The 141524-nt window shown below is 43.4% G+C and overlaps 5 protein-coding genes across 7 annotated transcripts; 3 read left to right on the top strand and 2 right to left on the bottom strand.

The window, feature by feature from the left end:
• Positions 1-38728: 38728 nt before the first annotated feature.
• On the bottom strand, positions 38729-44697 carry UBIAD1 (UbiA prenyltransferase domain containing 1). The gene is given in 6 exon segments (XM_010405943.4): positions 38729-42818; positions 43728-44069; positions 44072-44143; positions 44146-44275; positions 44543-44607; positions 44610-44697. Coding segments are annotated over 6 exon segments (1170 nt in total). The 5' UTR covers positions 44683-44697; the 3' UTR covers positions 38729-42330.
• A 1012-nt stretch (positions 44698-45709) lies between these two features.
• On the top strand, positions 45710-110294 carry MTOR (mechanistic target of rapamycin kinase). Of its 2 annotated transcripts, XM_019289722.3 has the most exons (59): positions 45710-45754; positions 46820-46983; positions 47366-47474; positions 48772-49004; positions 49359-49559; positions 50284-50418; positions 50837-51112; positions 51438-51546; positions 52357-52543; positions 52726-52854; positions 53670-53914; positions 54089-54304; positions 54927-55132; positions 55627-55749; positions 56068-56157; positions 56245-56337; positions 56833-56967; positions 57300-57429; positions 57623-57873; positions 58745-58786; positions 59871-59957; positions 60528-60695; positions 61512-61624; positions 62051-62213; positions 62466-62558; positions 63251-63397; positions 64205-64347; positions 64939-65101; positions 65227-65372; positions 80747-80822; positions 82729-82868; positions 85279-85379; positions 86221-86336; positions 88318-88395; positions 88777-88884; positions 91169-91294; positions 91926-92057; positions 95683-95798; positions 97077-97194; positions 97962-98168; positions 98676-98776; positions 99107-99203; positions 99814-99912; positions 100507-100629; positions 101255-101437; positions 102027-102161; positions 102448-102622; positions 102847-102982; positions 103657-103804; positions 104484-104606; positions 105016-105098; positions 106071-106143; positions 106637-106711; positions 107197-107332; positions 107640-107705; positions 107848-107928; positions 108215-108295; positions 108721-108826; positions 109310-110294. In XM_019289722.3, the coding sequence occupies exons 2-59, from the start codon at positions 46864-46866 to the stop codon at positions 109323-109325; spliced, it is 7608 nt and encodes a 2535-aa protein (XP_019145267.1). In that variant the 5' UTR covers positions 45710-45754; positions 46820-46863; the 3' UTR covers positions 109326-110294. The 2 variants fall into 2 exon arrangements, with proteins under 2 accessions (XP_019145267.1, XP_010404055.1); XM_010405753.3 differs by lacking the exon at positions 58745-58786.
• ANGPTL7 (angiopoietin like 7) lies at positions 66194-72663 on the bottom strand. 2 transcript variants are annotated; one of them, XM_010405752.2, is made up of 5 exons: positions 71779-72663; positions 70080-70183; positions 69559-69753; positions 68567-68765; positions 66194-67733 (listed from the first exon to the last, which is right to left on the bottom strand). In XM_010405752.2, exons 1-5 carry the CDS (start codon positions 72155-72157, stop codon positions 67564-67566), a joined length of 1047 nt encoding a protein of 348 aa, XP_010404054.1. In that variant the 5' UTR covers positions 72158-72663; the 3' UTR covers positions 66194-67563. The 2 variants fall into 2 exon arrangements, with proteins under 2 accessions (XP_010404054.1, XP_019145270.1); XM_019289725.1 differs by having other exon boundaries at positions 70080-70180.
• A 1157-nt stretch (positions 110295-111451) lies between the features above and the next one.
• EXOSC10 (exosome component 10) lies at positions 111452-126033 on the top strand. Its single transcript, XM_010405751.3, has 25 exons — positions 111452-111604; positions 112546-112682; positions 113133-113256; positions 113737-113841; positions 114231-114396; positions 115134-115245; positions 115520-115595; positions 115732-115842; positions 116280-116423; positions 116745-116935; positions 117645-117801; positions 118405-118553; positions 118819-118869; positions 119600-119711; positions 120348-120398; positions 120942-121020; positions 121184-121299; positions 121609-121704; positions 122348-122422; positions 122859-122946; positions 123169-123242; positions 123801-123981; positions 124450-124511; positions 125195-125268; positions 125844-126033. The coding sequence occupies exons 1-25, from the start codon at positions 111476-111478 to the stop codon at positions 125872-125874; spliced, it is 2691 nt and encodes an 896-aa protein (XP_010404053.2). The 5' UTR covers positions 111452-111475; the 3' UTR covers positions 125875-126033.
• Positions 126034-129416: 3383 nt separating this feature from the next.
• Positions 129417-135835, top strand: SRM (spermidine synthase). The gene is made up of 8 exons (XM_039564045.1): positions 129417-129662; positions 129799-129919; positions 130187-130279; positions 131700-131853; positions 132570-132653; positions 132957-133102; positions 133969-134091; positions 134656-135835. Exons 1-8 carry the CDS (start codon positions 129517-129519, stop codon positions 134671-134673), a joined length of 885 nt encoding a protein of 294 aa, XP_039419979.1. The 5' UTR covers positions 129417-129516; the 3' UTR covers positions 134674-135835.
• Positions 135836-141524: the final 5689 nt, after the last annotated feature.

Raw genomic sequence — 141524 nt, 5'->3', positions numbered from 1 at the left:
AAGTTTTTCTCTTTGCACCATCTCTATTTAGTATGGCAGAAAAGGAGTATCAAATAACCTTCAGCTTTCCTTGCCATCTGCATTCCAGTTGTTCCAGTGGGATTTGGGCTGCATTCCAAATTGTTCCTTTTGCAGTGTAACTGGGGCAGAGGGAGGACAAGTTAACTGTGACATGTCTCAGTGGATAAGATTCCAGAGCAGCAAGTTTCTGGGACCTTTCTGTTCTGGCTAACTCTAGTGATGGCTGTCTGGGGCTGCTGAGCACCCTCCCTCACACAGCACCCTGATTTACCTGCCAATCTGCAGCATGGCCTATTAAAAACAAACAGCTCTCCTACACACAAAATTTAAACACGAGGAAACAATGAAAAATACAAAAGTGGCATTACTGTGCATTATAAAATAATTAAACTGGGTTTTTTTCAATTTGTTTCTATCCCAGATAGTGGCAGTGATCAGCACTTTACAAAAGATGCTTCTTCCACATCCTGGCATATGTTATTACAGTTATTAATAGCCAGCCATTCCCAGAGGCAGCACTCTGTACAGGTACATTTATTTCCTTCGCAGCCCTGTCACCCCGTTGCTGGTGCTCCAGCTCCCTACAGCACATCCCACTATGAGGCAAGGGAGGCAAATGGAAAGTTAGCTACCATTCTGCCACACTCCAGACACAGTTCAGCCTCATTCTGTCACTCAGGATGTGCTTGTTAGTTTTATATCATCATAATGGCATTACCTGTCTCTCATACTACTGTTATTTCCTCCTTCTTCCTCCTAAATCAAAACTGGCCATAGAAGAGGAAAATACTTGGACACTGCCTCCTTCCCTCAGAGCCAGCAGGAATGGGAGTTATCAAAAACTTGCTACTCAGTAATGAGGCCAACTCTCTGTTAGTTTTTCTGTTTCCAAGTGCTGACTCTCTGAGCTTCTGCCCTCTGAGCAGGTTCTGACATGTCCCTGTCATGGCTAGTTCTTCTCAGGAGGGCTGCAATAACCAGGTACATGCTTGGGTGTTACTGTGAGCATCTCATCAGCCTCGGGTTCCCAGTCACTGTCTCACATTGCACCCTGGCATTCAGACATGTAATGAACTGCAGCTTAACAATATAACGTGCAACAGCTGAGCTGGAATAACCACCCTCCAGCCACCCAAGGTGAGATAAAATGGACAAACAAGTCAGTGCACAGCTTTGTTTCTCCACCTCTCCACTGCCTGTCTTCCCTACCTGAACCACACACTCTCTAGGAAGCAAGTCTCTCAGTGTCTAACAGAGCAGGAACCTTGGCCTGACCAAGGGGAGCATCTCCAAAGAAATTCACCACCTTAGGGAGTTCTTAGGCTGGATTCAAAACACACAGGATACATTATCTCTGAGGTAGATGTGCTCAGCTCCTTCCTTTGCCTAATCAGTAGCAACTTCTGTAGTCACATTTGCCTTCCCTGGGTGGGTGAGGCTCTGGCAGTCACTAAAGTGCTAAACCAAGTCCCTGTCAGCAATGCAATCTGGATTTGTGAGCACAGAAGAAATCAATACCATTGGGAAGCTTAGCTCCTCTTTGCCCACTGGCCATATTCATCACCAGCACAAGGTAACAATGTAAAGCCATTTAATAACGGAGATCATTAGGCTTCTGACAACAGGAGATGATGGAACTAAGGCCTCAAACATACAGCCTCGTGATTTTATTTGCGTATGCAGTTTTAGGCTGGGTACGCTATACTTCCCAGCATGTGAGGAATACAGGTCTGGTACAAGATTCAGAGGAAAATTGCCTATGAAAATCATGTAGGAATCCCCTGAGGGAGGCAAGACAGAATGCTCAGAAAACTGGAAAGTAGTTTACATGAAGCAGATAGAAATAACCTAGACTAGACAGTTTCTTCAGCTTCCCAATGTCAGGAAAGCATACAGAGCTCAAAGAAACTTCAAAGAACCACTTCTGGATGTTCTATTCCAGATTATAACTTTTCTCTTCTTGCCCTAGGATTTTGACCGGAAGCTTCTCTGCTATTTCTAATAAAAATAATCATAGAGAATGGTGACCAGTGAGCCTGTCGTACAAGGTACAAAGAGAGCCCACTGGTGAGACAGTCCCTAGTACCAAAGACTCCTCCCTAGGTTAGGGTGAACAGAAGAGGCTCCCCCCAGAATGCTCTGCCCTGCTATGTTAATGCACCCCAGTTCTGCTTCCCTGGTTGGCCCATTGGCCTCTCCGCCCCTTGTTACTTTATATGTTCCTGCCCTAGAAGGTTCTGCACTCCAGGTTCCTCCCATTGGCCCTCACCCCATTGCCACTCCCTCAGAGCTTCCTATTGGCTCCCATACCCTAGTCCCGCCTGTGTACCACCCCCATGCCCTCAGATCATTGGTCCCTGATGCTCCCTCTTCTCCCATATAAAACCCTGGACCCTCCATTCCTCTTTGTCTTCGTCCCTGGAACCCTTCATGAGTGTGGCTGCATTAAACTCCTCCCATGGAACTCCATACAAGGACCCTTCCCGGTTCTTTATCATTGACCCATATGGAGCTATCCGTGCGTGTGTGCGTGCACGTGTGTGTGGTGGTCCTGCCAAGTGGCTTCGCTTTGGAGATGCTTTTAGGAAGGTCGCGGCACCTCATGCTCCAGCACCGACCAGCCGCAGTGGACGGTTCGCAACAGAGAAACAGAACTGTAATGGATAGCCAGAGTCTAGGTGGGGACACACTGCAGTTGCATGGGAAGAGTCTCATTAGCTGCAAGCTCAGAAGTGGTTTTCACATGGGTGAAGACCAGTCCCTGTCCAACCAGCAGTAAAGTAGGAGGACACAATGCACAGCTCTCCTGTCAGGACCATCATGCCATAGACAAAGGCTAGAGGAACCAAATTCACCAAAAAAAGCAGGAGTAAAATCCTGATCCCTTTGATGCTGATGAGCAACCCACCACCGATTTTAAGGACATTTTGGGAGATTGTGAAAAACAAGTTCACATTTATGAAAGAAATAAAATTTATTTGAAGGACAAAGTCGATAAAACAGTTTTTACACTGCTGGGCGCATAGCCCTTGCTGGAGGCCAGAGGCACAAAGGCATGAGGCTGGTGTCAACACCATTTATATGTCTTGGTTGTCACTCAAAAGCACATGGATACTTTTTACCAATCAGGGGGCTGGTCAGCCTGGCTCCTCCCCTAGTCTGCCCACTTAAAGCATGCTCAGTTTGATCACCCTGGCTCCTCCCCACGACCACCCATTTGGAGCATGCCCAGTTGTTGTTCTCTTGGAGCATGCTCAGTTATTAGACAGGGAGTGGCTCTGGTTTGATTGTCACCTCTTAGAACCTTCCAAGAAGGTTCTAGTTTCTCCCTCCCCCCTTGCTGCCCATCGGCCATTTTATTAGTGCAAACCTTTACAACAAATATTACAACAATCCCAAATTTACACCAACACTTAAACAGCATCAACTAATTACAAATATAACCTTACAATGAAACAGTCTCCAAAACACACAACATATAAGCTGCAAGAGCCAATCCTAAAACATTCATCTATCACAGACATTACCCACAGTCCCTCTACGACACCTTATATAATGCCAGAAGAAGGTAGAGGTGATGTGGAAACAAAAGCAAGGCTCCCAGCTGCTACAGCCGGAAGACCACTGCATTCCTTCAGCAAGCCAGGTCACCTAAGAGATCATACACTTTTTGGAAGAACCCCCAGCCTGACTCAAGGACTCCTAATAAGAGACAATCCACCACAATCCAAGGCAAACCGCTCCAGTACCTAATTATCTCCTTGTTTACATTTTATTCCCAGCATGAGTCAGACTATATACACTTCCAGGCACTGATCTCACTGTGGCCACTATCTGCTAGATTAATGAGATTTCTGTTATCAGAAATCTTCTTCTTGTACTTACAGACTGTGATCAAGTCACCTCTTTAGCTTCCTTTGTATAAACCAGATGCAATTTCTTGGCATTGTCGCATTTCACAGAGTTATATAAGGATAAATATACGCAATTTTTGATCCTACCATGATGGAAAACAGAGTTGCCAGAAATGGAGTCATTATTCAGAGCTGTTTACTGAGTTTATCTTTACTGGACATAAAATTTTGATAATAATTCACTGGCTTGAGCAGTTATTCCTTTGCTGTTGGCCACGTAAGTCATATAGAACAGTTTCAACTGAAGGGCACAGAAGTGTTCATGTTGACTCCTCTGAGTGCTTGTGCATGAACCTTTGAATTACTTCAAGAAACCTCTGTACCAGCAAAATGCACCTACTTAAATATTTGGGAAAAGAAGTACCAGGGCAAACTGAGAGTCAGGTTTTCCCTAACATTCTTCTGCTTCTAACAGAAGGGGCAGTATGATTTTGGCAGAACATGCAAACAGACTCAGTGCCCACAACAGGCTTCAGATTTTGAACACAGCTCAGCACCTGGGTGTAGATACAAAAATGCTACTAGCAAGGATTTTCTTGCTAGTTTCTAAGTCCGTGAGAGAGTTTTTTCTCTCACAGAAGAGGTGACAGAGTTATGTAAACAACCAAACCACCTGCAACCTTGAAAAGTCTTGTTTATGGTACAGTAGGAAAATATTTTGACAGTGGATGTTTTAGGACTTTAGCCAATCACCCCCAAGGGGTGGCTGATCCTTGTCCAATTAGACTATGAAGAAAAAAAGGCTATAAAAGAGTTTGTAAAATAATTAAATAAATCCATCTTGCTGCACTATTCCTGCCTGCTGGATCTTCTCTCCTCCTCTTCCCTATGGCTGCGGGACACAGTGATATACCCTAGGGCCTAGGCCTGCGGTAATACTTGGGAGAATCCAGGCTGTTCTTTGGGAAACTATGCCTTAGCAAGTTAGCTGAAATCATGCATCATAGTGGCTTGTTTGCAATATGCAGCCTGCTGTTCTATCCTCATTCCAGCTCTTTGGCTGCTGTTCAGCTTTCATTCTATTCTTCTTGTTATGTCCCTTGACATCCTTTAGCAAAGCTGAGTCTTATTTCTCTTCCCCCTCCACTACATGAGAGCTCATAAAGCAGTGTAACAGGCAAAATATCTGAAATACTTTAACAGAGCAATGCAGCTGAACCAGAAGAATCAGAATTAACTCAGTTCACTTACCTGGTCAGTCCTGGCTTTCTTATTCTCCAAACAAACATACTTCCCTCAGCTTAAAATTAGCATTCCTTTTAAATGTTTTCACACTCTAAAACTGTTTCTAAATGTGCATATTAGGCGGTAAAACAACTTACTCTGTTAATCTACACAAGCTAACATTCATCTTAGCAAAAGCCTATTATACTTTTGTGTTGGTTTGAAAGACAGGTGTCTGCTAAGGAAGGCAGAAGCCTCCCTTGGAATGGCAGATGTAACCCCTTTCCCTCCAAGTTATTATAATTTTGAAATCAAGGGCTTTTAGGCAAAGATGTGGGAAATAGGAATAACAGTTCTTTACTATTATATATATATAACCAGTCAAACAAACAACAATAACTATGGCAGTAACAGCAAACAATCACAAACCCAGTGCCAGCCTTCTCGGCTGTCAGGCCCTTTCCCCTCGGGTGCAGTTCCGCTCGCAGCCGGCAGGGGCGCTGGCGGCTCCCGGTGAGTGGGGCAGGTGCGATGGTTTCCCCGCGGCTGCAGGGGGCGCTCCGGAGCGAGCTTGGGGAGCACGCGGCACCGGTGGTCTGGGGTCCTGGAGAAGGATGGAACAAAGGCTTCACAAACCCCTGGCCGGACCCTCGGGAACAGCAGGCTGGAACAGCGGGCTGGAACGGCAGGTTGGAGAGGCAGGGACAAACAAAAATCCCGGGTGGCAGATGTGATGTATCCAAGCGGGGAACCCCCCGGAGGTTGGGGCAGGTAGGGCGAGCACGGCTACAACGTAGCGAAGGCTCGAAGCAACGGCAGGGCAGGGCGGCCACAGCCCAGCCTCCAGCGGGGCAGGGAAGGTGGCTTTGGGATCCCGGTGTTGTTTCCAGCGGAAAGAAAAGCAGCCGAAAAAAGAACCAGCTGCTCCTCTCTCCCCAAACACCGAGACTGAACTGACCCCACACCCAGGTGAGAGAAAAGAGTAGCCAGGCACACCCCACCCTCAGTGGGTAGCTCTTTGTTTTCTTAAGTATCCAGCGATTTGTCATCTTAGTAACAGTATGGGGGGAAAAATTCCTTTAACAGAAAAAAAACTAGACCTCTTAAAACCCCAACAACTTTATATGCCTTTGCCTTCATTTCTCAGGATCATAATACTCAGAAACACTAATGAAACCATCATACTGACTCTTCACCTGGAACTAGAGAGAGTGTTAAGACCAGAAGAAAACATACATTTTAGTTGTAGAAGCACACTTATACAAGAGACATTTGTTCAAGTTTAGCAAAGGTGAAGAGATATACGGCTTCCATACAGCTTTCCATACCAAACAATGTTTGGAGGGAGAACTGTGAAAACACCATTTGCTTGATCTGAAAAAGCAAGATGAAAAAAAAAGGTGTTTTGGGGGAAAGTTTTTAATGTAACTGCACCACAAAAAAGCCAAGGCTGTTATGCTCTTGCCTCACTTGAGGATCAGTCTGAGATTCTAACAGACCTTGCTGTCAGTCATAGAGTTTAATAGGACAACACCTTGGGTGTCCAGGACACTTCTGATGGTGACAGTGCAAGGAAGACAACGGTGCTCCAACCTTTGCCAAGGCTCCTAGAAGGTACAGTGCTTCTCTGATGATTAGGAGGAATTCAGTGCTGCTACAGTTAAACCATGTGCAAAACCACACAAGCTGCACTAGCAAAAGACCTTTTTGCAGGTGTCAGTAGTGTCTGTACAAAAGAAAATCACAGGACCTGTCTGATTTTTCCCACCTCTTGCTGGTAAGGCTATCTGGTAAACACTTTAGATCTGGGGCAGAATACAAAGTAACTTTCAACTGCGTATCTGTCAAGGATACAGAACTATGATAGGCAGAAGTTTGAAAGCACTCAGCTGCAAAATGGGAATGAAGGTGATTTTTGGCATTAGTTTAATCCGTATCTGAGATGGAATTGGGTCACACTCCTGGGAAGATGTACCTAAAGCACTGGCTGGGGAGGAGAGAGACAGTAACCCTTGTCCTGGCATTTACCAATGTACTTCCAACATTGAAAGGACTTTGCTCAAGCTATGTAATGTGCAAAGTCCCATCAGGAGATGTCTGGCAGATTTAAATAGGTTCTTGCATTGTTCCTGGATTGTAACTGCTAAGAAAGGAATAAAGAGATTTTGGCAATTTACTTTCGGCAGAGAAGGGAGAGGGCAAGTTTCAGAAGTGTTTGGACAGCTGAGAGGTATGCAGGTGTGCTCGGGACACTTTTGGGATGCTATGGATTAGGTTGGGGAATGTTCCAGGCTGGCTGTACACATATTTGGGACTGACGACTGCTGCTGGGATGCTGTCTTTGTGGGGGCAGTAAGACAGTCTGCATAGTGGAGGAGCCCAGCTGGCAGTCTCCATCAGCAAAGGGAGCACAAGATGCTCCCTATGGGACATACAGCTCCAGAACCATGTGGATCTTACTCAGATCATTACTGCTACCCCACAGGAGAGAAGTGTTTTGGGGAAAGCTTCAATCCACACTTCTGCAATGCAGGACGTGCAGAGCCCCAGCATCTGGCAGAAGGGGAAGGGAAGAATGTGTCTGGCATCACCCCAGTCCCACCCAACTTTCCCAAAACCGCAGCTCAGACTCCAGTCTAGCTCGTAAGTCTCTCCCTTCTTCCTCTCCTCTTTCTACCTACATGTTTGCTAGTGATGGTGTAATAGGGACAGAGAATAAATTGAGTGCTGTATCAGAGTGTTCTATCCCTGACTATGTAAAGAGCAGCTATTGTGGCTTCCTGATGTGATTTACCATACAATGACAACCTTTAATGCCCACCGGTGTTATAATCTACTTTATCTTAATACAATCTTCCCCTGCTGAACCCTCCAGAGTCTTAACATCTATTTTCAATGGACACTTTTTTATTTTTATGACTTGATAATGTGATTACTGTCGCACTCCTGCTCTTTGTGGAAGGAGAAATTAGTAAGTTTTTTGTTAAGCTCTTTGCACCAGAATTGAATATCAATCAGCCATCAAGCTGAGTTCCTACACCTTCTGGATTCATTTATGAACCTTTGCTCTAACTTTCCAAGACACAGCACTTTTCATCAGCAAGTCAGCACATAAGGCCTTGTTCCACTTCCCATAGGCTCTCATTGTGGGGAGGAAAGGAGGCAGCCACTGAGAGAGGGAATATATGACTTTTTGTAGTTATCTCCACAGATATGTTCCTGTATCAGGGCATCAGCCTCATCACACCTTGGAGAGGAGGGTTAAAGCACTGCAATTTATATGATTTATTCTCTTTGCTATCCTTGCTCGGTCTCCCCATCTCCTTTCAGAGCTCACTGCATCTTCCTTTCTCTCCAGGAAATCATTGTTATTAGGCTATACCACATCTCTCTGCTCAAACAGTGATGACACTGTGCTCTCCTGTAATGAACACATTCCAACTGCAGGTCAGGCTACACAGTCCAAGACCTGCCAGTTAAACTCTTAACACAGATGGAAGAGGTTCTGTCCCTGCACACAGAAGTTGTTTGTTGGGGTGGCTCAGCCTGCTCTCGGGCTGAAATCATCAAATGTCAGTCACCAGAAGAGATCACTGCGGTCTAGGTTACCTCCCCCTGGGTGGCTCCCAATCCTAAATTACCTCCCCCTGTTCCAGAAAGTTCTCCCTTTTGTAGTTATTAATTGGTTCCCTGTTATGACTCCTGCCTCCCTGTTTTCCCCATTTGTTCTGAAAAATTGTATCCTCCCCTCTGCTTGTACCCCATTGGTTGTTTTCCCTTTCCCTGCCTTACTCCACCCCCCCATAAAGGGGGCTAGCCCGCATCTCCTCGGGGCTTTTTGCTGGTCTCTGGTCCCTCCTGCAAATAAACCTGTTGGAACCCACACCAGAAGCCCCTCCCGCCTTCTTTGCCTCCGGACTAACGCAGGCCTGATCCATCGGCCGCCCGACGTGCTTCCTCTGAGGAGGAGCCAGCGCACGCACCCATCTCACGCTGATTCCACTGAGCCATCCAGCGAGGACGCTGTGGAGGCTAACGCTGCATCCCCTCTGCCCGAGGGCACGCCGGGGCTTGTGGTGACATGCCCCTGGTTGCGTTAGGTTGGCGCCCAAACAGGGACGACACACACGTGCGTTCCTGCATCGTCCTCGCTGCCAGGAGGCTGCGAGTGTCAGCGATTCGGAGACGCCGACGCCTCTCGCGGCAGTGCGCTCTGTTTTAAAAGCCGCACTCCGAGAGGAGGCTGCGTACTCCTGCCAGGAGAGTAGCCTGTCCCGGAGGACCCCACTGTGCCTTTTTGTTTCCAGGACCGGAAGCCTGTGTCTTCTTGTGAGTATTCTTGTGATTCCTGGCCCCTGGAAAATTATTTTTAATTTCTCCTTTTTGCCAGTGGTCGGTGAAGTAGAGGCTGAGGTTTAAGATGGGAGCTAAGCTTTCTCAGCCTCAGCGGGAGGTCTATGTCCAAGTTGGGAATCCCTGAAGAATTGTGGATTAAAGTTATCAAAGGGGTTTTTGAAAAGGTTTGTTAAGTGGCTGTTCTTTTATTTTCCCCAGATGTCCCCTGTTAATTTGAAGTCAGCCACGTTTTGGCAATTTGTGGGGGACAAAATATTAGAATTAAACCAAAGGGGAGATTCCTCCGGAGAGAGGTTTCTCTACATGGTCTGGGCTTTGAGAGATATACACAAAGCTAATCGGAAAATAAAAGAAAAGCCCCGAATTCTCCCCAGTTCTTCCCAAGTCCCTCTTTCCCCCCCTTGCGTTCCTCATCCCACTACCCCGTCGCTGAGAAGACCGGGAGGTGTAAAATGCCCAGAGGCACAGGGGTGCCACCATCTCCCTGACTCTCCTCGATCCTCTCAGCCACCCTGCCGAAGTAGTTCTGGCCAGGCTGTTTCGGCTTCTACCCAAACCCTCTCTCCTATGCCCTCTTCCCCGGTTGTTTGCCCAAAAAGCGGTTCCCAGTTTTATTGCCCTGAAAATGACGGCGAAGGCTTTTCTCCATCCACCGGTTTGTCCCCTTTCCCTGCTGTTCCTGCACTCCCCCAGAATGGAGGAGACCGCATGGCACAGCCCGCCTTTTTTCCTTCTTCTTCCCGAAATCCTCTTGCCCCCCCTCCTCCTCGCCCTGTCCTGGCCCCGCCCCCTCCTAACGTGACGTCTGTGAGCTCCTCCTTCACGTCGGGTCCCACCCCCTGCGTTGGGAGTCCCTGCCTTTCCCGTGGCCACTCCTCTTTGTCCTCAGCCCCCGCCTACTGGGAGGAGCCTTCTGGTTCCCACGCTTCGTCTTCCGGTTCCCATGCTGTGGAAACCGGAACTGACGCCATCTTGAACCCGGAACCGGGAGCCTCCTCCGGTCCCTTCGCCACTCCGGTTACTTATAACCGAGCTGGCGGCAACCCCACCTGGAAACCCTTTGACCCTGCTGGGCTCAAAGAACTTTGTAAAGCCCAGAAGGAGTTTGGGAGGGAGAGTCCATATTTCCGGAATCTCCTGCGGGCCACCCTCACTAATACAGTGTTGGTCCCAGCAGACCTCCAAAGCATTTTTTCCTGCTTGCTTTCTCCAGCCGAATTCGAGATGTGGGATGATGGGTGGAGAAAGCAACTAAGAGAGGTCCTCCCAATCCTGTTGCAAGACCCTAATAACGCAGGGGTTTCCATGGACCACCTTACCGGCGAGGGGTTGCTTGCCAAGCCACAAGACCAGGCCCAAAACACCCCAGAGCCGGTCTTAAATGCTGTTAAACATGCGGCGGAGCTAGCATTTTTAATGATGCCCCCTAAATCGGCGCCTCTACTAAATTTTACTGAAATTCGGCAACTCCCAAATGAACCATTTATTGATTTTATTGACAAATTAAAATTAGTGGTGGAGAAGCAAGTGGAAGATACAAGAATTAGAGAAAGCATAATCACTCAAAAAGCAAAAGCTAATGCAAATGAACCTTGCCAGAGAGTGATTATGACCCTTCCACTTGATCCTCCACCAACGTTAAAGCAGATTATTCGGCACTGCACAACCTTAGTTCCAATTGGCCAACCAAATTTAAAAATGAGGGGGAATGTGGTGGGAGCTGCGGGTGCCACTGAGGCAACGGCACCTCAGGACAAGAGGATGACAAACAGAACCTGGACCTGTCACAGATGTGGCAAGCCAGGACATGTGGCCCGGAACTGCAGAGCTCCAGCCCCAATTAATCAAAGTTCCCGAGCTGTTTCCCCAGGGCAAGTACCATCGCCCACTCACATGGAGGTACAGCCGGGAAACTGAGGACCCAGCGCCGGATCTGCGGCCCCGCGTGATGACATAAGCCAAGAAGCCGCAACCAGAAAAACTGTGACTGCAGCCAGTGCAACCACGATGGACTCTATCACACCTCAATGGGTCCTCGTGAGCTGCAAAGGACTGAAAGACTGCTGCTTGTTTATAATAGGAGACACCACGCGTACACCACCAGAGATCTCAATAACACCAGAGATCGTCCAAGTAGGATCACAAGGACTCTTTACAATTAACATCCAATGTATTCATCCACCTTTCTTTCTTGCAGCTGGCCAAAGTTCTCGCCCAGGCCATCCTCATGCCCAGAAGTTCACCAGAAAACTACAACCCATCTGTCTTCTGGGCTGAGGTGGTAGGGGAGGACAAGCCGATGCTAAGCTGCAAGATTTCATGCCAGGGCTCGGACATCAGCCTAGCAGGGATGATGGACACGGGGGCAGACGTGACGGTCATCGCCTCCAACAAACTGGCCGTCACATTGAGGGTTGCAACCGGCGGAAGTATTGTTACGGGTGTGGGAGGATCTGTGGCTGCCCAGAGAAGCAGGACTCTTGTCCAGATTGAGGGTCCAGAGGGGCGGATTGCAACAGTCCATCCATTTGTTATTGACTCTGGGTTTACATTGTGGGGCAGGGATCTCATGTCCCAGCGGGGAGCCCGGGTTGAGATCCCATCTCAACCCCGGGATTTTTAGTAGGGGCCACTGCGGAGCGCCCCACCCAGAAATTGAATTGGCTCACCGATAAAAGGGTCTGGGTGGATCAGTGGCCTTTAAAAAGACACCAATTGAGAGCGCTCACTGCACTCGTGGAAGAGCAGCTGGGGAAGGGGAACATTGAGCCTTCCAACAGCGCTTGGAACTCCCCGGTCTTTGTGATCCGGAAGCCGGGGACAGACAAGTGGAGACTTCTTCACGACCTGCGGAAAATTAACGAGGTCATTGAGGACACGGGACCCCTGCAGCCCGGAATGCCATCATCCTCTATGCTCCCTAGGCAGTGGAAGCTAGCAGTCATAGACATCAAGGACTGCTTCTTCCAGATCCCCCTGCATCCAGACGACGCGCCCCGGTCTGTCTTCTCGGTGCCTTCCCTCAACCGAGAGGCTCCCATGCAGCGCTACCTCTGGCAAGTTCTGCCGCAAGGCATGAAAAACTCACCCACCATCTGCCAGTGGTATGTCGCTCGCATTCTGTCCCCTGTCCGGAAAAAGGCAGTCAGAGCTGTGATCCTACAGTACATGGACGATGTTTTGGTGTGTGCGCCCACGCAGCAGTACCTGGACTGGACTCTGGGGGAGGTAATCAGGGCTTTAGAGGCTGATGGATTTGAAATCCATCCAGAAAAGGTCCAGAAGACCTCACCTTTTAAATATTTAGGACTCAAAATTGAGGAGCAGACAGTGGTGCCCCAACCATTAAAGATCAATGATAACTCCAGGACTCTGCAGGAACTCAATCAACTCTGCGGGTCCATCAACTGGGTGAGGCAGCTCCTGGGACTGACGACTGAGGACCTTGCCCCTCTGTTCAACCTGCTTTGTGGGAACGAGGATCTCAAATCCCCGAGGCAGTTGACAGAAGAGGCAAGAATCTCCCTCATCAAAGTCCAGGAGGCGCTGTCATCTCGCCAAGCCCATCATTATGCCCCAGGTCTGCCCTTTCAATTTAGAGTGTTGGGGAAAATGCCATACCTCCATGGGCTGGTTTTCCAGTGGGACAAGGTGCAGAGGGATCCCCTTCTGATTATTGAGTGGGTTTTCCTCTCGCACCAGCCGTCCAAGAGTATTACCACGCCACAGGAGCTCATGGCTCAGTTGGTGATAAAGGCTAGGTCTTACCTCCGTACCCTTGCGGGGTGTGATTTCACATGTGTTTACCTGCCACTAACCACCAGTGCACTGGACCATCTCCTTCAAAACAACAATCATCTCCAATTTGCCTTTGATAGTTATTCGGGACAAATATCGGCTCACAACCCGAAACACAAATTGTTCAATTCGGCCTTTAAACTAATTCCAAAAGAAATTCAGAGTCGTGAACCCCTCAATGCCCTGACGATCTTTATGGATGGTTCTGGGGCATCTCACAAGTCTGTCATCGTTTGGAGGAATCCTTGCACTCAGAAGTGGGAGTCTGATGTGCAGGTGGTCAAAGGATCACCCACCGCAGGTTGCAGAGCTTGCCGCAGTGGTCAGAGCATTTGAGCGGTTCAACGAACCTTTTAATTTGGTAACAGATTCCGCATATGTAGCAGGAGTGGTGTCCAGAGCAGAAAGAGCATCGCTCAGAGAGGTGGCAAATCCAAAAATCTATAAATTGCTTTCGAAGCTAATCCAAATTGTCTCCCACCAAAAGCAACCCTTTTACGTAATGCATTGAGGTCACGCACTAACCTGCCAGGATTTATTGCCGAAGGGAACAGGAGAGCAGATGCCATAGCTATGCCCATCGAGCTAGCGAATCTGCCTAACAGATTCCAGCAAGCCCAGCTGAGCCATGCAATGTTCCATCAAAATGCTCCAGCTCTCGTCCGGATGTTCCACCTCACTAGAGACCAGGCGAAAGCCATTGTGGCGACGTGCCCCAACTGCCAAAAACATCAGCTTCCATCACTAGGTCAGGGGGTTAACCCCCGAGGCCTAGGCAGTTGTGAGGTATGGCAAACAGATGTCACCCACTTCCCCCAGTTTGGCCACCAGAAATATATTCACGTTTCTGTGGATACTTTTTCTGGTGCAACCTTTGCCTCAGCTCACCGTGGGGAGAGGGCCAAAGATGTCATCAACCATCTGGTACAGGCCTTCGCTGTGTTGGGGACACCAAATAAATTAAAAACTGACAATGGCCCTGCGTACACCTCTGCAGAGTTGAACAGATTCATGAATGAGTGGGGTGTGGATCACATCACTGGCATCCCTCACTCACCCACAGGCCAAGCCATCGTGGAGAGGAAACATCAGACACTAAAAGGACTGCTTGAACAACAAAAGGGTGGCAGTGAGATTGCTGCCCCCACCATAAGACTGTCCAAAGCATTGTTCACATTGAACTTTTTAAACTGTTCCTATGAGGAACCTGATCCTCCCATCCTGAGACACTTCACAAACTCTGCTAAACATAAACTGACTGAGAGACCTGAGGTCCTAATAAAGAACCCTGACACTTTACAGACACATGGCCCGTACCCCCTAGTCACCCAGGGTAGAGGCTACGGGTGTGTTTCAACCCCTGAAGGACCTAAATGGATCCCTGGAAAGTGGATCAAACCTTTCTTAACAAAGACATCAAAACCAAAGCAGCCTGAAAACGCAGTAGCAACAGCCTGGAAAAGGAGGAGAAACAAGACCTCCTGAATAAACAAGAAATTCTCCTCCCAGGCTGCAAAGACAAACATTCCCTTTCCCACCTTCTCTGTGTTTCCCTCCGCTAATTGGCCCTTTGTTTTGAAAGAGGGGGAGTCCAAGGGAGCCATTGTTATTTAAGTTAATTGTATTTGTATTAATTTTATTTATGTTACACTGTCCCTAAAGTTATCTCCCATAACTGCGTGATGACATCCTACATGCTGGTGTCCCACCTGCTGCTGCAGCTCCTCCTGCACACTGGGAGCTCCAGTAGCCGGATTCCTTCAATTATCAAGGACATTGTATGGGGTTTCTTTATGGAGTTGTTAATTTTATTAGCCCTTCCCATTTTTAAGTGTTTGGTTTTGAAATCCTTTAAGCCTTTCCCCTCATTTCAATGTAATAAAGAAGGGGGAGATGTTGGGGTGGCTCAGCCTGCTCTCGGGCTGAAATCATCAAATGTCAGTCACCAGAAGAGATCACTGCAGTCTAGGTTACCTCCCCCTGGGTGGCTCCCAATCCTAAATTACCTCCCCCTGTTCCAGAAAGTTCTCCCTTTTGTAGTTATTAATTGGTTTCCCTGTTATGACTCCTGCCTCCCTGTTTTCCCCATTTGTTCTGAAAAATTGTATCCTCCCCTCTGCTTGTACCCCATTGGTTGTTTTCCCTTTCCCTGCCTTACTCCACCCCCCCATAAAGGGGGCTAGCCCGCATCTCCTCGGGGCTTTTTGCTGGTCTCTGGTCCCTCCTGCAAATAAACCTGTTGGAACTCACACCAGAAGCCCCTCCCGCCTTCTTTGCCTCCGGACTAACGCAGGCCTGATCCATCGGCCGCCCGACGTGCTTCCTCTGAGGAGGAGCCAGCGCAAGCATCCATCTCACGCTATTTCCACTGAGCCATCCAGCAAGGATGCTGTAGAGGCTAACGCTGCGTCCCCTCTGCCTGAGGGCACGCCGGGGCTTGTGGTGACAAGCCCCTGGTTGCGTTAGTTGTTTCTTTCTACCATGGAAACCACTTAGTTCAATGTCTGGTCCTTCCCTTTCTACCCTCACTAGAAGAGGAGTCAGAACCTTCTGCTGTCCCTAGCTTCTTCCATCTCCTTCTGAATAGGGTCTTCTGTTAGTCTCCACAACCCAGCAGTGACCCACTCTGGAGCATTTGTATCAACAAGCCATTAAAGGAGTGCATACACACAACATGCCACTTCTACCATGATGATGTCTATTTCTTCCACTCCTAAGGATGCATTTGGTCTGTCATTGTGATGCCTTAGGTTTTAACTTTTATATTTTTCAAATCCTGTACTGCCTAGTGTGTAACTCTGAAGTTTCGTGTGGCCCATTAATTACTGTTCTCTCATGCTGGTTAGACATAAGAACACCTGCCTAGGTTTGCTCTTCAAGGATACCTTGATTGTCCCAGGCCCCAAAAAGTGTAAACTAAAGCCTTGGGGGGGGGGGGCAAACTTGGGGTAATTACATCATGAACTAAAGTTATAATTGGAGAATTAACCCTGATATGCAAATGGACCAAACTTATAAAAGTGTGAAGAACCCGTGACCCAGCGTCCATTTTGGGTGGAGTCCCTTGTAGCCTTTTGACTGCCCAGGGTGTAACTTTGAAGGCCCTTCAAATAAATACCTACTTTTGTTCTCTTATTTTTGTCTAGCCTCTGTTTTTAGGTAGTCACTTCAAGGCATCAATTGAATTATTTCACTGCTAAAGATGGCTGGCTGGCACAAATCCCCAGCAATGCACTGCAAGGATTGAAAAACAGAGTGACATTGTGTCCATGCCTTGGATTAGGCTGTTCCCACTTTGCACCTTATTTCTACTAAAATACAAAATCCCCTTCTGCTAGTCAGCATTTCACATCTGATTTGGACAAGTATAATTGAGCATATGAGGCTGAGGAGATGAAGAGGAATACACTTGGGCTCTCATTTTTCAGGTTTTTTTTCTAAACATAGACCTGAAAGGCAGGAGCTTGGTGAGTGGACCCGGGAGTGCACATGAAACACATTTGGCCCAGGAGGCTTCACTGAATAGATAGCCACAGATACCAATAAACACAACCAGACAAAGGCACCTCCCAGCTCCCTGTGGTACAAAGTCTAGATTCCATAAGATGTAAAATCCTACAGGAAGAGAGCAGGGCACAGTCTGGGCATTCACTGCCTGTGCCTAGGCTCTTGGGGATGAGCCTATAGCATTCATCTCTCCCACTCCTGTTTTTTCAGGATGATCAAACCCTCATCATCTCCCAAATAGCTGACTGCTAAGGCAGCAGGATAAACTGGCTGCATGAGCAGGCAGGCTTGGAGCCCAGTCTGCAGAGCTAGTGCCAGTATTGATCAGGAAACCTGTAAAAAATAAACAAGCTCTCTGTAATTACTCAGCCTGATGGATGCCAGTAGGTTTATTTACTTCCTGCAAAGATGCCAATAACCTAATGGAGCAAATACCACCATCATGTAATAAAACAATGCAGGTAATTAAAAATATCCTGGCAGGACTGTAAACGGGAACATTATCTATTAACTCTTTCAGTGGAGCATGAGGGAAAGGATGGTGAAGATTCTGCTTCATTTGAGGGGAGACAGATTTAATGGATACTTGAATAACAGCTGAGCCAGTAGGTAATCACATAGAATTCAACATTGTCCTCTTTTCTGCCATGAAATATCTCCTTGGATATTACAGCATTCTTAAAGATCTCATATTAAACCAGGGCTCCACTGCACTGTGTTTCTTCTGTATCAATGCCTCAGAGACTTTACCTAAAAACAGAGAAAAAAATGTGGAGGTGCTTTCCAGAGGACATCAGACACCTGATACACAGCCTTCACCTCGACAAGCCTCTGCTACTGGTCCATCAACGGGCAAGAAGTGGGGAGAAATGCAATCTATTTAAATGCATTAAGCACCACACCACAGCTGGCAGCATAACAGCTTCATACAACTCTTGTTGAAGCTCGAAAAATCTAAATATAGGCTTCAGTGAGACTTGAGCTTGGCTGGAAAAATCACAGATTTCTGACAACTCCTTGCTAAATATTTTAAATAACTCTTGTTTTCCTTCCTCAAGTGTACCTGAAAAATACCACCCTCCTGTCAAGGATCATGATCAAGCAACTGTGATATTCATGTGCATCAATATTAAAGGACAACTGCTCTGGACAGCAGCTCATGAGGAGATTTTGTAAGAAAGGTCAAACACCTATGTCATGTGCACACAGATTAGACAAAGTTTAAGCTAGAAAGCTGCATTCAATGCCTAAGGGGGCCATGCTGCTATTCCTGTCAACAGTCAGTTGGGAAGCTTTGGATAATATTTCCCTGCCTTAATTTCCCCTCAATTGCAGAACAATTAATTTGTTAGTGCTTTGGCATCATTAAGGCTTAACAGAGAGTGCAATGGACATGTGAGCTATTTCTTTGCCAGACCCTGATGCAAAGTACTGACATGAGCATAGATCACAAAATATGATCCTGGAGAAGCAGAGATATACAGATTAAAGCTGTGTCGACTGTGTGACTCACTAGATCACGATAGTCACTAGGGTTTAAGTACAGCTTATTTTTAGCTGCTGTAAGCACAGAGTCCCTGGATCTCAGAATGACAGCTGGGAAAGGAAATGTGGAATTTTAAAAATTATTTTACCTCTGGTGAATGTTTCTTGCTCCCAAGAAGACATAATTAAATCAACAAAGACATAAAGATTCCTGAATCACAGAAAATGCTGCACTGTATCTGACCTCTTCCACCTTGCTTACTGAGCAAAGAACTGATCTTGCTGATCTAAGAAACTTAACTGGTGCATGGAAATCACAGCCAGTCAAATCTAGGTAGTGGGAAGAAACTGGAAAAGCAGCCAGGTTGTCCTAGAGAGATATGAGGTTGTCATGGTTTGATACTGATTAAAATATCAGATACTCACAAAAATCATAATGAAGGGTTCATGAGCTGAGATAAGGATTAGGAGAAAACACTCTAAGGGCAAAACAGGTTCAAACTTAAAGATATAAAGGAAATTTATTATTAACAGAGTCAGAGGAGGAGAATGAGGAATAAAATAAGCCTTTAAAACATCTTTTTCCCCCCCAGCCCCTCCCTCCTTCCCACCGACAGGGCAGGGAGACAGGGTGTGAGGGTTTTGGTCAGTTCTTCACTCAAAATCTTTCTTCAGTTTGCTTAGGGAAAGGAGTCTCTTTTTTCTGCTATACCATGGGGTCCTTCCCATGGGAGACAGTTTTCCGTGAGCTTCTCCAGCGTGGTTCTAATTTCACGAATAGCCGTCCCGCTCGACCTGCTGTTACATGAGTCCCGCCCATGGGCAAAAGAGTCTTCCCAAAACTGCATGGTGTGGATCATTTAGTCCATGGGGTGTAGTCTTTAAGGATAAGCTGGTTTAGTTTGGAAGCAAGGGCCCCCTTTCTCTATCTCTGGAAGCAAAGGTCTTTTCTCTCTGTTTGTGTCTTTTTTTTAGCATCCAACCACTCTGGTGTGAGCACCTCTTCCCACGGGCTGCGAGTGGATCTCTGCATCCTCCCATGGACTTCAAGATTTACAGGGAGAGTTTGTTTATTATAGTCCTCACCACAGCTTGCAGAGAAATCTCGACTCCAACATTTGGAACACCTCCTCCCCCTCTTTCTTTCTACTGACCTTGCTGTCACCATGCTGGTTTCCTCCACATGTCCTCACTTCCTCCTCTTTCTCCAACTAGGAGGAAAACAACTGCTGTTTGTAAGTACCATTGCCCACAAATTCCACCAGTTCAAAGATTTCTGCAAGATTTTGCAGCACTGAGAAGTTGATCTCATCTAGGTTCCGTGTCGGGGAATCGCTCACCATGTTTTTGCCGCTGGCCACGTGGCCCCCGCTGCCACCGTGCGGGCGGTTGTGGCCGCCGTGGCACCAGTGCCATTCAACACCTCTCTTCATGTGGGGCACCAATAAGGGGAAGCCACTGCTGCCCCTGCCCTTCTGCCCATGGCATGGCTGGCTAGAGACAGCCCAGCAGGCAAAGTTTGCCACGGGCTGTGCTGAGATCACAGCACCCACGCAGCCACATGGTCACACCTGGCACCAGGATAGTCCCGGCAGTGGTGCCTTGCCACCCCTTGGAAAAAAAAAGCTGTGCGTGGTTTTGATTTCCTTCTTAAATATGTCATCACAGAGGTGTTACCAACTTCTCTAATTGGGCCAGCAGCATGTCCATCTTCAGAACCATCGGAGATTGGCTCTGTTGGACACAGTGGAAGTTTCTAGCAGCTTCTCACAGAAGCCACCTCTGTGGCTTCCCCCCTCCACCACCAAAAAATCAGGCTGTGTTAAACCAGCACAGAGGTGTACAGGAACTATACCACCTTTGAGACAGCTCAACTGGAGCCCAAACCATCTTTAGAGACTTTGATACTCCAAGCAATAGTAATGATTTTTTCAAACTGCACATCAACAGGGATAGCATGAAATTCCCCTGGTGTAAGCAATTCCTTCCAAAATTGCTTCTTCAAGCTTAGGAGACAGGCAGACCTGCACTAGGCAGTCCCAGGTAGCCTGGGAGCCAGAAAACACAGCACTGCAGGGCCTGTCTAGTCTCAAATGAACCAATGCCATTCATATTCTTTACCAAGAGCTGTCTCTCACCTACCACTACAAAAAAACCCAGCAGATTCCTTTACTTCCACACAACAGATAATAAATATTTCTTACTGTTTATAGAAGCATCATTACAGAAAATTTTAAGCACACTAAAGAAAAAGTAAGGCAGGATTTTTCCTAAAAGCTTTTTTTATGGCAAAGCAGGCTTATCAGTGGAAAGGAAAATTCCCAAGGCAGCTTGGATTCTAAAACATATGGGAAATAACATCTCTGAATCACTTTTGCCTAGCACAAAAAGGATTGTAACAACAGTGCTGACAGGATCTGAAGCTGGAACTCCAGATTTTCAGCTTTGACAATAGAATTATTGCACATTATTCTTTCTAAGTAAATCAAACCCATTAACCATCATAATTAGTAATGCTCTGTGTCAGTGATACGGCAGAGTCATTATACTCTGCTGAAGAAACTAAAGAATGATACTACAGCCACTACATGCTGCTGCTGTCACTGTCTGCCTGTGGAGGAGGATGTTAATGCCCAAGACTTAAGAAAGATGCCAACTTCAAAGAGATATGAGGGCAGCAAGAGATACCATCTCTCCCATGCTGGCTTTAAAGCCCCTGGGATGCTGAGAGATAGCAGAAAAGAACAAATTAATCCTTTGTATGATTCTGCTTGAGTCATTTCAAGCATGACAAAAATTATTTTGGTCCATGAGGTTTCCATCCTGATTTATACCTAGCAAAGACAATATTATTCAAATGTGAAGCCAACTCCAGTCGCATATCACCAGGCATGGGCTGGGTTTTGTGCAGAGTCCATCAGGATGCTGAGCTTTGGCACAATTGTCCTGGTGGTGCTCACATTGACATTTCATCATCATTTGTATTGGAAGTGCATTAACAATGCAATTACCAAGCATGAAAGGTCTATCCATTAATAAGTGAGTGGGAGATTTTGCTAAACATTAATCATGATGCAAGTGCCTTATACCAACCCCCAGCATGTAATACTGAGACTCGAGACATGCTAAGGTATTTGTGAAATACCTTAATCTGGCTGTAGTCCATTTTTTTTTTTTTTTTGAATGTATTTTTATGCATACTCACAATGGCAGAGGGTAGTCTATGTGCTTGATGCAATGCAACCATAGAAAATGAGGCTCCTGAGGCCCCTGATGATCCCTGCCACAAACAGTTTACTAGCCATCCAAATCACAACAAATAACTTTCAGCAAGTTTCTCTTCCTTCTTTTGCAAAACGTCTCTGGAGAGAGCAAGATTTTTTTTTTATCTAACAGATTTGTTACTTGAAATCAGTTACTAAAATGTTTCACTCATTTCATTTCCATTCCCGCTCACTAGTCACGCTAGGTTGCTTAGTTACAATTGTCATTTGGAATTATTTTTCCTCTGTGCCTTGACAAATGATGAGTTCTCTGATTGATTCTGATGTTGATACTGACAGAAATGGAATATAACACTTCTTTTCCTCCTGCCTAGTATGATTGGATGGTATCAGAATGTTACAGAGTATTGGATTGTTACAGAAAGTGGACACAAAGGAATCAATCTCCCTCATAAAGAAAGTGTGTTCCTCCCAGTGATGTCAGTGAGGCAACTTGCCTGGAGTGTAAGAAAGGCCAAAATAAACTGATGCAAACAGATGACTATTTGTATATTTATTCTGTGATGGGCATGTGCTTGAAGAGACAATGTGCTCACATACACCTGTGCTTGATGTCATTGGCCTGTATCAGTTGTCCTTACCAGTAATAGTCCCACAACACACTCTTAGGACAGGTGCCCAAACTGTCCAGAAATATGGGATACAGCAGATCCTCAGAGCAGTGTCTCACTGAATTGCAACCCCAAAGTAATAGCTCTCAACTTTGTGCTTCCTCATCCCCCATCCTTTAGTACCCTCTGTCATAGGTTAGCAAGCTGAGTCTCGGAAGTGATGCTATCGCAAAGGAGTGCTTACAGTTTTCCCCATGACCTGACAGAACCTATCAGTTAGCCAGTTTGAATATGGACAATTCTTTAAGCCACTGAAAATTGTGACCGCCTCTGTGATACACACTTAAGAATAGGCAAATTCCCCCCCAAGCTCTCTCTCGTTTCCGGTGCTGGGATAGGTGGCTGCGGGCCCCATGCAGGGGCCAGTGGGCCTGGCCCAGGCCCTGCACAGGCCAGGCCGGGCCGGGCCACAGCCATCCTGGAGCCGATGGGCCCTGTTCCATCCGTGGAACCCCCCCCACTGCCTTGCTGTGGGCAGCTGGAGCAGCTTGGCTCTCCCCCCTCTCCACTTCGATAAGCCACATTCCAGCTTCAAGGCCAAGGTGAGATTAACCCTTTTATTGCTGTGAAGAGCTGAAAACCTGAGGGAAGAGAAAGAGGAGATGCTTAAAGCTGAAATTCTGTTGTGAAGCTATGATATATCAGAGTATCCCATTGTAATTTCATGAAGATATGGGGGATGGAGTGTTCAACTCGTAAGCAAAAGCACCTGCACTGAGATAGGCAGATGCTGATGCAGCTGTAATTTCATGAGAAGTTTGGACAGGGAGAGATGGAAGAGATGAGGACTTTTGTTCCAAATGGGAAAGGAGAAAACCTCAGTTCCTAGAGATGATCCCAGAGATAGTCCTAAAGATGAAGATGAGGAAGAGCCTTTGCCCCCAGGGAAGGAGAAGGGCCTCTGTTCTTAGAGATGAAATGCTCCCAGAGATGGGTGAAGAGAACTTTTGTTTCTGAACGGCTCAACCTTAAAGTTGTACCCCAAAAAACTTCAAGAGTGGACCCTCAAAAGCAGTTGTGGGAAAAGCTGCAAGTTGGGGGAAGGGACTCACATGCGAGCAGAGAGACCGCTTCCTAAATGGACTGAACAAAGTTATTTGGAAGTGGGCAGCTGTCTCGTTGTGATAATGTTTTCATGGCATGAGCAGAGAGACTTCTCTTTCTAAATGGACTGAACAAGGTTATTATGGAAGTGGTAAACAGACTGAACATCTTAAGGGTTGTCTTTTTACACTGTCAGTGGGAGAAGGGAGGAAGGTGGGGGGAGGAGAAGAGTTCTGAAGGTATGGTATAATTTTTTTTTCCTTCTTTTAGGTCTGTTAATAAACATCTTTATATTCTTTCAAAGTTGGTGCCTGCTTTGCTTTTCTCCTAATTCTTATCTCACAGAAGATAAACAGTAATGAGTATTTTGGGCCAAACCACTACACTAAATTGATGTTTCTGCCCGGTTACAGAACCAAACCCGCTACACCCTCCATGCTCCACTCCATTCACTTCACATTCCATCTTTTCCCCACATGTTAATTTGCCACTCTCTCACACCAGTCCCTTCTAAAGCAGACAGTTTAGTCAATAACAGCATTTGGCTCTTGTAAATCAAGTATTTCTTATGCTGTGAGCTCCATCTAGTGATGTAACTGAAGCCTTATCTCCAACCAATCTTCACAGTGCATGCAAGTTACTTTGTGCTGAACACAAGGGATCTGGGATTGAACAACACTAGGATAAAAAGCCTTTCTGCCTATTGGTATTTCCTTAAAGAAATCAGCAACTACAAGAGCTGCTGTGTGGCACAGGCAGTGCAGTCACCTGGGGAGCCAGGCAGAAGGCTAGAGGAAAATGCGGGAACGTGGCCTAGCAGCTTCAGAAAGGGCTGCCTCCATATCCAGACCCAGACAGGTCCTGGTGACTCTCTGCAATGAGACAGATCTCCCACCCCAGCTTCCTGATACATCTGTCAGGAATGAATCCTTTTTGAGCAGTGCCTTTTCAGCAGTCACACACAGAATGGGCTGGTCTCCTAGTGTTGCAGAAAGGATCTTGTGGATATGGTTGAACCATACTGACAGAGCAGCCTGAGGGAAACTGTTTTCTCATCATCTGTAGCAGCAGAGCACTTGGGCTTCCTCTGCTGCCAGCACAAATCTTTCCCTCAGAACTTGTTAAAATTGAGCATCAGAGGCCAACAAAAAGATGTCAGAGAAGAATAAAGCAGTTTTTTCCCCTGCATATCTGGCTCCCTTCATAACTGCATGTAACATTGATGTGAAAAGCACATGAGGAGAGGACAGTTCCAGTGTGACCAGGATTTGATGGAAGTTCTCAAACCGTTGGGGGTGCCACAGGGCTGCTGAATTGCATTCCATGCTGACTTTTGACCACTTGCCCTCACACACTACTAAGAAGCTGGCTTTGAGGCTGATACACTTTTGGAATCACATGCAAAGCTATGAAAATCAAGGAGGATCAGTGTTGGAATTGAAAAAAGTCTGTGGACTCCGGCGGGGAGAGAAATTGCAGTCCAAAACCAATGTGGTTGATAAAAGCAAGCTCCGTTTATTAGCAATCCAGAGGCACTTATATAGTATACCAGCTTGTTAACTCTTAAGTGGCTTAAAACTTATCAAAACAAATTTCTGCTTCTACATAATTGGACTTACATTGGCAAGCTTCTACAGTTATGTTATGATTAAAAGAATTCAGAGTTCACCCTCCTCCCTCTGGGTCTTATCTCCACAGCTGTACCTTCTCAAACTCCCTTCTTGTTCCCAGCCCTGTTTTTCACACCGGGATTTTCTCATGGAGAGTTTTTCTCACACAGGCCTTTTGCTTGCAGGCTCTTGCTACAGTTCTTTTATTGATCCCATAATTCTATCAATGATCCATGTCCCTGATCCTCTAACATTCCCAACAGATGAGGTTCCCAGGAGGGGATGAAACACAGCTACGTGGAACAAGACAGAACTTTCCTTAGGCCTGCAAATCTCCAACTAGCCTCCTTTCCTCAATGGCCGTTCTCCACTAAACCCTCAGCCTGTGGTTTCCATTGAGTTATCCTGTCCTGCCTCATTGCCTATCCCCTCTTTCTGGTCAGGACCCCATCCACCAGAGGACTCGGTTCTAAGCATGGACTGAGAGATCTGGTTCAGACCTCTTTGCAATGACAACTGCAACGTAAGAATGCAGATACAAAGAGAAATGCACATTTAAGTATGCTCCAGCTACTCTCCCTCAATCTCTCCCTTTCTGGGAGGCAAATTTGGCTTCCTGGAGCCATTTTACTGGGACATTACCAGGGAATAAGGAGTACAAAACACATTATTTACTGCAAACTGAAATCACAGAGATTCCACAGTAAATTGGAGTGCAATGGTGTTTACCTGTTTTATCCCATTTCCACTTCAGAATAATAATTTCACAGCCAAATCTGCTGTTTAGTATTTCAAATGTTCTCCCTCTCCATTCCTTCTATTGAGGGAGATCACAGTACTCAGAGACAAAGTGTTCAACAGATTCTCAGACTGCAGGAAAATAATAAAAACTCAAACCAGTTAGTTTCTTCATTTCAAGAGATAATAATTTACCAAGATATTAGCAGGCAAAAGAAATATATCTCTCTGTATATCTCTCTAGAGTGTTTAGGATTTCATCCCCCATTTTTGTAAAATTAATGAAAGATTTATGAGTTATTCAGCTACTCTGAGTTCCTGGGATATTGCTAATAAACCTTCTCCTTATTCCTACTGTTACATCTCATCAACCCTCAGCCAGTTCAGACTTTTGAAGTGTAGATTCTTTTTTGTTGAAGAATTTTAATATCTGCTTCACGAAGATGAACATCAAGTTTTTCTACTCCGTCACATTCATCATTTTCCACTTTCCCACCATAACTTAGAAGCCAGGCAGATGACACATTAATCAAGACAGGAGTCGAGCTGGATGAAGGGAACCTCTGAAACCAGATAATGAATCTCTACAAGTTCTCCAGCCCTTAAAGAATTAAGCAAAGGTAGCTTTTCCTGAAAGTAAATTCACGACTATTATCACCACAAATTACTTACTGATATACTGTCAGCATTCAGTTCAGCCAAATAAGACTGAATTGAGGACTCATCCAAGTATAACTCTTGTGCAGCAAAAAGAATGCTGAAATTTGACTACTGACTATTCTTTAACACAAGATTTTCTTCCTGGACCTATTTCCATGCTCTCCTTTCCTTCTCTCATCACTCTTTCTCAATTCCTAAGCAATTCATACTGTTAATTTCAAGGAAATCTTTCAATGACCATGGATCAACCACAAACTCCATGCTTGGCAGACCACAAATTTCCCTCCTGTAGACTCTCAAAGCTGAGATGTAGTGCTTAGTCTAAGTCCCACTCGCTTCCCAAAGGAGAGCTGGCATGGGAAGGGTGGACCTGCCTGCAGTACATCACAAGACAGGCTCATGACCAGTCCACAATATTTAAGATCTTTTCAAAAGAAAACAAACAATTCAAAGGAAATCTTGCCATGGTTTCCCAAGAAAATAAAACCAAGTTAACCCTACCAAGTATACTCTATTACCTACAACCCAGATTTTCCAGTTTAAGCTTCTAGCTTTCCATGCCATATCTTCAATATTCCCTCCAGGCCATGGTCTGAAGAAAGTAAGTGCTGTCCAGGGTGCAGGAACACAGCTGCTGAACCTTAGTAATAGAGATACAGAGATGTTCCCCTTGTCAGAACTAATACAGAGATACATGCAGCTTCTCCAAGACGCTTCAGTTTGAGCAGATTCTTCAGAGCACACAGTGGATGAGCCCTTTAGATACTAATCCTTTTGCTTTTTTATCTCTTTTTCTTCACAGACTTATCATGCACTGCAGCATGCAGCCCCAAACAGAAGGAGGTAGAATTCCCCTGCAACCAAGAGCAGAACAAAAGAAATGAAGTCCTGATTCAGCCTCTTGTCAGCAAGTCCTTCCCCAGAACCAGGTGTGGGGAGATCACCCAGGAAAACATCTAAACTGTCATCTTAATTACTGACAGAAGCTTTCATCCCAACAGTGTCTATGTACCTCAAAGTATTAACAGATGTGTCACAACAGTGCTGAGAACCGTTATCCCTATTTTACAGATGAGGAACTGAGACCAAAAGGGAAACGTGATCCACTATTATACACAAAACCTGTTACTGAGCAAAGAATTTAGCATGAGCCTGCAAGCTGCAGACTAATGCCTCAGCCACTAGCTGCTTTTGCAATTTATCTCTTAAACCTCAGTATGGAGCAACTCTTTCTGTCCCTCAGTAACACCTTGCCCCTCTTCCCAGGACATCCAGTGGGCATAGACCTGCACTGAGTTTTGCTGTTGAGGGCTTTCAGTGCTGAGAATCCTGTCTCATAGCATATCAGTGTAGTTTTCACTGGTAGTAGCAGGAACATTCAGAGGATCAGCCAAACAGAACATGCATCAATACGGATGGATCTCACAGCCTCATGATTCCTGTCTTCGCCTCATCCAAGTGATCCAGTTTGGGGCCATCCAAACACCTATTTAAGCACTGTGAGACAGCGCATCTGTAATGTCAGAGCACATAGACACAGCACAGTCTGCTCACTGATCTCCCTGTCTGATATTCGTGTGACACAGGCATAGCAGGGGTTCATGAAAACAGAGGGACTCCAAGCAAAATACAGCTTGGGGATTAAGGTGCCAGCTTTCCACAAACTTGTAAAAAATCATGAGAACTAAGAATGCTTGGGATTTCACTTTCTTTTTCCTCAGAGAGAATTCTCTAATTACAGTTAGCAGCCACAGTGGCCACCTCGTTTGGCTTTGTCAGGGTTGAATTCAATTACATTCAGAAGGGGATACAACATGCCTTCATTAAATCCAAATCACCTTGGCCATATGTTCAAAGCAACTATGGACAGCTGCTTCCTTTGTGAGGAATTCCAAGCAGGAATATAGGAACAGTTTAGCAGAAAACACTTTTGGGCTTAGAGATTTCTCAGTGCATTTTGACAAAGAATGGTCCCTAATTGCTCCCCTTACCTCTAGGCCCATCTTACAACAACCCAAAAAAGTAAAGGGGCATCAAATAGTTTCACTTCCTGGTCCTAATATCTGCAACACCACCAATCCACTGTGTGCTGCTTTCAGCCCACTACTCTTGAATTTCCCTGCTGGCTCTGGGGGAAGGTGTAGTGAAGCTGAGAGACTGTAGGCAAGCCCTTATCCTCCAGTGGAATCAGAACCAGTCAAACCATGTATTACAGGTGCATTTATACTGGCACTTAAGAGCGATTCTCCTGGATGTTTTGATAGCTGGAAGAAATTAATCTTACATCTCTTACCAGGCATAACATACTCACACCCTAGAAATACTGTTTTACGGTGTTATCAATTCCTCCCAGGTAGGCAACATACAGAGAATAAATGGAAGAAATTCCTGCCTCGGCCATGTATGAGGTAGAAATCCAATCTGGGAGCTCTCAGCTGCTTTTCTCCATGGCACCATGGTAATTCCTTTCCAGCATTTAAACATCGTCATAGCATGGTTGTCTCTGCCTGAGTCTAGGATTTTACTGAGCACCTGTGAAAAAATTTATTTAAATCTTAATCTTGACAAAGATCACCCCTTTGTATCTCAGAAAGGTATGTCCCACACTCATAGCAGATTATGTACTGTAGAGCTTTGGAAAGCCTGTCCCTGCTCATTGCCCAGCAGCATGTTGGATATGTCTAGCATGTGATCTCTGAAACAACCACTATCACACAAGTCTCACAGTGCATTCAACCCAGCTAAAATTTCAAAACCTGCAAAGAGAGAAAACAACCTGGGAATCTTTTCTAGAGCAGTCTGGAAACTGTGAAAAATCTGGGACCTTTCTTACCAAGGAGACTGTAGCAGAAAGATGCTCCTTACACCTCTTGGTAGCAAAAGGATCTGGCTAATACAAAGAAAGGCACTGAAAGTTTAGATATTCTTGTAGAAAACCTGAGGATAACACAACCTAGAGGAGATAACTAGGATCTGTCCAGTAGGAACTCTCCTAAAAAAATTAGATTTGCAAACTGGGACCTCTAGGCTATAGAGGCAGCTACATTGAAGCAGTCCAGGCAGTCCAAGAACCCGCAGAGTTCTGGAGGCATTTGAGGTCTGGCCTATTCCCCTGACTTGTAGTCGTCTGCCTGTCAGAAAGGGGAACTTTTAATCATTCTCTTCCAAAACTTTCCATCACAACTAAAACCTTGACATGTTGAGATGGAAAGAAAAGAACATGCACCAGATCTTTAGAGAGAAAACACTAAACAAATTTAGTATCACTTTCTATACAGCATTTCCTTTTATTCCCCTTTTGACAGCCCTGGGGAACCGGGAACTTCTGGGATTTTAAGCACTCAGCATACTTCAATGTAGATTGGAGAATGGGAGGGCATATGAAGTACACCAGCAAGGACAGGAAGGTTGACAAGAAAAGCAAGAGGGATGCAGGTGTTCTGAGTACACGAGGTTTATGGATGTCTTATCCAGTAATACACCATCAATTACACTCCTGCCGTCTCAGCTGGACAAACTCCTGGCAGACAGGAGGCAGCTGCAGAGATGGATCCGCTTTTCAGTCAGTCATGAACAAGACTAGCATTCCCCACTTGTCCAAGTAGGTACATGTGTGCTCAGTTCTGCAAAGGTGTTACTGACAGCATCACAAATTGCTCCAGAGGTCCATTGGCCATCTGCTGCTACCCTACCTGGCTTGTTTGGCAGTCACTGCAGGGAAGCTGGCACCACTGGTTCACCCTCTGTGCCATAACACTGTTGCTGGTCTGGCACAAACTTCATGCTCAGTGGGCATAATTGCCAGCCATTCCTGAGCTTAGAGGAAGATGGGGACTAAAATCTTTCAAGTGTTTTCAACAGCTTTTTAGAAATCACCATACTGTAAGACAAGTAGCCTCCCTGCTGCCTACAGAGTGCTGTAAGACCCCTGGCAGGAAGGATTCCCATAGGATACAGTGTTTATCAGTAGCACAGCACCCCTCAGCAATATGAATCATCACACACCAATGCCACAGCCCCTACAATATGTTCCTAAATGCACACTACCGGCAGCAAAGATGATGTCTCTTTGTTTTCTCTTCAGCTCTCTTAGCCAGTCTGTGTCTTCGCTTGGTGGCTGTTTGTGAAAGGAGCTTTTGTGCTTGTGGATTTCTGTTCCTGCCTCTAGATCTACAGTAACCCCATAACTGTGATGCCAAGCAGTGTCTGAAGATCATTTCATCACAGTCTGTATAATGTGCAAATACCATTAAGTTAGAGGGATTTTCTCATTAATTCTCCATCCCAGTGACAAACCAGGAATTAACACAATTGATTTTCCCATCCCTGCTCATTATCAATCATCCAAGAACTTGGTCACATCTCATCTGTCCCACCTGGGTCCCAGCATATATTTGTAGACTTCAACATATATTAAACTAATAAAAAACAACAGTCATAGCAACATCTGGACTCAAACCCCAGACAAAAACAAACTGTATATATTCCTAACTCCTTTGGTGGTAAACTTCCCATTATGTACCAGTATCCTACAGAGAACCAGCAGTGGCCAGATTAAGGAACAACTGATTGTACACTGCCTGTTGTGTTAATATTTTCTGTCTTGCAAACAAAAAAACCCCACAACTCTGTGTTGCTTTAAAAACTTAAAGAAAACAATTCATAGGGTGTTTGCTTCCTGGAAGAAGCAAATTCAGGCATCTGAAATGCAGTAAGTCCCACAAGCTCTCTGCCTCACCCCAGAGAGCCTGTAAATAAGTGTAATCTTTTAAAATCATCAATTCTCTTTGGCTCATCTGGATCCAGAAAGTACTCAAAACAGGCTCAGAGATGGAATTATCGCTAGAACCTTTATGGAAGCTGTTTAAGGGTAATTCCCATCTTTTTTATTGCGTGACTTTTGAAATTTCCAGTACAAAAAGGTGGTACAGATTTGGAATACTAAGCAATAAGAGGTTGGAAGGGTATTTCAATCTGGAACCATTTCTCCAGATAATTGGATTCCTAATCCCTGAAAGGTCATGATCTCAGTTTACTGTGCTTGGATAGAAGGTGCCCAATTAGTCTTTTATGACATGATCCAGCCCAGGCTTCGGCATTGCCTGCAAGGTAACAACCTGTAAATCATCACAGGGAAAAAAATAAAGATTTTGCAGGTACAAGGAAGTCAGGCTCTGATAGACCAGCTCTGTCTTGTGTTCCCACTGGAAGGAGAGTGGGATACACCTTTCTCCCAGATACTGTAAAACAACAGCTCACAACATCCACAAAACACAAAGGATGATAAAGTCCATTTTCCAAAGGATGCTGGTGGGCTAGCTAGTATGGAAGGGCCTGCTCCTGTCTATGCGGGACTGGATACAAACCTCTGCAGCCCAGACCTGGCAGCCCACCTTGGCTGGGTAGTATTGCTCTGTGTTGTCAGCTTTTTCTTAAGGTTATGGCAGTGAAAGGCAATAGCATCAGCAGAAAAGCATGGAGGGAGGGGAGGTGTTCTCTTCTTTATAGAGAACCCATATTAAATCACAAAATAATCTCTCAAGGACTGTTAAGTGTTTGGCTACAGCACAAAGGAGCTTGTAAATACAGTGGAACCAACCTCTTGAAAAATGTCTTTACAAATACAGAACAAAACACAGAGGAGTCAAACACACTATGCCCATCTCTGTAGGGAGTTAACAGAAACTACCAATGGGCTTAAAGCTAGTCCTAAACAACAACAACAACAACAACAACAACAACAACAACAACAACAAAAAAAAAAATCAGGAGCTAAAATCAGCAATGGTGTGTAAGCATCCCCTCACAGTAATTCATGAAGGTCATACTCCAGATCACACCTGGTGTGTTCTTAGTACTATTAGTGCTGTCAACAACCACTGAATGTTTCATGCAAAGACTCTACCAATGAATAAGGAGAAGGAATGTGTTTCTGGAAAAGAAAGCACGCTCAAGGAACTGCTCCCTTCTTAATGAAACACAAGACAAAGACTGGTGCCAAGAGAGGAATAAAAATCACTGACAACCAGACAAAATGATGTCACCTTCCAGGTACCTGAAGTGGCTGTGTCAGCACATGGAGCATTGCAGAAAGAAAATTCAACCTTTGTAGTTTCTGGAGATAAATCAAACCCATTCACTTGTTAATATGGGTAAGGCTTATTGTACCCTTTGTAAGTTCTTAACTAGACCTTTTGTCCTAGGTTACAATGTAAGATGTGCCCACAAGCATGTATTCTATCACCATCTTCATGAGCTGTTAAAACCAGGTGGGGCAGTGCTCCCTGCCTCCCCCCTCAAGACTATGTCCTGTTAATGGCCCATCAGTGCCTTATCTCATGACTCATCATTCCATTGTGAGATGCTCCACCCAGAGGGAGAAACCAAGCATCCCATCCTGGATATAAATTGCGATTTTTGAAGACCACAGGCAGCCTTTCCCACTGGATTTCCAGAGAACAAGAGCTACATACCTACCACTGGACCTTCTGAGGAAGACCAGATCTTTCTACACAGGATCACTGCTTCAACAGAACCACATCCATTCACTTCAGGAGGACTGCAGCCACCACCTTATCGGACTGCTACTGCTACCCTGACTAACAGGGTCAGGTCATATCTGACTCTGTCAGTTTAAATCAGTTTTTTTCCCTGCCTTGTTTTTATATATATATATATATACATATATATATATATATATGTAACGAACTGTTATTCCTGTTTCCCATATCTTTACCTGAAAGCCCCTTGATTTCAAAATTACAATAGTTTGGAGGGGAGTTGCATCTTCCATTTCAAGGGAGGCTCCTGCCTTCCTTAGGCAGACACCTGTCTTTCAAACCAAGACACCTGTCTTTCAAACCAACACACCTTTTGAGCAGCCAGGGATCTTGTATGAATCCTCTCACATACCAGTGCTGTCTCAGGGATTACACTTTGTAGTCTTTTTTTTTTCACTTCACTGCAAACCAGGTGTGCTCTTTTTTCTAAATATGCTATCAGCTTGCAAAAGAAAATTATGGAAACTGTTAAAGGCTATACTGGAATTAAAACAAAGCAAAAAACTGTCATAAACCAAGACTTTCTTCTTCATCAAGGGCTGAGCTTAATTCACTATGCAGCCTGGTAAATACATCCATTCATGTGTAGCAAGTTTTATGGCAGAATTCAGACTTGAACAGATTTTTTATAGCCCAAGCACAAAATCCCAATTGGTGAGGCAGTAAGACAAGCTGCAACACCACTGCAGACAAAGGACAAAGCCCAGGGCCAGCAATGATGCTGTGAGGTACCAGGCACCAGAGGTGAGCACAGCAGGTTGCTGACAGCCAGTTCCCTCTTCACCAGGACTCCAACACATCCCAGCCAGTGCTTGGTATGCTTGGTAGCTCTGCCAGACTGTACAAAGCTCTGCCAGATCCCCATAGCCATATTCCACTTCCAGTCTTGGTTCCCCATATATGGCTCTTCCAGCTCACTTCAGTCCTGCCTTATAACCACATATCCAGGCTGTTCTGCCCATCCAGGATGATAGTATGAATGGTGAACACTGACTGAAACTATATTCACGAGCTGGGCATCAAGCCTGGGGACTCTCTTCAATGTCAGTCACTTGGCAGTGACTGAACAATTTATAGCAAACTGAAGTGTAAGGAGTTGATAATGAAACTATTTAATTTCCACCTCTGATTCAGCTGCCACCTGTAAAACTGCAGACAGGAATGGGCTCTGGAAGTGCACTGAAATACCATTAGATTTTCACCAGGCACTGCCTTCACCTTTATGCCTGTGCCCACCCACATCAGCTTTGTTATTGTAAATGACTCTTCCTGATTCATCACCACAAGAGCACAGCTGCTTGCATCCTTTACAGACAGGTATCACATGCAGAGCTCAAAGCTCCCAGCACTCAAATGTCCTTTCCTGTCCAAGAGGGCTGTCACCCCAGGAAAGGGGAAGCAGTGCCTGCTGAAACTATGGAACACCATAGTCTCTTTGGACAACTGTCTCAGGTCAAGGACAAAAAAATGGAGCACAGGCTGTGCTTGGCCACTGACATTTTACAAATGCCTGTGCCACTATTGTGAACAGCCCTCCTGCCACAAAAGCCAGTTTCTGACATTCACACCTGGATTGGCACCATTTGATGGTGACCCTTTCCATCAATGTCAGCCCCAGCCCCAAGGTGTTTTATGACACTTATTTTAGACAAACTGCTTAAAGCTACACAAGTTCCAAATGCCACATTTCTGTATGCACCTCCATAGCCTGAGAGTTTGGGTCAATTTTACTGTTAAAGCTCTTGTTTGGCAGATGAAAATTGAACAGTCTATTTCCACTATTCCCATTGCAGCACAGACATTTCTACTGCAATACCTTCTTGCAACTCAAACTATTCCCTGTCCCTTCCCCCATACATAGACAGGGACTCATAGGATTTCAGTTTTCCCTCCAGAAGTGTTAGCAGAGGAATGGTGAGTAGGATGGTGAGGTCTTAAGTAAGAGAAAGAATCTACATCAAATCCCATTTTCCCTAGAAAGTACAAAGCCTTACTTTAGTAAATGAGGAAAACATTTCTTCCCTTAAACTTTTCCTCCAGAATATGCTTTTTAGACAAGTCAGAATGCAACATGCATTCTCTCTCACACGCAAAAAACATATGGGTGTCTAGAAAACAACCTTTTCTTTTCCTCCTGTGAGTTAGCTTGCTAGAGAAATTGATATTCTGTTTATGTCTCAATCCTCAGGAGACATGCAGGGCTCCTAAATTACTTGGATTTGTTTCTTCACCATCTGGAGATAACTCTTAGTGGGAATATGCATCACTCATGTATGTACTTGTACTTGCAACCCTTCCTAGCCCAACACTCTTCTGTAATAGGAGTTTAGGACATGGCTGTTTCTGGCCACGAACATTCTTCAAAACTGAAGATTCCTATACACACATAGACACTAGAAACAGACTAATTTCCTGCTTAAGGGTTTCCCAGCACATAGCTCTTCAGAAGACAAGGAGAAGGACAATAGACAGATGCACAGGACTTGCTATCTCAGATGCAGATGCGAAATTCATACATTGAGCCAAGTCCTCTCCCTTTTCCAAATCCCAGGTTCTTCAGTCTAAGAACCACACCATCAGTTTTGTGAAAATGCTGAATATCTGTAGTGCTGCTACAAAGCAGCACTATGTAACACAGCAAAAATTCCCTACATGTAAGAAAGACTTTTTTTTCTCTAGAACACCTGAATTTCTGTGTATCCACATCTTATGCAGAGATACTGACAGAACCACTACTAAACCTGGAGTAGTTTAGATTCACCTTCCCTGGCTCATCCTTTCTCTTGCATTTGAGCAAGTTAAAATCCTGGGATCCAATGACCTTGAAAACTAGGTCATTTAGGATATGGATTTAAAATCCAGGCTATTGCCTCTGAAAGGAGGACAGAGGCCCCCCATTGCTCACAGAATAGCAGGTGATTCCTGCCACATGAGCTAGGGGGAAAAGAAGAAAAATTTTTTGACACAAAGTAACCCGGATTTCAGCTCCCGAAGTTCATTAATATATAGCTATCTCTCCAACTCCCTTCTTGATCTTTACCTTTAATCTTTCTCTCCCCATGCACGTGCAAATGTTGTTCCACCTTTTCCTGGAAACCTCAGCAACAAAGGTTTGAAGAAGCAGGGATGCTGCAGAAGATCCATTCAGAAAGGAGCTTTACAGAAAGCCTACAGCACATCACTGGGGAGGCAGCTTTGTGTTTCTAGGTGGCTAATCAAATTCTACTTAAGAACTAATTTAAGGAAGAAGAAAGACCGGATGAAGAATGGTATGGCACAGCACCAAGTATACTCTTAAGGCTTTATTAAGCTCTAGAACACACACAAAAGCACATGAATCTCTAGCATGTTATTCCCAAACTCTCCTTTATTTATACTGACTGGACCTAAGCTTTATATAGCAGTAGAGGTATCCCCCACAGGTTAAAATATGACTTAACTGTGGCAGCAGCCTCATGTCATACAGAAAGTAATTTATACTCTATCTGAAGTCATTTCATCAACCCTTGGGACAATGGCTATCGAGACTGGGAAGATGGTTTATTAGACTCTCTTTCCATTAGGTCAAAGTCTGAGAAACTGCTTAATTCCCACAGCACGATGATTTGTGCAGATGTATTTGCAAATGCTGCATGAGATGTAAATTGCCTGAATTTGCCCCTTATATCAAACCAGCATTTGGTTTATTCCCTTACCACTAGTATACCAGCCCATTTGGGGCACAGGCTTTGTTTTTTGGCTTGATTGCACACCTATATGCATCATCTTTATTCTTTGTGCTACATCAGTGACAGGACACACAAGCCAAACCACTCCCTAAAAGAACTTTCCTTTCTGTTCATTCTAAAAAAGAGTCTAGGCTTTATTAAAATTGCTGGGCTATTCTGCATTTCCCAGTTAACAAACCGGTCATGAATCTAGCACTAGAACAAAGAGTGGGTGCCAGGATCTCCCACATCACTTAGCACCTAAAATCACTGCCAGACTAGCAGACCTGCCCAGTGCTACTCTAGCCTAGGACAAGACATCTGAAAGGTGCCAACCAGGAGGCAGACTGGAGGAGGCAGACCCTAACCTCCTCTGTTTCTAAGCTCTCTACACTCTCAAGCTCCTAGAACAGCATTTCAGATCCAGTGTTTTAGCAAGGTTCTCACTGTTTTCCTTGCTTCCTGACAAACCACCTGTGACACATCTCTCAGCCAGCATGTTCATCTTGATCAGCCATCTCATTAATGAGCAGTTTCTCCTTGTTGTTTCATGATAAAGTAGCATGATGGGTGCCATAGATTTTTAATTCTTCAAATCACTCAGGTCCTGGCAAGCCAATGAGAATTCAGCAGAGGACAGTCAGGGGTTATAGCTTTGTTTGGATTTGTTCTGCTTTTAAAAAACATTTGAATCTTCATGTGGAGAGGTTGTGAACTCTGGTGTGTGAACTTCTCACTCAGGATAGTGCATGTATGAAGCCTGGGAAAGATGCACAAACACAGGTTTCTTTCTGAGGGAATGGATAAACTTGGCTGATAACCCACTGTTCCTGTAGATCAGTGAGATAAATGTTGGAGCAAGTCACACTCTCTCAGCTGACCCCAAAGGAATGCTTAACTATGTCCTTCAAGTTTTTGTCATTAAGACAAATCCTTGTGGCCACTGAAACATCTGGATTAAAACATGGGTTTTCCTCATGATGTAGCAAGAATAAACACTGACAGCATTGAAAGTTATCATCAGAAAAGAGTGTAAAAAAATCTCTTGACAAATTTGTTCATTTTGGGTCTTACTCTGAGTTCAGAAAAGCACAAAGACCTTGTTTCAGACAACAAAACATGGGCATGATCCTGTCCAGCACTGGGCCTGTTTCCTTTAGACATACAGCTGCAATAAGCCAGCCCTGCTTATTCAATAAGCCCTGGCTTATTGAAACTTACACATGTTTAGGCAATGCTGAGAGCCACTGATTTTATCTTGGCTGGATATTTAATTCCACCTTAAAAATAGCCTTAAGAAGCCAGAATAGCATTTCATTCCTTAAACATGTAATTAAGCAGGTAAAACTCAAAGTATAAAGTGACTGAAAGTGATTAAAATAAAAATAATCTACCAGTGACCAGACAGAGCAAGGTGTGAGGGGAAAGGCCTAGTTATTAAGGTTTCAGACTGGAAAGGCGAACTCTCAAGTACTCTCCTACAAGGAGGATCACCTTGAGTAAGCAGCAGTGACTCAGTCTCCTCGCCCAAGTAATGGGAAGAATAGAGTCCAAGCTCCTAAAAACACTGTAAAAGTATTAAGATTTTCCACTGGGGATTCAAGATGTGTTAAAAGCAATTGACTGAACAGAAGTACATCTCATAGAGTGTGCAGACACTGCATTCTTCCCTGCATGAGTGTACTGCCCTTCACGCATAGCTTGCCCACGCTCTTTTGAAAGCTCAGCCCTCAGCATCTGACCAGAAAGAGCTTATTAAGCCATCAGCAAAGGCTTTAAAATTTAAGAGCTGACTGGCTTCCTTCAAATGCCCATTTCTGCCAGTACCTGCCTAGGCCAGGAGCATCTGTCCAGTCATAATCTGCACAACAGAAATTCATCTGCAGCCATTTATCTTTCAAGTACCCTTACACCAGCAGAGACCCAGTGAGATACAACCAAACACTAAAATAACCCTTGCAACAGGTTCCCATAGAGAAAAGGCGCTGCAGCAGCAATGGAAGAGCAACGCTGCCATCTGCAGACACTCAGAATTACAGCCTCCTTATTTGGGAAGATCAGCCCATGTATCGATGCCATGCTGTCCTGCATTTTATCCTTTATAACTACCTCCAAATGCGTTTGTGGAGCACACTGCACCAGTGGCCAAGGCAGGAAAATTTCAAACCGTGCTTTAGGCTCGTTTATGACACATACGGGGGAGGCATTATGCTGTCATAGTTCTATGGAGCAGTGACCATGGCACAGGAAAACTGGCAGAACAAACTGGTGAGGATGAAGAAGTTAATCTTTATTAAAGATATTAAAGTTCAGCTGAAACCTCCTTACAAATGCTGAACAGTACATGGCACAAAAAACTGCATCAGAGAAAATTCTGCACATTGATGAATATACCAGAACTACTCTAAGTCTGCCGTTAGTAGGAGATGATCACTGCTACAGAACTGTTTGCCTTGTGATAGGGAAGGACAGGACTATGTGATTAATAAAAGGACTTTTACACACAAAAAAAGTATGATTTTTCAGGCAATTATACTATAAACGTGGCAGATGAAGACCCTCTTTTTTTCGTGACCATGTTTTAATCCATGTGCAAATATACAACTTGAGTAATATAAAAGAATCAAACATAATTAACAGACTAACATTCAGACAGCTTATTGGGTAAGAAGAAAGGCCAGGAGGTGCTTTAGGACACATTAACATATGGGCTACAGATCTGTTCATCTACCAGTGCACACTCATCACACTGCAATACAGCTCATCAAGAGAGACCTGAAAGAAGTTTCTAAAGTTTATATTTGGGGAAAGTAGCATGAGACAGGGAAAAGTGGAGTAGGGGAAGAGACCCAGCATCTTCATCACAAAGCAAACCAATAAATGAATCTCTCTTACTACTCAATGATTATATGTGAAGATTATTTTGGCCTAATTACATTGGTTAAGTCACCCTTTACGTTAGTTCGTATCTAAAATGTTTTCTAGTACTAATAAGCTTTTTGGAAAGCACACAGAGATAAAGCACTTTTTACTTTCAAAGCTCTCTATTATGTCAGCTCAGCATCCCTGTGAGGTAGGCAAAAATTAGCTGTTTTCTGAGACAGAAGTTAAATGACTTCCTCAAAACCATGGTGTAGTGGTTTGGTTTGCTAAACCATGACACATGGTGAAGAATGTGTTAGTTATTACTAATATCCTTAAGAACCTGAACGATACTGTTTTTCAGAGGGAATTGGAAGTAACCAGCATCTGGAGTAAGGAATTACAAACTTTTCATCTCAGTTTTACTATTAAAATACTTTGAATCCCCCCTATCTCGGAAAGTGTTCCACACACATCTTTTTGTACTAATGAGCTGTTTCATCTCAGTAACAAAAAGCACTGGTCCTTTCCAGCCCTAAGTAGACATCCTACCCAGGCAAGGGTAGCCAAGATACAATAAGAGTTACGTACTCTACGGCACCAATGACCTTCTCATCATTACAATTACAGTTATCAAAGATACAAGCCAAGTTACTTTAAGGAATTTATCTGGAGTACTCTAGTTTTTGTAAAAGAAGTAGAGAAAAGGTAACTAACCATTCTTTGAAATGGAAAGCTATTCAAAACCAAGCTGTCATAAAATGAAGCACACAGCTGCTACAAAGGGCAGGATTAACCCAGTAGACCCACATATCCCCAACTGCAAGGTTAACAGGTTTGTCAGCTCAGCCCTTATCCCTACAAAAGCTTTTGGTTTGCAGAAATGTGAAATGCGTATTGGAGCCAGGCTCTTCTTCATTCTGTAGGTCCACAAAGAAGCAACAGTAGAAACTCTGTTGTGTATATCTGCATTGAAAACAGTTTCCAAAACCTTCTGGATATCCCCCTCCATCCATCTGAGCTGAACTTTTGCATTTTCTTCTTTTATTTTTAATCCTAACAAGTATTTTGCTGTAGAAAGCAGTTGCTGAAGCCCATCTCTTCTTGTCCTTTGCCTATCCAGATTAGAGAGATCATGATCATCTGCCCATTTTAATAAATAAAAGATGAAGTTGTGGCTCTTTAAACAGGCCTGCAAAAACTCCTTCCCATTAACTTCAGCTCAGATATAACTGCTGGGTAACACTGGATAACATGAAGCCATAAAACCAGTCTCTAAACAGCTGTACCATGTAATCTGGTACCATTAACTCAGCTTTACTGCTGTCAGTACAACCCACTAATGGGACACCTGGCTCTTCCAGAGGGCATAACTTACCTATGACAGATGCAGGGTAACACCATGTGAGTTTATTGCTAGTTTATTGCTCGTGTGTAAAAGCCCTTCATACAGTGGTTCACACACACACTTGTTCAAAAGCAAGGCTGTGACCTGGCACCACCAGCTCTAGTTCAACACCTGTGTCAATTCCTCTGAGCTTTCCACAGCTCCTGCAAACAAGCTTTTCACTAAAACCTGTGTACAGGTACTAAATAAAACAGAAGAGAATTCAGTTGCCACTAAGTAATATGGTACAGATCAAATCCTTCTTTGGACTGGAAGGCACATGTTTTCCCCATTATGTTTAGCATGTTTTTCACACAGCTACATAACTGCTGAAACAATAAATTCTCCAAAGGGCCACGTGAACAGCAAGTGGCAAGATCTGCAGGAGAAAACAAAGCAACACTGTAAGGTATAAAGGGGGGAAAAGTTGTGGGGAACTTCCCTTCAGTGATCTATTAATTGTGATTCAGTGACACAAACTCTGGACTCCATTAGGAAAAATCATCTTAACAACATTGGTTTCTTCCCATTTCCAGTCCTTCTTTTTATGCAGAGCCAATGCAATAATTCAGATTTGTTTTTTCTAACACTGTATCTTTCTTCTTTGCTGAACTGGGCTTCTTTAGAATAAGACATTTCAGTATAATGCTGTGGGTCTCTAAAATAGCAGAGAAAAACAAGTGAAAAAAAAATTTTTTTAATCCATTTGTTTTCCACCTATGTATCCATTAATCCATAGCTATTCAGAGAAATCTGGCACTTTGTCAGCTCCCCCTTAACTCAAAACCTGTCATTTCAGAGAGTAAATTCTAAGCAAACACCAAAATAGAAACCATTTGTTTTTCTACCCATTGAGGGCTTTACAGTTGCATGGTTTGCATTTACAGCTTCAGCTTTTGTAGCACAATACAGATTTACTGGTTTTGGCTTAAAGTTTGTGCAGTGGTCTAATCGTGCTCCATTTTAGCACCACAACCAACAGAGATTTATGACTTTGAAATTTCCAGACTATATGGAACAAGCAGAAGCAATAGTTCATGAATCAGTATCTAGCGCATTTCAGGGGGCTTGGAAATAAAAGCTCAAAATTTGGTTAGGAAAAACAAAACAAAAATTAAAACATACAACAGATGAAGATGAACTATGCTTACAGGAGAGTGAAGTAATGGCATCTACGTTGTGATGCTAAACATTTGGCAGTGTTTTCTGATTCCCACAGGGGAGCCACTGAACTCCTTCACCATGGTAAGAAAAGAAGTGATAAGAGCAATCATTGTGCTTGTGAAGTGAATGGAGAGTGTGACCTGAGGCTCTTTCATTGAACTGAAAGTGAAAAAATTAGGTGGCAAAAGGATGAGATTCTTTAAACATTTCTTTGACCTTATGTCACCTTGCTCCTCAAAGCAAAGCCACACAGTTCACCCTTTCTGAAGAACTGATGAATCACTTTTTTTGAAGTCTGCTGTGTAAGCTATCCAAGACCAGAAATCATAACATTCACTATCAACAGTGCAAGGTGGTCTTTCTATTCTTCTCACTGTCCATAATGGGTCATTTACTCATAACATCCACTGTTAATTGGCATGACTAGTGAATAATGAGGCCTGACTCTACAGCTCTTTTCACAGTTTGGGCAGAGCACCAGCAGGTGCCAATGTAATGCCAAAAACATAGAAAAGCCCCAGCAGGAGATTGAGTTTGGCTGTCCGCTGAGGAATTTTGCTGAAGCTCTGACTCCGGAACTGTCTTTCCAGTGAAAATGCCATTGGGATGGTGAGCAGTGGCAATGCCATGCTGATGGTATAGCGTGTGGCCAGCACACAGAAGATCAGGTAGGGCAAGAAGAGCAGCACGGTGTAGAGAACATAGGAGAAGGTGGGGCCAATGAGGATGGCCAAGGTGACAATTCCCGCCTGCCGGTCCGACTCCATGTCCCGTGTGTTGTTGCTGTGCAGGATAGCCTCAGTACTGAGGGCCAGAGGGACAGCGTAGAGCAGGGGTGACACAGACAGGTAACCAACCTGCACTGCATGGGCAAACATGACAGCCAGGGGCCCAAAGGTGATCAGGATCACCACATCACCAAGCGCAACGTATTTAAATCCAATTCCTGTGGCAAGACACAAGAATAAAATCAAGCATCATCAAACAATTCAAATGACTGAAGAGAATGCATGACATAACAGTTCAGCCTCTTCCTGTAGGAATATTGCCAAACAACCAATACACATGCAGCTATGGACAAGAAACATATTATCTCCTTTATGAAAGATAACAAAGAAAAGGAGTTTCTGGATTTCTCCAGACAAACAATGTAACAAAAACTAAGGGCCAGGTTTTAATACCCATCTAGAAGTACCTGTTTCTGCAGAAATCTATGGAAATAAGGTACAGTGTGATCATGCATACTAGAAGCTGATCCTGAAGAAATACAGGAAATGCTCAGAACAAAATGCAAAACTGACAAGGCTCTTTCAGGGAAACCCACATAACTGAAAGTCTGACAGTTTGAAACTAAGTTGTTTGTTCTTCTCCTAGTAATGATGTTTGTATCTATCCAACACAGGAAGACACAAAAATATCCTTGTCTTATTAAGAAGAATCACAAACTGTTCAGCATTCATAGTGAAGCTTCATCTAAAGAGTAACAAGAAAACGTTCCAAAACAAAGTAACATTCCCACCAAAGGAAAGAAAATACGCCACTAGCTACACTGCTAAAGGATATGAGATAAACATCACAGAAAGGTTCAGTAATAGTTCTGATAAGCATCTAAAGCCATGTATGTAAATAATAATGCCTCAACACCACTATCCAGCTGAAGATCTTAGTATGACTCTTCCCACAACATTCAGTTGCAAAGAATGCAAGTTTATGTACCAGTACTTCAAGAAATACCACAAACATCTTATAGCAGTGCACTAGATAGATCACGTGTGTCTTCTAGAAACCTTTGACAATTCAGCTGATTCTATCACATCTACATTCAGATTCACAACAAACGGGATGCAGCACTTACCTCCGGTATAAAGGAAGGAGCTGGAAAGTCCTCCGAAGTAAATCAGGGCCAGGTGCTCCAGCTTGAGCGTGGAGACAGCATAGAGCCCAGCAGCACAGATACAGCCCACAGTGTAGAGGAATACTCCAAACCGTACTACATCCTGCGGCTCCAAAATCTGGTCCACCAATGTCCTGTCATCACTTTTCTTGTGATCGATGCCTTTGGAAAAGTCATAGTAGGTATTCACCAAGTTGCCGGCCCCATGCACAGCCAGGACGGTCACGGCGCTTCCCACCAGCAACCCCGGGTCGAGTGCTCCCTCGGCCCGGTACGCCAGCGCGCTGCCCAGCGCCACAGGGTCAGAGAGGCACTGAAGCTCCAGGGCCGGAGCGCTAGCACATAGGCTGCACACTTGTGTCTCCATCTGCCGGGGCGGCCCCGTCAACGCCCGCCAGCGCCGAGCCGCTGCCGTTCCTCTCGTTCCCGCGAGGGCTCTCGGCGCTGATACTGATCTTCTGCACCAGGTCTGCTGGTCCCATGCTCGCCCCGCCGTCTCGCAGCAGCACCTAGAAGGGGAAGGGCCGCGCGTTAGCAGGCGCAGGGCCCGGAAGGAGCGAGGGGCGCGCCGCCATAGCGCCCCGTGGGGAGGCGAGAGTGCCGCCATTACCCGCCCTACCACGACCGCCAGCCCGCCCGGCCTCGCCACCCCCACGGCCTTACGCGAGGGGTTCCGCACCCGCCGGCACCTCCCGATGTACAAATTAAAAGGAAAATTAAGCGGCCCACGGCGTCACGCGCGGCGGCGAGGGTCACCCCGCAGCACGCGCCAGCACCACGATTCACGTCATAGCCGCCACGGAGCGCCCGACGCCCGGCACAGACACAACCGCCCTTGCTCTGTCACGGGCAGCCGGACACATTTCAGCGGAACACACGGGGCACGACATGGCAGCGCCCTGCTTCTTTTGCGCATGCGCAAGGCGCACACAGGGCTTACACCCGGGACATGGTTTACGCTGGGAAGGACCTTAAAGCTCATCTCGTTTCACCGTCTGCCATGGGTAGGGTAGGGACACTTTCCACTGTCCCAGGTTGCTCCAAGCCCCGTCCAACCTGGCCTTGGACACTTCCGCGGATGGGGCAGCCACAGCTTCTCTGGGCAACCTCTGCCAGGACCTCCCCACTCTTACAGGAAGAACATTTTCCTAACATGTAAACTAAATTTCCTCTCTTTAAATCTGAGCCCATTCTCCCTTGTTCCTGGTGAAGAGTCCTTCCTTGGCCTCCTTGTAAGCCCCTCCAGATACTGGAAGGCTGCTCTGAGATCTCCACACAACCTTCTCTTCTTCCATAGAGGAGATGCTCTAGTCCCGTCGCTCCACCATGTGACAGCACCACACAGCTCGCTGTCACTTGCTGAGGGTGCCTCAATCCCATTGTCTGTGTCGCCGACAACGTTGTTTAATACTATCAACCCCAGTACCACCCCTGAGGGACACCACTCGTCCCTGGTCTCCATGTGGACAACCGCAACTATTTACGTGCGGCTATCCAGCTAGTTCTTTATCCATCGAGTCGTCCATCCGTCAAATCCATCTCTCCCCAGTTTAGAGACCACGATGTCGTGCGGGACAGTGCTAAACGCTTCGAAGAAGCCCAAGAAGATGATGCTGGTTGCTCTACTCCATCCACCCATGCTGTACTCCGGCCATAGCCGGCGCCTCACGGAAGGGCGGAAGCCGGCATCGGAAAGGTGGGCCTACTGAGCAAGCCCAGCCATTCTATTGGTTAGACATACTGCCAGTCATTAATGATTGGCTTGATGATTGGTCGGAAGGCGATTGTCCTTGCGGTTCCTTGGGAAAGGGGCGGAGCTTTGAGCTCTTCTTCCCCCTTCCTCTTTTTCTGTTGGTCAGAGAGGATGCCGATCACGGCGTTCCTGGGAGCCTATTGGCCAGCAGCGGCTCGCCGGCCCTGCAGGAGCGGTGGCGGGGCGGGCGCGAGGCCCGGAGTAGGGGAGCCGGCGGCGGCAGGGGCGGCGGCGGGTGAGTGAGAGCGGCGGTGCCTCCTGTCATCGTCGGATCCCCTTCCCCTCACCTCCCGCTTCCTGCCCGGTCTGACCTTGCCCGAGCCCCCGGCCGCGCGGTGGTGCCGCCTGCGGCCCCGCCGGCCGTGCCCGCCTTCCCCCGCCTCACCCCTCCCTCACTCCCGGCCTGCGGAGCTCCCCCTCCGGCGTCGGGCCTGCCGGGTCCTGTCCGCCGGGTTCTGTGGCCTTGAGGGAATCCCAGGCACGGACACCGGGCTGGGGCGATGGGTAGCAGCAACCCCTGGCTGCTCTTTGATCCGGGGAGCCTCTCCTGGCTCCTGCCAGTAGCCATCTCACCTATGGTCCCGCTGGATGTCTGTGACCGCGTGTGGAATATTTGGGGAGAAGCAGTTGAAGTTCTAGTGTCAGTGCTTGGTTTGGTCTTATGTAACCTGAATATCGGGGGGGGGCGTCAAGCATCTAAAATATTTTTAACGTAAAGAAAGGCCCCTGAGAAAGTTTGTTTATGTGTTATGCTGGGAAACCCCCTGTTGCAATGATTGGTGTTGCTATAACTGGACTTCCCATCTCTAAATATCTTCTGGAGGATGTAACACTTGCCAGGCCCTCAGTACTGTCTTCCTTGTGTTGGTGTAACACTGAGATTTCTGTGGAGAAACTTGGATGAAAGTGTTCAGGGAGGAGTCAGATATGATAGTGATATAATCCTGGGAATGATTGTGCTTACTTACACTAGGTAATTGCAAACCCTAGTTTGACCCTGCTGTTTTTCAGCTCTTGCATGACCCTTGATTTAGGATTAGATCACCATAGGGCACCTGACCTACTGCAATGTATTTTGGTATTTGAGGAACTAGAGAGCAAATAGGCTGGGGGTCAAGATATGTGGTAATACAGTTTTATCATGGAGTGTAAGGCCTAAGGAATACAGTCATTACTTGTAATTTTATGGTCTGTTGACACAGCGTCTTTATGTATATTTTGGAAACAGTCAGGAGGGACAGCCTTAAGAAGGAAGCTCAAAGATTTCAATTCAAGCAGTAAAAAATATGTCTCTCTGAAGAATTTACAGGAATTGATGCCCCTGAGCCCCAGCATACTACCACCATGTCGGGCACTGTGTCCATTCTCCAGCAATTTGCCAATGGCTTGAAGAGTCGCAGCGAAGAGACAAGGGCAAAAGCTGCCAAGGACTTGCAGCATTATGTCACCATGGAGCTGCGTGAGGTGAGTGCTGCAAATGGGATTATTTATCCTTGTGTATCATGTGAGTGTAGAGCATGGGCTGGGTGCCTTGGCAATGGAGATTTTTGGAATATGGAAGCTGGTCTTAGAGAGGAGATGGGGCACAGCAGGGAACTTATCTTTGCCCCCTGGCATGTAGGAGAGGTGAGCGAGTTGGGGACACAAATGGGTAGTCAAGTACCAGAATAAGTAAGCTTGCTGCATATAGGGCACAAATAAGATAAACAATTTTGAGTTCATAATGTATGGTCGATTTAATTTCTTTCTGTTTAAGTGGCATAAGAAGCATTGTCTTCATGGAGGTTTTGGGGCAGGAGGGAGGGAGAGAATGCTGAAAGCTGATTTGAACTTTTTGCTTTTACAGATGAGTCAGGAAGAATCTACCAGGTTTTACGATCAGCTGAACCATCACATATTTGAGCTTGTCTCTAGCTCTGATGCAAATGAAAGGAAGGGTGGCATTCTGGCAATAGGTGAGTAAAAGCACATAATGCCTCTGGTGAATTTTCTCTTCATGCAAATATCTTTAGGGACAGATTTTCAAAAGGAATGAGCTTTAATACACCTGGCCTGATGTCTGACAGCTCAGTATGCTGGGTGTGTTCTAGTTGCTGGGCTCTGAAAATCTGTGTGAAGTGTCAGCATGGGAGCTGCTGAGGGTGGCTGAAAACCTGGTGCTTAATGGGTCCTGAGCTCTTCTGGGAGTTGAGCATCAAATGTGAACGCTGAGCATGTGAAAATTTTGTTCTGGAGTTGAGCTGAGAAGACTTTTTGCTGCCCATTTATATGTATCAGGGTAGGCTGACTTTCTCAACTCTTTTCCATCTGCAGAGATTGATTCTTGTTATTTAAATTTACCTGGTTCCATAACAGCAGCTTCCATCCCCAAGAGGGGCTCACATAGCTTGTGCTTTGATTCTGATCAGCCTCTCCATCAGTGGCTCTGTCTGTGTGTTCACTGTGAGATTGCAGAGCTGACTGAATCCTCACTATTGGGGAAGTCAGCTTGCATAAATACTTTGCCTTCCAAGCAAGTAGCCTGTATTGTAGCAGCTACTTCTTTAATAGTCAAAGAGATGTTTATGGTTTAGGCTCATAGACATAATCATCCAATCCCAATGTTTGAAGGCAGCATAAATGCCTTAGAGAAATCTTTGTTAATAACATCAGATCTTAAGCTGACAGTATCGCTTTTGAATTGTTTCTGTGAATTTAGTGATGTTGAAAGGTGCCAGCTTGACAACCCTGGACACTGACGGCCTCTTTATCTACAGAGCAGCTACAACCCAGACCCTGGCAGCAAAAACTTCTGCCATGCTGGTGCCTGATGAAGTGCCTCCACCCTGGCCAGGAGAGACTGTCTCTAGGGCTGAGGAGGAGATAATTTCCTTGGTCCATTCAGTCTTTGGCTTTTCTTGTGAGGTGGACCAGCCACAGTAGTTGCATGTGGATGGATGCTTTTCTATTAGGAATGGGTCTGTGACCCAGGGTGAATTATTTTTTTCTCTTTTAAAACTAAAAATGGGGAAAATCTATGAGGCTACCAGATGCATTTTCCTGCTCACTTAAAAAGTTCAGGCTCAAAAGAATGGTGGCCCTTTCCTATTGCTTGATTTTTTTTTTTTTTTTCCTGTGGATTTGCAGTTTAGGAGGACTTAATGGGAATCTTTAAGCAATGTGTAGGGAATACTGGCTCTCATCCAGGGATTACCTACTGTCTGCTTCACTGACTCTTGGGGAGAACTGCAGCATTGCTCCCTTTCTCTGCAGCAAGCCTTATTGGTGTTGAAGGAGGTAATGCCACCCGTATTGGCAGGTTTGCCAACTACCTGAGGAACCTCTTGCCATCCAATGACCCCGTTGTAATGGAGATGGCTTCCAAGGCTATCGGGCGGCTTGCAATGGCTGGTGACACCTTCACAGCTGAGTATGTGGAGTTTGAGGTGAAACGAGCTCTGGAATGGCTGGGAGCTGACAGGAATGAAGGTCGTAGACATGCAGCTGTAAGTGATCCCTTTTTTGTTGTCATGGGATAGTTGGGATTAGTGAACAGTGGTAGGAAATATGCACAGAAATCTGCAGAAAAGCTTTTGTCAGGATGGGAATGGCTGCCAATCCATGTCTGAGAATCTTTAATGCTCTCATGGCAGACATAGTGCTGCTTCATTGCTTCTCCATTAGCCCAGTGACTAATGAAGACCAAGACACAGTTACGCTAGGAATTGTCAGAGTGTGGAAATGGAAATAGCTCACAGACATCAACAGTCTAAACAAATGGTACTACACTGTAAAAGTTATGAGGTTTGTCTCTGTGTGCTCATCTTCCAAACTGTTACTGTTTCCCTCCACACCTCCAGGTTCTTGTCTTGCGTGAGCTGGCAATCAGCGTGCCTACCTTCTTCTTCCAACAAGTGCAGCCATTCTTTGACAATATATTTGTGGCTGTGTGGGATCCCAAACAGGCCATCCGAGAGGGAGCTGTTTCTGCCTTAAGAGCCTGCCTTATCCTCACCACACAACGGGAGCCAAAAGAGATGCAGAAGCCCCAGTGGTACAGAGTAAGAAAATAACTTTGTTTTGAAGCAGCCCCTCATAATGCAAGGAAGATGATGAAGTGCCAGTTTTCAGAAAAGCTGGCTAAACTAAGAACCTGTGTCACCTTTGTCAGTACAAACTGCCTCTCCTTCAAAGGGTTGAAAATATAATGGCTTCCAAAGTGAGTAGTTCCTTTAGCCTACTACTGTAAAAGTAAGCAAGACTTAACTCCTTCAAGAATATATTGTTCTGTCTGCACCTCATCTTCAGCTGTTAAACTTGACCGAGTTTTACAGTCATGCAGTTATCTAGTGTCATCTCTTACTAGTAGAGGGTTTTATTAGTGTAGATATAACGTGAGTGAGAAAAGTAAGAATTCTTTTGCCTGAACCTTTGCTTTGCTGCTATTGCCACATGAATTCAAGCTTTGTGATATGAAATAAGTTTTGGACACTGCAGTCAAATGTTGTGAACTTGGATTTCTTGTAATCAAGTAAATGCTGCAGATACTGATGAAGCTGATACCATGCTGTTTGATTAGTGCTGTTGAAAATGCTTTGCAGCAGTGTCCACAACTTCTGGATGAATCAGAATTTTCGTGTGTTATACTTCTGTTATTACTCAGTTGAGGTTTGTGGCTACTCTTGGAAAATTCAGAACATCAGTAACTCTTGACTGGCAGTACTACCTCATTCTCACAGGCTTTGTTTCTGCATTATCACAGAGATTTTTTTCTTTTCCCCCAAGCATACATATGAAGAGGCTGAGAAGGGCTTTGATGAGACTTTGGCCAAAGAGAAAGGAATGAATCGTGATGACCGAATCCATGGTGCCTTACTGATCCTCAATGAGCTAGTGAGAATCAGCAGTATGGAGGGAGAGGTGAGCAGAGGAACAAGGTGGGGATTGATTGAGAGTGTATAGCAACTCTGCAGTCTGTGGAAATATCCCATAGTGTTGCAATGGGGTTGTTGGGTGGAAAACTCATCTGAACATGGAGTTGAGCATTAAAGTGTGTCAGAGGAATAACAGGGACAAGTTTGGGCTGAAGAGGTATTAATCTCCAATAGAAAGGCTATTAACTTGATTAAATACAAGGAAAAAGATTTTTCTATGGAATGAGGACTCTGTTGCATGTTGGATACCCAAATATTTTTGCTGGATTTTACTCAGTTGATCTTTTACAGCCATTTGGATATTGATTATACAGGATGCTATTCAGGAGATTTGGGTAGCACTGTACTGGGAGTGTCTTATTCAGTTACTTTTTATTTTTTTAATGGTTCTCTACTTTGTCCAGCGCCTTAGAGAGGAGATGGAAGAGATCACTCAGCAGCAGCTTGTGCATGACAAGTACTGCAAAGACCTGATGGGCTTCAGTACCAAGCCTCGCCACATTACTCCCTTCACGAGCTTTCAGTCTCTTCAGCCATCTCAGTCAAATGCTTTGGCTGGTCTTCTGGGGTACAGTGCTCACCAAGGAATTATGGGTTTTGCAACCTCACCTGTCCCAGCAAAGTCTACTTTGGTAGAAAGTCGATGCTGCAGGGATCTAATGGAAGAGAAATTTGATCAAGTAAGTGTTTGTTCTTCAGCTTGTCTACCAACATTCTCAACATCTGTTCTTGCAGAGGAATTGTCCTCTGTGTGCTTACTTAGCAGGCAATACTGCCTAGTATTGAACTGAGCCTTCAAAATTCAAGAATTATATATATCATGACTTTGTCATTGTCTTTCTTGGGGCAAGTGATTTACTTCCTTTGGAAGCAGTCTTAATTATCCATTTCTTTGATGGACTCTGAAGCCAAATGTCAGTAGAATGCCTAAAAGCACAAAGGTAATAAACGTTTGTGCATTACTGCCAATGGCCATCCTTCAAAGCCTAATCTATTTCCTTCCAGGTCTGCCAGTGGGTTCTCAAGTGCAGAACCAGCAAAAATTCTTTGATCCAGATGACGGTTCTCAATCTGCTACCGCGGTTGGCAGCTTTCCGTCCTTCAGCATTCACAGGTGACAAGACAGATGGTTGGATGTTAGAAATGTTGCTGAATTTGGGCTGGAAGTTATCCAGCTCTCTTTGGTCCAGATGAACTTGTGCAAGCAGTGCAGCACACCAAATGTGGTTCTTGTAAGATGAGCACATTCCTCTGTGGGAGGACAGTCTTTTTTTCTCAATAAGTGTGACTTGATAGCTGATGCCAAATTGTTGCTCTGATGAAGAAAATGGATTGAAACCTATTGTCAGAATTTGGTGATCAATACCATAAGATATAAAGACCTTCTTTTTTTGTTTTCTCCTCAGTATGTCAGACTTAGAAGAGAATTCTCTCTTGCTCTCACTCAGTATATCCCAAGTATCAGTAGAGTTCTCTTCCTTTTTCCCTGTTGCATATGCTAGGAAATACCTGCCAGCTTTAAAACAATTGATTATCAAGCAATTTTAGGAGAGTATTAGAGTTGGAGACAAGTCACCAAGATGCTCTTAGTGGGTTGAAACAATCTTTGTGCTAATTACTCCAAATTTCCAGTCAATCGCTATGAAACCAAGATGCTTGGCTCTTACATGTATATAAAACCTGTTGCACTGGGGGTGTTTTATAGCTCTTTTATTCTGGTCATTTTTCTTTTTAAAAACAAAGCCTTCTGTAGTTTGAAATTTTTATTATATGGTGACATATTTGCCACTGATCATGTCATCAAATTTAATATGACTATGTCTGTTTTCTAGTTTTAAACTTGTAAAAGTTTAGTTGCAAATGTGATGCAACTGTATAAACCTAAATGAATTCTCATGTCTGTATTGTTTTCTATTGTGGGCAGCTGATCAGTATCTTCCAGACACCATGAATCATGTTCTCAGTTGTGTGAAGAAGGAGAAGGAGCGAACAGCAGCCTTCCAGGCCTTGGGTTTGCTTTCTGTGGCCGTGAGGTCTGAGTTTCAAGCTTACCTGCCAAAAGTCCTGGAAATCATAAAAGCAGCTCTTCCCCCAAAGGACTTTGCCCACAAGTAAGTATGTGAAAGTTAGAGGAAGAAATGGAAACACTTGCTCTTTATATAATTTTTGTAATGTGGGATCAAATTTTATATTAAAATCAGAAGTATTTCTGTAAGACTAATAACACAGAAGTAGGATGAGGAAAGATGTCTGAAAAATAGCAGCTCCTTGTAATTATGTGGTCCCTTTCCAGGAGGCAGAAGTCTGTGCAGGTTGATGCCACAGTCTTCACCTGCATTAGTATGCTGGCACGAGCCATGGGACCCAGTATCCAGCAGGACATCAAAGAGCTTTTGGAACCTATGCTGGCTGTGGGCCTGAGGTAAGCATAAATACATTTTCCTGTTAGCCACAGGATGGCATTGTTGAACATACAGAGTGAGATCTTCAAAGCTTCAGATTGAGAAGGAAGATTATTGCTTTTAAGTGATCTTTCAGAAGCAGTATAGCTGTTTCAGAAGAAGGGTATGTTTTAAATGTTAATGTGTCTGTTGAGTTATTTAAGAGAATTCATATCTCAGTAAAGAAATCTTTTTGTGGAAAAACTAGTTCAAAAGAAATCTCCTTTATTTTCTATTATTCAAACACATTTGGCAGCAACCTGCAAAATTTTTGAAAGCATCTGACAGCCAGCAGATTTGTGCCATATCAAACTGGCAGGGAAGGAGAGCTGAAGTGCTGAATATTTGCTCCCGGCTTCTTTCACCTTTGGAGCTGACAGTTCTTATTGGAGGAATTAATGAAGTTGTTAGTATGGAAAGGTGTGGAAAAAATTTTCAGGCAGCACAAGGCTGTTTAAATTACATTAATATTGTCACCTGCAAGTGAATTATTTGCTTTTATGTTTAAAAAGCGTAAGTGTAAGAAGTAATTTGAATTTGTAACAGTATTATAGCAACACTGGCTAATGTAGTGATGTGTGCAGCAGTCCTCGGACTTCGCTCACCAAGTTTATACAAGAAGGTCATCTCTTGCCTCAGTTCACACAAGGACCCTATGCTCTGCTGGCAGGTGTTGCTGTCACATGCGAATGCCCACAATTATATTCCAATTGGCAAAGGCATAAATAAACAAAAAGGTGAAATATGCACATCATTGTTTCTTTTCTAATGACTTTTGCTTGCTTCTCGCTCTCAGCCCTGCTCTAACAGCTGTGCTGTACGACTTGAGCCGTCAGATCCCGCAGCTGAAGAAGGATATCCAGGATGGGCTGCTGAAAATGCTCTCTCTTGTTCTGATGCACAAGCCTCTGCGACATCCAGGCATGCCAAAGGGCCTTGCCCACCAGCTGGCCTCCCCCAGCCTCACCAACATCCCAGAGGCCAGTGATGTGGGGAGCATCACCCTTGCCCTTCGTACACTTGGTAGCTTTGAGTTTGAAGGTAAAATGAAATAAGGAAGCAGGGGGCAAGGGCATATGGGATATAAACACTGGTGCTTTGGAGTAGAGTACAAGTAGCAGGAAAATTCTGGGAGCACGTTCTTTAAACTCCTGGTAAAACTGGTAATTGAGGTGTAAACCTGTGTTTAATGCCCCATCATCATCTTCTTTTCAGGCCACTCCCTGACTCAGTTTGTTCGGCATTGCGCAGATCACTTCCTGAACAGCGAACACAAGGAGATCCGGATGGAAGCGGCCCGCACTTGCTCTCGCTTGCTCACACCCTCCATCCACTTGATCAGTGGCCATGCCCATGTGGTCAGTCAGACAGCAGTGCAGGTCGTGGCTGATGTCCTCAGCAAACTGCTTGTAGTTGGAATAACTGACCCAGGTTAGTGTGGGATTCAGAGAAAAGGGTTCTCCTACCACGTTAATTCTATCGTGTGAGCAGGTGATGATATTAAGAATAGAATTTGTAATAGAATTGGAACGTATTTGCCACTAAACTAAGCTGTCACTCTCGGTAAATTAGAAAAAAAAAAAGTCTCCCAATTTCTTTTTCCACATCTTGATTTTCGAGATATTAGTACAATGCTAGTGAAAAATGCTCCAGCTGTGCCCTTGGTAATCCTTTGAACTAAGTAGAACCCTGAGACCCCTTTTGCTGCTGTTCTGAGTCATGGCCTTCAATTTTAGGAAGGAATAGGTCCTTCTTGTTGAATCTTGGTACTTGATTTTTTTTATTCTTTTAGTTGAACTCATCTCAGGTTGCCACATAGCATCCAAAAGTGACACTTGCAGGTGCAGGATGTTGGCACTGTAGTGATTTGGTTATTGGGGCATGTTGAGCAGCACAGAGATTTCTGGGCTGACCCGTCCTGTTTTTTCTGTGTGAAACACTGATAGAGTGTCTTGCTCTGGGGAAGCTCATGTGAAGAATTTTTGAGGCTGTTTTGTGAACAAAGGCAAAAAGAGGAACAGATGTTTAAAGAGAAATAAATGTGTTCTTGCAGACCCTGATATACGTTTCTGCGTGTTGGCTTCTCTGGATGAGCGGTTTGATGCTCACCTTGCCCAGGCTGAAAACTTGCAAGCTCTTTTTGTGGCCCTAAATGATCAAGTGTTTGAAATCCGAGAACTGGCCATCTGCACTGTGGGGCGCCTGAGCAGCATGAACCCTGCCTTTGTCATGCCTTTCCTTCGAAAGATGTTAATCCAGGTAAGGAGGAGGGATGCCTGCAGGGAAAACAGAGTAGTTGATACTGAGACTAAGGCGATGTTAAAGAACTGTGCTATCTAGCTGTAAGTGCATGGAGAGTGGGGGAATCAATCTCTTTTGGAAAATAGTTACTGCCCAGGATAGTGGGTTTCAGCAAATCTTCCACATGATAGATGTTTGAACTGAAGCTCTATGGTTGTTTTGGAAGGGAAAGGAAGGATAGTAGTTGTTATTTCACCCCTAGTCATTGCGGCAGAGTGCTTTCCATCTCTGTTGAGGAAGAATGTTCTGCAGTGCTTTTAGGTGAATGCATGGTACCTCTTTTGGAGCCATCCCTTTTCTGCTAATAATTTTAGCTTAATTTAGAATAAATGATAACAGAGTGAAATGTAAAACAGCCTTTACAAGTGCTAGGTTGTGACAGAAGGAAAAGCAAAGAATTTTTACCTGCCTTTATTTTCCCAGTTTGCTTGCTTCCATTGTCTCCTATGCAGATTCTAACAGAGCTGGAACACAGCGGTGTTGGCAGGATTAAAGAGCAAAGTGCCAGGATGTTGGGTCACCTGGTTTCTAATGCTCCACGCCTCATCCGTCCGTATATGGAACCTATCCTTAAGGTAGGATCTCTACATTTCCTGGTGACTTTGGAATGAGATGACACAGCAAGTGGTTACATGACCCTCAGGAGCTGCAGTTCTTTTGCTTCATCATAGCAGGAAAAAAAACAAATCGGTGTAGATGTTACTGCACTAATGCGTGTAGGTGACAGTTTAGCCCAATTTAATTCCAGATTTGCATAAAGTTTGTGACACCAAGTTTCTTTTACTGTTGAAATTCTCACTAGGTGCATTGTGGGGTCAATTTCAGGTGTAAACAAAAGGTAATTTTGAGTACTCTTTAAACACATTCTAATTTGTCCCACTGTCACCCACCAGGCACTGATTGTGAAACTGAAAGATCCTGATCCAGATCCCAATCCAGGCGTGATTAACAATGTCCTGGCTACCATAGGGGAGCTTGCACAGGTAGGGATATACCACAGGTACATCTTCACCGTGCTTGTTAAGGTTTTGGCAATGCCAGATGAAGGATGAATTTTTGTCTTTCAATAGGTCAGTGGGCTGGAAATGAGGAAGTGGGTGGATGAGCTCTTCATTATAATTATGGACATGCTACAGGACTCCTCCCTGCTGGCTAAAAGACAAGTAGGTGTTTACAACTGTACTAAACTTGACAGCTGCTGTGACCAGAGCTGTAACAAAATATCCACACATCCCATCATAGCTGCTAAAATAAGCCTTTAAATCACTCAAGTCTCTCCTGCAGAGTTACACTTAGGGCACACAGGTGAGGGATTGCAGTGCCTGTTGTGACATAATACAGAGCTGTTAAGAGGAAGAACAAGAAGGAGGAAAAAGCTGTTTTTATTGGAAGGCTTGGGCCTACTGAATTGAATCCTTATTTGAATTGTACCCCTGAGTGAGAGCAATTGTGACAGCCTAAGATATTGTTGATTATTACTTTCTTTACTATTGCTTATTGAAAAATGTTCTTTTAAGGGCTTTCCAAACATGGAAACACATTGCAGTGTGACCTTAAAATGCTCAAAGAAACGTTACGGAAGTTGAATGACTGATGTACCAGAAGGCATAATAAATTCCCTGGTCAAAACTAATCTTCTCTGGGCTTTATCTTTGTAGGTGGCTCTTTGGACACTGGGGCAGCTTGTGGCTAGCACCGGTTATGTGGTAGAACCATATAGGAAGTACCCAACTTTGCTGGAGGTGCTTCTGAACTTCCTGAAGACTGAGCAAAACCAGGGCACCCGCAGAGAGGTATGAACATGAAACTATAATACAGCCACTTAGAAAACCTTTTTGGGAAGAGAGTGCTGCCGAATAAACGTGCCTGCATAGATTTGAGGCAGGGAGGGAGAGATCATTGTTGTGGCTGAGCAAAATACAATAAGCAGAATTAAGAGAGTGCATGTGCAAGCCAGTGAAACGGCCTCCAGCAGCTGGATGGAAAGCACTGTTATTTCCAGGCAGTCACTTTAGTTCCAGATTTTCCCTCTTAAATCATCAGGGTCTTTTCAAATATGGGGATTTGAGTGTTGTCTTTGGCCCTAGTGATGAAGTTCTGGTGAATGTTCTTTATGTCTTTTCAGGCTATTCGTGTGTTAGGGCTGCTGGGTGCTTTGGACCCTTATAAACACAAAGTGAACATTGGCATGATTGATCAATCTCGAGATGCTTCAGCCGTCAGCCTCTCAGAGTCCAAATCCAGCCAGGATTCTTGTAAGCATCTCAATTTCTGTCAGATTGATAGCTTTATGATCTACAAAGAGATCTTGACTGTTTTGTTACCAGTTTGTCTCCCCTTCTTAAAAACTCATTAGTGTATATGTTTTCAACTTAAACTCAGATGTTCCTGAACCCATATTCAAGACAATTTAATACCTAGCTTATGACACTGCCTTCTTTCTCCTAGCGGACTACAGCACCAGTGAGATGTTGGTGAACATGGGGAACCTCCCTCTGGATGAGTTCTATCCAGCAGTCTCTATGGTGGCACTGATGAGAATTTTCCGAGACCAATCCTTGTCGCAACACCACACTATGGTAGTTCAGGCCATCACCTTTATTTTCAAATCCCTTGGACTGAAGTGTGTGCAGTTCCTGCCCCAGGTCATGCCAACGTTCCTTAATGTAATACGGGTTTGTGATGGTGCCATCCGAGAGGTGAGTGTGCTAGGGACCACTCCTTCTTCCTATTCCACTGTCTGAAATTAAGAATCCATTTCCTTGAAGAGACTTGTGACTGGCTTTGGGCATTGCTGTGCTATGTGGTGATGCCAAGCATGCTGCAGAAGTGAGGTTCAGCTTTGCTTTTTCCCTCCTGTGAGCATTTACTGGAATGTCCAATGCAAACAATTTTTCTGCTTTTTATTGAAACAGCTGCTTTGAGCATAATCCTTGGAAGGCCAGTATTTGATTCTGTGTTTTCATCAAGCTGTTCTTGATGATGTTTCTTGTTCAGGAAAACACCTGTGCAGCTTCCAGAGCTTTCAGTGATCTCTGTGTTAATACTGTGTGGCAAACAGTATTATTAAATAATAAGGGTAGATTCTTCACATTTCTGGTGCAACCGTGTACTTTGGCTCATCTCTGAGAAGGAAAGCTCAATTTGATACAGTCTGCTAACATTTAGAGCAGCGTGGGTGCTGATTCCAAAGCAGTGCTTTCTCTTCCTTCCCACTTAAGTTACAGTTATAGAAGGAAATGAGAATTGCGTGAAGATGATGATGGGCTTAAGGTTCACCGAACCAGAGATGCCTGCTGTTTGCCAAGGCTTTTCTTCAGGCAGCCGAACGCTCTGAGTTGTGAAGGGCAGTTTGTACTCGTTACTGCTGCTGTGTTTTATAGGTGGGATGGGTGCTCCCTTAGCAGAATCCCAACTCTGCTGTAGAACTGCTGTTTTCTCCCAGCCTGAACTACTACTCAGATTGGAAGGAAAACATCTCACGTCTGGGTTGGCTGAGGTTCTAGATCTGTCTGATCTAAGTTGCTTGAAAGCTATGCAGTTGTGCACACTCTGTTTAAAAATTTTCAGGTAAAAGAAGATGGTGAAAGTGTACTGGGGAGAAGAGCTGAGGTGGGTATGCATGATATAAAGCCTAAAAGAGGAAGGTCCTTGTCCTGTATGTAAGCATCCTCTCGCTACACCAAAAAATAGGCACAGTATGGGAGCTCAGAGTTCATAATTGGTAAATGTATGTGTACTGCTCTAACTAAAGAAGCTGAGATTATTTCTTATTTAGTTCTCATGAAAGTGTTATCTCTTTTTATGAGCTCCATGTTGTATTTTGTGACTGTAGTCTTCAAAAACTGCATGAAGAAATGAAATTTAATGGATGATAACTTATATTTTCCTATTTTTCTAGAGAAGATAGACTATCTACATCAAAGTGATTTAGCCCATGTGATTTCATACTAATTTAAAGAGTAAACATTGTCACAACTGAATGTTTAAGATTGTATTGTGATAAAAGGAATTGCAAAACTGTCATAATGTATCCAAATAAAATTGTCTAAGTCAAAATTCTTGGTGGTGAACAATGGATGGTGCAATCAACCATCATTTTAAAAAAATGTGGTGTTTCTGGCAAGGACCTAACTGCATTCCCCAGTAACTTTTCACCAATAGGTGGGGATGGTAAAGAGTACAGAAAGAGTATCTTAAACTGTGTGTCAGTTTGGTTTTTAGGCAGGGGGAAAAGACTAGGGGCTAAACTTTTGGAAGCATCCTTCAAATCTAAATTACAATGCTCTGTAATTGCGGTGTCTGTGCTTGCAAGTCTGTTCTGACACTATAGATTTGCTGGCACTTCATAAACCCCTCTTTGTGTGCTTGACTGACTGAGGCTTTGAGCTCACAAATTTTTTGATGCAAGCTGGGGGGAATAATATAATAATAAACCCAAAATCACTTTTCTTCCCCACTCCCCTCTTAAAAAACAGCAACAAAAATTAACCAAAACCCATAAAAACCCACAAAACCCCACCAACCCAAACTCCTGAGATGAAGCTGCCAAAAATTTAGCCCCAGATTTTAAGTACATAGGAGCTATGCATGCTATTGTTTGGTAAATGAACTTGCAAATGCTGTGAAACTCTTTACCCAGTGGCTTTGGTATTTGGATAAGCTACACTGATTATTACACATTTTTTCCTTCCAGTTCCTGTTCCAGCAGCTAGGAATGTTGGTGTCCTTTGTCAGAAGTCATATTCGGCCCTATATGGATGAAATTGTCACCCTAATGAGAGTGAGTACTATCTTTAAGCCAGTACTTTACTGCCACAGAAAGGTGGACAATGTTTATCAAATACATTATCAAAAGTAACAGTTACTTCATAAGTTCATATGAAGTACAGAATTGCATATATTTGAAGTAATAACTGTATTTTGAAATACCATTTATTTTGAAGTCACAATATACATTATTGGTAGTAAGTGAAGTAAGTGTAGTTTCAGGTTCTGGTAGTGACTGAGTTCTTTTCAGCACTTGGATTTTGTGCACTTACTACTTTCAGAAACATAGTTTTAGCAAGAGATGTCTGGAGTTCATAAGTAGGTGTAATTTCACATAATTTTTACTAAATGTTTGCAAACTCGTAGAAGGATTAGTAAAAATAAGTTGTCCAGAGGTTGTTTTCAACAACTATAAATATACATGGAAGTGCAGAGTGTTTTACAAACAGAAAGTATAGTCCTTCCCTGCAATCTTGAATTTATCTACAGACTGTCTCCTACAGCTTTTTTCTTGTAATTGGTACAGCTCAGCTGAAGAACTGAGCTGGATTTTTTTTTCCCCTTTTTTTTCTTTCTTCTGTAGGACTTCTGGGTTATGAACAACTCCATACAGAGCACAATTATCCTACTTATTGAGCAGATTGTGGTAGCTCTAGGCGGCGAATTCAAACTTTACTTGCCTCAGCTCATTCCTCACATGTTACGAGTCTTCATGCATGACAACAGTCAGGGTCGCATTGTTTCTGTGAAGGTGAGTGGGGCTGCAGCAACTGCCTTGCTTTGGGCACTGCCCAGGCAGGTGTGTTCCCAGCGTGCCATGCTCAGCAGGGCTCCTTGCTTGTGTGTTGCACAATCAAATGGGACGGGTGCAGTTCAGCAGTGGCTTGGTGTGAAATGATGCAGACAGTTGTTTAAAGTGCAGGGTTGAAGCAACTTTTCACTGAATATTGACTTGTTTAAAATGGATCTCATCCATGACTTAGAGTCACACTGGGTCATTTTGGTTGAAGAATGTGATTCTCCCCTTTCTACTCTGCTCTTGTGAGACCCCACCTGGAGCACTATGTACAGTTCTAGTGACCTCAATGTAAGAAGGACATGAAACTGTTGGAGCAGAGGTGGCCACAAAGTTGATAAGAGGACTGGAGCACCTCCCCCATGAAGACAGGCTGAGAAAGTTGGGGCTCTTCAGCATGGAGAAGAAAAGGTTGTGTGGAGACCCAGTATATGAAAGGACCTGCAGGGCAGCCAGAGAGATACTCTTTGTCAGGACCTGTAGTGACAGGAAAAGGAGTAACAGGTACAAATTTAAAGAGGAGAAATTTAGGTTAGCTATTAGGAAGAAATTCTTTACTGTGAGGATGGTGAGACACTGAAACAGGTTGCGTGTGGAAGTTGTGGATGCCCCAACCTTGGCAGTGTTCAGAGTCAGGCTGGTAATGGCCTTGAGCAACCTGGTCTAGTGACTAGGTGCCCCTGCCCATGGCAGGGGAGGTTGTGACTAGATGATCTTTAAGATCCATTCAAACCCCTTGACATTTTCCTCTTCTATGATTTTTCTCTCCAGCTACTTAATGCAATCCAGCTCTTCGGAGCTAATCTGGATGACTACCTTCATTTGTTACTACCTCCCATTGTAAAGCTGTTTGATGCCCCAGATGTCCCTGTGGTGGCTCGCAAGTAAGTGCTGGTGGCTTTGCAGTCTCTCTCTTTGCAGTTTTACCTGTGATATCCAACTTCTGCAGTGGATGAATGTTTACAATGAAATACCACTTAGCCCCTTCCTCAGCTTTTCTGTGTTAAATCATTGTGGAAGGTTATTTTTGTTTGGACATCACAGCACTGTTACTAGCTTTTTGGGAGTTTTTTTGTTTGTTTCTTTCTTTGAGGTTTTAAAAATTTTTTTAAATTTTCTGATTCTCACCTGCCAGTATTTTAGTCACTTGCAAACTGTCCTGCAAGTACTGGCTGCATTAACAGAGTTCTGGTGGCTTGTTTTTCTTATTAATCTTAGAAGGACTGAGCACTCAAGTATTTTTCAGTCTTATTTCTTCTTTCTTAACACTCTGAGAGATAAGTTCTTCCCTCTTTTTTCTCTGACTTTAGAGCTGCTCTAGAAACAGTGGACCGCTTGACAGAATCCCTGGATTTCACGGATTATGCATCACGGATTATTCATCCCATCGTACGAACACTAGATCAGAGCCCTGAGCTACGAACAACTGCAATGGACACCCTCTCCTCTCTGGTGTTTCAGCTGGGAAAGAAGGTAATATTGCTCTTTGGCTTGAAAACTCACAGAATGCGTGACTGTCCCAAAGATCAAGGCTTTAAAGTTGAAGTTTTGTAATGTACTGGATTTTCAAGAGAGCTGGTTTTTCTTCTCTTCATTGTTTCTGGAATTGGGAGTTACTGAAATCAAACTGTCAGAATTGGTTTCTTATTAATGAAACAATGTGATGGAATTTTACTGCTCTTGGTGCTGCTGAGTAACAAGTTTATGATGCATTCCCTTATACAGTACCAAATTTTTATCCCAATGGTGAACAAAGTCCTGGTGCGACACAGAATTAACCATCAACGCTATGATGTTCTCATCTGCAGAATTGTAAAGGTAAGTTGACAAGTATACAGTTGCTTGCACTTTTGGGATGTTGTCATGTTGAAACATGTAGCTAGAACCTTCACTTGGAGTTACTCATAAAATGAGGAATGGTTGTTGCTCTATTTCTGTTTGAAGTGCAGCTTTTTAAGGAGACTTTGAGATTGCGTTGGGAAAATTTTTGTCTACTGGTATTAAATATTTCCTATAGAAAAATAGTGGCAAGTTCTAGGGAAGAACTTAGACTTGTAGCCAGTGTCATTACTATTCTTCTTCTTGGTAGTTCTTAAATGTGGATTTATCCTATTTTTTCCATGGTTTCAGGACTTGAGGAGACCTTGTTATCTCAGTATTTTCTGTAGAATGTCTTACATTTTAAAAATTTAGTAACTGGTTTACAATTTGTGTGGAACAAGCAACCAGCAAGTCAAATAGGCAGGAGTGCTTGTTTTAATGTACATTATTTTGGCTTTTTATACTAGCAGCTAAGAGTTCTTAACAGTTACCTTGAGTAGCAAAGGGATATTGTTTTAGAGTTCTCTGGCTTATAAGGTGTAATCATTATAATGAAACACAGTTATTTGCTTCACAGATTTTGCTGTAAGATATTGCTGCAAGTGCTCTGACTTTATCATCTGTTTGGCTTGTAGAGAATTGCTTCTGTATGTGCAGGTGTGATCTTCACTGTAAATCAATTATTGTAGGGTTACACTCTTGCTGATGAAGAGGAGGATCCCCTGATTTATCAGCATCGAATGTTGAGAAGCAGCCAGGGAGAAACTTTGGCCAGTGGTCCTGTGGAAACAGGTCCCATGAAGAAATTACACGTGAGCACCATCAACCTGCAGAAGGTAAGACTGGAGCCTTCACAGCATGAATTTTCTACTGAAGGGAGGAGCTAATGTGTCACACTGAAGGAGTTTGCCTGGTGCAATGTGAACTGCATTTATTTATATTGCTTTTATGTTGCTTTTCTATTCTGTACAAAACTGAGGTCAAAGTAGTGAGGTCAAAGACTTTAAAATTAAAAGGTGCTGAGCAATTTTAAAGATAGGAGACTTTGAACTATTAGACTGTTAATAGCTTTGTAGTAATCTTTACACTTGTTAAGTATGAACAAGACTTTCTAGATCACAGTGAATAATCTCTCCCTATTAGAGACATCTATTTCAGAGCCTCTGCCTTTTTTCGTATTTTTGCTTTTGCTCCTCTTCTGTCTTAGTTTTATATTTTCTTGAAGGCAGAACTTAATAGCTGAGCACTGGCTAGGTTTGAACAGTACGTGCATGCAGCACTCAGTAATGGGATGGATTGGTTTGAAAATGCTGGACTTAAAAGTGTAATTCTAAATGCATTAAGTATTTTTAAGCTGATGTTTCACTGTGGCTTCAGCTCTACATGTATTTTTGTAGAGAAAGGATTGTTCATGTTAAATACTTGCCATGTCATGACAGGAGTACATTTAGGGAAGATTTCTTAGACATGAGACTTAAGTACTGCAGATTATCTGGTAAAGGTGATGGATTTCAGAAAATTGAAAATGGATTCTCAGCATGTGGTTTAGAGCTGTAAAGAAGTAATGCTGCCTGCTGATGGATTTCTTCTGCTCTTGGATAGTGCTTTGTTTGGTAGGTGAATTGTCTTCCTTTGTACTGCAGGCCTGGGGAGCAGCAAGAAGAGTTTCCAAAGATGACTGGTTGGAATGGTTAAGAAGACTGAGTTTGGAGCTGCTGAAAGATTCTTCCTCACCATCGCTGCGCTCATGTTGGGCCCTGGCTCAGGCCTATAATCCCATGGCTCGGTACAGTATTTCTGGATTTTTATCTCACTTGAAATGACAGATGCAAGCCAGATACTATAAGGAAAAAATAAAGTTATTTAGAAGCTCTTAGGTTTCATAAATAGAGATAGTTCCTGCTTTGGGATAAATGAAAGAGCCAACATCTTGATTTCATTTCCACCCTTCCTAGTTGGCTGCTCCATGATGTGCACAAAATCTTTCATTTGAATTCTGCATATTAGTCTAGAAATAAGATAAGGCAAATAAGTGAAGCTGGAAAAACAGCAGAGTATGAAATAGTTTTGAGTATTTACTGTGGGGAATAAAAATGCCTTTGAGTGGAATAAGCTGCAATGCTTTTTTGCAACCAGCATGTTTGGAGAAACTTTGATAGCATGTGATAGTACAATATTTCTATTATTGTAGTATACCAGCCTATTCTTTATTTTTTAAATGAAGGTTTCAGCTTTATAAGAACTAATCACTATTTATTGCAGGTAGGCACGTAGGTGTATTTTGTAGCTCTCGTTCTCTGAATAAGAAGGTGAGCCCATTGTCAGACTTTTTCCTCATGAGTCCCCACCTCTCACTGTCTTTTGTGTTCCTCCCCAGAGACCTCTTCAATGCTGCTTTTGTTTCATGCTGGTCTGAACTGAACGAAGACCAGCAGGATGAGCTGATCCGAAGCATTGAGTTGGCCCTGACTTCTCAGGATATTGCAGAAGTCACTCAGACTCTACTGAACTTGGCGGAATTCATGGAGCACAGTGACAAGGTAGAGATGCTGTTAGGCAGCTCCTCCTAGTGCTGGCTTGGTGGCTACTCTGTGGAAGGGGTGTGACAAGTTCATGACTAGTTTGTAATACTTATCCTGCTTTTGATGTGTGTGCTTCTTCCCAGGGCCCACTGCCTTTGAGAGATGACAATGGCATTGTCCTTCTGGGGGAAAGAGCTGCCAAATGTCGAGCATATGCCAAGGCTCTTCACTACAAAGAGCTGGAATTTCAAAAAGGTCCCACCCCAGCTATTCTAGAGTCTCTCATCAGGTAGGACCACAACTGGTGAGATTTCTGCTCTTGCAGTAGCTACAATTTAAGATACCACTAGGATTAATCCAGGCAATTCTTAGGATTTTAGTCTCTGTCACAAGATGTAGTTAAACTACCTGCAAATGTGCACTTTTAACTGCTGAGTTCTGTCCTTCTACTGTGTGGTTAGAACTATGATAGAAGCCCAGGGAAGTTTTGCAGGAAGAAGTGCAGGAAAAAGTTCTGATTTCCCCTTCTCACCCTTCAAGTTCACTATGGAATTTCATGAAATGGCTGCAGGTTAAATGAGACAGATTTCTACACCTGCATTATAAATAAGTCAGAAAAGTTGAAGTTCTTAATTAAAATTTCTCATCACATTCTGCTGATTTAGCTTAGATAGGTCTCATTGCTTATATGTGAAATAGAAGATATGATAAAGTATGTGTTGTTTCTGAGCTTTGTCAGCAACACAGATGTTAGCCTGAAATACCTGAACAGGATTTGGTGCTTAACTACATATTTTAAAATGTGGATCTCTGTTCCATATCACAGAAATGTTAGCTTAGCTATTGAAGATGAAGAAATTGATCTTGGTTGAGCAAAAACTTAACTTTGTCTTTATGCAGTGAATCTTGCAACCCTCCTACTCCCTTGGAATTGTGTTTTCCAATTTTTTTTCTCCTCTTTTATTTTTTCACCCTTTGTTCTGCCTCATGTCATTGAGGAAAATACAGAATTCAGTGTATTTTTTTTCTTGGTCTCAGTTGCTCATGCAGTTGTTTCTTTGTGTATCAAAAAGCAAGGAGCAAAAAATTGACATAAAGCACACTTAAAAATGAAACAATTTATTAGAAATGAAAAAGTTTTAGAAACCTTTAAAAATCTATTTTATAGACCATAGTTAAAATAGTTCCAATCATAGGTCCACACAGTTGAAATTTGCAGTATGAATAGTTGAACACACGTAAATTCCCAAGACACCTTTATCTTCCATTTCACACAAGACTGAACAATGTAATCTAGGTTCAAACTCTCTTCAAGGTGAATAAAAATAGATATATTAATGATAACGATCTCTTCCAACATATTCAAACAATGGTAGGGCTATAGGAGGAGTCTCATTTTTTTTTTAACTGTTATCTTTAACATTGTGTTATGCAAGGGAGAAGTGTACTATTTTTGACAGCCCATCTCTAGGTAACTTCCTACTGGGGTAGCTTTCAAAACAGATTTTGATACTTTTCAGTCTGCTGTGCTAGTGAACATCCCCTTACATTGAAATAACTGTTGGTGCTTAGGGATTCTCTGGTGTGTACTAGTGTTCTGCTCATGAATACAGTCATTTTAAGTGTTGGAGTTGGGTCCTTTGGCTGGGTCTGGACTTTTTTGGCTAACCTGCTGTTCACTCTCAGCCTTACTGACATATAGCATGTTTGTGTTCTAACCTGAACATAATTTGGGGACAGCCCAGAAAGTTGCTTTTCTCGTTTATCAGCATTTAGGTGATTTGTGTGAATAGAAATAAACATCAGAGGGCACATGGGACAAATCCTCCTCCAGTGTTACTATCTGTTAGGGCAGCCTTCAGTGGGGATTATTTGAGGCAGCAGCAGGAGGTGGCAGTAAACCTTCAGGGGAGAATCTGGACAATGCTAATTAATGCAACACTTTTGAGCTTTGTTCCTTTCATCTGTGGGAAAGTAAGCCACTTACTATACACTAAAGAAAGGTGCATCAGGGACACTTCTGACTGATTCCTCTGGCTTGAAATGAGTCTATAACTTTTGTGGTTTGAGTACTTTCTGAAAGGAGTTGCTCAGCACTGCTTGCTCCAGACACTGAAGGAAAGGCAGCCAAGAGGCTTTTGCTTTTCAGTCCCTGCCTATCTGGTTAATAATACTAAGGCAACCCAGTAGTCACACTGTTAGTGAAAACACACCCGTAGGTTTTCTGAAGGTGCTATAAGTGCGTTCAGTTCTAACCTATTCTAACACAATATTTTTCCCTTTGGAAAGAGCCCGAAGAGGAGGAAATAAGCCTGAGCCCTGATAATACTGGGGGCTGTGCCTGGTGTCGCAGCATTTGTGTACATCCCCAGTACATAGCTGTTGCATGTATTGGATGAAATGAAAAACTATTTGGCTGTTCATTGCCCACCTTTTGCACGATGACATCATGTAGCTGTACAATCAAAGGGTAATTCCTTCTATGGTTTGAAATCCTCTGGCCGGATCTTCATCTCCACTCTCTTGAGTGAATAGGTTGATCCGTGCCATCCATACCAGGTGATGCCATCCATGTTCTTGGTGTGTTCTCCTTTGCGGTAGTAAACCCCGTTGAGATTGGAATCTGTGCAGCAGTTGTACCAATATCCACCTTGTCGGGAAACAAATTAATAGATTCCTGGTGAGTCATTTGTATTAATGATTACTACTTTTTCTGGCAGACAGTGAGCAGAATGCAGCATTTAATCCCTGGAGTTTAGGACTCTAATAGTTGGGATTGCAGGTAAATTCAAAACTTAACATAGATATTTAGAAACTTAAAGGCGTTACAGTTCTATAGTCAAATTAGTCCAATAGCTTTTCATTTAGTTGCTCATTCCTCTGAGAATATTTCCTTGACATGTTTCTGACTCTGATTCAGTGAATTAGCATAGGAAATGAATCTGGGTAATTCACTAGAGCATCTTAAGGTGTTTAAAAAGTTCCTGAACTCAAATAAAAATACTAAATTAAATGACGAGAGTAACCTCATTAGAGTCTTGTAATAAGGTAGGAATAAAGATCACAAATCAAGCTGAATGTGGAGGTGAGTATAGGAGAAGAATTACAGGTGCCTAATATTACAACTTGAAAACGTACGAAAAAATAAGAACCTGATAGATATTAAGGAATAACTTCCTGTATCACTGTATTGCATCAGCATGTGAGATAGTCTGGCAGATACTATTACGGGCTGGGTAACTGTGTGTAGGTGAGAGCACACAAAGTTATTTAAGAGTACCGATGTCTGTAATACACAGTCTGGCTCTTTGTAAATGAGCTTTAACTGCCAGATTTCCACATAAGTGTGTTTTCCAGAATTGGTCACCTCTCCCTTGATTTACCATTCAGATGTTACTAGTTGCACAGAAGGAGGGAGTGTTGGGTTCTCTAAAACTGACCCAAGCAGCTCTCTTGGGACAGGAAGGGGTTTGTGTGTTTTACCTTTACGGAACTGGGCACAGTCATCCACACACTTGTCATTGTCCTTGTCCTTCGTGCTGAAGGCTGTGTTGTTGTGGTACCGCAGGGAATCCCGCCCTGTGTTCCCGGTGTAATTCCCCACAAACAGCCGGTAGCTATTTATTTCATTGCTAAGGGTGAATTGCCGGTATTGGGCATAGCGTGTGTTACCTTCCCAGTCCTGCACAGAACAGGGGAGAAGAAATCAGTCCGATTAGAATGGTTATGAAAAGACTCCAACATCCATGGTTATATATATATATTTTTACTATCTTGGACTGCAGAAACTGCTCTTTTAAGGCAAAGGAACTTTCCTTTGCAAAGCATGAAACTTCAAGTCTTACCTGCACTGGTATTGTACAATATGTCAGAAACCTGATGTGCAGCTCTTGCATTCAAAATCCTTGTGTCAGCATGCTGCCTCAAGTAATGTTTTTTCCTCTCTGAAACAGTGACTTTTAGATATAAAGCCTTTCAGTTTATACATATCCCATCCCTCAAAGCTATTGTGCCAGCTATAAACTAGTCTAAGTCAAACCCAAGCCTTTAGCAGACTGAAGAAACTGAGGGTAAAGCAATGCAAATTCTTGTACCCAGGCTGGAAGGAAGTGCTGCACAATGAAAATACTCAGAGGCTTGAAAACTTTATGGGACATCTCTTTTTGAATTTTTAAATCTGAGATGGTCAGCAGTTTGATCTCCGTTTGCAGTGGCTTTTGCAGGATTTCCTAGAACCACACGCGTTCTGAAGACACAGTCTATGTGCAGACAGAAAGTTGTGCCGCTGCACAGGAGAGAACATACTTCTGTCTTGTGTTTGAATGTATCCCTAGATTGCTCCTACTTCCTCCTCCTGTAATTAAAGCCTGCAAATCCTTTGGGCCTCCTACAGAAATAGGAGATGGTATCTGGTACTGGGGAATCACTTTGTACAAAAAGCCTTTTGCTGCTGAAATTAAGAGCTTATTAATTACCTCCAACTCTACTCTTAGAACAGTGGGGCGTCTTGAAAGTCTGTAGATATTTTCATTTCCCAGCCAAAAATCTCCCCTAATATTGCCAAATCCTTCCCTGTATTGTTTCCAGTCCCTATTGAACGATGTCAAACCAACTTTACGTCTTTGGATGATAGTCCAGCCACCTCCATCTGTCTCCATGTCACAGAACACCTTGAATAGAAAAACAAGGCAGTGGTTACTTGTCAGTAGACTTACAAAGGTTCAGTTCCCTTAACACAAGACATTGTTCCAGATTTCACAACCTGAAGAAATTTCTATTTTGTTTAAAATCCATGGCAAAAAATTATTAGATAAACCCTTTTTCTATTTTCCCTCTTAAGTGTACACTTTCTCCTTCCTTGAAGTTTGCTTACGTAAAGATGCTGATGGCAAGTGCAAGGTAGCAAAACTTAGTGTGTGCTCTTTTCATCTCTGTAGAGAAGTATTTCTTGATTCTATTTTTAAAAACATATACATTGTGTACTAAACATCCTTACCTCCAGCTCTGGAATTCCCAAAAATTCATCAGGAGGTAGCTTGTAAACACCAGAAATTCTGTAGTTCCTCTGGTAAAGTGATGAGCAGTCATAAACAGCATCTACTTGAATCAGAACCAGAAAGTGAGAATCTGAGCAGAAAGAACTCCTCTTCTGTGAAGGTGGTTTCTGCAAAGTTTAGTTTGTAATACAAGGAGTAATGAAGAAGGCTTTCCACAAGTCAAATGTTTTCCTGAAATGGCTTCGTTTTGAGTATGCATTGGCAAAAGGTGTTGTAACACTGGGATTTTGTGATTTTTATTAATTTATTTATTTTAATTTTTTTTTTTTAACCTCTGCTATGCAAAAAGACATCTCTGCTTTCTCTTCACATTGCCACTGTGTGTCTGTGCTGGAAGGTATATTTGCTGACCCTTTCTCTCAGTAATAAAGACTTATCTAATGGGATGGCCAGGCCTGCTGCCAGGTGTCTGTTTTGAGTGTGTGAACATGTTGGCCAAGTTTGTGGATGAGGGATATTTGTTCAGCTCTTTCTGCACTGGTGTCTGTGACAGAGAAGGTGCCTTTTAGCTGCAGTCAGTCTGTGAAAGCCTCTTTTCCTCCTGGTGCAGGAACTGACTTGAAGATGGTAAAATGCACAGCTATTCTGAGGAGGATAAATGAGCTGAAGCAAGGCTTTATCCTGTCTGACAGTTTTCAAAAATGTCTCTTACCAGATGAGGTGAGACACATCTGTCTTAAATACCTTCTGGGCCAGTTTCTGCTGTGTGTTACTGTTTTTTCTACAGCTTCAAAGAGACTTGTTAATGGCGAGACTTTTTTTTTTTAAGGCCTACTGTAAATAAGGATGTGTCAAAACTAACCAGGTGGAACTATTTTAGAGGAAGAATTAAGTATATAGATTTAGAAGTTTTTCCTTAATGGTAAAAAAAAATCCAAATGAAGTTTTTTGGCAAACCCAATTGAGACTGAGATTTAAGCTCTTTTCAGTGAATTTCATTTGAAGAGAAAAGTCAACAAAGAGGATGCTTTCTTGTAGAAGTGCCTTTCCAGGTAGTTGATCTAAAAATGCACCTGCATTCCACATTTAGTACAGGCCTGTGCAATCACTATGTGCAGTGAAATTTTCCCTCAGGGAAGAGAATTTTGAAGAATTTAACTGGTCTGGCTAGGTTTATACTACAGTTTGTATCTTGCATCATATATAGCCTTGAATTTTTAAGAATTATCATTCAAAAATAATGGATCACTCTTTTTTACTCTGGTTCAGAGACAGTTGTAAAGATACAATTACAAATCTTTAGTAATTCCTGGAGAGCATTTCTAATTGTTTTAACAATTTCTAGTCTTCTGTCAGCACTGTGAACTCAGAGGTTATTACTGCCAGAGCCATTCCCTTACAAAGACAGCTCTCATTCTTTTAGGATTGGTACTGTAGTGCTCAGAAAATGAAATGCTGGACTGAATATGAAATGTAGAAATGCAGTACCTGTTCAGTTTCTGCACTCCCTGAGAACAGACATAGATATAAAAATACAGATGAACGAATTCAAACTAGTTTTCTCAGGATCACTGCTTAAGCAGCAGTGTTCAGTATGCATACTTGTTAACCACATTAGCGGAACATGCTAGCACTAGGAACTAGTCATTAGTTGTGCATTGAGAGGTGTATCTGGGAGCTTGGTGACTCCCTCCTTACCAACTGATGTTTGTGTGACCGTCTGAGCTGCCTGGAGTTGCATGATGTCTATCTGGTTGTTCATTTCGGAGTATTTGCTCTCAGCGTCGATGAGGCGGGACTCCATCTGCTTGGTGCTCCCTTCCAGCTCCATCACCTGCATCACCACATTCGCCCAGTCCCCTTCCTGCTTCTTGCTCAGCTCCTGCAGCATTCTGCTGAGGTTGGCTACCTGCAGCTTGAGCTCCTTGATCTCCTCACAGCAGCCTGGCATCTTCAACTGTGCATTCCCATTGATCATTCTCCTCTTGGGAGGCTTCTGCAGCAGTGCTGGGTAGATTGCCACAGACACGGTGACAATGCAGAGCCATGCCAGCTGAACTGTGGGTCTTGCTGGCATTTTTGCTTACAGCAACAGAAACCTTCCGGCTGACTGCAGTAGTCTGAATGCAGCTGGGGTAGGTATGAAATTTCCTGCAGCAGCCTTGTACCTTCCTTGCTTCCAATGAAGTGAGTCTCTGAAGGTGGAGCCTGAAGAAGTGGCTTTTTTTCAGACCCCTCCTGTCAGAGTCTATGCACTTTAGAAGTCTGTCTCAAAGCATCTTATATACTATTTTTCTGTTTACTTCCACCCCCCTGAAACTATGAAGAGCTTGCTGGCCCCTCCCAGTTCATCTGTTCATATCAGGTGTTTACAGGGTGATATTGGAACAGGTTTCAGCCAGGAAATGTTGAGCAGAAGAGACTTCCCTCAGTTCTGTCTTGAAGGGGTGTAGGAGAAGGCTAGGAAATGAGGAGAATTTCCAGCAATTATTGCCTATTGGATTGGAGCCCTCTTGGTGACTAGTTCTGGCAGTTAATAACATGAGAGCATTAGAGATGCAGAATGTGAAAAGGCTGCTCAAAATGGGTGAGTTTATAGAAGTTCAAGGACGGTAACTCCCTAGAAGGTAGCCCTGGCTGCTACAAGTCGTACTAATATATTCCCCAGAAGTTGTAGGGGGTAACTCTATGCTTGCAGTATTTCTTAATTTAGACAATACTTTAGCAAATTAGTCAGTTAAGCATCTAATCCTTTTCTCTCTGGACACTGGGGTCTCACACTATTAGTGTTGTAAAATCCAGTGCTGTTCTTTTAGAGGTGGGATATCTGAGGGTGGGATGGAATGAAATCTGCAGAATATGTAAGTAAAAACCCACTCCTCTGTTTATTCATAGTGGGCAAGTGAAAGGATATTAAGTAATGGTGAGAGTCTATCTAAAATTGACACAAGATGGTTGTTTTTACAGGCAATGTGATCTAACTCCAGTGTTATGGAGGCCAGTTTATTAATAGGATTTTGAGAGGAAAATCTATGGGTAATCAAAACATTCACAGTTACGTAAAGAGTAGATTTTAGAGTAAATCTTAAAACTTTTATAGACATTCAGAGTGTTGGTCCAGTCTCAGCTGGCTGAAATGGCAACTTCCTCTCCTCTTTTATATCTTTTTACCAGTTCAGAATTTTATTATAGCAGTTTGATCCCCAACTAAAACCATTTCAGCAAAGGTGCAGACTTCTGCAAAGGGTCTGCAGGCTTAGTTCTAGATCCTTCAGGATAAGTTGTTTCTCCCCAGACCAGCTGCTCTGTGACTGCCTAACATGTGGGTTCTTGCATCTTCCTGCAAAATTTCTGATTATGATAATGGGCAGAAATAAGATGAAATAAAGGATTAAATGCCTCATATATCTGCTCCTTGCATAAAAGCTGTGAAAGCTTCTTGATGTCCAAGCAAACAAGAAAGCTAATCTTGCACCTCTTACAAAGGACATTAGGGCAAACCCAACTGACACTCACTATCCCATCTTGGCTTCTTTTGCTGATCCAAAGTGGCTGCAGGATTTCTGCTTGATTAGGAACCATTAGAAAAGCCTTGCGGACATTTGCTTTTAAATAGAAAGCCCAATTGCTTGTTGATGCAGTTTCTCTCCCTCCTCAGCTCTGCTACACTTGTTGCTTGACGCTTTGTTATTGGCTATGATTTGCACTGGGGCTGGCTAATAGTTTTTCTCCAAAAAAGACCCACAAGAGTGCAAAGATTTTGGGAGATGAAGGCATCAAAGCACTGCAGGAGTGGACTATGAATACAGGTGTCTCATAAACCTGAATATTCATAGAGAAGGAAGAGGGGATCTTTAGGAGGAGGTCAGAATTAGAGCTCTCCAAACAAGCAGTTGTCTTGTGGGTGACTGACTGCCTGTGTGCTGTGCTCCAGAGAAAACCAGTGGGTCTGTTGTGTCAGCTGGCGAGGACACTGTGTGGGATTGGTGAGCTGAGATATTGCTAGAGATACGCAAGTACAATTTGATTAAAGCACTGAGGGTACCTCCACAGCAGACCATAGGCTTCAGCCAATTTTTGTCATGGACATTCCAGAAACCTTCCATAGCAAAACTGCTTTTTATACTTCAGACCAGAAAGTGCCACTGCACACAGATGAAAGCCTGACCTTTTTGTTCTGCCTCTAATCCTGTCTGAGCCCTCTTCCAGCTGGATCTTCTGTCATTCCCAGGGGCAAATTCTTCTCTGGCTTCCTGTGATGAGAAACATGTTTTTGTCAAAGTTGGAACAGAGAATAGGACAGGCCAGGCTCTGCTTCTCTGCCCCAAAAAGCCACCCTGCTAACACCTCCATTGTGTTACACAGGACTTCAGTCCATTCTGCTCTTGCTCCCACTTACCATAACTCTCCTGTCTTAGGCAGATGTGGAAGAGGGGAGCCACTTGTAGGTTCATGCATTCCCTCTTTATACAAATTTTGGAAGGATCCAAGATTCAGTTGAAATACATGTTACAAAACACTGCAAAAAGACCTCCAAATCCCTTCTCTAAACTGAAGTATTTAATTGGAAATGAGACAGGGTTTTATTTTGGATTCAGCTTCTAATTTGTATATCTGAATGCAAGCCATCTTTCTTCTGGGTGCTTTGATTTATCTGTTTTAAAAGAGAATACTCCGTTCTGTGTTAGAGGGTGACAACAGACATATTATGCGGGAATGGAAGAGAGCACAAATCTTCCCATCTGTCATTACTTTCGAGAAAGCATTAAAGGAGATTTGGGCAGAGACATCCCTTGGCAGAGATACCAGCCTTAGTGGAATTTGACATTTTAATGAGTATTTGAAAGATAGGTCTTTCCCAGTTTCATGGAGAACTGAATGTGGTCACTGAGGCAGCAATAGCTACAGATGGTAGTCATTGCCAGGTTAGGTCAGTAGTTGGAGCTGACAAAAGCTGTTCCGCTGTTCTGTACTATTCTACTTATGATTATTTGGATCCTGTTATATTTTGTAAAGAGGTAAAGTTTGTAGCATAGCTGGGGAGAAATGAATTCCATGATTACTGAGTGGGTCCTGTTCTTTCTTTTCCCCAGTATTGATGGAGAAATTGAGCATTATTTGGCCTGAAATCCATCACCCTAGTTCTCCTCCATTATATTTTGTATGTGGAAATACTGTGGTACGATAGCTAAAAAGACAAGATCCTAAAGTCAAGAACGAGACAAATCCTTTTTGACTTCATTCATGATGTAGTTCTGAAGTGGTTGGGAGAACTGAAGCTAAACATGGTTTCAATTTGTACGTGCCATATGTTTATAATGTTGATTGAAGTTACTAAATTCAAATATATTAGTATTACTTGATCAGAACCAGTTATCTCCTGTCCCTGGAGGGCCAGATTAAATTAGAAGTGAGTTTAAATGATTGCCTTCTCTGGGAAGCTGTTCTGGCAGGTGTATGCGAAGCTGAGACAAGAAAAGCTCAGTGCCCTGTGGCTATTTATTTGGTAGCCATTCATCGCAAACCTCTTAATATGCATCTGGCAAATGCTTAGAATCTGGCATTCCTCATGCTTGCTGAGGTGGCAAAGGCTCTCGTCAGCTCTCAGCTGGCCCATCATGGAGTCCACACTTGGTTGGAGCTCTGAAATCCTGCTTTTCACTCCCAGGAAGTGTGAAACTGCTCACCTTTGGCTTTGGAGATGTTCATAAATGCTCCAGCATTCACTCTGCTACAGCTTTATGGTCGGGACTGTGTTGTAAATCTCTGAAGTTATATGGGACAGGTGGAACAGGGGAGAGGGCTCAATGAGAAACAAAACACTGCTACTTCCTGCTGTAATTTGTGATTTCTTTTTTTATTTAAGGCATTCCCTCTTTGCATAACAAATCACAAAGTCTAGCTCTGTGTTTCACCTTTTTTTTGCTTAGCAATTTTTTTCTTCTCTGCTTTCTGGCTAATAAAAAATAGGTGATACAAAACCTTTTGCAGCCTAAGCAGCAGGGCTGGCTAAGAAATTTATTGTAACATTTTTCACTGATTTTTCTTTCACATCTGATGAATGTTTTTATTTGATTTGCAAGCATTTATATCAAGATTGGGAATTTGTCCAGTTTTGATGCCTGTGAGAAATGTGGTATGTCCTTGTTGGAAGCCAAAGGAGCTGCTCTGGCCTGGAAGCACTTGAACATCACAACTCTTTATTGAAAACAGTTCTTTCCTGGTATCAGTTTCTCAAACATATTTGTTCCTGGAATGGGAATAATTTTTAGTGGCATGATGGACATGCGTTGGTTTTCTGAGTTGTTTTGGGGACTGTCGGTTGTTTTCTGAGGTTTCTTGAGTCAAGGACTGGGGGATGCCTGAACACAAATAAATCACAGAACTGGGGAAATTGGCCAACAAAGCCAGTTCCTTTTGCCAGGGGATTATCTGTTCCCCCAAGTCTCCACAAAGTAGCAATGCCTTCCAATTCCAGAGGCAGCTCTCAGCACGTCTTCAGAAGGAAAAACAAGCTTGACTGAGGCTGGTAAAATCTATCACATAGAAAATCTTTTTAAACAAACTTGAGGAGACTGAAAAAAAGAAGAGTTTGTCTTCTTGTCTAGACTCTGCATACAAGCTGCTTTATTGCAAAAATAATGTTTCTCTATTATGTTTTGGGATGCATTCTTGGCAATAGGAAATGTGTGTTTTCCCTCATGGATAAGTTTGGGACCGCTTGAAAAGGCTTTATTAAAATAAAGGGGGTTTTTTTAATGAGACGATGGAGAGAGTCTGGTTGCTTCTGAGTTCTTGAAAATGTTATATATTTTGAGTGACAGAGAATATCGTCAATATCAAAGATAATGGAAGACAGAAAACTCCCAGGACTGCATAAAAGAGGACATTTCTAGTAAACATTACACATTTATGCCTTGGGTTTGTGGAGGGGAGAAGTCCATCATTTCAGTTTGATTCCCACTGAAGACAGTAAAGTTGTTTTTGATTCCCAGTTCATGTCTAGTTTCTGTTTAAATAACCTTTAAAATATACAAGCAGTAGGAGTATATTTCTCTTAAATATTGTTATTTTTTGTGATTCTAACTCAGTGTACATGTAAGACCTACAGTGTTGATACCTTAATAATCAAAAAGTAGGTTTATGTAGCCTTTCACTACTAATAAAATTTGAAGATGTAAGATTTTTGACCAAGATTTTTATATTAGGGAGTCACTTCTTGTGGGGATAGAGTGACATAAATTGGAAAATGTTTTTTATCAGGAGGCTTGTTTACATTTTAATATCCCACTCATCATGATAAAGTGCTCCAAATAGGTCAGGGTTGGACATTATTCTGGCTACAGTACAGATATTTTTTAATAAACGGGGGCAGATTTAAATTATATTGTTCTGCATAATCTAATTATGCAGTGAGCCCAAGTGGGCTGAACTCATACAAACTTTACTGACAAGAATTAGTTTTGCAACTGTTTTTTGCTCATTTAGACGGAAAGTATAAGGATCTTCTGTTGTTTTGTTGTTTTTTCTAATCACGATGTTTGTTGAAAAAAATGTGAAACAAAATGGTGGGTATTAAGCACTGAAAATAGTGCATTAGTTTTAAGTATATAAAAGTCTAGTTGATATGACTCAGGAAATCTTGTTATTTCTGTGGTGCCCCACTTGCAAGCATGGGACAGCTCTGTCTTGAAATAGCTTCCAAATACTTTAGGTAAGTATGTTAGCATTGAAAATACATACTTTTGAAATACTTTCCTTGAGCATTAGTACTAGAAGGCTCTGCCAGCCCATAGCTGGCAGCAGAGCTGAATACTTGGGCCTTTCCTGAGAGATGAGATGTAACCTGTGACCTACCAAACGCACACCTAAAAATTCTAAAATGTTCTAAATGCCCTAAAAATGTTCTTTTATGCCCTCCTGCCAAGCCTTCAAGTAGGAGATAGTGGTGGGGTTTTTCTAGCTTTTTAACAAAAATGAACTGATGAATATGTTCTTCCCTCAGTGGGCATGGAGAACAAGATCTTTTCCTTTAATATTAAACTTAACATTATTCTGAACTAGGAATAATTGCAAGGACATCTGCCAGTAAACAAAGACTTTAAATTACTGTCTGACAAGTTAGCCAACAGCATTGTTTCTGTCTTGAAAGATGTTTTTCTACCTTCTCTTTTAATACGGAGAGATTTTGTAATTTTTTTTTTCCAGATACAAGGAGAAATCCATCCCCTTGATCCTAATCCGGTAAACTGCCCTGATTTCCAGCAGCAACACTGTGGCTAAAAGTCCCTAGCAACTCTGCCTGGCTGGAATATTAGCCAGGGCCTTTTCTGAGTGCCTGGATGCTTTTCTGCAGTGTTTTTCTTTCTGTTCAGTCTCCAGCACAGTGGCTAGAAAACAGCTCTGTAGTGCTTTTAAGAGTGTTATGACATTTAGGAAGATTCTGTCTGAGCATAGACTCCTCGGGTCTGCAGGGAGAGGGGCAGTGCCTTCATGGAAGGAAGGTGAAAGGGAAGGAAAGCACAGAATGTTGTATTTTCTAAATGTGTGTTTTGAGTGTACCAGGTTAAAAGAGTGTGTACACAAAATGGGCTGGGAGCGGGGAGCCACATTTACTGCTTTCGCAGAAATGGTCCTAAGCACGGGGAGAAGCAGCTGCCAGGAGATATCCCAGTAAGAGGCTTATCCTAGTCCACAAAATCACCTGTCACTGCTCACTCTGTTCTAGATCATTTGTTACAAGAAAGTAATTTATGATTAACAACTACTGCTGTGTATTCTTGTAAATCAAAGTCTTTCTCCTTTTCCTCCCCATCTTTTCCTTCTCTTTGCTTAAACCTAACCATTAACAGATTTGAGACACTTAATTCTACTTTGGACAGCCAAGAAAGTAAGAAACAAAATGAGTAGTTGAGTGCACCAGGGCGGTAGAAGAGCAGTGTTCATTGTCGGATAATAAAAGATAATGGCCAACTTTGTCAAGTGTTGTCAAGAAAGATAACTTGGAAGAAATTAACTGTCTGACATGCTGGAAGTGATGTGTCTGCCAATGGCTCTCAAAATCATCAGGGCATGAAACGTGACAGCCATTTATCGCTTTTATGAGGCTGCTGCCAAGCTTTCCCTTTGGGAAGCTAGCTGGAGTTAGTGAAATCTTTGACTATCTTGTTAAAAAAATGGCATGGGTCTGTTTCAAGTGCTTCCCATTGTTGGGTGCCAGTCATCTTGAACTGTGATTATGGTGTATTTTTAGTCTGGCTAAATCTGATTTTAGCTCAACCAATCTAAAGTCGTATTTCCAAGAGTATTTTACTTGATCTTCACAGGTATCCAGAGTATGTCTAGGAGCTTGATTCTTTACTTGTCAGGAAAGGAGGCTTCCAGAGACAGAAGAAACGTAGCATTCATTTGAAAAATTTCCCTTTTATTGTCTGTATATTACTCCTTTTAATAATTCAGATTTGCTTGTCTCTTACTGACCCCCTGCTCTCTTATAAGGGGGAAATCATGTAGCCATTCTGATGATGGCAGGCAAGAAAGAGCATTTCTGAGAGCTGCCTGTGTGTATAGTCCTATTCAAAGACTCTTTGCAGAAAGAAAGTCTCTTTGCATTGCTCTCTGTTGCCATGTTTTGTTTTGTTAATTACGCTGTTTCCATTCCAAACATTAACTAATGTTAATATTGGGCTATAGGATGTGTTGTTGGTGCTCAGGTGTTGTGATGTTGCCTTGAACATTTTGCACTTCTGGTTCTCCAGTGTCAATAGGGAAAGAGGAGGGCAATGAACCAGAGGCTGTTCATAAACGAGCTTTATAAAACACCAGAAGCTTAATAAAAAGTTAATTTCCTCATTAAATTGGGGTTTAGGAGAAGTGCTGCTCACTGAGTACCCCGTTTCTGATAGAAAGATAAGAAAACCAATGTGAAATAGAAATTATTTATTTAAGGGAATAGCTGTACATCATGAACTAGAGAATCAGGTTCAAGAGTAGCCTGTTTGCTTGTGCTTCATAAAATTCAACTGGCCTTGCAAAGCAAGTGCCTCCCTGGTACAGACTGAGGATTGGTTGTGATGGCACCAGTTTCTGGCATGTTCTTGAAAACCAGCAAAAGAAAAGCACCAATGCTGGTTACTACCAATGCAGAGGCTTTGTATTAAATGTGAAACTGAAATTAGGATTGCACACTTTTTATGTAATTTCCTGGTGATAATTGTCAACTGTTTTAATGATACAGACTGTTTCCTGCATCATTAAAATCTCTACTCTGATTTTTAAAGGAGATGGTGATCTGTTTAAGAGAAAGGGAAGGAAAAAAGTTAGTACTGTAAAGCTCTTAAGTGCAGCTGTTTGAAAAATCATGCCTTTAAAATTATTGGCAACAATTCTTCTCACTATGCAGGCTGTTACTTAGAATTGATAATCATATACCATCTCTGTTTTGTGTAACAGATTATGTGCAGAGAACATGTGCACCTGTTGTTTTGAAAATATAGTCTTTCTGTGCCTTATGTAGTTTAATTGTTCATGTGGAAGTCTTAAACAAAAAGGAGAGTGTTCCATTGGTACTTCTAAATGATAGAGCTTGGTATTATCAAGTAGAAGTTTCTACCAACCCCTAATATGCCAACTGTGTTAAATCATATTTCTTTTCCTGCCTTTCCAGCATAAACAATAAACTCCAACAGCCAGAAGCAGCTGCTGGGGTGCTAGAATATGCCATGAAGCACTTTGGGGAGCTGGTGAGTCCTGCTGGATAATTTGCTTCTTCATGTCTTATGTTTTTATGGTTTCTGTAGTTAGTTTTTTGGTGGGTGGTGGTGTGTTTTCTCAATCAATCACATGGAGGTTCTATCCCTGCTTATAATATTTCATTGTTCATAGTGAAGGGCATTGCTGCCTACAGGGATGTTCAGTGGGTGCTTTGCAGCAAATGCTGGGTACAGGGAGAGCTGCAAGAACCTGACTTGGAGGAGAATTTTGCAGCTGCTGTTGATACTAAATGCAGCTGTGAGCAACTGGCAACCTGACACTGGAAGTCCTTTTATTTAGGATAAGCTGGGAAGGGAGGGAGTAAGTTCCTGTTCTAAGCTTGAAAGATTTGAGAAACTGCATCAACACCTTCCAGGTAAGGATTTTAATAGAAGTCATGCCTCTAGTCTCTCTCAAAAGTGTTCACAGGTAATATTTAGAACAGCAAGTTAACCAGTCCCTTACAATTTAGACTGCTCACTGAAATCAAATAACCCCATTATGTATTTGTTCTGTGTCTTTCTCAGAATAATGTACCTTTTTTTTCTTTCTTCTCATTTTATAAGTCATTTAATTTGTGTTCAAGGACCAAACCACCTGTGCTCTCCTGACAGTTCTACTGGTAAAAAGATGATTTTGCAGTGGTAATTGTTGTAGCATTTTAGGATGATTAGGAAAAGGAAGGCAGCCCTGGAAGCACAGTAGACCAGCTTCTTTAAGTAGTAGCCACTAGAAAGGGGGGACTAGGTATAAGCACAAAATGGTGGAAGTCCTCTGGTGTAGTATTATGTGTGGTTTTAACCTAGACTGGAATATAAGTCCTTTCTGGGAGAAGTACGGACTTCAGAACATATTTGCAGCTTCTTATAATTCCTTGGGTGGATTGAGCAAAGTTCTGCATTACCTAATTCTGACTTCACTCTTTAGCAGCAATATAGTTCTAGCAGTAAATGTAGTTCAAAGCACAGAGTTTGCCAGAATATGCAATAAAAAGACAACTAAGAGGAGCTGTGAGCTCTACTTTCAGGGACTTAATTGAAATATGACTTAGCTGAGAAGTTAAAGGGCTAAGTGGAAGACCTGGCAACCATGCAAAGCATGGTTTATAGTGACCCTGCCCACAGATCTGGGAAAAGAATCTGCTCTGCAGTCTATGTCAAGACATGAGCTTCCACGGACTGAGCAGAAAAACACTGGCAGAGAAAAGTGTGGAAATATATTAAGGCATTTTATTGCTTGAAAATGAGAAACAAAATCTATAAAGACTGAAGAAAAGTGTTTAGCTGACAAGGATCACTGCTTTGCTAACTTTTAGTGGCTTTGTTACAAACCATAGCCTTCCCTTGTGAAGGGTGTGACCCCAACTTCATACTACCTGCTGTATTAAGTAATTGCCTAGCAGTAGCCAGATGGGAAGTTTGGGCTTTTTTTTACAGTTAGTTTAAAGGCATGATTTTTCAAACAGCTGCACTTAAGAGCTTTACAAAACAGGGCTGTTTTTCATGTTTGAATGCAGGCATGTGCAACAATGGGGAGTGGAATATGTTATTGATTTACCCTTTTTCCTATTCCACTCACCCCACCTCTCCAAAAAGAAAAGCACCAGCTGCTGAGCTGGCATTTCAGTGGCACTGAGTAAGGGGGTGATGTTGGATTAATCCCTCTGGTAAACCTGAGTTCATTTCTGGGCAGGTGGAGCAATGCCAGGATTCCAGTTTTCACACTAGCTCAAGGCTCTTCTCTGTATCACAGAAGTCCATGATGATATTTAGAATGAAAGAAGGATGAAGTGACCAGCACAGACACAGAATTTTTTAGGAAAAGCTGTGGTAATTAATACAGAATGATCAGTGTTAATCCTGCTGTTTATTTTTACTTTTTTTTCCCTTCCCTTAGGAAATTCAAGCTACCTGGTATGAAAAGCTTCATGAATGGGAAGATGCTCTGGTGGCCTATGACAAGAAGATGGACACAAACAAAGATGATCCTGAGCTGATGCTGGGACGGATGCGTTGCTTGGAAGCACTTGGTGAATGGTAAGCAGGGAATGCCTGAAGACTGAGGGAGATGGTGTTTATCTGTTCTCTGGATGTTACCATTCAGGTGCAATTTTTTTGCCTGAATTCCTATTTACTCCCGTGTACTTAATAGTTTGAGTATTTGTGCAGCATCTCACTTTGTTCATTGAAGTCAGAATTGGTAATAACATCTCTAAGCCTTTTGGGACTGGCCATCTTGTGAATTAAGGTCTCTCTGGAAGAGAATCTGCAATCTTGTAATCAAGTCAACTCCATTTATAACAGAGAAAGACACTGTAAATAGAGAAAACATTAATTGAGCAGAAATTGTCAGAAACAGTCATAAAAGGAGTTCATTGTGACCCTCCTTTTGAAACTCTGATTAAAACAGGAGAGATTTCTGTGTTTATTCAGTGTCAGACCTATGCCTTGTAGAAGGATGAGGCTTTCCTTATTAGTCTTTTTCAGCATTTCTTAAGCCTCGTCTTTGTGGACATTTAGTATTTCAAGCTTTGTGTCAAATGTCTGTTGTCAACACATAACTGATTCAAGTCAGTGTTTGTGAGAGGGTGAGCTGCTGGTGACTTACAGCTTGCTACTTAACGGGGGGCTTCTGTTTTTCCTCGCTATTCAATTCCAAGAAGGTAATTGGAGAAGGCACCCTGTTCACTGTGGCATGCAGTTCTACCCAGGGGCAGGTGTGGGTTCGTCCAGATTCCACCTTTCTACTGAGCTTTGTATGTCACAAGCTCTCTCCTGATGGGTCCTGACATGAACCCACAGGATGGCACCACAGTAAGGAGATTCCTCTTCACTAAAGTCATTTTACTGCTAGAAACAGGACTGTTTGAGAAACCGAATTCTGGCAGCATTTTTTTGCCCTTTTTGTTTCTGAACGAGGGCGAGACATACAGGGTGTAGCTTTTCCAGTACAGAAAATAGATCTCTTACTGAGCATTCCTCAATCAGCATTTCTACGAGTAGGCAGTTCTCATCAGGGATTTGAAGAATTTTTCCCTCCTGGAGGATGTGTATTTGTGTAAAGTGTCCTTTCTGAACCTCCTACTTATTCATGTATCAGCAACAAATCTATGGAACAACAGAAGGACAATTTTGTTCTGTTGGACTGAGATATCAGGGATCTATTGATAGTCTGTAGTAATGACAGCAATGAGAGTCTCCAAGTTCTCTTGTGGAACTGGACTACAACTCTGTGCAGATGTTTTTACAATTCAGAAGTGCTTTTGCAAAGTGCTGTCTGCTGCCTTGCAGCTGATTCTAGAGAGGCCGTCCTGAGGCTGAGGATTCCCTAGTTTAGCTGCTGATACTCTTCAGTAGCATTCAACTTGACTGGTTGTGCTGCTGGAATCTGCTTGACAGGATAAGGCAGATAATCTAGAATTATATTATGCAGCATCATTGTTTCAGTACTCTGCTGTGATATTTTGAGAGTACAGCCAAAACATTCTTAGCTATTTGTCTCCTCATGTAGTTATTCCTGTAGGACCCATAGTGTTTTATCAGCATCTCTGAGGTCCTGATTTACTGTTGTTGCTAGGTTTGGCTTTGTTTTTCATTGGCCTTGGGTTTTTTTTCCTCCTGGGCCATTAAGCTGTCAGAATTACTGTCTTGCCTGTGGCAGCCCATTGGTTCTGTTTGACTAACTCATCTTCCTTTTTGGGAGGGGGGAGGGTGACAGTAGGGAAGGCAAGTTGTTCTCCCTCACAGTTGGCAGCTGTTTCACTGCTACAGAGTATCCAGCCTGAGAAATTCTGGAACTGCAACACCGAGGGTAATTGGTTTGATTAGTGGAGCATTCACAGTTGATTTGAAAGAAATAATATAAAAAATCCTGATGCTTCCTCTCTGCTGGAGATGAAAGATTCAGATGCCCTCTGAGATCTTGCCATGACAAGTCCTCATATGAGGTTACAGCAACATTCATTCTGCAGTCTTTCTCTTCAGACTTGATGAGTTAGTTCAAAATTTTTGCCAGTAGGAGCCATGCCCAAGCGTTTTAGATCATACGTTTCTTCTAATGACACTTGCAAAAATTTTAAGCATCCTTTTTTTGGTGGTGGTTTGTTTGTTTTCTTGAGAATTAGGTGTTTTTTCTCCTGTATTTATAGACTGGCAATATCAGTCCAATTTGTAAAAGTAGGCATTAAGAGCTGCTGAGGAACAAATGCAAGCTTCTCTTTGGATGTGTATTTTCAAAACATAGTGTGCCTTAAAATTATTTTCTGATGATAGGATATTTATCATCAGACTAGCATGAGTTGGCCAGAGGAGTCAAATCCTATTCTCCACTCAGTATAAAAAGAACAATGGGGCTAGTTGTTGTCTTATCAGTCGGAAGTGGTTGTTTAATGAGGCAGAATTATTGGAAGAGGCTTTTTGCTGATCAGAAATTGTGGATTCTTCTTAGGGGGCAGCTCCACCAGCAATGCTGTGAAAAGTGGACCCAGGTGAATGATGAAACTCAAGCTAAGATGGCCAGGATGGCTGCTGCTGCTGCTTGGGGTCTAGGTAAAGTATCCTCCTGTGCTGGGGTGTGACAGCCTATGAAGTGCAAGTACAGATAGTTTTAACTTACTTCAGAACTACAGAATACAGGAAACAGCAACATCAAGGAACCGCATTATTTACATTGGGAAATGAAGTAAGTGTCGTTCCATATTGAAGTCCTTTGGAAAATCTGCATTTACATCAAGTCTCCCCGTGTGGTCTCTAGTAACAGAGTGATCTGAGCAGGTGATCAGTTGCTTAAATGCTCCCTTTTGCTTGGCTTTACACTGAACAGAGCTCAGGTTGGAAATGAGATAAAAAGACTTTCTCAGATTTGTGGCAGACTCTTATTTACAAGAAGAACAGTATCTGTTGAGCATTTTAGAGGTTGTGTCTGCTGAGTAGACAATCTTAAGTGGAATAAATCTGTAGTGGTCCAAATGTCCATTTATGTTGATAGTGAGATATTTATTAGAGAAGCTTATGAATCACTTGCTCTCTGCCAGCCTTTGCTGAGAAAAATTCATCTTTTCTTTGTATGGTACTAATTAATTCAAATGTTCTGGAAGTGTCAGAATTTTAATTTTTTCATCACAAAGAATGAAAGAACCTTTTCCACAAGGATAACAATTTGTCTAGAAGAAAAATGCATATGTTTTTCTTGTCTGTAGCTATGTGTATGTTTATATATGTAACAGTGTCCCTGACAAAGATAAGCTGTCGGAGAGCTGACTTAAATGCAGAAGTACCAGACAGCACTCAGGCCTAGGCACTGATGTCTAAGCACGACATCATAGTTCTGTTCTGTTCTCACATTGCAGAGAAGGCCGTTGCATTACTGAAGATATCTGTGTCTCTGCAGGTCAGTGGGACAGCATGGAAGAATATACCTGCATGATCCCCAGGGATACCCATGATGGTGCTTTCTACAGGGCTGTACTGGCACTACATCAGGACCTTTTCTCACTGGCTCAGCAAGTAATTATCTTCCTTGTTGGTATCCCAAAACCTGGTTAAAGATGTTCTAGACTACAGAGTTTAATAGAAAAACAGTCTGCTTTAAAGAGGTTGGCTATAACCTATGAATTGCCCAATAATGTTTTTTCCATGGATATATTAGACCTGGGTGATAGATCTTACCTTGTATTTCCAGAAACATAGCAGTGAATGTATGTACAGATGGTAGTGGTCCAGTGCTGTAGAACATAAGAATGCCTTAGTCTTTTTTGGTTTTTTTTTACTTCTGTGCCTCTTTTCTAGACAGGCAGGGCACAAGGATTATGTCAGCAGAGGTTCCATTCTACAAGGCACTGATTGTGAATTGCCAGGAATGCCTGAGACACCTGTAAGGTTCCTAATGGATTTTTTGTGCACTTCTTTCTCTTACAGCTGTTTCGGTGAAGTGCTCATATGTATCATGTACAATAACTGTAATTTTTCTGGTAGCATTGATAAATCTTAAATCTTAGGTTGAGATACCAAGACAAGGAATGAGTCTATTAAACAGAGCTGTATTGATAATGCTTGTTTGTCACAGAGATTTGCAGAGCGACTCTGTACATGTGAAACGTGTTGTTTACTTTCCAAGGAAGCTCAAGTCCCATTTCTCAGAATTCTGTGCTGGCTTGCCAACTTAGATAAAGGAGTAATTCAATCTGTGCTGTCAAAACCCGTACATAAATTTTTGGGTGATGTGCACAGTAAAATTAACCAGGCATTCACAAGAGTAGAGTTTGTGATTAACCTTTAACATTTTGAACAGGAAAAGCTATAGGTGAGAGATTATATAATGACTAGAACTAGAGCAGGATTTATTTCATGCTTGAAGAGCCTGTCTTAGTTTGAGGATGAGACATGGAATTTGCTGTCCTGTAAAATTCATAAAATCCTGTTGGGTTATGTAAAACAACAAAAGCTATTTTCTTTCATTGTATGGTATCAAGAGGCTCATTTCTTGAGGCTCCTTTTTGTAACCAACTCTCATGCACTAAAATGTGAACTTTTCCTCTACAAATGATGTTTATGATGATCTCTACAATGACAGTAGGATTAGAAATACTGCAAACTTTGATTTTGTAGGAAGACAAACTTCAAACTGTGCAGGTGATGAATGAAGCTCCCTTGTGTTCCAGTTTGGCCAAATTTAGAAATATATCCTCTGAGAGAAGGCAGGTCACCACCCCTCCCCCACCAGGTTCAGGGAAAATAAATTTTCCTCAAAGGAAAGTGAAAGAGATAAAAACTATTTATTTAGCAAACACACAGGAAAAGGATAATAATGCTAAATAATAAAATCTCTCGCTGTGGAGAAAAAAACCTGGGAAAGTGTTAAAGTCCTCCCTTTGGTCTCCTCAGAGCTGGGGCTTGGCCCAGGGCCAGGCCCTCTGCGCTTGGTGGAAAGTCCTCCCGATGTGTTCTAATATTGAGCAGTCCAGTGGAAAAGGGAGAAAATCCGAAATTCCAGGGAAGGGAAAAAAATTCAACTCTCAGTCTCTCTTTGGAGAAAAAGAAGCTGAACCACTGGCCAAAAAACTGACTCGGGAAACAGCAAGCCGGGTGCTTCCTCCCTCGCCTGCCGCAGCTGGGCAAAAGTTGCTATCTCTGTGTGACCTTGAACAAGCTGCAAACTGCTTTGAAAAAGTTTTGCTCAGTTTTTCCTTCCCCCTCTCAGGCTCAATTTAGAGGCATAGAAAGGCATAAAGTTAATTTCTGGGCATACGGCAGTGATATGGGATACACATCATAAAGTCACCCCAAGACACCTTGACTCCCCCTATATATGCCCTGGACACTGTTTTCCTGTCAAATCTTTCTGTTGATAAGATCCTTTCCTAGTTCTTGTTCGAGAGTTGGAACAATGCCAGCTTTGTCCATGAGATGAAACAGCTGAACAGCAGTGTCAACAGTTGACTCTAGATGAAACACACTACCTTTGCCCCAATATTTTGTTCTGTTTCAGTGCATCGACAAAGCCAGAGACCTGCTGGATGCTGAGCTGACTGCCATGGCAGGAGAGAGTTACAGTCGAGCCTACGGGGTAAGTGTAGCTCTCAGACTTCATTCCCTTCATTGCTGCTTCAGACCGTCTCTAAAATGTGCATAAAACTTCAGAGTAGTGCTTGTCTCAAGACCTATGTACGCCCACAAGCTAAATGGCTTTTGTCAGACAAGACATACAGCTTTGCAGGAGCAGCTTTGGGACAAACTAAAAGTGAAGTGAGCTCTACCCCCTCAAAAGAAATAAAAATTGACATTTAGGGAGTTTGAATCAGCAGGTCGTCTAGGTACCAATATATAGCAGTTGGTCCTTTATCTGTTGGGCAGCCTATGTATTTTAAGATTTTGATGCCAAAACACTGTTCCTTAATTATAGATTTGTTCTGTAGTGATTGGGATGGAATGTGAATTTTTCCTTCAGGCTATGGTATCCTGCCAGATGCTGTCAGAGCTGGAAGAGGTTATCCAGTATAAACTTGTACCAGAACGCCGTGAGATCATCCGCCAGATCTGGTGGGAAAGACTGCAGGTACATCCATGTAAAGGTCAAGGATGGAGATGCCAATGGGCTGGCATGAAGAGCTTCCTTTTAAATCAGTGTGGTGGCTCAGTAAATCCTTCCATGTCTCTCTCCATCCCAGTAACATCCACACTCACATGGCTGCATGCTCCATCTCCTTTGTGCTTTTCCTGGTTGTCTGGGGTTTTGGTTTGGGCTTTTTTTTTTTTTTCAGGTTAATGTTCCTGAGGTCCTGATATGACACTTTAAAAGGGTGAACTAAGCCTTGAAATAGATGTATACAGAAGAGAGACACTAGTAACATCTCCAAGGCTGCTTATCTCAATAGTGGATTACATCTGGAAATACTGGTTTGGATCAGGCTAGTTTGAACTTTTTACCTGGCTGGCTGCATTTTAAGAAGTGAATTCTCTCCAAATTCTAGAAAACTGGTCAGAGAATTCACATGCTTGTAAAATAAAAGATTATTCTGTTCCTTTTGGGCGTCTTACAAGAACATTTCCAGCTGATTTGTTACACCTAGGGACATGGCTTAGTGGTGCAGTGGCAGTGTTAGGTTTCTGGTTGGATTTGATAATCGTAAAGATGTTTTCCAATTTAAATGATGCTATGATTAACCTTGACCTTTCAGAAGAGACCTTTAGCAATGTTGATTTTCCTGTATTGAAAGAGAAGTTTGTGCCTTTCTTACTCTAGACATCAAAAATCCAAAGTATTTGGAAAATTTAAATCAGACAAATATTTGACACTATTTCCTTATAAGAGGCATCCCTACAGTGAAAGTGAATATCCTCAGATGCAGTAGTACATACAGGAATACTGTTCAAAGAGGTGATTTCTGCAAGAGAAGGGGGTAAAAGACGAAAAGGGCGTAACTAAGGTAAAATGCTGCCTGGAGGAAGAACTTTTGTGCAGAGTTCTTCACTGGGACTGCTATAATCTGCCACCTTATGAAAGCCTGCTGTGTATTTTTTAGCTGTTTGGGAAACTGTGACAAAGCTTTTAGTCTCCAATCTGCATTCCTGTCTGGAAAAGCTCAGGCCCAGTCCACTGGGGTAGAAAGATGAAGTGGCAGGAAGTGTAATGTCTGAATACAGCTTTTTATAGTCCTGAAAGCAGTACATACAGTTCTTTAACGTTTTATAGCTGGTTTTTAATAATTTTTTAAATGCCTATTGGAAGAAGTTTATTTGGGTGTTAGGAAACAAGCTTTGCCTTCCCAGCCCTCAACTTGGGGGAAAAAGAGAAAGAATAACTTCTTTGGTGCTAAGGTCCTTGCTGCCACTGGAAAATCTCTTATTTACCTCAAAACTAAGTAGTCACTGGCTGAATAGAAACTTTGGAACATCACTGTTACCCTGTACTTGGCCACTATATAAAGCACCATGGATTTGGTTGCTATGGTCCCTTCCACAATTCTACTTCTCTGTAGCGTCCTTGAATGTTTGAAATACAGACTCATCCTGCTCTGACAGTGTTGTGCCTCTCCCATCAGACAGACAAGAACCAAACAATGCTTTCACAAGCAGCACAGCAGTTGAAGCTGCAGTTTCTGGCAGAAAACCAGTTTAGAGGTGCCAGCCTCCAAAAGCAATACATGCAAGGAAAAGGGCAGTAACAAAAATATCTTTGCAACCATTTGGTTTTCTACCATTTCCATGTTGATATTTAAACCAAAAATAGGTTGAGAAGGTACTTTGGAAGGCACTTTGACTCACTGTGGAATTGTACTAAGAGCTTTCTTGATTTTTGGATGCATTTCAGCTTTAGGAGCTTTTCTCCTTTTTCCATTAGAGGATATCGTTAGACTGCAAGCAGTGAGCTGCTTGCAGATTGTGAGAGTTAGGGACTGAACCTTCTTCATGCACTGCAGTGTTAAAGAAATAGACAGTTCCTTAAGACACGGTCTTTAGCTGCACCAAGGGAAGTTTAGGTTAGACTTTAGAAAAAAATTCTTCTCTGAAAGAGTGATTGTGTGCTGGAATTGTCTGCCAGGGAGGTGGTGGAGTCACCATCCCTGGGCATGTTTAAAAAAAGACTGGACGTGGCACTCAGAGTCATGGTTTAGTTGATGAGGAGGTGTTAGATCATAGGTTGGACTAGATGATCTTAAAGGTCTTTTCCAACCTAGTTCATTCTGTGATTCTGTGTGATTCTGTAATGTCAGTCTGCTGTGAATTATGGGCACAGAACTCTCTCTCTTGATGGAAGTCCCTTCAGATTCTGAATCAAGGCTCTGTGCAGTACACTGGAGACCAAACACTAGTAAGTTCTCCCTTCTTTTTCCTCTCAGGGCTGTCAGCGAATCGTGGAAGACTGGCAAAGAATATTGATGGTCCGATCTCTTGTTGTGAATCCTCATGAGGACATGAGAACTTGGCTCAAGTATGCCAGCTTGTGTGGCAAGAGTGGGAGGCTGGTGAGCATTGTCAGGCTCTGTCCTCTTCAGCAAGTTTTCGGACAATTTGCTTTGCTGTGCTGCTTCAACCTTGAGCATTCCTAAATGCTTTCATTGCCCAGGTGGTATGGGCTCTCCTCTGAGGAAGAAACTAGTCAGAAATTGTTGAAATGCTAAAATTGTAACCAACATAGAGTTCATGCTTGTAGCCAAGGTTATTTTTGTGGGACTGGTATTATACATGAGAACCCCTGAGCCAATTTTTTTATTGCATGCTATAACTGTAAGTTTTTATGCAGCACTGGAGATTATTATAATAGCTCTCTCTGCTAGAGCATCTAGAATGTGATGTTACTGTTAAACATTAGAGTTCTATTTTAACAGTCACCACAAAATTTATTGCCAAATACTTTTAAACAGAGACTTTACACTTTCTACTGGTTTCTGAAATGAGAATCTAATGCTCTGATCCAAAGGAAGACATAAGGTTTATCATGTGGTATTCTTATGAGTCCAGGGAGTCTGCTGTGTCTGTGTTGTATCTGGAGGGTCAGATGTACTTTTTTAGTGTTGGGCAATTCTGAAGCAATATGAGCTGGAGGTAACAATGAGCTTGTTTTAACCTGCTTTTTGTCTTTGCCACTTTCTCCAGGCTTTGGCCCATAAGACTCTTGTCCTGCTCTTGGGAGTAGATCCATCTCGACAGCTGGATCACCCACTGCCAACAGTCCATCCCCAAGTGACTTATGCGTACATGAAGCACATGTGGAAGAGCGCCCGTAAGGTACAGGAGAACACAGCGCTCTGTTTCACTGCTCAGGTTTTGTGAAATGCCATACACAATAGCTCTTCATGTTCCCCACAGAACAAAGGCAAGGCTGGAGATTTTACTTTTGCTCCCCTAAAAGAGAGTAACTAATTCCTTTCCTTATTGTTATTCAGATTGTAAGCTGGTTTTTTCCTTTAAAACTCTGTAAGGCAGAGAAAACCTGGCCCTAATTTTATTTCATACATAGAAAGAGTATTTTTGCTAAACCAGTAGCTGGTACCCAAAGGATGTAGCCAAGATTAATGGTCAGTAGTAGCTCTTTTGTCCTGTGTAGGTCTGGTACTTTATTTTTCATCCACTGTTCTGATTGCCAAGTCTCTACACTGTACCTGTGGTCAGGGTTACATGCTGAAAGAGGGAAGTAAAGGGTGGGTTATTACCAGTTTGAGAAGTGTCCTGAACAGTTTGCACTTAGTTGCTGAGCAGAACTGATTTTTACTAAAGAGATTATTGGAAATTTCTAACTGAAAGAACTGGAAAGTACAGGGGCTTCTGTCATGGGAACAATTTGGCTCCAGAGAGCCCAGGGTGAATGTTTTTGACATTGCAGCACAGGGAGAATTTACATAATCAAATCCAATAAGCTTCAGACTGGATAAGTTATCTTTTTTTTAATGTACATTAAAGCCTCCATTTATCCTCATGTTCTGCCACGTATTTTTTATTTTTTCTGCCTTTGGGATTGCCAGCACTGGAGCAGAGCCATTACTGTGGGAACATTGCCATGACCTAACTATTCTTTATTTGAATTAAAAAGGCAAGAGGAGCTGTTGCTGAGGCCCGGTTCTGTTGGCTCTGTAAAACAGCGAAATTGCCTCTTACCTTCTTCAGTAAATGACCCCAGAAGTATGTGGGGTCTTTGCCTGCCTCTGTGAGGGAAACCGTGTTTTGCGGTGTTTGACTTGTGATCAAGAAATAGATGGACATGGTGCAGGACACCGATGCAGTTGTGGAAAGCAGAATGAGAGAAGGCACAAAGATTAAGGGGCTGGGAGAACATGTCTAAAATTAACTGATGCAAGAATAGGTGGAGTCCATGAAAATGGGGGAAAACTGATACCAAAATAGATAAATAATACATAGTTACACCTGGTGATGTGTGTAGTTTTATGTAACTGTGTGTGTTCACTTCATTTGGTATCCTAAGTAATAAGCTGCTGATGTAGGCTGGTATGGTGGGAAATGAGCATTTTTTCTAGCTGAGCAGTTCAAGGTTCCTCTGTTGGTCTAAAATGTTTTCAGACTGCCATCTTGGCACTTGCCAAATCCAGCAGGAAAAAAGATGGCATCTAGAAGGAAACCAACCACACAGCACTTGCAGAGCTCCACAACAGTCTTTTCTCAAACAACAGATAAAAATGGATAAGTAAACCCTATTACATTTCTTCTAACAAGGACCTTTGCCAGCAGCTGTGTTCTAAGCCATATCCCATAAAAAGGCTGCATAAAAACTTAGGAATTCAGTTGTTCTGGAAGACTTACTGCTTTCAGTCTTAAGTGCTCCATGTGTCGTTTTTGGCGATCCGTTTTCAGTATTAATGGAAACTGAAGAACAGATTGTTGCGTGTATTTAGATATGAGAGGGGCACATAATAAAAAGATAACATTCTGCGCTGATACTGTTTGGCAATATATTTTCTCTATTTTTAATGGATGTCTAGCATCACTATTTATAAGATTGTTATCCCCCCCCCCCCCCGTCCCTTCTATCTAGGTTACCAGCTGTGGAATACACCACGTTAATGTTAAGAGTATGATCCTTTCTTTTTTTTTCACCCTGGGCTAATACCCTTTTTCCTCACCACGGAGTTGTGCACGCTGACATTTGAAAGGGATAGATGAGGCATTTGAGCTCAGGTGGTTCGTATCTCTAACATACCTCATTCCTATAGATTCGCAGAAGTAAATTAGGCTTCTAACAGCATATTCTGCAGTTCCTAACCTGAAATTACCTTGCAGATTGCAGGAGCTTTAGTCTTAGTTCTTTCCAGTGAAGTGTGCATACTTTTTTCTTAAATCTTTAATTTTGGGTTTTCCTACCCCAGAATTATTTCCAAGGAATTTTAAAAATATTTTTTCCCTCAGAATTTGGTAGTGCAAGTTGCTTTAGCACTACTGCCCTATGTATTCTGGCAAAGGAGCAATGCACATTTGTACTTCTTCAATAACCTTAGGAGAAATCTAGACTTCAATTTGTTGAAGCAACTCAAACGTTAATTGTTTCTGTGACCCAGCCCACTGTGGGTCTGGGGCAGCATGATGCCAATCAATCCCAGCCCATCCCCTGGATCGAGTTTCCTGAAGAGGCAGACTCAGAGGGTGGGTCGATGGGCGGCTCAGAAGCCTAAGCCACACCCCCCAGGCGGTGCCCGGGTACAAGCCACCTCCCCTGGTCTGGGAAAATTCTCGGTTACTCGGTTGTTCATTGGTTCTTTGTTATAACTCCCGCCTCTCGGTTTCCCTCAGTGGTTCTTGTTAAATTGTATCCTCCCCCTGGCTTGTAACTCATTGGTTGTTTTCCCCTTTCACTGCGGGTTTTCAAGCTCTCTATAAAACTGAGGACAAGCCTCGGGAGAGCATCCCATCGCATTCCATCCCTTCCGAGCTTGTTCAGGTTGCGAAACTTCTAACAATAAACCTGTTAGGCGTCAGACCAGAACAGCCTCTCTCTTCCTTTGTCTCCGAGCTAACGTGAGCCGATATCATCGGCTTCTGCCGTGTCTCCCTCTGCAGAGATGCCAGCTAGCTAGCTCAGTCAGCAGCACTTTTTCTGATGCCGAAGTCGCTTCAGCGACACACAGAACGCAGCTGGACCCTCTCTGACCTGGGGCACACCAGAGCTCGTGCCACGAGCACAAGTACTGCGTTAGTTAACATCCCATGGTGTGTACTTCAAGCCTAGCCAAAGCCGGAAGGTTAGGAGGAAAGATCAGGAAGCTGCAGGTTTTCCTTCAGGCATTATTTTCTTGAATTGTCTTTTTTTTATTGTCTGGCCATAGCATATTATAGGTAGGCTTCTCTGGATTTGTGATCCTGTCTGTTTGGTATTGTCCTGGTCAGATACAGTTTCTAACCTATAAACATTCGATTGTTGGAATTGCCAGACTTAGTTCGTGCTCAGCTGCAAACGAGATACCTCTGTATCTGTACTAGAATCTCGCACTGCGTGGGCAGTAACAGAACATTTTCTGCTGTTGAAGTTTTCTCCCTGTACATGTGACCTTGTTGCTTTGGCAGAGTTGAGTTCTTGCACATCAGAGCATGGTGTTAACTTCTGTTATGGTCAGTCATACCTTTGACTATCTGTCTGTATGACAATGAAGGTGTGCCTGGCGTTGGAAGGATGCAATTATTTGTTCCTCAGTTTAGCCATTTCAGAGACGACAATCTCTAACCTCTTCATTTATTTGGACATACTCAAAGTGTAAAGTGACTTTAGAGGGATGTCAATGGCTGAAAAGCTTTGAAAGAAAACCACAGATTTTTATTTCAGTGAAAACTCATTTCCTCATTGTCTTTCTCCCTTGAGAAGTTGTATTTAAGCCCTGTGGTCCTCACTGCCTCCATTATCCCTTTGCAGATCGACGCGTTCCAGCACATGCAGCATTTTGTGCAGACCATGCAGCAGCAGGCCCAGCATGCCATCGCCACCGAGGACCAGCAGCACAAGCAGGAGCTCCATAAGCTCATGGCACGGTCAGCACAGGGTCCTGGGGCACCCTTTAGCTCTAGACTGAAACCGAAGGCTTTCCTGAGGTGCAGGGTCCCTGCAGGTGACACATTTCAGACAAAGCTCATGCTTTGATTAAAAAAACAGGGGATTTCTCATTTAGCTGCTTTGGTATTACGTTCTTATCTACCATGTAATGTTCAGTAGATGTTACTGGCACACATCAGCCTAAACAAGCTTGTATTTGTTGCTGGTGGCTAGTTGTATTTTTCCAGCACTGTGGCTCACTGGCAGAAGGCAGAGTACTCAGCATGGCTGTTTCTTTGCTTTTCAGGAGATGCAGTCACTAGGAAAGAAACACTTCCCACACACCTGGCACATCTGTATTAGGTACACAGGCTGCCAAGCAGAACAGCAGTGCTTTGGGCAGTAGGTGCTCAGCATGTGATGGTCTCTTATAATATTGTTGCATTAAAAATCCTTTCTCCATTTTTCTCTGTGGATCTGTAGGTGCCAGATCTGTTTTTTTCCATTTAAATTAAAATTTGCATAGTGCTTTCTATTGAAGGTTTGCTTTTTTTGAAGGGAGGCATGCACTCAATTTGCTTTTATTGGGATGGGAACTTGGTAACACCATTGTCTTATTTTTTCAGAGACTATCATGGAAAACAAATTAGTGATGATTTGCATACAATCTTTGTCTTGCCCAACGCTTTCTGGAAAACTCAAAGTACAGAAAAGACAGCCATGTAACTGTGGCATTTAAAGTCTGCTGAGGGAGCAAAGTATTAAGTTTTGCACAAACCTTAACCCCACCCTGCTGCAGTAAAAATACGTTGTTTTTCCTTTCCTCTAGGAGGCAATGACTTAATGGGGTTCTGGCTGGGGGAAGAACAGTTCCTCTGTGTTTCCATTGTCTGTCTGTCAGTGTTCTCCCCAAAAGGCTCATTCATATGGTGCTCAGTGCAGCTCATCACCACGTGTGTATGCATTTTATCAGCAGAGACTGATGAAGTCTTTCAATGTTGCTGTTACATCTTCTTACATTTATTTTATAACTCTTACAGATGAGGAAAAAAGTTTGATCCCCACCTTTCCTCTTAAATTAAAGCTTCAACTAGTTAGTTCCACACTACAAGCAAGATGGAGATATTCTGAACCTTGCATCCAGCCTGCAGGAGAAGCTTCCTGACTGGATTCACCACATGGAATGTCTTTTAGATCCAGATAACAAGTTTGCCTTTTAGTCCAGAGGTTTTGTTTTCATTTTAGGTTTTGAATCAATAATCCCTTTGCTTAACCAGGTGTTTCCTGAAATTGGGTGAGTGGCAGCTGAACCTGCAAGGCATCAACGAGAGCACCATCCCCAAAGTCTTGCAATACTACAGTGCTGCAACGGAGCATGATCGCAACTGGTACAAGGTCATTACAGAAAAGTTGCCAGATAAATTTGATCAAATCCCATACTACAGGAAAGGAATATGTTAATTGGAAGATCTCCTATAACTGTCTGCCTTGTTACTGCCAGTAGGATTAAAAAAAAACAAAACAGAACCAAAAAACAGAGAAAGTGGCCCAAGGCAACCATGGGATTCTTGTTTAGAATTTTATCTGGTTGGTAAAACTAGGCCACAGTTCAGTTTCTGTTCTTGCTTTTGAGACTCTCTCCTGTCAGTTAGCAATGAAGGAGAAAGAAAATGGAGAAATTTAACTTGTTCTCAGTCAGTAAACTTGAACAAGGAAAGTAGCCCTGTTAATTCTCCAAAGAGCCCTTGATTTCAGGGTTGTGATATTTCAATTAATATTTGGTGCCAGATTTTCTCTGGGGCAGCCATCTCCTGCATTTTTTCCCATTACACATCCCCAAGTCCTAACATACTAATTTTCATTTTAGCCTTTGAAAAATTAAGGTATATGCAAATATAATTTAATTTTTGGTACCAAGCTCATTTGCTTTAATATTCAACAGGGAGTTCCTGGCCAAGAACTCAACATGATGTTATTTAAGATAATAAGACAGTTCAAATTACAAGCAATTAGAGAAATCAAAGCATTGTGTTGTTGGCAGGGTATTACTTACTGCTGTTGTTTGCAAACACAGAAAGGTTGGATTGTATCTAACAGTTAGAAAGTGCATGTTGCAGAAAGGAGTCATCTTCCTTCTGACTTCTGTTCTCTCCTGTTGGCAGGCCTGGCATGCCTGGGCAGTGATGAACTTTGAAGCAGTGCTTCACTATAAACATCAAAACCAAGCCAGAGATGAGAAGAAGAAACTCCGTCACGCGAGCGGAGCCAGTGTCACCAGTGCTAACGCTGAGGGCAGCAACAGTGAGAGCGATGCAGAGAGCACTGAGAACAGCCCCATCCCATCCCCAGTGCAGAAAAAAGTCACTGAGGTAACCTCCTTCCTCCCTCTTCATGTTGAGAGATTGGTACTTACTGCTTAAACACAGGAAAATTTTATGGGCTAAATTAATGCAAATGATTATTAGCTGTGGCCTAAAGCAGAGGCTGAGGTGGCTGTCATAGGTGATACAGTGCATTAACAAGTACTGCTACTTAAGCCCTTCACAGAAGACTGTGAGGAATCTCTTTCATTTACCAGTTATAGTAAGGTGGTTGTTTTTAGGCTGCTTTGCTGTCCATAGCTTTGCAAACAAACTGAAGTATAAAACCATTTCACAGCGTTTACCCTGCCAGGCTGAAAGACCTTTGTGTAGTCAAGCAAAACATTAAATTCTAGGAGCAACATGTCCTAATGAAGAGTATGAGCAGACGTCAGCTACAATGGGGATTACATCTATATTTCCACATATTTCTTCCTCTTTCCCCTTCTTGAGTTTAGGATTCATGTGGGCTGATGTGCTTGCATAGAACTAATGCAGCAATTTTCATTCCAAAAGGATTTATCCAAGACCCTCTTGATGTACACAGTCCCTGCTGTCCAGGGTTTCTTTCGATCCATCTCTCTGTCTCGAGGAAACAACCTACAAGACACTCTAAGGTACATAATAAAGCACATAGTAAATGAAATCCAGCTGACAAGAGCACATGGTTGCAGATTAGGTAGAACACATTTTTGCTATTTTTTGTTACGGTTGAGTTAAGTGAATGCTTCAGTCCAGGCTAATTTTTGTTAGATAGATTATCCCTGCTCTCTGAGGGTTCTGGGAAGAGAAGTTGCTTGTAAATGAGTTTTGGTTGGGGTTTTTTTTTGTTGTTTGGTTGGGGTTTTTTTGGTGGGTTTTTTTTTTTTGGTTGGTTGGTGGTTTTTGCTTTGTTTTGGTTGTGTGTTCATTTGTTTGTTCCTAACAAAAGTATTTCTCTTTTTTAGAGTCCTTACTCTGTGGTTTGACTATGGTCACTGGCCTGATGTGAATGAGGCTTTGGTAGAAGGAGTCAAGGCCATCCAAATAGACACTTGGCTGCAGGTAAATAACACAAAGAGAAATCCCAGTTCTGGGGCTAGTTTGGGGATTTGCTGCATGATATCCTTGATGATCCTTAGCTAAATGATCCTCTGTAGGTGAGTGCTGAGAGCAGTGTGCAGTACAGTCTGTTACTGATTTAATAAGCATCTTGAACACAAAAATGAGAAATATTTCTGTATTTATATGCAGATTAGTACATATTAATGAGAATGAAAATTCTTAAAGATGATGTGGATTTAGTGATGATCAAGTATAAAATACCACTGTCCTGCTCTGATGTAGTTCACAATCTGTTTCAGGATTGCCTTGTAGAATGACTCTTGTAATTAAATTATAAATACTTTATTTCCTATTTAAGCATTATACTTCAAGATGCAGCTTTCCATAGTAGGATCCTGTAACAGTTTTGCACAGAACACTTGTGATCTCACTGAGCTGTTGCACATTTCTGTTTGGAACCTTGTGTTACCCTCTGACCAACTCAAAAATGAGTGGCGGGCTTCCCTGTCCCCTTTAAAGGCTGTGAGGTCTCCAGGAGAGGGCAGAACATCTGGTGCAGTGAACACATGAGATGACAGGGGTGTTTATTTTCCTTATCCTTACTACTAAGGTTATCCCTCAGCTCATTGCCAGAATTGACACCCCTCGACCACTGGTAGGACGTCTCATTCATCAGCTGCTCACAGACATTGGTCGGTACCATCCCCAGGTAAGCATTAGCTTAGAGGAGGAATTTTCACAGGTGTCAGTTAAGGCCTTTCCTGTGTTCCATTTCACCACATCGAGATGCCTGCACAGGAAGTCAGAGCAAGTGATGACAGTGAGGCTGAGAACAATTTCTGTTGCTGCTGCTGCTTTCACCTCAGCACTGTTCATATAAAAATGGAAAGAGGTGAATGAGCCATGCAGCCTGGGAAGAACTCTTTGTCTAATGTAATTTAATGTCTGCTGGGTAGTGTAAATCACCTTAAATGTCTTTAAGTAACTACTAAGAACCTACCTCACAGGTTTTATCTAAATTTCTTTCCACAGTGTGGAATATCACAAAATCCTAAAACCTGTTTTGTTCTTCTAGTTTGAAAGAGGCTCTCAATTTCATTCTGCTACTCAGTGGATTAAAGTCTTGAAAGCCTTTTGGATCAGAAGACTTCCAGTAGCAAATTCCTATCATCACTTTCCAGAAGCAAGCTTGCTTCCTCCTGTTTGTCCCTAAGGCTGCTGTTTATTGATGTTTTGCTAATTATTAAATTTATGTAGCTCTTCTGTGGGGTTCTAAAGTATTACTGATTGTTGTCCCTTGCAGGCTTTGATCTATCCTTTGACTGTGGCTTCTAAATCTACGACCACTGCTCGGCACAATGCTGCAAATAAGATCTTGAAAAACATGTGTGAGCACAGCAACACTCTGGTGCAGCAGGCAATGATGGTGAGTGCTCAGTATAGCATTAAGTGTGTTATGTTGGATGGATGGATGTCAGTTATAATAACACAAAATGACTATTCATTGTTGATTCTGTTCAAGTACAATTAATTTGGGGTATTTGCAACTGGTAGAAGTTACAGTATTAGTGTAATTTCCAGAGAATGCTTTATTTTAAAATAATTCTCACACTGAGAATTACTGAGTTTTCGTATTTCCTTATGAATAAATTTAGAGAAGAAATACATGAAAAGTGTTTGTTCCATAAAGAGGTGTTCCTGCTTAATGGAAAATAGAAACAAAACTTACTGAGCATAGCATGGAAAGAGTAATTTAATTAATTTGATAAAGATTTTTATGAATAAATGAAAAATAGTGCTTTCAGGCCAAGCTACACAAGCATATAGAAAATTTCAAAGGTAACAAATAAGGTGAGAAAAGCCTGGTCTGCAAGAAGCTTCTTGCAGAAAAAAATGTGCCATCACTGTGGTAGCTCTTGTGGCTCCCTCTGGCTGCCGGGAACAAATATCTCATAACATTAGAGAAGAAAGGAGTTTCGCATTTTTAAGTCAGGACGCAGTCCCAGGGATTTCTTTAGGCGTTTAATCTTTTTTTTTCTCTCCTAAAACAGGTGAGTGAAGAGCTAATCCGTGTGGCCATCCTATGGCACGAGATGTGGCATGAAGGGTTGGAAGAAGCATCTCGTCTCTATTTTGGAGAAAGAAATGTAAAGGGAATGTTTGAGGTGCTGGAACCACTTCATGCAATGATGGAGCGTGGGCCTCAGACTTTAAAGGAGACATCCTTCAATCAGGTATCAGCAAACAGCCAAGAGGCTGTTCTTCAGGACAGCCACCTGCCCCAGCTGTGTTACAAGAACCTTTGCCATTTAACACAAAAAGTGAATCCCTTGGGATTCATTATGTTAGTTGCAGAGTTCATTATTGACATTTATCTTCAGATCGGTGTCACTTTTGGTGACTATAAGGGGCCATGGTGGTCCAGATTGCCCTGGAGTCTTGTATTGGCAGGGTGCCTGATAGGGACTGGAAAACAATGACTGCTCTGCAGTTAATTATTCTGCTTTGCTCACAGTAAGCACTAGCACAGATAACAGAGAATTAACTGAGCTTGTGAGCCTACTGTTAAAGGGTGATTCTAAGTATTTAGTTGCCTCCTATAATGAAGTCTACTTGCGAGCAATGTTGTTTGATAAATTCAATGCAGATCTTGGATCCAGGAATTTCTGGATCTTTAATTCTGATCTGCTATAAAAATGTGGTATCAAGTATTTGTAGTGCAATTTGAAAAGAGACTCTGATGCTCTTTGTAGGTGTTAAGTGGTCTCCACCTGTTACACTACAGTCTGTTAAAATTCTTTCTTCTGTTGTTTTCCTCCCTAGGCCTATGGCAGAGATCTTATGGAAGCTCAAGAATGGTGCAGGAAGTACATGAAATCAGGAAATGTCAAAGACCTAACTCAGGCTTGGGATCTCTATTATCATGTGTTCAGACGTATCTCAAAGCAGCTGCCTCAGGTGAGGGGGGAGATTCAGTTCTTCTGTGGGTCTTACAGTGCAAGTTGTCAATACCAACCTTCGGTTTATGTTTTCTGGTTATTCAAAACATACTAATTCAGTATTCTGGAAATAACTGCATAGGGTTTGCTGCAAATTTGGTGTTCGTGCAGCACTTCCTGTAAGTACCTGAAGTATTGGTTACTGCCTCAACTGTTTTAGGTCCCTTGACAGCATGAACTCTTCAGGTGCTTCTTTGAGATTGAACTGAAATTCTAAGGGGGTGTATTTCTTTTGGTTTTGGTAGCTCACTTCTTTGGAACTACAGTATGTGTCACCAAAACTCTTAATGTGCCGGGATCTGGAATTGGCAGTGCCAGGAACATATGATCCCAACCAGCCCATCATACGGATTCAGTCCATCGCACCCTCACTGCAAGTCATCACCTCCAAGCAGCGGCCCAGGAAGTTGACATTAATGGGTAAGAGAGAGCAGTTTTCACTTAGCTATGCCAGTATTTAAACAGTTGTTGCTCTCAGGTCAAGCTACATATTTACCTGGTAAAACCTCTCCAACCTTTCCTTTCAGGTGAGGTTTTTCTTAGTCAGTCTGACTGCCACACTTTCCAGTTTTTGGGTGCATGTGTATTTACTCTTGTCTGTTTGTTCAATGAGAATAAACTTTTGTGCACTAATTCTTTTGCAGGAAGCAATGGGCATGAGTTTGTATTCCTTCTGAAAGGTCATGAAGACCTTCGCCAAGATGAAAGAGTGATGCAGCTTTTTGGGTTGGTCAACACTCTGCTAGCAAATGACCCAACTTCTCTTCGTAAAAACCTCAGGTGTGTGCTCTGGGTAATCACTGAAAGTGTTTGTGCAGATGTGACTCCTTATGTGGGTGCAGCTTCACAAGTAAACCTTGGCAGAAGCAGTTGGTTTGTGAAGAAATGGCAAATCTTGGAACTAAGTTAATTAAAAAGAAAAACAGCATTCATAGAATTCAAACACGGAGGAAATGTATCTGAGGGGATTGTTTGTTTCATTTAATTGAAGTCCTATCTTGTAAATTGTTACGGTCTTTGAAGCAACGCCTATTTCAAGACACCTTGAGCACTGCCTTAGGAGCCTGAGAATGGGTTTTTGCCGAGGATTTTTTATTATAGTCACTAAATAGCTTGGTGAAGAGTCACTGAGTGCAATTCTGCAGAGCGTCTATCAAGCAAGAACACATCAAATATCATGTGCAAATAACAGATCATCGTAGGTGACTAACATGTACCTTCTGAAAGCAGCCTTTCAGTGAAAACCACATAAACTTTGAGCTTGTCTGTAGATTATCTGGCAACAATCTGTGCAAATGGATGTTTGAACTCTGTTTGAAAAGACAAGCAGAGCAACTATTGACAAGACAATTTGGACCAGAATCAGATTTAACAGTAGTTGTTTTAAGCATCTCAAAATCTAGTAATTCACAATAAACAACAATTTGAGCTGTGATTCTCCATTTCTCCTATAGCATCCAGAGATATGCTGTTATTCCACTGTCAACAAATTCAGGTTTAATTGGCTGGGTGCCCCACTGTGACACGCTGCACGCACTGATCCGAGACTACAGAGAGAAGAAAAAGATCCTGCTCAACATTGAGCATCGCATCATGCTGAGGGTAAGAGGCAAAGCTGGCAGAGGTTTTGGTACATTCTTTTAGGACACCAGTGTCTTAATGAAGGAAGATGGTGCAAGGCTTCTTCCTCTGTCTCTTTTCTGATTGTTAAAATAAATAAAAAATATTAGATAAGAGTTATAGCTTGCCATATGTTTATTTGTTTTTCCTTTCCAGTTGTAGCAGTGACCACGAGTTGTTGCCATCTGGTGACTGATATGTGTTTGGAATTTTGCATGATTGATGTGCCTCGTACAAGGCGCCATGCTGCTGGCATTGCAAACGTTGTGTCTAAGCAGCAGGGCCAAAATTAGACAGATGGGAGAAACTGAACACTACTAGAAAATTTGGAATTCCATGCCAAAAAGGAAAGTGTTTTCCAGCCCGGAAGACTTAGTTGGATAATGGTTCTTGAGAAATACTTACCTTTGCAGTTTTCTGGTTAAATAGGGCTGTGGGCTACTGACTTTGTGGATACTAAATCATTTGCTATCCCATTTAAAAAGAATTCTTCACTGTTGTATGATCATCTCACTGTGTTCAAAACATACTAGTCAGTCTACAAATAATTTAAGTATAAACTTGATATGAAATTAATTATGATTGTTGTGTTTCTCACAGTACAACCAGAGGCTACTGGAGGTGGCTTTTTAATTTGCTGAATGTCACTTCTGAATTACAGATGGCTCCAGACTATGACCACCTGACTCTGATGCAGAAAGTAGAAGTATTTGAACATGCTGTCAATAACACAGCTGGGGATGACCTTGCCAAGCTGCTGTGGTTGAAAAGTCCAAGCTCGGAGGTGAGTTCAACACAAGTACTGGCAAACATTAGTGTGTGTAATTATCTTCTCTGCAGAATGAGTGAGAGATGGAGTTTATTCTTCCTAAACCCCAGCCAAATCACTGCAGAACACATATCCACACATGTGTCCCCACACGAGGGGCCTTACAAGGCTCAGAACACAGGTGAAGTGCAAAGCACAAGACTGGAGCTGTCAGTCTCCATATACTCTGCAGGGGAGAGAAAAGCAGAAGCCCCAGAATATATTCTATTAATGACTTGGACATCTAATTCAAGGGCACTACTGAACCTAAGCATATCACAGTTCTGCTTTGTGCGAAATGCAAATGGTTAATGTATAAATTAAAATATAAACTGAAACATGCAACGTGCCTGCCTGGCTTTTTCTATTTTGTCTCCACTCGTAGGTATGGTTTGACAGAAGAACAAATTATACCCGTTCACTGGCTGTGATGTCAATGGTTGGGTACATTTTGGGCCTTGGGGACAGGTACGTAAAGCTATAAAGGTTTCTTTTATTTAAAAGCACAGACTGTGAAGGTCTATCAGTTCATTCCTTGGATCTGATCTTGTGATAACATCTTCCATTGTGGTTACTGCTGTGTTGTCGTGATACCATCTTTCAGGTCCTAATTGTGCTGCTGTTATTCTCAGCACGGCAGGTATGAGATGCAGTTTGTGTATCTTGAGTACAAATAAGGCTTTCTTTCTTTTTGAAATGAATACAGATGGAACTACATCAACGACCACAAGTTCTAATTTTGCCCTTTTACAGAATGGGAAATCTTTCTCCATCCATTTTATTAACAATATAACTTCCAAAATACTTTTGAAGACAATGTATATTAGATTTAAAATTTGTAATGCAAAAACAGCTGAACCCTTAAATGTTTTAGTAACAAGAGCTCTTATTTCTGAACTTAAAAGTCTCTAACATGAAATTATAAATCTTTGAAAATGGAATTAAAACAAAATTGGAAGATGTAAGCATGAATACAGCACTGTAGTTTTGCTTTTGGCTAGTCTGGATTGATTTTCTTCTCTGTTGGTGGTAAAACAATTTGTGCTACTTCAAGTGTAGCATAATGCATTACATTTTTCTATACTGAAAAAAATGAAAAAGCATAAAACAAGCAGAAATATTTATCCTAACTGAAAAACATTCATAAGCATTTGTATCCAAGAAATATACTGATCGTTCTGGTCCAGGAGGTTATTTATATTCCAAGGTGAGAAGATCTCTAACTCCTGAGAGGTAATTACAAAAGTAATGTGACAGATGTACTGTCAGGAAGGTCCTGTTCATCCTGAGAGTGAAGAACTTGAACAAGCAAGCTATCACTGGCTGTCTTGTTCATGAAGATAAATATCTTTTCAGACTGGAGCTGCTGTGATTTACTTTGGGTTTTTGTAATGGTCTTGTCACCCATGGTCTGTTTTTTCTCCTACTCCTTCACTAAAGACACCCTTCCAATCTGATGTTAGACAGACTGAGTGGAAAGATCCTGCATATCGACTTTGGGGACTGTTTTGAGGTAAGTCTTTGTATTTCGACATGACATTTTTGGTAATATTTCACATTTTCCGGTGGAACAGAAATTAATCTATAAGCCAGGACAAACTGACCTTGGAGTCTGATCCTGGGCAAACCCTTTGGCTCTCTTTTTAGCTTCCCTTTACCTACAGGCAAGATGAAAATAATAGACACTTCATCTCAGAGGCATGTCTTGGTGATTAGCTGACTACTGGAACAAGCAAGCAGTGCTAACATCACTTCCATGAAATTTCTTGGAGCTATTTAAGCTGCTGATAGGCAGTCTGTGTTGCTGGGCACATGCTTGAGTTTTCCCTTTCTTAGCAAGTTAATCATCTGGCTTCTCCCAGTAATTTGTGAAAAATGAGGAACAAAGTTGTGACTTTATTTCCTATTTGGAATAAAATCTTCAGGACTGTAGCAAAAGGATCCCAGTACTTAATAAAGAGTAGGTTACCTATTAATTTACTTATTCTCCATCATCATGTGTTTAGGTTGCAATGACAAGAGAAAAGTTTCCTGAGAAGATTCCATTTAGATTAACAAGGATGCTGACAAATGCTATGGAGGTAAGCATCCCCTCTTTGATTTGGAGGGGACTGTTCCTAGGAAAAATGGCAACCATTTCTCAGTTTTTCCTGTATTTTTTGTTGTGGCTAAACTTTACCACTCCTTAAGAACCAGAGGTGTTAATATTTCAGCTTAATTTTCTGTGAGTTAAAATATCTCTGGTGATACTTGCAATACATTACAGTGGAAAGCAACCTTTTAGTTAGAAAATAAACTAGAAATTCCTCCTATTTCTTAGGCCTTCCTTAGTTTCCCCATTTCAAATAGCTGTTTATATCAGGCAGACACAGTCAGTTGCACGGTACTTCACAAAGATCATCTTCATGGAGAAAAGAGCTTCTTAGTTTGTAATTAACGTCTGTCTTGTTCTCTTAACAAAGCATAGTGAACTCCAGTTCAAAACCACTTCCTGCTCCCTGAGTGTTGCGGTTGGAGTTGCAGAGTGAACAAAGCAGTGGTTGATTCACTTCTTTTTCTTCCAAAGGTGACAGGCCTTGATGGGAATTACAGAATCACCTGTCACACGGTGATGGAAGTGCTGCGTGAACACAAGGACAGTGTCATGGCTGTGCTGGAAGCCTTTGTGTACGATCCCTTATTGAATTGGAGATTGATGGACAGTAAGTGATTCTGATAAAATAGTGACAGCAAGAGAGTATTTATACAAGAAATCCAGAAGCCTGAAATCCATTGTGTTTTCTAACAATCTGATCAAGCTGTTAGTTTGCATGTGGTATTTCTGTGTGCACACGATTTTAGGGATTTTAATATGAAATTACAGCAGTGATCAGGAGATTGAAATTATTTTCAGGTGACATCAGATCTGGAGAAGGAGAAAGGCAGCCAAATCTGTATTGTTTGGGGACAAATTTGCTCTGAAACACTGAAACTCCAGTTCATGCTTTCCAATTCCTTGTTTTCTTGCAGCAAATACAAAGGGCAATAAGCGCTCGCGAACAAGAACAGACTCCTACTCAGCCAGTCAGTCAGTAGGTGAGTAGAAAAGATGGTAGACGTCACAAATACGCTTTTCAAATGAGCTGATTAACAGTCTTGCTAATGTTTCCAGAAGAATATTTCAGCTGCTTTTCAGCTTCACATTGATGCTTCTGTGTTTTTGTGGTTTTTTCAATAGAAATGTTGGACAGTGTGGAATTGGGTGAGACAGCCCATAAAAAAACTGGGACCACAGTGCCTGAATCCATCCATTCCTTCAGTAAGTTTCATTGTTGTTTCTATATTGATCCAGAAACTTAGATCAGAAAATTTCATCATGATCCAAATGCAATTATATGAGATGGGACAGATAGAGTCTCTTGTCAGCATAAATGAGGAATATAATTACCTGAGTTCTCAACTCCAACAAAAACGGTTGTATCTATAGAAAATGCATCTGGGTTTGCTCTCAAAATGGTATTTGGAAAGGGCACGTCTAACCGCAGAATAAATGCTTTTGTTGTTCAGATGAAGTCCTAATTCTGTGTCCTATCTCTGTCTTTTAGTAGGAGATGGTCTGGTGAAGCCAGAAGCTCTAAATAAGAAGGCAATTCAGATCATCAACAGGGTTCGAGATAAGCTCACTGGTGAGCATGTAGTTATGTTTATATAAAAGAAACATAAAATCTGATGGATCAGCACTATCCTTAGTGTTTGTATTTTGTGTTAATCCTTGAATTTAACATATTCTGATTAAGTGGACGAGGCCATTTTCCTGGTTTTATCCAAAACCTAAGTACTGTGCCTGCATTTAGATACAAATAAGTGTGATTTGAAAAGTACAGAGGTGTTTGTAACTACAAAGACTTAATATATTGCATGTCTTAGCTTGTTAGTGGAAGTTGAATTTCTGCTGTCCTGGCTTCATAGTTCGCAGCATTTAGTTGCAAACTTTTACACTTTTAAATGTTATAAGAAACTACTCCTGATCTGCCAGATAATGTACTTGAAGGGATTAGGACCAGGATTTGTGATTCCTTTCATGGTTTTTTTTCATCCTTTAATTTCCAAGGTCGAGACTTCTCTCACGATGAAACTCTTGATGTACCCACACAAGTAGAACTGCTCATTAAACAAGCAACTTCTCATGAGAACCTGTGCCAGTGCTACATTGGATGGTGAGTTTGTCACTCAGCTAACCTGGCAAAACTGTTCTGGAATAGTCTGAGCAAGGAACTACTAAAGAGAACCTCACTTGTGTAGTTAGTTATTTATAGGAGCCTTACCACATACTGCATCTGCTCTGGTAGATTTTGGAAGCCCATGGCAATGCCATAGACAGTCCTCTAGGAAAGTTGCTGTTATAAGTAGTGACAGGGATTTTACATTTTAAGTGTTTGAAATAAGGAATGTGATGGTCAGTTACACCGAAGAACCAAACAAAGATGATTCAGTGTCATTTTGAGAGTTAGATAACTTAGAACTATGCTTAAGGAAGTAGATCTCTTTCCTGCTAATGTTTAAAAATGACAAAGATCACCTGGCAACTTTTCCTGTGCTAAAATGGTGCCTAGTCTGTATGGAATCTCACTCCTTCTCAGTGTTGCCTTTGTGAAACTACATGCAAGTCAACATTAATACAATATCTTTCTTTTCTTTAGGTGTCCTTTCTGGTAACAGAAGATTCCAGAGTATGCACAGCCTTTTATTCTGGAGGCTTTTTCACTCCAAACTTGCTCTTCTACAAACAGAAACTGAACGTTGGACTGAAATACAGCCTTTGTCAAATATTTTTAAATGTAAATGAAGAGAGTTATTGTATATTAAAAGTTGGTGTAAGCCAATGTATAGCTGCTGTTGGAAAAACAAGCTGTCTGAAACACAACACTTGATTTGGGTTTCCAGGACAGTGAAGACTGATTGTACCACAGATGTCTATGGTTCTACTTGGTCTTTGGGGAACTGGAGATCCACTGAAAATAACTATACGGGTTTTCACTTACTTTGCAATGTAACTAAATAACTTGCAGATTAATTATTGCCCTGGTCATTCCTGTTGATGTGGGTGCAGTAAGCTCAATGCGCTTGTGCAGGAGGCTTCATTTAGGTTTGGGGGGAGCTGCATAACTGGAAAGAAAGAGAAGTAGAATTTTACCATTGTTTCCTCCTGTACTTTGTTTTCAAACTTGATTCTTGCCTCAAAATTGGAAATTGTCTGTCTGCTCATTACACTAGTTCAGGATTTGCGTTTCTGACTAGATCAGGGTTTTGACCACATCCAAGATTTGAAAACCTTGAGCTGAGCAAAGTCAGGTTGCCTCTGTGCCACCGATCACTCTGCAAACTGGATGTAGAGTACAAATAAATACCACTTGGGAGCTTCCTGCAGTGTCTGGGTTAAAAAGCAGTGTTGGGAAATAACTAGGGAAGGTTAGGGTTTGGCACAGGAGGCAGATGGGGGGTAGAACTGGTTGTAACTTGAAACAGAAAATAATGGTTATGAAACATGAGGTTGAAGATAAAGTTATGATTTATGAATGAAAAATGTTAAAAACAATGCACAAAATACAACAGAGTAGCCATGTTTAGATGCCATGTTGTATTTGAATATTTTTGTGCTAATAAATTACATCAAAATGTAAACAGTTTGGCTGTGTTCCTGTTTATTCCTAAGTCTTTATTAGGCAGGGACAGGGAAGCAGATTACAATTTTTTTTTTTTTTTTTTTTTTTGAGTTTCCTGTTGCTATTGACTTGTCTTTTTGATCAGTTCAGGTTGTTGGCTTTATTTCCCTTCTGGTAAGAGCTGAATGAAGTCTGTCAGTTGTATAAAAAGACTGTGACCATACAACCCCTAAATTTTTGTTCCTAGTAGATGTGATGTCATCTCTGTGATAAGAACATCAGCTTCTTTGGGCTCAGGGTCACAGCCACAGTTCCAGGCACAGCATGGAGTGTCAAACAGGGTTCCCTGGGCTTCCCCAGCTGCTTGTGCAAGTGCTGCACTCCAAAACTGGGAAATAGGGAGGTGGCAGTCACAAATTTGCGTATTTGCCCTAGCCCTTCTCTAGGCACTGGTGTGGCCATCAAGGAGACTGGGCACCACAATATAAGGAAGATTATTAAGCTGCTAGAGAGTGTCCAAAGGAGGAACATGAAGATGCTGAAGAGCCTGGAGGGGAAGAAGAGCCGCCGAGGGCACTTTGGTCTGTTCAGCCTGGAGGAGACTGAGGGGAAACTGATCGAAGTCTACAACTTCCCCTCGAGGGGAAGAGGAAAGACAGGCACTGATCTTTGCTCTGTGGTGACCAGGGACAGGACCCCAGGAAATGGCTGGGATTGTGTCAGGGGAGTTTTAGGTTGGGTATCAGGAACGGGTTCTTTACCCAGAGGGTGGTCAGGCACTGAACCGGCTCCCCAGGGAATAGTCACGGCTCAAAGCTGCCAGAGCTCCAGGAGCATTAGGACAATGCTCTCAGGCATTGAGATGAGGCACAAGGTGGGATTGCTGGGGTGTCTGTGCAGGGCCAAGAGCTGGACTCGATGATCCACCCCTCTGGCTCCCCTCCCACTCAGGATCTTCTGTAATTCTATGGGTCCCACTGGTGGGTGTTAGTGGGGCGAAAAAGGCCGCGTCTGCGGCACTGAAGCCCAGCCAGGTGCCCGTCAGCGCTTCCCTCAGGGCCTGCTATCCCATACAGGGCTTGTCCTGCCCCGTGCTGCCGCTGGGGGCGAGTGCGGTCCCCGCTGTTCCTCTCCCCACTTCCCGCCACCAGTGCTGCGTTCTCGCAACAGCGGCTGATTCTCGCGATAGCGCCGCGCATCAACATGGCGGCTGCGGCCCGTGAGGGGAGCCCGGCGGGGCGGGCGGGCAGCTCCGGGACGCCCGCGGACACTGGGGGAAGCAGCGCGATGTCAGCCCTGCCCGGCTTCGACAGCCCCGACGCCTTCGTTAAGGTGCGGTCGGAGAGGGGCGGGGGGAGCGGAGGAGGCACTACCGCTCCCGGCGTGCCGTGTGCGCTCGGGCCATGCCGGGAGCTGTAGTTCTGGCCCGCGGGGGCTACGTGGGGACCCCAGCCCGAGCGGGTGACACCCGTAGGGTGTCACCCAGTGCGAGAGAGAAGGTGTGGGCCGGGCCGGTGGGTGCGGGGGCCAGAGAGGGGTATCGGGGCCTGTTACCGGCCTAGGTCGGGCCCTGACCCTGTCAGCCACCGGGGCTTCCTGGGAATGCCAAGGAGTCGGGACCCTCGTGAGGGCCTGTCGCGATGGGAGTTGCTCCCGGCGTTATGAATCGCAGCCCCCGTGTGTTTTACCTATGCACGATGCTGCTTCCAGAGAGGGAACGGCTGCTAGTTCCCAAGTAGGAAGAGTTGTAGGGATTTGGGGTATTTTGTTTAAGTAATAAGGTAATTATCTGCATTCCTGCAGACTTAGAATTGTAGAATATTCTGAGTTGGAAGGCTCCCACAAGGATCATCGAGTCCAGCTCCTGGCCCTGCACAGACACCCCAGCAATCCCACCTTGTGCCTGAGGGCGTTGTCCTAATGCTCCTGGAGCTCTGGCAGCCTTGGGGCCATGACCATTCCCTGGGGAGCCTATTCAGTGCCTGACCACCCTCTGGGGGAAGAACCTTTTCCTGATATGCAACATAAACCTCCCCTGACACAACTTCAGGTCAAATCTGTAATTGTAGATTGAGTTATAAATCTAGCTTTTAGACTTTCATAATTTAAAGCTGTGTAAATGAGCTAATGTGAAGTTACTCCTGGTGAAATACCGCACATTAGAACCACGCAGTTCCAAACAGCCAGGCAAAGTGCATTTCTGTCAAAGAGTATCATGGGTAAACAGGAACAAAATACTGACAAAATGCTGATAATGGAGTGTTCTTGCACAGTATGCTCTTGGCACAGTGGTGGCTGCAACAAAGGCATCTAATGGGCTCCCCCAGCCTGGCGACGAGTATGATTTCTACTGCAGCTTCCCTGGCTTCCGTGCATACTGCAACACGCAGGGTGACCGCCTGCTCCGCTGGTAAGGGCCCCTTTGCATCTCTGGGCTGTTGCTAATAGCTCTCAATCCAAACCAGAAGGTAGCCCCCTACTTTGGCAACTCCAAACTTGTCATGGGTGAAAAGGTGGTTTATTTTACACATCTAATTTTAGCTGCTTTTCTAGCACTTGGCAGCTGAAGTGACAAGCTTAAAGATGGCCTTTCATAATGATTGCCGTGAAGAGCTGTGCAGAGAGGAGCACCTGATACTGAACATGTTAGGCTGTCCATTTTAAAAATCGTGTTTGTGAGAAATTATTTCTAACACTTAATACTGTATAGGTGCTTTTTCTGTTCACTGCTCATGTGGTGGTATCTATAATATGATTTATTTTCGGACTTCGAAGTATAGAAAGTCAAAGAGAACTGGATGTTTTAGTGTTTAGATTGCCTGCTTTCAGATTGCTGACAGCTGTGCTGTTCTCTTGCAAGCATGAGCCAGGTGATGCAGTACCATGGCTGCCGGAGCCTCATGAAAGATTCCAGCAAAGTGACAGGGCTGGAAGATAAATTTGATATGCTGGTTGACTCCAATGACGTCATTCTTGAAAGAGTGGTAAGCAAATTATTTCTGGATATGGTTTTTATAAAGTGTTCAGTTGCCACAAGTTTTCTTTTTCATTGCAAGAACTTTAGTGGCAGTGCTTTCACAATTAGTCACTATTTCCTCAATCTGATGTATTCCCTTTTTATTTTAAAAACCCTTCCATATGCTAGGCCAGAGATCCCAGCAGCTAAGGCAGGTGGGCCAAAGGGAGGGAAGGTAATATGGGATGCATGAGGAAACTAAATACAGTTTGACATAAAATCCTCACAGCCTGAGAACATGTCTGTACATTTTAAAGTGCTTCTCTGAAGAAACTCTTCCCATCCCTGATATTCACCATACTCTTCCCATGTTTGTCTTGTGTTGTGCAGAATTTGGGGGAGATGACTATGGAGGTACCTACCTACACGACTTTCTTTACTCAGTCTGACTAGAGTGTCTGAGTGGGGTGATTTAACAGGTGTTTCACATTGTTTTTCTGGATTTTAGAGTATTTTATTGGATGAAGCATCAGGAGTGAACAGAAACCAGCAGCCAGTCCTGCCAGCCGGGTTACAGCCCCCACAGATGATCGTTTCCAGCTGGAACCGTAAGGTGAGGCCTTGAGCTTGGTTTGGCTGTGTTAGCTGAGCTGTTCTCCCTGCCATTGCACTACCAGTTCTCCAGTGGAGTTGAGTAGTTAAATGTTCTCTCATGTTTTTCACACATTCTAAGTAACTCTCTTTTTTACTTTCTCCTGTTCTGAAAATCTGATTCTGAAATCTATGTGCTTTCAAATGCCATTTCAGTTTCACATGCTCAACAGCCTTTCTTGTGCTTATGAATTCATGACCTTGAGTCCAAACACTTTCATTCCTCACTGAAAAAAAGTGACTCAGTTTTAAGTGTGGGGTATAACTCTTCCTCTGAATGTTAGATCAGAGTAAAAGAAACTCTGAATGTCTGATAAGTCATGTTGGTTTTACCTCTGGTGTTTTAAATAGGCAGGAGAATTCCACAAGAGAACTCAGTCTGAAACATTCCGACTGCTTCATGCCAAGAATATTTCTCGACCACAGCTTAAGTTTCATGAAAAGATTGACAATTCCAATACTCCCTTTGTACCTAAACTTTTTATCAAACCAAATGCTTTGAAGCCTTTGCCTGAAGGTAAGGGGTTTCTTTTTGTTGGGTAATTTGTTGTGAGTATTTGACACAAACCTGTCCTCACAGTCTAGAGGAGAAATCACTGACTGTAAAAACAAATAGCAGGAGATGTTGAATATTTGGGTGTACTGATCTTGGTGACACTGTTTTTTCCATATGTGTAATGTCAGGATAGGTCAGCAAACAGCATCTTCTTGCTGGTATACAGCAAATAATCTGTTCCAAACAGATAATCTGCTGTTGCTTTTTACCACCTTGAACATACACGAGAGTCACTTCTGTATGAGAAGTCTTGACTAGTCTAGTTGGCTTTACAGATATTCTTTCAGATGAGTGAGCTGCACCAGCTGTGTGGAGAGACCTACCTTTGGTTTTGGTGCTTTATCAAAGCTGCTGGTCACACCCTGTCTCAGTAACACATTCTGCTGCTGCCAGTTCATTTGTATTCTGCACTGATGCAGTTGTACTTTCAGAAACTGGGAATGATTGAAAAATTTTTCTAAAGATTTTTCAATTTGTATCCAAGCTTTTGAGCAGAACCACCTTGTGTCTTGCCTAAAAACAGCCAAGTAACTGAGTTGCTATTTGAGGTACAAAATGACAGCAAAAGCAGCAGCACTAAATTGTTAAGATTTTTGGTAATTCAGAGACTCTTGTGGTGGGTGGAGGGGGAGATAGTAGTAGTCTGAGAACATGTTATGTGGGGGACCCAGTCCAGTTATTCAATATTGGTTGTTCAGCCCTCACAAAAAGTGGACGGCAGAGAAAGGAGCGCCCTGAGGACTTGGATGTGCCAGCTGCTTTGGCAGACTTCATACATCAGCAGAGGACGCAGAAAACTGAGCAAGACATGTAAGAAACTAACCTGACAGCAAGGTGCTTGGAGTCCCCTGGGTGAACCTGTGTGGTCAGATTGTGCTGATGCTCATCATGTATACAGTTCTGCATGTGTTTGTGTCCACACTATGTTGTGTGTGATTTGCTTTAGACCTCTGCAGTTATGTTAAACCTCTGCTTAAAAAGAGACAGAATAGGGAAATTACCACAGCTCTCAAAGCCTCTGTGCTCTGTCCTCATTAAGAGGACTGGAATTTAGTCTGTGCTTGTCTCTTTCTAACTTCAACAGGTTTGCTCATCCTTACCAGTATGAACTGGAGCATTTTTCTCCACCAGATGGAGTTCTCAAGAAACCTGAACTCCAGGTTGGTGCCCACTTTAATTTTAAACTACAGATGCAGTACATTTACAGCCATACTTGACAAATTTCAGGTTTGAGGGTGGAGGTTGGGGTGGGAGTTGACAGTGAACATACCATGCCTAATTCATTTGCTCTGCCAGATGTACAGGCCCATTGAGGAAACACCCTGTCATTTTATCACCAAACTGGATGAGTTGGTAGAACTAAATGAAAAGCTTATGACTTGTAAAGAATTTGCCTTGGACTTAGAGGTAATCCAATTGCCTTTTCTATTTAAAAGTTATACATGTACTTTTAGGAGCTAAGAGACCATTATATTCTTCTGGGGGGGGGGGGGGGGGTGTGTGGTTTTCTCCTGGTTTTTGTACTCCCCAACATGAAAAGACAGTTCATGACCCCTGATCTGTCAGACATTATCTGTAAGGTTGAAATAAACTGTGTCAGTATTAGAAGTTTTCCAATGGCATGGCTGGCTGCACACTTCTTAGTGAATTTGATCTTCTTTCAATTAATCTTTAGGATTTTTATGTCATCTTAGTAACTGCAAAGAGAAAGTTTGCTCATCCAGTTGTCTTTTTTTCTCTAAGAAGTCCTTGTTGCTCTTTCTTCCCTCATTTGGAGTGCTGTTTGTTTTATAGTATTGTTTCTGTAATGAATCCTAGCTTACATCTCTCTTCCCTGTTTTCAGCACCATTCCTACAGGAGCTTCCTTGGCTTGACGTGTCTGATGCAGATTTCCACCCGAACAGAAGACTTCATTATTGATACACTGGAACTGCGCAGCGACATGAACATCCTCAATGAGACCTTCACAGACCCTGCAATTGTGAAGGTCAGCTGCCAAATTCACCAGGGTTTTTTTTTAATTATTATTATTGTTGTTTTAGTTTAAGCTTTATTTTAGTTTAAATCACACTGTGTGCTTTGTCTTGGTCGCTTGATTCTGCTTTCACTATAATTTGTTCAGGAGCCTGTTTCCTTGATGTTAATTGTGAATTACTTGCCAGATGCACTCATTTAGTAGTTCTATACTTAACAGTAAAAAACGGAGAAAAGAAATCTGGTCCTAGACACATGAGTATGAAAGCACAGTACTACCAGCCTGGAGTAGAAATGTTCTTCATATCATTCCCAAATTTTTATGCTTTTCAAGGTCCTTCACGGTGCTGATTCAGACGTGGAATGGCTGCAAAGAGACTTTGGTCTGTACTTGGTGAATGTGTTTGATACTCACCAAGCTGCTCGCCTCCTCAATCTTGGCAGACATTCTTTGGACCACTTGCTAAAGCTGTATTGCAGTGTAGATGCTGACAAGAAGTACCAGCTGGCTGACTGGAGGATACGGTAAAAACTGACCCCTAAACAGGCTGGAGCTGCAAGGTAGCACTTCTCCTTGTTTGCATTTCTAGAGCTTCTACTTGCAGAACCCATAGTTATAGGTTAGTCTCAAAGTGAATTAGCACAGCATTTACCTGGCTATGTCCAAAGTTTTTGAGTGTTATATTTTCCCATGTTTTTTAGAAAATGAGTTCTTTTTGGAAAGATCTGAGAAGATGAAGGAATTATAATCTCCTGGAAGCCCACTTCTTAGGAACAGTTCTTAACCACTGCGGTGTTATGGAGACAGTATTTGCTCCTCTACTGCCCCCACAAAAACATTTAGTCACCTGCGCAGGGTAGAGCAGATGGTGTTGGAGCAGCGAGCTTGGCTATGCAGGTGCACCCGGCACACCACAGAGATCTCAAGTCTACTTTTGTAGGCTCTGCAGAGAGAAGAGAGCTATTACAAATACCGTAGCAAGCTGTTCTGCCGTGTGACTTAGATATACAGCAGTTCGGCTATCCAGCCCACAAACAAGAATCTGAATTGGAGAGTGCACAGCATTTTACTGCTGTTGCCTAACCAATCTTTCACTAAGAAAACAGAAGCATTTCCATGTTAGTTCTTGGCATGTCTCATACGCAGTTTGCCATAATATGCCTTGCAAGAGAAAAGTGACAGTTTGGTGGGACAACTGAAATGTGTTAGTGTTAATTGTGGCTCTTTTTCTAGCCCTTTGCCAGAAGAAATGATCCGGTATGCCCGTGATGACACTCACTACTTGCTCTACATCTATGATAAAGTGAGGGAGTCACTGTGGGAGAGAGGGAACGAGCAGCCCACACAGCTGCAGGTTGTGTGGCAGCGCAGCAGGGACATCTGCCTGAAGGTAAAGCTTCACCTGGTTTGATTACCTGGATCAGAGTATGGGAGAAGGAGAGAAAGTCCCTTGCCTATTCTACATCTTTTCCTCTTTTTTTGTCTGAAAACAGCTGTATAAACTCTGACTCAGTCTTGTGCAGTCACTTGTTTCACTAGCTATGGTCCTTGGATTCAGATGCCTTCCTGCTCTTTTTTGAATGCTAGTATTCCTTGGCCTCACAATGTATTCAGGTGTGTCTTTTCTAAGAGAGATGTTACATTTCTGGTTCTGCTGGATGTTCCTAAAAGTTCAAAGCCTTACTGGAGAGTTGCATTCTGAGACAACTATATTGTGCCTATGGAAAACACTGTCTACTGAAAGTAGGCTTTGTGTAATGTAGTAAAGCTTGAAGACAGTGAAGCTGTTCCTGGATTTGATGAGGCTGGGTTTCCCCTAACAATGGATGAGATGTGTGTTTTTCAGAAATAGGCTCCTACCAATAGTTCAGGATAAAAAGCTCAAAGATACATTGTACCAGAGTGTATTCAGTCCCCTGATGTGTCCTTGTGAGATTCTGTCTGAGAGAGGCAAAACAGAAAGCTCACGAGTGCTTCCTTTTTTCCTGTCTAGAAATACATCAAGCCCCTCTTTACAGATGAATCCTACCTTGATCTCTACAGGAGGCAGAAAAAACATCTTGACACCCAGCAGCTGGCAGCATTTAGGCTGCTGTTTGCATGGAGAGACAAGATAGCACGTCAAGAGGACGAGAGCACAGGGTAGGAAGTCTTTTGTTATGGACACTGGCTTCAGTAAATCTCTTGGATTATGCCCCTTCCACCCCTGAGATGGGACTAGTTTGTTACCTGTAGAAATTACTGTACTGCCTCAGGCTGCTTGTTACACAGAAGTCCTGTTATGTTTCTTTTCTTTTTAACTGATTTCATCTTCTCAGACCTTGTAATGGGGGCAGAGTTGTCTACTTTGAAGTCGTTTTTTAAGTGTAACATTCTGTTACTTTCACACCACCTCTTTGTGTTGTAGATATGTGCTACCAAATCATATGCTGTTGAAGATCGCAGAGGAGCTGCCCAAGTAAGTTTTGTTCACCCTGAAGGAGTCTTACTTAATTTTAATATCCAGCAAGTCACTTCCAAGTGTGTAATTAGTTCTGCAGTTGGTCCCTTCATTCCAGCTGTCAGTACTGCTCTTCTCTATAGTTGTTCAATTTGGAAGAGAAATAAATAGCAATACTCCTTCAGAAGGCTCCAGACTTCTGGGACACATCACTTGGATTTTATTGCACTAATAAACCACATTCCTTTGCATTGCTCTATGTCACATGTTCCCTCTGAGATTCCTTCACTTCTACAGAGCAAGAGAGGGATGAGTTCCCCCAAAATTTATTTGGATTTTATTTGCAATTCCTAAAGGGGTGGGGAGGGCAAGGGGCAGATCCCTTAAAACACCCAATTTATACAATATTTTCCTCAAACATTTGGTACTCATCACCTAACATCCATACTTGAGAATAATAAAAACGCATCTTTAAAGGCAGGTCCACTACTGGGCTCAGCTTTCATAGGTAATACTGAATGAAATGATGATGAGGACAGACCGCAGAAAAGTGAGAGGAAAGCTGACTTGATAGCTTCTCCTCATCTGCACAAACCTGATGCAGAATTTCATCACAGAGATTAATCTGACTTGTCTTGCTCTGTCACGGTCAGGGCAGTGGTTATATCCAGTTGCACATCCTTTGATGCAAATGCCTAACATACTAGCCATAAATACAGCACACTGAATTTTCCTTCTCTCTCTTTAGAGAAACCCAGGGTATCATTGCTTGCTGTAACCCTGTCCCACCACTTGTTCGCCAGCAGATTAATGAATTGCATCTGCTCATTCAGCAGGCCCGGGAGATGCCTCTTGTCAAGGTAGGAGTAGCTTGAGACTAATCACTGGCATCCCCTAAGCCAGGCCCTGGAGCTGAATGGTGACCTGTGATGATGTGTATGCTGAAGTTTGCTTTCTGAACACTGAATGTAGTGTTCTGTAGTAGAGCAGAAAGATTTGTTGCAACTTCTTGCCTGTCTGCTGTATGGTGGCTTACACACAGTTTAGTTTCCTGGAAAGCTGGAGCAGTAAACAGACACTGCTTGAACAGAAGGCAGTTGTCTATCTTTATACTGCACATCACATTTGCCTGTGTGAGGAAGAACTGCGCCTTGCAGAATTTGCTGGCTGTGTAAATGGACTCATAAATGTTTTACAGCTATGGTGAGGCAAAAAAGAAAAATCAGCTTAGGTATAAGAAGTTCATTAGTTAAAATATATCAGCAGCATGTTGATATTAATACAGCTTTCCTCTTGTAGTGAAAAAAACCATTTGTGAGCAAGAATGTACCCTTGTGTGAGGTGTTTAAATGTACAGCCAAGTGCAAACACTGCAGAAGAAGAAAGTAATTTTATTAACCTGCTAGCTTGTAATAAATGTGTTGAAAACATTGATAAGGTGGCCAACCTAGAAGAAACGGGGCTTTTAAGTGACTTACCTTTCTCTCCCATTCTAGTCAGAGATTACTTCAGTATTCAAGAAGAGAGCACCTCTACCCAACCCTGAGGTACTGTTTGCATTATATTTTTACCTAGTGTCTTAAGCCTTAAACTTGGAAACAAATGTATCAAAATTCTACCTGCTAGTAAATTGCTTATGTCATCCATTTTACAAGTCTCTCTGCTTTAGCTTAATGGTACTTTTCTGTGCTAGACTCATAATATTACTAGGTGTAAACTGGTATTTTGCAAACCACTATAAAGCAGCACTTAAGGTTTCATCAGCAAACACTCTGGCTGCTGGACAGTGTCAGTATGTTAGAATATATTGACTGAGCTGTAAGAAGAGAAGATTCAGATGAGTTTCTAAGGCTGACTCGTTCTCCCTCATCATGTGTATGAAGTAAAGCATCTCATTAGCTCGTGGGCATTTGCACAGGTAGCCTTTTGATGCCAGATGCAGTGTGCTCTGGCACATCAGCTACACTAAGATATTCCATCTCTGAATTTCATCCCTTTTTTTGGAATTTTCATTGAAGTGTTTTTGCAGTATGTGAAAATAATAGATTTATAGTGTGTTAATGGTGTTTATAATTTGAATCTCTCTGCAGAAGCTGGAGAATGCCCTCTTTGGACCACATGACAGTTCACGGATTCTTACGGATGATTTTCAGAATAACTCTGCCTTGGGTAATTTAGAGTTAACCTAAAAGCTGTGCTAATAATGCAGTGATGGAGATTTGACGTGGGGGAAATAAGTGGTCCTGAAAAAACTTTAAGGGAAATCTCATGACACAAAAGAACAGTAAAATATACAAGAATCTAATAAAAATTTTGTCTCCTTTTCATGCAGACCCTGCACCAGTTTTGGAAGATGTTTGCCTGTTTTCAGACATTGAGAGGACAATTCAAGATCGTCAGCCAGAGTCAACATGTCTTGTTGCTACTGCCACTGTCAGCATATTCAATGTAAGCAGTATGTTTGTAACAGTGTCAGTATTGAAGTATTAGAAAACAGACTTTAAATAATCTGATAAAACTGTGTGGAAGTGTTGAAAGAAATAAGGTGGGAATGCATGGCAACAGTACTAAATTTTGTCAGGCATATGGCCTAACCAAGACAACTGGGTTAGGAGGCCAGCAAGTTAATTCCATGTCGGAGGGTCACTGCTATCAGTGGGATTTCAGAGGGAGAAGCAGCATGGCATGAAATGGCAGTAGCCAAACCAAAAGAATATTCATGTTAATATTTCTTCCTTTTTTTTCCTTTCTTTTAAGGAATGTGATGAAAACAAAGGAAATACGAGGATTTTAACCACTGCACAGCGGAAAGCTCAGCTAATAATGGAGTCCTTTGAAAATCCATTTAAAATGGTAAAAGCTCCCAATAGTGGAACTCAAATTACCCAGTGCAGAGGATGCTCTGAGCTGGTTTTCCAGGCATATCAGAAGAGCTTGATAGAGCATCAGCTGCTGCTTCTCTCTGACTAGAGTGAGGGGATTGTCCTTCTTGCAAAGACACGTGTGGACTTGTTTTCAAAACACGTTTAAATACCTTTTGGATACAAGTCTTTCTACATAGTAAACAGACCTTTCACTAGGTTTTTTAAAGCTAGTTTTAATGCTTTATGCTAGATTTGCCTCACGTTTTCATCTGTACTTTATGGCTAGGGTTAGTGAGCTGATTCTACTCTTGTAAAGAATCAGAATAACAATAGAATACTGTTATACATTTGGAGTGGTAAATTACTAGAAAATAATATCAAAAATTTTTCTGGTGTGCAGTTGATGGTTGGTCTGTTTGGGGGTGTTTTGGTTCTGTGGGGAGGGGTTTTTAGTTGTTTCTTTCTTTAATATTTCTCTTGGCAATAGCTGTGGTAACTTTTTTTTTCCACAAGGTGTTCTGTCTGTAGAATACTTCTTCAAATGAACTCACCGGTTTACAACAAGTAGCATTTTAGCAATGAGCTAAATGTCACATGCTGCATTCAAAGCAAATTTTTTTCCCTCTCTACAGTACCTACCTCCAGAGGAGAATTCTGCCTATGTCTCACAATCTGCAAAGTTTGACCCATCATCAAAAATTTATGAAGTAAGACTGATGCTAAAATTTCCTGCCAAGTAGTACAAAAGAAACAAATAAGTAGTTTATTTTCCATCAGGAGCCTCAGCAATATAGATTTTTTTTTTCTCCTTGGGTATTTCTTGAGAAACTTTACATGTTTCTGTGACATTCATATCCTTTGAAGAACCAGGGATTGGAGACATTCTGATGTATAGTCCCTGTCTGTCAAAGCTGAAAACTCTACTGAAGTATCTGCATTTGTTCTCAAGGCTTATTTGTAGCTCAGAACTTATAAAGCATTTGCTTTTACTTCACCTGGTGCAGCAGATCTTAATCTCTTTTACAGTTGAATTTGATCTTTGGTAGTCTTAATGAAGACCAGCATGTCTTAGCAAGTTTTTAAACAACTTCTTGCCATAAAACTTTCAAGAAAGTGTTTCCAGGTAGTATTTTTTTGTTGCAGATCAGCAATCGATGGAAGTTGATGAGTCAGGCACCAGTACAGAAGAAGTCCAAGAATGAAACCAGTAAGACAGCAGCCCAGCAGTCAGGTACAGCCATTCTTCCCTTCCTTAGTGTGTCTGCCAGCATGCTTTTCCCAGGGCACATAGGTTGCTTCCTGTAGATAATGGATTTCCTGATGAATGATATTATTTGTTAACATTTGTACTCTGTTTCATTTGAGACTTGATACAAGCTGCTTTGCTTGCTTTTTCTAAGCCCCTGGCTAACTTACTCCTGCTTTTTACAGTAATGCTTGTTTGTCTCCATAGCTGCCCGTGTCCAGACACAGAAGTTGCATAAAAAGGCAGCACAAAACATTGTATCTGTTCGTCAGCAAGCCATGGTATGTCATAGAATTCCTCCTTCCAGCCATTGTCCATTTTGACTGTTATAAGATAGTTCAGAATGAAACTCTGAGCCCTGTAACTGAAATACCTGAATGACAGTGTTTTGATAGTAGTCCTTCTGTGGTGCTGCCCTGGGTGTAACAACAGGCCCCTGCTAATTGTGCTGTGGACATCGTCACATCCCTCCATGTGTTCAGCAGGGAGTTTTCCACTGATGCACCTCTGCTCCTCACTTCCTTTAAGGATCCTCAGTTGTACTGCATAGGTTCCCCCAAATATGCCAGTGGGGCCACAGCAGATCTCAGCTTCCCATGTCCTGGGGAATGACAATCTGGCTTTTCATAAAAGTCCCTACTGTGAGGAGAAAAAAGAATAGCAGTTTAGGCCCCAGGAAAAGCACATTTCTCCCCATGCTACTATTGCCAAAGGCAAGAGCAATCACTGGAGCCTGGCTCCATTGGGCAGTTAATCTGCACACTGGTGCCTCCGCAGAGATGTTTCATTCTCCTTTCTTCAACTTACCTTTTTTTCTGTTCTGTGGGTTGCTTTCACAGCAGGAACAAGCTACTAGGAAGAGGGAGAGAGACACAAGTGAAATGGGAGCAGAAATGGGAGTAGAGTTGCCAACACAAGAAAAGAAACGGCAAAAAACCCCCCAGCAACCAGAGGAGCTGGAAGCACCAAGGCAGTTTACCCCCTTTGATTACAGCAATTCCAACTTCAACGTGTTTGCAGGTAAGATCTGATCCCTTGCTAGAGTGCTGCACGCTGTGGAAAATGTTGCCAGCTGAGCCTTGACAAGGCTGTGTGAATGTGGGTGCCAGTGCAGTACAGACTGTTACAACGTGCTTACATTATAGTGGGGAAATACTTGAAGAAATTGACTTGAGGAATGTAGACTTTAGTATCCCTTTTCTGATTTGGAAACAAAATCCTGAAACAATTGGCCAGGTGGGTTGTGGACTTGGATTTTGTTTCTTTTCTCTGTGTGTTTAACCGAACCCAGGAACTAGGAGGCAAAGGAGATTTAACTCCTTTGTAAAAAAGCACCTATTCAAAAACATCTCCTGCCTTTAAAAGATTGTTCTGGATTTTACCATGTGGGAGGCTGTAGTGAAACCTCCATATCATCAGAGGAACTCTGTGGAATGCATTGTTCTTTACTGAAAATTTTAGTGACAGCTTCTCTCCTCTCTCCGTTAGGAAGCAGCAAATCAAAAGAGTCGCCACAGTTTGATCCTGCCAAGCAAGGTTACAAAGGCAAGGTATGGGCTTGTCATGAAAGGAGGAACAGAAATGTGGGCGATCATACGTACCCAGCTGGGGGCTCTCTGGGAGGGCATATGATATTTTCTGCATCTGCAGAATGTTCCCTAACAGCTGCTGAGATGTGGCTTCCAGTCACAGGTTCATGCTTTGTATTACTACCTCTTCCCATTCAGGGGGAGCTTCCTTGGAGTCCCTCAGACTCCCTTGTTGTTTCCCACCTGTTCATACATTGCTCACATCTGTGCCTCTATACATCACAAGCATGACACTTGGACCACAGCAAACCACCACAAATTCCAGTACCAAATTCAGTTCTCAAAAATCACAGATATTCCAGTGGTTCTAGGACACATCAAGTTTGCGTGTTGCTCATGTTCTCTTCCAAGTACTGTTATTAGGAAAACTCCTCCAAGTACTGTTATTAGTAATAGTCTCACCTCAGAGGTTTTTTACTTAACTTATTGCTAACTGACATTGAAAAGAAGAAAAAACCCATAAACAAATCATGGCTTGCTGGTTTTGTGCTGTCCTTTTATGCATACTTAGGGAAGTCTGTGACCAGCACAGGGAAGTCGACAAGCAGATTTCTGTGAGGCTGGAAAGATCTGGCAGCACGTGAATCTCATGGAATATACTTAGCAGGAACCTCACTGTGGTGGTGTTTTATTTGTTTGTGCAGAAATTTGCTGGAGCTAACAAACTTCAACAGTCTGGAAACCGGAGCATGTCCTACCTGATGGGGAAAGCTGAAAGGTGTGTTGTTAGCCTGCTCTCATCTAGCTGGAGTGTTTGCGCACTCCTGCCCCAGAGCCATGGGCAGAGCTTAGCTATTGTCCTCTACTGGTGTGGGAGCTTTAGCATATGTTTAGTTGAAGAGGTTTCATCACAGACTGACATCAGTTTAAAGGAAAAAAAAAAAGAAAAAAAAATCCCCAACAATTTAGGATTAATGCAATCAAAAACAAGTCTGGGTGGGAGGTTTGAAATGCTGAGGTAAAAGTTTGTGTTAATGGGTGTGGGAGTTGCTTTTTTTGATCAGAGATAGGTGGAAGTGGAGAGAACCACTTGCCTAGCTTGGGAGGAATAACAGTACTGCCGCATATGAACATTCTTATTCTGAATAGATACTTAATGTTTACCTTATAGGATTTGATTCTTGTGTGTTACTTAGTCATAAAAGAGCAACACTATCTAAGGGCGGTATTGGAGGGAGAAGAGTTCTGTCTGCCTCACGACCCTTTCTTGATAGAAGCTGTGTAATACTGTCAGTTTTCAGTCTTGAGTGAATTTAGAGGAAGAGTTAAAGTGTTTGTTTAACTCTTTTGCAGGGGTTCAACACACCACTGGCCAAAGAGATAATCTTTGTTACAGGACCTGTGGGAGTTGCTGCTGAATGAAACAATAGTTAGAAGTGTTGTCACCATGGGAAAGCAAATACTGGTCATTGATCGGTTTTTGTACAGGAAAGTTTTTAAAACCATTAAAATCACTTTTTTTCCGAAAGGAAAAACATTTTAATTGATGTCACTTTTGTTATATTCACGTTGCTTTTTTTTTCTAATTGTACTCACAGCATTGCTTTGTTTATAATTTTGAAAGTTTATCCTGTGTCCTCAAACACAATTAGGCTAAACTCGTCACTTCTTGGAGCTGCCTGAAGTGCAGATCAGCATGTTATTGGAGTATGGGAGGAACCTCTTGGCATCTCTAAAGGTAGCACAGAAATGATAGAGATGCAGTAGAGGTGACTCAAACCCCAGCAGTTCAGAGGAGGAAGTGAGGCCAGAGTGTCTTTCATGATAGAACTTGCTTACAAATTGAACTGCACAGCTCATCTCTTACAAGACAGGGTAATACGGAAAAAGAGTGTGTTTACCTCGCAGTGTTTGTGTATTGTAATGGAAAGATTGTATTTTAAGGGGGGGAAAAAAAAAGAGGTATAGGAGACCAATGGTTTCACCATAAACTTACAGAGTGAAAGTAAGAGGCTGCAGCTGAACCTCTGCAGTTAAAGTAACATCTCCAAGTTTTAAATACAGTGAGTTATCCTTAAGTCTTTGTAGAAAGAGTATCAGAAACAGTGTAATCAGTATTTGATGGGTCAGTTACAGAGCTTATTCTAATGCAGACCTCTGACGGCTGGTAATATTGCTGTGGAGAGGTAGGGAACATGACATTTTATCAGGGCTTTATTTTACAAAGACTATGAGGAGGCCTGAGATTTAGTTTGTTTTCAATCTTTTTCCCTGTTTCTGGGAAATAGGGAGTGGAAGGAACAGAGAAGAGGTTTTTCTCATTAGGTATCTGTAGTGGTTTGGTCCAAAATACTCATTACTGTTTATCTGCTGTGAGATAAGAATTAGGAGAAATGCAAAACAGGCACCAAACTTGAAAGAATATAAAGAAGTTTATTAACAGACCTAAAAGAAGAAAAAAAAAATTATACCACCTTCAGAACTCTCCTCCTCCCCCCACCTTCCTCCCTTCTCCCACTGACAATGTGAAAAGACAACCCTTAAGATGTTCAGTCTGTTTACCACTTCCATAATAACCTTGTTCAGTCCATTTAGAAAGAGAAGTCTCTTCTTGCTCATGCTATGAAAACAGTATCACAACGAGACAGCCGCCCACTTCCAAATATTGTTCAGTCCATTCAGGAAGAGGAGTCTCTCTGCCTGCGTGTGAGTCCTTTCCCCCGACTTGCAGCTTTTCCCGCAACTGCTTTCGAGGGTCCACTCTTGAAGTTTTTTGGGGTACAATTTTAAGGTTGAGCCATTCAGAAACAAAAACAGAGGCCCTTCTCCTTCCCTGGGAGCAAAGGGTCTTCATCATCTTCATCTTTAGGACTATCTCTGGGAGCATCTCTAGGGACTGAGGTTTTCTCCTTTCCCATTTGGAGCAAAAGTCCTCATCTGGTTCATCTCTCCCTGTCCAAACTTCTCATGAAATTACAGCTGCGTCAGCATCTGCCTATCTCAGCGCAGGTGCTTCTGCTCACGAGTTGAACACTCCACCCCCCATATCTTCATGAAATTACAACAGGATACTCTGATATATCATAGCCTCACAACAGAATTTCAGCTTTAAGCATCTCCTCTCTCTCTTCCCTCAGGTTTTCAGCTCTTCACAGCAATAAAAGGGTTACTCTCACCTCGGCCTTGCAGCTTTGCAGCTGGAATGTTGAATTTTTCTTACCGCAGTGGAGAGGGGGGAGAGCCGAGCCGCTCCGGCTGCCCATGGCAAGGCAGTGGGGGGGGGTTCCACGGCTGGAACAGGTCCATGGCTTCAGGATGGCCGTGACCCGGCCCGGCCTGGCCCAAGCAGGGCCTGGCCGGGCCCGCTGGCCCCCACACGGGGCCTGCAGCCACCTGTCCCAGCACCGGAAACGAGAGAGAGCTTGGAGGGGGAGTTTGCCTATTCTTAAATGTGGATCACAGAGGTGATCACAACTTTAAGTGGCTTAGAGAATTGTCCATATTCAAACTGGCCAGCTGATAGGTTCTATCAGTTCCCAGAGGAAACTGTAAGCACCCCTTAGCAAGGACGTCCCTTCCGGGACTATGCTTGCTAAGCTATGACAGTATCTTAGTGTGAACAGTGCCAACTAAGCAGCATTGTAATAGTAGAACAGAGTCTCTTTCTGCTTATAAAATCTGCTTACATGGCTGAATATTGGAGAATGTTTTCTTAAAAAGGCAGTTAAATAGCAATTGTCTCCAAGTGCATTTGCAGAGCCTGCCAGTTCCTTCCTTGTCAGCCTTACCAGTTCTTGTTATTTCTTTAACTTGAAGAACAAGTAAGTGTTAGCAAAAGCCTCATTGGCCCCAGGGATGTTAAAATCTCTGTAGTTAAAATCCTCTACTTAAAATTCCAAGGAAAGTGACATTTCAGGGATGATCCTAATTTTAGTCTTTTTCTGTTTTCCCTTTATGAGTTGCCATAGGTTTTAAAAATGGAAGTGACTAGCAACTACATAGTGTTTTATTCACTTGGTTGTGTCTGTGAAGTTGTGGTACTGGAGTCCCCTACTGTGAGGTTATTATACTGTTGTGCAGCAGTTGGAGATCTTTGTGTAACCTGGTTGGAGAACTGCTCTCAGTATAACCTTGGTGTATTTCTCCCAAAGTCTGCTCCTCACAGCACACACCACATTCTGTAAGGCAGCCAAGCCCTCGCCTGGGCCCACCAGCACTAGAACTAAATCTGCTTTTGTGACATCCACAGAATCATAGGATGGGTTTGGTTGGTAGGGACCACAGCATCTGGTCCAATCTCCCTGCTCAAGCAGGGTCATTCTAGAGCATATGGCACAGGATTGTGTCCAGATGGATCTGGAATATGTCCCGTGAAAAAGACTCCACACCCTCTCTGGGCAATCCATTCCAGAACAGCCACACAGGAAGGTTCTTCCTAATGTTCCAGTGGAACTTCGTGTGCATCAGTTTCTGGCCATTGCCTTATGTCCCAGTAGTTGACACCACTAAGCAGACCCTGGTTCCCTCTTCTTGGCATTCTCCCTTTAGATATTTACACACATTAATGAGGTCCCCTCTCACCCGTCTCTTCTCGAGGCTGAACAGGCCCAACTGCCTCAGCCTTTCTTCTTGAGAGATGCTCCCCCCAATCATCCTCATTGCATCCAACCCTTAAAACCCCTAAAAAATTAAGACTCTTCGTTTTCCCGAAAACTGGTCGCGCGTGGTTCCACAGGCGGGGCGGAGCAGTGCCGAGCGCTCGGTGTCCTCCGAGGAAAGGCTGTGGCGGTGTGGGTCGGACGCGCCCTTTCCCCGTGGCGGCGGGGGCGGCCCCGCTCCGCCCGCACTGGCCTCACGTGGCTCGGCCGTCACGGCCGCCCCCAGGCCAATGGCGGCGCGCGCGGGCGGGGGCGGGGCGCCGCAGGGCCCTGCGCGCGGCTCCAGCGCCGGCGGGGTCAGGCGGCGGCGGCAGCGGCGGGAGCGGAGTGCAGGTGGTCCGGGAGCGGCTGCTCCGCTCCGGTACGGGATGGAGCGCGGCGCGGCGGCGCTGATCCGCGAGGGCTGGTTCCGCGAGACGTGCCGTCTATGGCCCGGCCAGGCCATGTCGCTGCAGGTGGAGGAACTCCTGCACCACCAGCGCTCCCGCTACCAGGAGATCCTCGTCTTCCGCAGGTGCGGGAGGGCGGCCCGGGGCGGTGGTGGATGGCGGGGCCGGTCAGCGCCATGCGGTGGGGCCTGGAGGCGCGGAGAGGGAGCGGGGGAGCGCGGCCCCAGGCCCGCTCCAACCCCGCTTCCCCGCTCTGCCCAGCACCACGTACGGCAACGTCCTGGTCCTGGACGGTGTGATCCAGTGCACGGAGCGGGACGAGTTCTCCTACCAGGAAATGATCGCCAACCTGCCCCTCTGCAGCCACCCCGATCCCCGCAAGGTGAGTCGTCCCCGGTCCCCACCGCGGGGTCTCCCCAGCCGGGGTCTGCGGACCCACCCCGGCCTCTGCAGGGCTGCTGCGGCCGGGGCCTACCGTGGGCCATTCGGGCGAGAGGGGCCGGCAGCCTCGTGGGCCCCGCAGTTCATCTCCGGTCGTCGGGCAGCACGGGCCCTCAGGGCTTTCACGCCGTTCTCCTTTGGCCGTACAGCGAAAGTTCGCCGGAGCCGACTCCGCTGATAGCCTGTGTTCTGCCCTCTTCTCTGCCAGGTGCTGATCATCGGCGGCGGCGACGGGGGAGTGCTGCGAGAGGTGGTCAAACACCCGACCGTGGAGTCCGTGGTGCAGTGCGAAATCGATGAGGTGCGTTGGGCCCCCGGCTGCGTGCAGGAGCCCCAGGGCCTCGGGGCGGGCGGGCTGCCCAGCAAAACGAGCCCGACTTCACAGCATCCACGGGAGCTGCGGTTTCACCTGTCTCTCGTCAGCACCGGGCGTGTTTGCTGCTGGTTCTGCTGGCGTGACAGTGACAGCGCCACCTCTTTGCCTTACAAGTCATCTACGTGGCAGCTGGATGCCTCTTCCATGTGATTTCTTTCACACACATACGATTAAAGCCCTTCCAGGCAGACGTGGGCCAAGCACGGGATCTGGAGGAGTGCCTTGGCTTTGTGGAGGTGCTGCTTTTCCCTCTGCCTCGCTGCCGAACAGAGTACTGCTCCTGGCCGAGGAGGATGGTTGCTTTGCTGAGCAGTCTCTTGCAACCAAAAGCGGGAAATAAGCAGCTTCTGTGACAGATGGGTCAGTTGCTTTAGAAACGGTCATAGTTTTCTGTCTAGTACAACAAACTTGGAAGGGAGGAAGTCACTACCAATTTCCAGAACATGTTAAGGCTTTGGCTTATTGATGCTGACTGTTAAAAAGTGGGCACCTGCTAAGAATCAGCCTGTGGCTGGTAATCTGCTCACAGAGGCCTCCAAGTGAGAGTCAGTGTTAGGATGTGGGCTGGTAACTCTGTCAGACCACTGAAGTTTACTCTTTTCCCAGTCCTTCTATCAGCCAGTTTGTTCTGATATTTTACTTTCTCAGAAAGTTTTGCTCAGAGCAAAGCTCTGTTAAGAACAAGAAACACTGCTATCTGAGACTGTGTGCTCTGTCTGCCAGCTAAGTAGGCAAATGTGCCTGATTTTGAACAAGCACTGCCTGACACCGGCATATTTTTTTGTTTTTTCCAGTTATGAGAAGTTGGTAGTAGTCAGTACAATTGCTGGGCCCAGGGCAGTGGCTTTCTAATGATTTTTGAGAGAAAACTGTATCTTACAGGTGGATTGATATAAGAGCTATAGTGCAGAGATGGGGATATTTCTCATACTGCGTTCAGAAACCTGCTGGCATGGTTTTACTTAGAAAGAAAAATAAATTGATTTAGCTGAGATCACCTATGCAAGTGATGTTCCGTAGGGAAAAGGAGCACAGAGCAGTCTGACCTGTAATCATATTTGGTCGGCTCCTCAGGGAGCTTTTGAAGCTCCAGGTTTTTGTTGAGTTTGGCATGGACAGATCCAACAGTGTCACTGAATCCTGAGGCTGTAAGAAAGGGCTGAGAGTAGCTTGCTGGCTGAAGATGCTGGCAGCTCTTGTGGATTTTACGGGCGAGTCAGACTTGCGCTGAAGGTAGGGAAGGAAATGACTCATTGTGCTGTTCTTCCAGTCACAACTGCACAGTAGTCTGAGAAGCAGCTTCTTGTAAGCCTCCTCTGACCCACTTGTGCTCTCTGTGTTGCAGGACGTGATCCAGGTATCTAAAAAGTACCTCCCAGGGATGGCAGTGGGGTATTCCAGTGCTAAGCTGACCTTGCATGTGGGAGATGGTTTTGAGTTCATGAAACAAAATCAAGAAGCCTTTGATGTGATTATCACAGACTCGTCTGACCCCATGGGTAAGAATTCTAGCCATAAAAGAGCACTGCTTTCCACACACCTCCTTCATTTTTTTCCTTCTGCCTACCTCTTGGAAGTTATGCCAGCTTACTCAGGATCCTTTCAAGTGAAAAGACTGTTGCCAACTTGGTTCTTTTAGTGGGGAAAGGGAAGGATGGAAACCATAAAATTGTATTAGCAGGCCTTCAAGCCAGCTGTTACATTTCTCTCCTCAAAATTCAACTCCAGCAACTATTTCTTTTGGCAGAGTTGTTTCCTGAGTCCAGCAATCCGATGGGGAATACAGCACCATGCTGGCAAGGGCAGCTTTGCGCATGTGCCTGCTGATAAAGCAGTGGCTCACACACTGTTGTTGCAGCACCTACCCTCAAGATGGCTGTGGTGAAGCAGCTGGATTTCTGAAGGGTGAAGCTGAGGTAGAGAGGGACCAAATGTAGATATGGCACCTCATTTTAGAAACCCATCAATGAGTGCCTGAGTCACTTTCAGTCTTGCTCTAGTCAACACAGAGAGAGGCGTCTCCAAAAGGCAGTTTGGAGCAGGAGTTCTGCTTAAAAAGTGCTCTGTGAAGCAAGAGGCAGCTGCTAGGACTTTCTTTGGTAGGGGACCTGGGCTGGCTATTTAGCAAAGGTAAAATCCTGACTGTTTTGCCCTGGTAGGTGCAGGCCAGAGTTCACCCAGGGTCAAAACTCTTCTTTACTCACCTTTCTCCCAGGTCCTGCAGAAAGTTTGTTTAAAGAATCTTATTACCAGCTGATGAAGACAGCCCTGCGAGAAGATGGGATTCTCTGCTGCCAAGGTGAGGATGCTGTCCCTGGGCAGAGGCTTATGCTTTTACATACCAAGTGTGAGGCACAGAGGGGACTCTTCTTGGGGACATATGATGCAGGGAATGAAACATGTCATCTCCCAGGTAAAGCAGTGGTTTTGATCTATGTCAGCTTCATTAATTGCTGGACTGGGCTTAGCAAAAGTGGCATAAGGGTCTTGTCTTTGAAACTACGTGAGCTGTACAGGTTGAGACTTGGAACCACCTGGCACAGTTCTGTGCAAAGAAGAGGGGCAGCTCTCACCTTGCATCTTGACTTCCTTTCTCCCATAGGTGAGTGCCAGTGGCTGCACCTGGATCTCATTAAGGAGATGCGTCAGTTCTGCAAGTCTCTGTTCCCAGTTGTGGAATACGCCTATTGCACCATCCCCACATATCCCAGCGGGCAGATTGGCTTCATGCTCTGCAGCAAGAACCCGGTGAGTTTCAGGCACCTCAAGTGCCCTTTTCCATTCCCTAGAAACTTGCCTGAGGCTGTCCCTTACAGAGCTTGAGCTGTGGCACTGAAGTCTCCCAGCTGTGGGGCCTTGAGATTCTTGATGGGCCCTGACTCTGCCAGCCCAGAGCCCCAGAGCTGCAATGCAGCCTGCTCGGTGATGAAGGAAGTGCAGAATTGACCAGTTGCTTTAGAAATGGTCATAATTTTCTGTCTAGTACAACAAACTTGGAAGGGAGGAAGTCACTACCAATTTCCAGAACATGTTAAGGCTTTGGCTTATTGATGCTGACTGTTAAAAAGTGGGCACCTGCTAAGAATCAGCCTGTGGCTGGTAATCTGCTCACAGAGGCCTCCAAGTGAGAGTCAGTGTTAGGATGTGGGCTGGTAACTCTGTCAGACCACTGAAGTTTACTCTTTTCCCAGTCTGCTTCAATGTGACTGTTAGATGGGTTTGGGTGCCAGCATTGCTGCTGCTGTACATGATTAATATGGATGCTGGCAGCATGCACTGTACCAAACTTCACACAAACATGGGTTCTCCTTTGAAGAGGAAAGCCTTGCTTCTTGGATGCTTGGGTACTCTCACAGCTTCATCTGGTACATGGCTCATGCAGTCTGACCTCATGCACTGACATCTGTGCATAAGGGCTGGTCACAGGAATTACAGAGCATAAACCCCAGCTCTTGGGACTGGGGCTGCGCAGAACCTTTGACTTCATACTAGAACAGAAAGTTATTTGTTTTCCTGTGAGTCGTCTCAATTCTCTGCCATGCATCAGGGTGCCTGTCACACAGTCTTTGGCTCCTTACCCGAATAGTCAGAGCTACTTGGCTTTATTTTTGCAGAATACAAATTTCCGGGAGCCTGTGCAGCAGCTCTCGCAGCAGCAAGTAGAGGAGAGGAGTCTGAAATACTACAACTCTGATATTCACCGGGCAGCATTTGTGCTGCCAGAGTTTGCACGAAAGGTAAGCCAGGCTGTGCCACAACGCCTTCCTCAAGGATGAGGTAGGAGTGGGAGTAGACAGGACTGAGGATTTCCTGCAGCCCCAAAGACTTCTATGGGCAAGTCGGAGCAGGACAGCATTTTGTATGACAGAGTATGAGTCAGTCAGGGAAGACTGGAGTTCATTTAGGAGCTGTTCTTCGGGCTGATATCCCATGCCTTGATGACAGATCACTCCTACCAAAGCCAGGTCCAGGAGCCTGCAGAACTGGTGTTTCCCACTGGAAAGCTCCAAAAGTCTTAGATAAAATGTGGTTGTGGTTACTAGTGCAAACCAGAGGGTAAAGAAAAGATGCTCCAGCATAGTTCAGTCAGGCTTCTTGAAGGATAGTCTGTATTTTTGCATTATTCCATCATCTCCCCACTGGGCTGCAACTGCAGATTCCAGAAAACAACTCCTTAGAGTGTCGTAGGGATGAAGGCAAATACCATAACTGTGTTGCAGAGGTGGTGATTCATATTTCTGCTGAGGACTGGTAGAGCTGTGGCAGGTCCATCCTGACACTTTGTCATTGGCTCTCTGCAGGCCCTGAGTGATGTGTGAGACCAAGACGCTGTTTCTTTCGTTCAAGTTGGATTCTGAGGTCGTCAGTGATGTGGCTGGGACCTTCTCAGCAGACTGCAGATTTGCTCTCCACTGTGTGGGATTGTTTAACCCTTGGCCAGCCAACATTCCATCTGATGTGTTAAAAGATGATGGGGCATAAGCCAGATAAGACTATTGAAAAGGTCCAGTGACTTATTGCGTGAGGTCAAAACTGTTCTTTCCGGTGCTGGAAACGTAAGGTGTCTTTTTCCTTTCTCTCCTCCCTGCACCCATTCTAAATTCTCCCATCCCAACCACACCCCACACGCCCCCAACTGACATGATGTATTTATAACTGACACATATTTCTGTCTGGTGGTCTGGGAAGAGTCCAAAGGGTCCCTGACTCAGCCTTAAGCACAGAGAGAGAGCGAGCTTTGTGCACAGTTAGCTTGCTCTCTCCTCATGGGAGCTCCCTGCTGCTGAGACATTTTGAGTGGTAACGAGTCTGAGCCTTTGTGTCCCACTGCCCTCCTGTGACTCCTGTACTGCTCTGCAGCACAGCTGGAGAAGTCACAGTGCAAACTGTTGCCATTCACAATAGGTCTCCCTCCAACCCTATGGAATAGCAGTATTAAACACCAGCCAGGCAGGCTGGCAGCAGTCTTGTGGGGTTTGTTTTTTTTGTTGTTGTTGTTAATTTTTTTAATTGGTTAGAAACAGAAGTGCTGAGGTACCAACAGGCTGACTCCTGTTCTTACTTCTGCCCTCAGAGTGGTTCCAAAGAATGTTTATTGATATGGTGATAGGCGCTTTATATATATATATTTATATATATAAATATATATGTATAAAAAACAAACCTTAGCTCCATTGCCTGCTGTTCAGTACTGATGTTGGGGAGTCAGTTGTGCTGACAAATCTGTCATCTCAGTTATGCTGAGATGCCTCAGGCCTGGGTATTTGCAAGTCCTTAGGAGGTATCGTTATTTCCACTGCTGCATCCAGATGCATAAGTTGTTTTTCATTGTACTCTGTAAGATGGATCTGCCTCCTCTTCTTTACTTCTGTTCTGAAGATTCCGTACCTCTGCGCAGTGGGAATCACCCTCCCAGCACAACCCACTGTGCCATTGTCACTCCCTTGCACTCGATTAAACACTCGTCTCTGGTTAAGGTGACATCAGTGTGGGTCAGTGTTCTTTGGGCAGAGAGTGGTTGGGGGATAACAGAGATCCTGAAGGTTTGCTGTGCTTCCAGGTGCACTCTATAGTTGGTCTGACTTCCTCCCTCACTTATCTTCAGGGATGAAAAGTTACCATCAAAAGTAAGCTCTGAAGAGTGATCCCATTGCATGTTTTGTATTGTAGTGTAGCTGCCCAATAGCTCCTCCAGCTTCTGTCATCCTCTGTGCTGCAGACTCAGTACCTCCTATCCAAGCTATTCTCCAGTCCAAATGCTGCCTCTGGTACAGTTTTCCAAGTGGTTTTCCAGCTGCCCATATCCCTGCTGCTATCAGGTAGTTCCTGTCAGTCCTGGCCCCACTGAGCTGCACCCTCCTTTCCTCTGCAGAAATGGCAGTGGCTCAGGGGCTCTGAGGGCTGAACCACTGAGCTCCGGCTGAGCAGGCTGGGGAAGGGCACTAGGTGGCATCAGGAGAAGACAAAAATACTCCTTCTGAGAGGCTTTTGGGCTTGATGAGAGAGAACTAGAAGAAGCAGACTTTAGCAAGGCTTGGTGTTGAGCTTTGCCATAATAGTGACCCTACAAACAGTGTAGGTGGTCCAGCCACTGTGTGCCCACAGCAAAGATTTTGTGGGGTCAGTATTTTCCTGCTTTCTCCTATTTCTGATGAGACTTACAACTTCTTTCTCAGTGTCTCTCCTTCTACCACCAATATTGGTGCAATTTCTTTGTGGTTGCAAGTGTTTGCAAAGCATTGCTGAGCTGCTGAGCTGAGTCTAGATCTCTGTATTCTTGTGTTGAGAAGATAACACCTGTTTTTCTCTTAATTGTCTGGGTGACTGTCTTCTTTCTCACACAATTAGTTTGGGTTAATGAGGCATTTTCATTGCTCAACTCTTGTATTTTTATAAGGAGCAGACCAGTAATGGAGGCTGGTTCTAGCTCCTCCTGTTTAAATTCCTGTGGCACTTGAACCTCACTCAGCTCTTCATCCTTGACAGAAAACTAGCTCTGGCACTTTCCCCTAGAATGGGAATCAAGACCAGAACTATAGTCTGGGAAGGCCTTAGAGCAGCAGCCAACTAGTAACAAGTTCAAGCCTTTCACCCACCCTTGGTGAGTACAACAATGCCCAGGAGGGAAAGAGCTTCCTCAAACCCGTTGTTGGCCTCCATGCAGCTAATTATTCCTTCTGGTTATTTGAGCTCTCTCCAAATATGTGAGTTCAGCAAGTGGCCAGTGATGAGAGCGGGAAGACAAGACTGTTTCCCATCCAAGTCATACATATTCTGTCCACAGGGCCCTACATATATATAGTTTCTGAGTGATTCCAAGTCACTGTTCTCCACAGACCATTCCAAATACTTCAGTGCCTTCAATGTGAGAAGACAGAGATCAGTGCCTGAATCAAGCACTCCTTAAATGAATGCAGCAAGAGAGGGAGCAGGGACTTTTGCAGCTATAGCTGGTTCCACCTGAGCAGCTCCAAGCTTCACGACTTAAAATCACCCCTGTGCTGAGCACTGCCACAGGTCTATGTGCCCTGTGAGCTACTGGGATGGTGTTTGGCACCTGCAAGGCAGTTGTGTCTACAGATCGATCATCTCTTCCACAAATTTGTGTCTGAGGTGTTATACTGCAGAATGTGGTGGCCAAGGGATGCTGGGGGTTGAAGAGACACTGGAAATTTGGGTAATGCTCAACAGGAGGAAACTGGGGAGTCTCATGTAGAACTGAGCACTGGCAGTGTCTCTAGGTGGGCAACTAAAATACCTGAGTAACCTTTTTCAGAGTTTTAGCTGCCTTTTGCCTAAGGCTAGTTAAGCAAGGTTGTTCATAAGCAAAGAGTCACAAAGATGATGTTTGTCTAGACATGCTGCAGTCATGTTCCAGCATCTCATTAAGCCAGGAGCATATGAACAGGGATAGGCTTTGTCCCAGGTAATGTACAATGTAATGTCAGTCAGAGCAGGTGGAGACAAGCAAGGGAATGGAGCCTGATGGGCTTTAGCACATCCATTGCTTAAGTCTCTTGGCACCTTTTGAACTGTGTCAAACTGCTCTGAGCTTTACTCATTGAACTAACTCAATTTTTAGAAGTTCAGAAGAGTGTTTCAAAAAATTTACAGAAACCTCTTGCCTGTATCTCTTGAGCCCTTTCAGTCAGTTAATTGGCATGAGTGTCATATTCACCTAGAGCTAATGTTATTGAGGCCTGGCTGAATTATTGATAAAGCTTGACTGGAGCAAGAGGCTGCTGAAGAATGACATTCATCTTTCATCAGCAGCCTCAGTAAGCAAGCAGTCAAAAAAGTATTAAGAAATGCAACTGGGTTCAGGGAGAAGAAAGTTCCCTTGTTAAAATGATGGGGGAAGAAGAGGGAGAAGTGTGGACAACATGAAACAACAGCTTGGGTCTACCAGAAGAACCAGACCAAATGCTGTTAACAAAGTAAGATGAAAAATCGAAGTTAAATACTGAGAAGTCTGGGGAATACTTTTTCCTAATGTGTAGGAGTTTAGTGCTTTTAAAATACGCGAAAGATGGGGAGCTGGAGTCAGGGAATTGCAGTTACAGCACAGTGATGTGTGAAGCAGATATTATTAGTGGGCATTATAAGGGGGTATTATTACAAATGTTAGGGATCTCAGTGCAGGCCTTTCAAAGACAACAGCTCTGTGGCTAAAGGGGCTTGAAGTACCATGGGCTGCTGAAGCAGGGACCCCACAGGAGGCCTCTCCTTGGTACTTAAGGGCTGCTGCAGCAACCCCGAGCCAGGCATCTTCAGCAAGGAATTTACTAAACATAGCTAATTCTGTGTTAAGAACAAGATGATGTATATGATGCCCCTGCATGTGTTTTGCCTTCTTAAGCTGTAGGAGAGGAGTATCCAGAACCCCACACTATCCGCAATTCCTGACTAAGGCTCTTCCAGCCGAGCAGTGCCTTCTGTAGTGCTGACAGTCTCACGGGCCCATGTGTTAACGCCCCTGGTGAGCTCTTGGAATTCCCATGAGGTGTAGTGCATAAGCAATCCCTCAGGTAATCCAAATTGTAAAGGAATGTTTCTATCCAACTCTTGTCCAGCCAATCTTGCCACCAATGGGACAAGTCTGGTGTAACAGAGGTCAGTGCATGGCAGTAGATAATAACCCCAGACTGCACAGCCTGAATGCTCCCTGCTTGGAGCCAGGCAAAATGTTTCAGTGGAAAACACGTATTTTTAAATTGAAGTGTTTCATAGTGAGTAGTTATTTTTGAGGAAGATTTTTGGTGGAATAATTGAAATGTTTAACTTTGCATGCAGTAAAATAACAGAAGGCTTTGAGCCTACTCCTGAAGCATTTTGTTTGCCCTCCCCTCATCCTCTTGCAGTCCCTTTGGGGTTGGTAGACAGAGAAGGTAGCACAACTCCCCCTCATCAGAGAACTGTGACAGGCTTGTAGTCATGCATGCTGTGAGAGCAGAATCCCCACAATCCTTCCTCCCCTCCTCTTCCTTGCACCTGCTCTGAGCAGGGATGAGGCTCCTGCAGTCTTTTTCCTGGGTTTGTTAGATTAGTGCCAATGAAAAGCCAGGGCTAAAACAGCCACCTGCATATTCCTCCAGGGCCCTGGGGAGCACAGTGCCAGGCAAAACTGCAAACCTGGCCTGTTTAATGAGCTGTGATTTCAAGCCTATGAACGAGTTGGTTTCTCCTTCCGGGAAGGCTCACAACTGTCAACTAACTATTGCTTTATTTGTTGCATTTGCCATTGTAACTTGAGGGCAGAAAGCAAGAGATCTGTCTTGGTTTGAAAGACAGGTGTCTGCTAAGGAAGGCAGAAGTCTCCTTTGGAATGGCAGATGCAACCCCCTTCCCTCCGAGTTATTATAATTTTTAAAATCAAGGGGGCTTTTAGGCAAAGATGTGGGAAATAGAAATAACAGGTCTTTACTATTATATGTCTATATGTATATAACAAGTCAAACAAACAACAATAACTATGGCAGTAACAGCAAACAATCACAAACCCAGTGCCAGCCTTCTCGGCTGTCAGGCCCTTTCCCCTCGGGTGCAGTTCCGCTCGCAGCCGGCAGGGGCGCTGGCGGGCTCCCGGTGAGCAGGGCAGGTGCGATGGTTTCCCTGCGGCTGCAGGGGGCGCTCCGGAGCGAGCTCGGGGAGCACGCAGCACTGGTGGCCTGGGATCCTGGGATGGATGGAACAAAGGCTTCACAAACCCCTGGCCGGACCCTCAGGAACAGCAGGCTGGAACGGCAGGCTGGAATGGCAGGGACGAGCACAAATCCCAGGTGGCAGATGAGATGTATCCAAGCGGGGAACCACCCCCGGAGGTCTGGGCCGGCAGGGCAAGCAGGGCTACAACGTAGCGAAGGCTCAAAGTAGCGGTGGGGCCGGGCGGCCACGGCCCGGCTCCGAGTGCGGCAGGGAAGGCGGGCTTGGGATCCCAGGGCTTCTCCAGTAGAGAGGAAAAGCAGCCAAGCAAGCAGACTCTCTCCCACCGAGACCCACTGACCACACACCCAGGTGAAACAAAAAGAGCAGCCAGGTCTTTTGTTCTTCTTAAGCACCTGGCTATTTGTTCCCCTAGCAACATGTATGGGGGAAAATTCCTTTAACAGAAAAAAACAAAAAAACCCCAGGGGAGCTCCTAAAACCCCAACAGGTTCCAGTGACAGGAAAGTATTTTAACTCTTCTTTCAGCTGCAGCTGAGTGCCTTACCTTTAGGAACCAGAAACTTCTGGAAGCCTGGTGTGATTCTGCTATGTGCTTTAAAACATGGTGACCTAAACCCAGACCAGGCAACAAACAGGCAAAAGACAGCAAATATCCAGGCCATAGAGCAGAGCAATTGAGAAGTTATCTCATTCCTTAATGTGGTATTTGGTTCCAGACACAGTGATAGCTCGTGTTCCTGCAGTGCCCAGTATTTGCTGCTGCACAGACAATCTGAGGAGAGGTCAGAGGCCTCTTTCTTGAATGATAAAACCTCTCCCATTGCATGTTGTATGTGCAGCCTTCATCACAAAAAGATGGAGGTTCTCTTGAGTGATTGTGGAAGCATATTCTGCTGTACTTTTGAACCCACTCTGCATCTATGCTGGAGCCATGCTAACTGTGAGACAAAATCCTTGGAGAGGCAAGCCTTTTCTAGTTATTGTATGCAGAAATTCCTTCTGGAGCATACCCACCCCAGGTTCCCATAGTTGTGTTCACAGGTGCACTGATTTCAGAGAGATCTGCCCTCACTGTGAAATGACAGAAATCCACTCAGGCCATGTACAACTGAGGGTAGGAGAGCATCAAGGAAAACATCTTCGGAAGGGGTGAGTCAGATAACAGAGAAAGTGGTAAGAGGAAAGAACAATCAGAAATGTTTATTGTTCCAAGGGAAGACCTTTACCATTTCCTGTACAGGGTCCTAAGCATTTAAGGGTTAGGGAAAAAAAATAAAAATTGAGGCCTTCTTAAAGGTCAGACAACTAATGCACATGGAGTAGGAACAGTAGCAATGAACAATCCTGGTGCTATATGTTGAACTCTATCTGATAACAAAAAAAAAAAGCAAGTTTTATCACCAGAGAGTTATTTTACTTCCTTTGGAGAAGGAGATGGTGCTCTATCTTGTGGTGGGGAGGTGGTCAGCAGCATCTGCAAAGAGGCTGGAGGACAGACTAACAT

Source organism: Corvus cornix, chromosome 21 (genome assembly GCF_000738735.6).
Source record: "Corvus cornix cornix isolate S_Up_H32 chromosome 21, ASM73873v5, whole genome shotgun sequence".
In the NCBI taxonomy this organism is placed as follows: domain Eukaryota; kingdom Metazoa; phylum Chordata; class Aves; order Passeriformes; family Corvidae; genus Corvus; species Corvus cornix.
Note: the sequence above shows the minus strand (reverse complement) of the source record. Positions and strands in the feature narration are given on the sequence as shown.

Coding starts and splice junctions, on each gene's coding strand:
- MTOR (XM_019289722.3), top strand. CDS start 46,864: ATGTCGGGCACTGTGTCCATTCTCCAGCAATTTGCCAATGGCTTGAAG. Junction 63,398..64,204: donor GCACCATCAACCTGCAGAAG/GTAAGACTGGAG, acceptor TTTGTACTGCAG/GCCTGGGGAGCAGCAAGAAG. Junction 107,333..107,639: donor GAATTGGAGATTGATGGACA/GTAAGTGATTCT, acceptor GTTTTCTTGCAG/CAAATACAAAGGGCAATAAG.
- ANGPTL7 (XM_010405752.2), bottom strand. CDS start 72,157: ATGCCAGCAAGACCCACAGTTCAGCTGGCATGGCTCTGCATTGTCACC. Junction 68,766..69,558: donor TTCTAAGAGTAGAGTTGGAG/GTAATTAATAAG, acceptor TGTTCTGTGCAG/GACTGGGAAGGTAACACACG. Junction 67,734..68,566: donor CTGTGCCCAGTTCCGTAAAG/GTAAAACACACA, acceptor TTTCCCGACAAG/GTGGATATTGGTACAACTGC.
- EXOSC10 (XM_010405751.3), top strand. CDS start 111,476: ATGGCGGCTGCGGCCCGTGAGGGGAGCCCGGCGGGGCGGGCGGGCAGC. Junction 115,843..116,279: donor AATTTGCCTTGGACTTAGAG/GTAATCCAATTG, acceptor CCCTGTTTTCAG/CACCATTCCTACAGGAGCTT. Junction 124,512..125,194: donor AGCAAGGTTACAAAGGCAAG/GTATGGGCTTGT, acceptor TTGTTTGTGCAG/AAATTTGCTGGAGCTAACAA.
- SRM (XM_039564045.1), top strand. CDS start 129,517: ATGGAGCGCGGCGCGGCGGCGCTGATCCGCGAGGGCTGGTTCCGCGAG. Junction 129,920..130,186: donor GCCACCCCGATCCCCGCAAG/GTGAGTCGTCCC, acceptor CTTCTCTGCCAG/GTGCTGATCATCGGCGGCGG. Junction 131,854..132,569: donor AGACTCGTCTGACCCCATGG/GTAAGAATTCTA, acceptor CCTTTCTCCCAG/GTCCTGCAGAAAGTTTGTTT.